This window comes from Diuraphis noxia, unplaced genomic scaffold (genome assembly GCF_037042655.1).
Source record: "Diuraphis noxia isolate RWA-SAM2 unplaced genomic scaffold, SU_Dnox_SAM2 contig0002, whole genome shotgun sequence".
In the NCBI taxonomy this organism is placed as follows: Eukaryota; Metazoa; Arthropoda; class Insecta; order Hemiptera; family Aphididae; genus Diuraphis; species Diuraphis noxia.
Genome location: NW_028301712.1, coordinates 47,715,535 through 47,826,089, shown reverse-complemented (window position 1 = coordinate 47,826,089; position 110,555 = coordinate 47,715,535). Strand labels below are relative to the sequence as shown.

Genomic DNA, 110,555 nt, shown 5'->3' with positions numbered 1-110,555 from the left:
AAACGCGGATTCGCAAGTTATATTATTGTAGTTAAAAATGTATAATATATGTTCAATTTGTATAGCTAAAATTCGAAAATGTAAAAGAAGGTTCCTTATTACAACACACAAGTGTTCATAATATATGAAGTATACTGTAACCAAAATATCTAAAAAAAAAAATGTATAGTATAATTAATTACTTTAATAGAAATTATATCATATACATATAAAATATACTAGGTAATTAGGTTGATGGCCGTATTCACTCAGAATCAGTTTTAAGTCATTGAATTCATTAATTTAAATTCAACACATTTATTATACACCTACATGACATATAATGTACAGCAGAGCAGTACCCTAACTTGCTCACTATTTTATTTATATATTTATCAAAAGAATGTGTTAACGAGCGAATCTTAGTAATTTATCTAGTATATAACAGTAGTAGCTACTTAATGAGTGTCGTGGTTGTATGTACTCTCTCCTTTTCGTCCAGTGTCACCATTCGACAAAAATATACCCTGCCCTTTTCGGCCAAAACTTACGGTTCCTTTTTCGGCCACAGTACCTACAGTTTTCCTTAGGATTTACTATCAGAACAACTGTACTTTATAATATTGTATCCAAGACTGTGATTTTTTAAACGATTTCATTTTTATAATTGATAAACATAATATGATTAACTTAGTCGAATAAATTAACAATTAGTTTTCGTTTGAAAATGATTACTATTTTTATAGCTTTCACTCATTCAGTGTAAGTTTATAGTTCCGTTCATATGGTTCGTTTTTGGCAAATAATGACAAATCAGTATTATTTCTTGTTAGCTAACAATTACAACTAGTTGTTTGATATAATATAAGGTAAAATCCTACCCAAACATGAAACAGTTATAATGATGTATCCTATAGACTGTATAGACAAAATTTAATAATAGAGTAATGCTAATATGTTATATCTTATCGTTTACACCTTATTTAATAAAAAAAAATCTATTATGTTATAGGTATTATGGAAATATAGATATTATGATATTATATTAATTTTTATTCAACTATTGTATTAGTAAATCTTAATTTTCGACATAATATTCATTAATGCATATTTTATTATCATAATTATTACAAGACTACATTAATTTTTATTCGATTAATGTGTTGTGTTATAACAATTTAGTATCAATTGTTTTATTTTATTACTTTTTCACACTGCAATTGTAGGTAATGATGTTCAAAAAAAATAATAGTCGAAAAGGGGCCACACTATATAATTATATAATGTACATAATATATATCTTTATAGGTGTACTTATACTATTGTAACTTATACAATAATATAATATTACTATATTAGTATTAGTATATGCATAATAATGATATAGTTCAATAGTTGTATCTATAGAGTATTACTAAGTTACAAACATATACGTAAATAACATTTCAATTTACTATTATGTTTTTAGTTTGTCAAATGTGTACCTAGCTTGTACCTATTAAACTATTATTACCCTATTTTATTTGTTTAAGTGCGGGATAATGACGATAATGTAGTCACCAACTGGAAACTATATGATTATTTTTTAGGTGATACAACTAATAATAATTGTATTTATGATTGCTAATTAATAATCGTATAAAATATATTAGGTATGAATTGAAGGAATTTTCGTTCTAATTTTTTGTACTATATTATGTAACACTAACGTCAACCCTACATGATCTGAGTGATAAATGAATTACAAGAGAATATGTATTTTCAGATGCGTGAGAAATTAACTATACATGTCTTATATATCTATATTTGATTACAATCACACCAAGGAAGTAAGAAATGTTTAAGAAATATGAGAAAACTCATAAACCTAATCTCTTTTCTTTAATCTAGCATATTCAATTTCACGTTTAAAAAAGTATATATTTCATAGGTACAATAATGTTTGTGATTTTTCAGTCTGCCGACTTTTAATCTAATAAGTACCTTATAAAGTTATAATTCATGTCTTCGTCGTTTAAATGTTGAACATACATCTATTACATCTCAGTTTATAATATTCTGAAATTATTTCAATGTTCTTAGATTATATACCTAATTAACTTTTAGTTTAAATTTAAATAATATTATCGAGGCAATGTGTGCCTAATGAAAATAATAAATTATTATTAATGTTATATTATAGTTTAATTAATTAATAGTAATACTGCTTGTAGTTTGTAGTTTTGTACAAGACATCATACTCCAACTATATGTATATTATTATATTATGTTATATTTTGGCAGATTACACGACTTTCGATGAGATAATATATGTACAACCTATGTATATTTTTACATTATTAATAGTATAATAATATATTATAATATCTAAAAACAATTTTATTTCAATATTAATTTATAAGTTCATATTCTTCATAGCAAATATCAATACAAGTATTACAATTTACTTGAGTACATCTGCAGTAGAAAATGAATCGAGGATTAAAATAATAAATCGAATAACAAAATATACGATCAAAATTAAAAACTAAATCGATTATAAGAATATATACCTATAATATATAATTTATAATATAATATATAGGTAATTATAATATGTTCTTTTAATTCTGATAACCGCTCATTATTCAATAAACTACCAAGAAATAATGAAAGAAATACTCATATAGTTTCATTTTTCTTAAGGAAATTATGTTTTTTTGATGAAGGGGTCTGTCAGCGGTAATTTATTCAGTTATAGCCGCCGTGTTTACCCATGGCAATTTGTAGGTATATCTATATAATCTGTAGAATATACATATAGAAATATTACGATACAATATCATTATTTTTACTCCTACCGCATAGTTTATACTCGGTTTATAACTAACTGTTCTACCTATGAATCCTAACAAATATACCAATTGCTTTCAATTATATAGCCTGGACGCATAGTATAGGTACGTTTAATAATACGTAGGTAGGTATTATAGGTAGGTAGATACTGTATTATTTTCCATTATTACAGTAAAAAACGTGTCTGCTTTCAGGTCACCGGGCCTATACGCCTAATAAATGCATTCTTTATATAAGTATTATATATTAAACAGGACGCATGCCCAAATTACAATTTTACGTTATTGTATTATATTATTTAATATTTATTAATTATTTTAATATATACATGTTTATTTTCACAACATTCCTAATCTATGATATCTATTAGCAATAATTTGTCAATTAATAATTATAAGTAAAAATATATCAGTTGTTCTCTTAACATAATATGTTTTTATTATTTTTAACGCGTGCTCTCAGTTGCAGCTCTATTTTAAAATAATAGTAATTACTGACGTTTTAAACTTTGAAGCAATTATCGTATCGAGTAATAATAAAATATAAACGTGTTAAAATGCGTTATGGTTATCAATTTATCATCATCATTAACTGCATAAATTATCACTTATTAGTTATTAATTTATTATCATAGACGTTGACTGCTCCTTGCACACGGGACACAATGTAGCAAAAACAATATTATACGTACGTTTGTTTTGCGTAGTGCAGGTCGCTGGCATATAGAAACTAAACATTTCTATATATATATATATATATATATATATATAGAATTCATCTGTTTTACGTGTACCAAACATCTTTGAAGCTCTTGTTCTGCGTTTATTTATTGGAACGTTTTCTGCAGAAGGGTTCAAGGGATTTAACTGAAAAATGTCCATAGAATCCATTATATACCTATCCATATACATTATGTTATATATTATATATGTGGTACATATATAGTTTCCATTCATCGTCCACATAAACAATAAATTCTAAACGACATTTAAGGGTGTGGGCCACCAAGCTAGCGGACGCTGCAGCAGCAGTTATGCGTGTACGACAGATGTGAAGTAGCGTTTATTATATATATTATATTCGGCGTCACCAACGTTGATAATATTATATGGTCCTCGGGTAGTTCGATGACGACAACGACATAATTCCCGCCCCCCATTCCACCGGGGCAATTCCTCAAAGACAACCGCTTCAGTATAATATATAATATATACTCGCACATACTCTCACGTCTCTCTCTCTCTCTCTCATACACACACACACACACACACACACACACACACACACACACACATATTTAAAGAATATATTGATACGAACTATAATATAATATATATTTTATAAAATATAAGTCTGTTAAATCTGTTCGTGTACCTATCTACTATATATAGATAGATGGCTGCAGAGACCGTTGCCGCCGCAGCATCCGTGCGTCCGGTCCTAATGACTGAAAACGGACAATCACAAATTACCGTATATAATATAGTAATATACTATATTATACATATATATATATATATATATATATATATACATTATACGCACACACACACACACCGTATTTATATGCTGACAATGAATGACGGCGGCGACGAAGACACGACCGTGTATATATGGTGTTGTATATTATACGCGTCGTATTTGTGTGTGTGTAAGAGAGATGGTTGGGGTAAGGAAAATTCAAGAATTTATATCGGCGGCGGCGTCCGACGTCAAAAGCGGTACATTTGACACGGTCCGTTGGCCTCGCACACGTACAACCAAGGCGGCCGCGGCGACTGCACACACACACACACACACACACAGCCTACAAGAGCGTTGCTCGATGCCGGGAGAATATCAGATAGATGAGTACCACATATAATGTAATAATATTTTATTAACGTCCGTAGGGAGATTTCAAAATTTCGAGTATCGATCACGTGGTGTAAAATTATATTCCTTTTATCGTCTTCTTTATTTATTTGATACGATGTTTATTATTTTATCAAAAAAATACGCCGTTTCTATAGGCCGGAGTGATAGTTTGACTGCATTTAATGACATGTATATATGATTATTGAATAAATATTATGCTAGTGGACATAAGCATTAAGGAAAATACTGTTGTTCTATTAGGCTTTCTAGTCTCTAAATAGATGAAATATTATAGCCACGATATCTAAATAGAAATATTTTGCAATACATTTAAAATGGCTCAGTTTTATAAAAAGAAGATTATAAGAGGATTATATACTCGAAGCCGGACTGTCATAATATTGAAAGTGTATTACACGGGAATTTTATATAATAGCTGTTTGTGCTAATGTACATGGATATTATTAAGGAATTAGAATATAAAAACTCGTTTTGATAATGTTTATACTTTATATACAATACTTAAATATATTATTAAACTGTCATACAGCACTACAGACTACAGTCTACAACAGTCAACGCAGCATAATATAGACACGCCTAGTATGGTGTTTTAGGAAACTTAGAATAACAACATGCCACAGCCGATACCTCGAACTGTTTGCATTTAATTTAATTTGTTTCGTACTAGTATAATATATGATGGTGTGTTTTTAGTTTCATGAAGCAATATAATAAGCGCCATTCAGATGGTATACTCGTATAACGCTGTTCGTGTTGTCCCTCAGGCAGATACCTAAACATTTTAATTGACGATATACATTTTTAGTGTCACGTACTATGGTACCAATTACACTTGCCGACCACCGCGTGTGTATTATACTTTAAAGATGTAAATTGTTCATCTTACACTCTTTTAGTTCAAATAATCGCTGCGCATAGTTGTTTCGGTTATTAAAACCGGGAAAACTTAAAAGTTGTTTTTTTTATAAATGTTAAAATTATTATTTAGGGTAATTATATAGCTTAATACTATGATACAACTATAGTCTATGAATATTCAAATATTTAATAGACTTATACTGGATTGCGTGAACAACCAATTTAGCGAATCTATAAACTAAGCTAATGGTCTCTTAAACATGATTTAGTAGTCCATTACTCCATAAAATAAATAATTTTTTCATGCAACCTGGAAACAGTATAACAGTATTATACTATTTATACTGCAGAATAATATATCATTATATTATGTGAAAATAATTTATTAATGTGAACAAATAATACGATATACATTATACCTACATTATATCGGTTATTCGGTTAGAAGTACTCGTCTTGGTTCTTATTTTATAATTTATACCAGATACAAATATTGAAATATACAATAAATGGACAAATTAGATTTTTTAGACTTGGTTTTCACATATCTGTAAAACAGCACTACAATTAATGGTTTTAATTTTTAGATCCTTTATTCTAATGTTGTAGTTCAGCCTTAGATTTTAAGCATCTTAAAGCAAATTAAAATATGTGCGCCCATTGACGTTATAGTTTTCGGGAGCCATGAACAAGTTGTCAGTTGAGGTATAACCCTCGGTCTATCCTTAAATTAATTCTGCGCATATGGGCAGTTAACCTCCTCACGTCCCCTCATCTTATCAAATACCTATTCCATTTTTTTTTAGATATATCGTGCAGACAGATTGGCCTTTTCTATATTACAAAATTTCAAACAACGCAGATAAAATCAGCCATCCATAACAGTACCCACATAGAATAATACTAAATAAGTAGGTACATGACGTTGTTTTTTGCAATAATAATAGTTGGGTGGGAGAAACACTTGACGACTTGAGTACATGTCATCTTGACGTGTGCTCGACATATATTTCTTGGCGCTGTTTTGATAAAAATAAATACAAATTTACGTATTTCTATACAACTGTGGTAGCTGCGCATAAACCTTATATACTATAATATTATACTTAATAGTATAAAACCGAGTTCACAGCTAAGTTTGTCATCTGTTGTGTGGTGTTCAAAAGTTAAGCTCGGCCCAAAGTTTGGTCCGGAAACTCTGAAAATTTCCAGGTAAACTAATGATTAGTGAATGACACCATGCTGGTTACAGCAGTCAGTCGGAATACGATATAAAATATAATGCACGATGACGTAGCTGATTGGACTTGGGTTTAATAGGTTATGTCAAGGACTACTATATGAGTATTTGGTGCTACTTTTGTATAAATATTATAACTCTGATAGCTATATAATAGTTTTAGACAAACGAACAAAATCGTATTTATTTATTGTGTAGCTCCGTACACGAGGCGTAAGTTCATATAATAATTATTTAATATTTATTAATATTATAACATAATCGTTCGACCGGAGAGCCGTTTATCATCCGGGCGGAAGTCGTGTTTTTGTACGTACGCCGGCGACGATCGCACGGTCGCGTCGGAGACGACTAAAATTGCGTTTGGCGGCAGACGAGGCTACGGCGGTCCACAGAGGAAAAACGAGGGCGCGCGTCCGAGATCGTATTCATTGTCGCCGTGTGTGCAGCAGCAACAGCCTGCAGCTCGCTATTACAACGCTATGCACTAGCAGCCTGCAGTTGCAGCTGCTCGCGAAGTTGTGCCGTGCCGTCGTATCGGCACGGTAATGTCGGCCGCGTCCCGTGCCGGCACTGTAACGACGGCCCCGACCACCGCGGCCGCTGCTACACAGCGAGTTGCGGGCCGCAATATTCCGTATTATTCTGTGCGTACGTTATAATATTATTGTACGTGTAGTGGATGCCGCCGACCGTGAGTAAGTTATAACCACGGCTACAATATTGCCGGGTAGTGGGAGAAATTCGGCCATCTGCCGCCGGCCCGCCGCCACCGCGGCCGCAGACCGGAGACCACCGTGTCGGGCCCACTCGTCGGCGGCGCTGTTGAACGGTCTCTGAAAAACCTTCTCCCATTCCGATCCGACTGCCGCGCCGAACGCAGCTCTCCACATTCCGCCGCGCGCCTACGGCCGCTGTTCGCCGTTCTCTCGCCGCAGTCTGTGTGCCGTGCGTGTGTTATACCTACCGTATGAGTTAGTGGTGTGCTCGTCCGCGTAAAATGTAATACCGTCGAAAACGAAATCGCCGCAAATGTCATAAACAATAATGCAAATACAATATTGTCGTGTTGTAGCCATACGCATAAATATCGCACGCCACCGAGTTACGCGACGGTGATTATTCTGCTGTAGTTCAATTATAAACCGACTCGATTTGTGTTCCAAAACCGAGTAATAATATAATATCGCACAATAGTGTAATTTCCTCGCGAAATGAAACACCGTGATCGTCCGGTCAGTAATACGACATAGTGTTTGCCTATGTAGTATTGTATAGGCACATAACGCACAATTTACGACGTTACCTAGATAGGTTCAACTATAGGTATCTAGGTACATATTATATCTATAACAGTTAAGTGCTCGTCGCCCTCCGACCTCAAAATCGTTAACCCCGAAACGGTTTTTCATGACGAACAAACTCGAATCGTTATTATTTCCCAATGAGGATACATTCGATTAAAAGTGATGCAGTGGAGATATGTCCGACAAAGTTTCAGTGGACTTGTACGTGAGGACCACGTATCAAGATGCACAGGTCGCACGTAGACAAATCGATAAGGTACGTTCGAATCTTCGTGGTTTTTTATGTTTTTTAATCTACGGTCACGGCGATTCAGTGCACTTTACACATTAATAAAAACTGCCGATGCAGGCACACTTACGTACTTTATACATCGGTACAACTATAAACGGATTATGATTATCGCGACACGTACCTAGTCCTGTTGAAATGTCCGCAAAAAGATTAATTTTTAAGATTCTGTATTTGATAACATTATCGACGTTAAAGTTCATCCGCCGACTCGATCCGATCGACCTTGTCCCCGGGCCTATGATCTGCAAGTCTCGAATTTGTGGCTTCAATAATATTATTGTTATCAGCACGTCTGTATACCTATCACTACGGGATCGCCGTTCGTTCATGTCGTTGGTACGCTCGGGAAAATTGTAAAATCGCATAGAACTCGGTCGTATACAAATCGTCAGTCGTGTCGAATTTCCACTGCAAATGTTTGTGAACAAAGCAGTATTTCCGACGTACCTAGTATGATTACGCTGCAGTCGTTAACGTAATTTTCATTACCTCGCCATTCGCTATTATTTTAGACGTAAAAAATAATAATTGTGAAAAAAAAACGCATAGACGCCTAAATTCGACCGTAGAGTTGCGCGCGTAGTGTACATAACTCATAAAATATTAGTAATAATCATAAATAAACGAAATCATAAATAAAGTATAATTTGATTTTTCGCAATTTCCCTTACTCTTTTAAATTCGCTCTAAAGTTCTAAATGCTATATATACGTGTATATATATATAAATGTTATATACCGCTTACCGTACGTTTAATCCACACGAATTACAGACCTCCCAAGTTTACCTACAATAGTACAATGATATTTAACTACTAATTCCGCTTTTGTGGAATTTCGTGTCTTTTGAAATGTGTTTCGTACCGCAATTTTAAAATTGTCCGGAACCATCTATTTATGTCGACTATTTGTATCCCTTTGTGTTGGAAATGTTTCGGTTCATTAAACATATTAAATACAATATTATTATACATATATATATATATATATATATATATATGTTTTGAGACGTTCAAATACTTCGACATATGTTTACCGCAGGTTATGGTATACGTATACCGAATCACTAAAGAGACCCACAATAAACCGTCTCGGTAGAAAGGGAAATTATAAAAAAGTATAATACTATCTATAGAGAGTGTTAAACTGTTTCATATTTCTTTGGCCCTAGTCTTACCTATTACAATCACTGATATAATTTTGAAATAAATAATGATAAACCATCAATCCTCACATTCGAAAAACGATTCTAAATAGATATACACTAATAAGTTATAATATGTAACTGGGCGTTTTAAAATTTTTAGAATTTATTAAAGATATTGTGAATCAGGATAGTATTATAGTTACACACATAATATGCTAAGTCTTTAAACAAACTATAAAAAAAAAAGTTAAGCGCTTTATTACCTACAGATAAAATTCAAATGTGTTTTTAGTATTAAAATCGGCGTTTTGTAAAATTAATAAACATCACTACAATTAAATTCAAATATTTTTCGATTTACTAATGCCATTTTTAGAGTTGCGTTAATTAAGGTATAGATAGATAATTCTAACCTTTTACCATCTGCTCTGCTAGCATTCAATTTTTTTTTAAGGCAAATACTACAATATATACTTGTCTACACTACACTTAAAATTAAAATTAGAATGTCAAATAGAAGCTAAGTGGCAGGCAGGATGGGCTGCCCTAGCTAGAGCTAGCCTTTCTCACGAAATTTGTGACTTGCGATATGTTTTTATATTTTAATAATTCTCGTGGAATAGATTCCAGAAATTATCTATCCTAAAACTGTACTATCTGCCTCTTCAGCTAGGGACATACTTAAGAGAGGGCGGTTGGGTCTGAACCCCCCTCCCCCCATGGATTGGCAGAGTTTAAAATTCTTAAGGTGTAAACTACTTTATTATACTTTTTATATGTTAAAAAAATGTCGTCAGGTGGAGAAAGCGATGATGTAAATAACGACAATGTGACCCATACACAAGAGCGTATGGGGCGTCTCCGATTTCTTATGTGTGAATAATATGATCATATTTTTTTATATCATTACACCACATTGTACATCTTTTGTAGGAGGCTTTACGGGCCTCTGAACATAACGCGAATTTAGCAGGGGTGGTAGTTGCGGTTTCGTGCATTCGTTGGTCAAATGTTCTTCTTGACATTTTTATTCGTATCTCAGTGACTCAGTATGTGGTAGAAGTACAAACGTTGGTTTGAAAATAAAAGTAAGCTTGAGTTTTACATTGTAGAGGCACGAGGGACCCTTTGCGTGGTAATTCAATTTTTTGATTTCTCGGATTTAAAGTTACGAATTATTGTACTTATATAGATGAAGGCAGGAAATAACCTACTTTATATTGCTTTAATTCTACATACACTTATCAGTGTTATAATATTATGTCTATAAAATACTTAAATAATTACTTTAGGGTTATCAAAAAACTGTACCTAATATTATTACAAAACATTTTACCACCAGCACAATGGAACTAAATGGATCTTTCATCGGATTTGTTTTTTAAATGGTTGCTGTTTTTTTTTTTTTCTTGTATGTGGTATAAACAGTAGGTACCTACTACCTACCCATTGCTCATTAAGAAAAAAAAACACTATACTAATTACTTAATTTTTTTTACTATTGTTATATTTTGTTAATACCTTAATGCTTCAAATTTCACTAGATGATCAAAATCGAACCGTTTGAATCCATGATACTTGAATTATAAGTTAATAGTTTATTACTAATTAATTCATTTTTATGTCACAAAGCATAATTCGACAATTTAATGTTGTAATAGGTAATTTTAAATTCGTTTAATCATACAAATATAGTACCTACATTATGAATTATACTGTTACTAAGCACTAATTAAACTATTATAGGTAAACTTACTTTATGGGTTACAGAATTAATTATGATCAATGATCATATTGAAAATTTTTGCTACAATAAGATGAACGTTGGTGTTAATATTTCAAAATGAATTGTACCTAATAATCAAAATTATATTTCAATTTTTTTTTTTTAAGAATCAATTAAATTGTGGATTACAAATATATTTATATACGTAATAACCGTTTTTAAATATAGTTATATGCACTTGAAATGTAATGATATAAGTATATAGACGTATAGTTGTAATAATGTTTAAGTATCTAGCCTTTAAAATAGGAAGGTTAATGTAGTAAATATTTTTCGACCCAAATCCTAAGTGTTTGGCATATGTTTTTAAAACAGTCATTCTATTACACCACACAGTACACTGTACTGGGGCGGCCTATTGCTACCAGGAATGATTATATGTTGCAACCAGTCTCCTTTTCCCTGTGATTGAGGTGTCTGGGTGGTCCTCATGATTTCACACAACACAATGTTGTCCCTATGTATATGGATATATTCCGTGATGTGTGCTCGTATACACGAGCGTCGAGGATGTAACATCCAGCTGGCACATTGCTCCCACTGATCTCGAAACAGTGGTTCTCATATTTTACTTAGACGCTAGTATTATACTATACTATAATATCGTATATGTTATTGTTTTACTTAATACCATTTTAAATTTTGGTTTATCATATACCACTAGCTAGTATTAATGATTATATTATTTATATTTCCAATACAGTTTTGATACCTATTAAACAATCTGAAATTTAAACATTTCAACATGTTAAGTTAACATATACATATACATAATACTATATGTGCGGTTTCAGGGCAAAGCTTCGGGACGTGTATGCGCTGTGCGGTTTAGAGCTTGGGAGCAAAAATGTCTGGAGCGATTGGGTAGGTCAATCCATCGCAAAACCCATGTGTTCTTTCTCCCACTGTTGCTGGGCCTCGGAGTTTTGTTGGCTGGATTCAAAGCCTTCGACAGGAACTCTCAATTTGATCAACTATGGGTTGAGTGTAAGTTATTTTAGTTATTTGTTAGTAACTAACAATTAAAGTAATAATTTATAAATAAATTACATTAGTGTGAATAATATGTAAAGTGTACTCAAAATAACTGTGAATTTATACAGCGGGAGGCCGTCTGGAAACAGAATTGCGTTACTCAGAATCGGCGCTGGGTGAAACGGAAAGCGTCATACATTTGTTGGTCACACAAACAGCCAAAGAGGCTTCATCTCCGGAAGTGCCTCAACAGCGGCTTCTTCATAGAAAAGCGTTACTCGCTCACCTGCAGCTCCTTAAAGCCGCTTCTCATGTCACAGTCAACCTTTTTGACGTGTAAGTCACCTGATCTTATTTAAGTATATATTTTTCTTTTACAAATAATAATTTTCTTTTTTCTTATTGAACAGGACATGGAGTCTCAAAGATATTTGCGTGTCACCGAGCCCGCCAGATTTTGAAGTCCACTATATAGATACTGTAAATTTTTTTTCTGTTACTAAAAAATAAATTTACTTATAAGTTTTTAATTTTTCTAGATATTTGAAAATATGATGCCTTGTGAAATAATTACTCCTTTAGATTGTTTTTGGGAAGGTTCCAAACTTTTGGGTCCAGAAAATCCTATAACAGTTCCGTAAGTAGCAAGTTTTAATTTGTCTTCTAACTATCAATATATTATTGTACTTAACTTATGATTTTTATTTTTATTAGTGGTGTTGGAAATGGTATTAAATGGACTAATTTGAATCCTCAGAGTTTAATGAAATCTATTAAAGCTATGGGAGATACCAATTTTCCATTTGATATGCTAGAAACTTACATGAAACGAGTAAGTAAAAGCGGAATATCAATAAATATATTATATATGGTAGAAAATATTTTGACGTTAATAATTTAACTTTAGGCAGGAATCAATTCGGGTTACCAAGATAAACCATGCTTGGATCCGGACGATCCAGACTGCCCAGAAACAGCTCCGAATAAGAAATCAAAAAAAGTAAGTTTTTTAATTACCTACAATATCAAATAGCACTTGAAGTAAATGTAGTAAAATGTTAGTCTTATTATTACTCTGGTACCCAACCTTGTAACTATTAATATGTAATTGTATCGTTAATCCAACCTGTTGGACTGGTACAGGTGTCAAGTGTAACTATTGGCATGTAATATGCATTATATTTCACGGGTAATTAATTTTAAATTAACAGCTAAAAATTTTCATTTAAATATTTTGTATATATTTACAAATACTTGTATTTGCACGCAAGGTTATGGAAATCTTTTGATTAATTAATTGAAAACAAATGCATTTATATCATAGCATACAAATAGTTATAGCCATAATTAGCAAATTAGTATTGTATTATAAACACTGATGACAACAAGTGTTTGAGCCTTTGAGGTTCATTTCTAATATATATACCTATATATATGTCGTAGAAAAATAAACGGGAATTTTTCCTTATCCGATGTAATTTTCTAGGTCAAACATATTTTTAAAAGGAAAAGTTAGTGAACTTCACTTGCTCGAAACATCTATAGATTTGTTAATTGTGTTATTCATCTTCCTTGTTCTTGTTGAGCGTTTGTCGTTTATTAGGTAGGGAATCTAGCCAATATGTAACATTTAGGCCCCCCAGACAACTGCATATATAACTTATTTGCATAACAAAGACCTCTTGGGAGGCATTGTGTTCGCCGGAGCCTATTCATGTCTTGTCATAGCCAAACACACACACAACCAGACTCACTCGCTTACTCGTTCTCCCCTCCACTTTCTTTTTCATCGGTGCTCAGGGTAATTGAAGTCGGTATACCAGTGAACTCGAGGACCACACACACGCAACTCTGGAGCTATCATTCTTGGTCGGTGATGCCTTCATTATGGTTAAGGTAATAGGCCTTGGGCTATACACAATGCACACTGCACAGCACCCAAGCATTCCTTCGCATAAAAAAAAAAACACCATTATCACCTTACTTTTGATTTTTATTACAGCATTCTTTTCACATGTCTTGACTACATAATAATTTAAAATATTTTGTGCTAAAATCAAAGAAAACAGTAGGTACTCGATGGCGTAAATATGTACAAGCTTACAATTACTATAATATTACTGCATTTAACTATTTATTGATTTAAAAGACTTAACAAATTGAATGTTAACAGGAATTTGGTAGGTAGTTAAATGATTTGATATGTGCTAAGTAGTATTCTATATGAATAGATTTTGAACGTATACAGCCGTATGGGCTGTTAAGGTGGTCTCAATGTTGGTGGGCTAATTTGTTAAAAACACAATTTTTTTCACGGCACATTCACATTACACGCGGAGTCGCAATAATAAATCTCAATAATATTTTGTATTTTATTTTTGGCATTTGTGTGCTGGGTAAATGGCAACTCAGCGCTGGATTACTTCATGGGAGGTCTCCATCTCTTTCAATGTGTGTGTTAGTGCATTGAAAACCGAACACTGAACAGCTTCATCCTTGCGTCTTTATATTTTTTGATAATATGTTCTTAGAATGCCGGTCCCCAGCCGTAACACTAGCTCATGACTTTACCTGATCATAATTTAACGGTTTCGTCCCCTCCCGATCATTGCGCACAGAAGAAAAAATCAAAAATCCTCCGCTCGTTCACCTGCTGCTTAAGTCACATTCTTGGAGAGCCTACATTACACCATATTATATTCTTGGATAAAACCTCATATGAATAGAGAAATATCACAAAGCAATATTTCACATTGTAAGTCGGGAGATTGAGTTACACGCCAATGTCCAATTCCAATAATAATACATCGTTGGATACAGGCATTCAAATATTGCAATCACTATATTACCGCGGTTAACCATATGTGACATTTTGCGATAGTCTTTTTGTTCGCCTTTTTGGTTTCGTCTGGTATTCAAGTATTTTATCATTTCGAATTCTCGGTAAATAATTTTACATTTACCCAACTCTATAATTTATTATAAAAAGTTAAAATAATAATAATCGTTTATCATCAAATATTACGTAGGGAACTACAGAGTGATTCTTTTAAGTGGGTACACTAATTATCTCAAAATATTTTTTTACTTGGTTTCAAGTTGTTAAAAAACCAACGTTTTTATTAAAAAAATTATATAAAAAAAATTTTTATCATAATTTTTTAAGTTTTTTACTTTTTTGAATGACAACATAGAGTTTTAATTTCATATTCCAAAGCAGAATATTTTTCTAAGTATTTTGATTCATAAAAATCGAATTTAGGGCTAGTAGTTTTTGAGTTAAAGTTTAGATTGGCAGAGTGAAGTGGTACGGAGTTACCCCGCAAAATGTTTGTCCGCTACTCCGCTTGTCTAAACTTTAAATACATATAACTCATAAACTACTCGTCCTAAATTCAATTTTTATGAATCAAAATACTCAGAAGAATATTCTGCTTTGGAATATGAAATTAAAACTCTATGTTGTCATTCAAAAAAGTAAAAAACTTAAAAAATTATAAGGATAAAAAATATAATTTTTTAATAAAAACTTTTTTTTAACAACTTGAAACCATGTAAAAATATTTCGAAAAAAGTAAATACTTTTCGAGATAATTAGTGTACCCATTTAAAAGAATCACCCTGATAGGTATACTACTTTTCACTGTAGAAGTAATCGTTTTTTTACAATATTGGTTTAAAGTTAAAATTTTAATTATAATCATCAAAATTAAATTTTAATCTTAAACAAACTATATTTTTCACATTTCAAAATGCACAGTCATGACGTCATACTATGTATTATATATTATACTTAGTTTAGGTATATTGTGTCACTTTATAGTGTTAATTTATCCAACCGCAATAGATAAGTGTACTGGATAACATCTTTTTAGTCTACACGTACCAGCATCTCATCAAGCTTGTAATATAATTATTAGAACATTATTATTCTAACAAGGTGTGTATTACAAAAGGGGACAAGATTAACACCCACATTTCCTGTACCCACATCCTTGTTGTAGAATCTACAATGTAGATGAAAATTATATTATTTTTCTAAGTAGGTAACAAAAGTCTTTAACAGTGTTGTATTATTGTAAGGGTAAAATATTAAAAAGTGTTATGATTATATTATTTTAATTTATTAGATTATAATTTAAAAAACTTTCACATTGACACTTTTACAGATCCCAGATATTGGAGCAGAATTGGCTAATGGTTGCCATGGATTTGCCAGTAAATATATGCACTGGCCTAAAGAGTTGCTGTTGGGCGGTATTACTCAAAATAAAACAGGATACATCCAAAAGTAATTTTCACTGTCCTTGGCATATTTATTTTATTAATTTTATTATTTACTTTATGTTTCATACAAATAATTAAAAATTTCAGTGCTGAAGCATTGCAGTCAGTGTTACAATTAATGGGTGAAAAGGAGTTGTATGAATTTTGGCTACAAAGTTACAAAGTATTGCATTTTTCATGGGACCAAGAGAAAGCTGCTTTAGTGCTCAAAACATGGCAAAAGAAATTTAATGAGGTAAGATTATGCCTTATATAACTATTAACTAACATTACATAATTTTAATTACATTTTTTATGATTGTAGGAAGTTAAAAGAGTGCTTAAAACTGCAGTAATGGTTCCATACGATTTCCATACATTTTCAACAATGTTACTAAAAGACTTACTTAACCAATTCAATTTTTTGGACCCTAAATATATTTATATTGGATGCATATTAATGGTAATTTTCTAATAATTATTAAAGAAATCAGAATTTTTTAATAAATTATGTCTTTTTTAGCTACTGTATGTTTCGTTTATGCAAATAAATTTATTCGACCCTGTCAGGTCTCAATCTATCATTGGTCTGTTTAGTCTCCTGTTAATACTGTTATGCATTGCATCTGGTATTGCTTTTTGCTGTCTTATTGGAATTCAAATACATTCTGCTACTATAGCTGTAAGTCTAAGATTATTTTTTCATTTAATTAATTATGTATAGTACATAATATGTATATTTTAAAGAATTATACATAATATATATTAACTTATTTTTTATAGGTTGTTATTTCAATTGCGACAGCTTTGGGAGTAAACAATATGTTTTTGTTGATGTTCAGTTATAAGCGAGTATCAAGTCATGGATTTGATCAAGCCGTAAGTTATTTATTTGATTATTTTTAAGTAAATAAAAAATAGTTTTTCTAATATAATTTTTATTTAATTTAGACTCAAAAATACAGCTGTCACGTGGGTAAAAAACAAGTAGGAATGGTGTTGAAATCTACTGGAACAAATATACTTATGACATCACTCATCACCATAGCAATTTTTATTACTGCTGCTGTTGTGCCAATTCCTGCATTGCGAGCATTTTGCTTGCAGGTTGCTATATTGGCAATGTTTGTTTTGGTTACTACACTTTTTGGTGTTACATCTCTTATTAGCTTTGATGTGCGTAGAAGAAGAAGTGCAAGAATTGATATATTCTGTTGTTTTCCATCAGAAGACTTACGATGGCCATTTTTCAACCATAATAATAATTCTCTTGAAACAGCAAGCACAATTGATGGACAAATGCGTCAATTTGCTGAAAAATCAGACTCACTCACCCCAGCATCTTCAAATTTATTACTGGTTAGTTACTGAATTATTTAATTGTGTTTAAATTAAATTAAATTAATTAATTATTATTGTTGAATTTTTTTTCTATTGTATTTCAGAAAGAATTTAAAGACTCAAATTCAGATTGTGAAGATATCCCAGTGAGAAAAAAATCACATTTTTTTGACTGGAAGCCTAAAGACATTGCCCAAAAATATGTTCAGTATTTGACAACTGGGGCATGTCGTATACGTGTCATCTTATTATTCATTGCGGTGTTGGGAATTAGTGTATGGGGAATTACCAGAATTCAAGCGGGATTGACATTGCCCGAAATGGTGCCAAATGGTACTAATGAGCAAAAGTTTCTTGGAACATATGGTCAGATGTTTGGATTTTATAACATGCATGCAGTGACACGAGGTGATTTTGAATATCCAACTAATCAAAAGTTATTGTATGAATATCACGATGCATTCATGCGAGTCCCTAACATATTAAAAAATGATAATGGTGGTTTACCTCAGATGTGGCTTACATTATTCAAAGAATGGCTATTAGGTAATTTATACCATAAGTAATTTTATATCAAGGAATAAGAATATTGTATTTAATATAATTTCTTCTCTAGGATTACAAAAAGCATTTGACAAGGACTGGGCAAAGAAATGCATTAGTCAAGAAGGATGGGAGTCATGTGCATCTGAAAATGGTATTCTCGGTTATAAGTTACTTGTGCAAACTGGCAACAGTGATAATCCGATTGATAAATCATTGGCAATGAATGCCAGGCTGGTCAATGAGAATGGCATCATTAATGAAGAAACATTTTATAATCTATTGACTGCATGGGTATCTAATGATATATTAGCATATGGTGCATCTCAAGCCAATATTCGACCAGAACCTCGTCGTTGGACGCACGTAGCCAATGATTACGATTTGCAGATTGTAAAATCATCTCCAATTATTTATGCTCAAATGCCATTCTATGCTAGTTATTTGTATGAAACATCTATAATCACAAAATTCATATCTACTGTACGTGGAATATGCAAAAATTTTGATGAGCGTGGACTTCCCAACTATCCATCAGGCATTCCTTTTGTTTACTGGGAACAATATCAAGAACTTAATCAATATTTATGTGTGGCCATGTCATTTGCATTTTTTTTTTTGTTTTTAATCTGTGGTTTATTCCTATGCAATATTCGAGCCGCTCTTATAACATTATTTATGTCTGCAACTCAAGTCATTCAAGTTTTGGGTTTTATGGGTTTTGCTTACATCAAATTTAGCGCCATACCTGTTGTGCTAGTAATTGGTACTGTAGGTACCGGAGCAACGTTCACTATACATCTTTGCTTAGTAAGTTCTACAAAATAAATTGTGTTATTAGTTTTGATATTAATCATATGTTTTTTATTTATCCAACAGAGTTTTGTCACAAGTATAGGCGATAAAAACAGACGAACACATCTGTGTGTAGATCATATGTCTAAAATAGTCCTTCAATCTGGAGTTACATTAGTTATTGCTGTTATAATGCTTGTTTTTCAAAATAACTATGTATCAAGGTAAAATGATAATTTTTTTTATTGTGAATAAATTATTTATGTTTTAATATTTAATTGCAGGTCATATTTTCTCATATTAATTTCTAATACAGTATTTGGGTTGTTTAATGGCCTTGTATGTTTACCAGTGTTCTTATCTATATATGGACCACCACCAGAGGTTTGTTTACACAAATAACAAACAGAAATTTTAATAATTATTAATAATTATATATTTTACACAGATAACGCCATTGAAGTATACTGACCGTATAAGTACACCATCGCCAGAACCAATCAAAAAACGTGCCCGTTATACCAGCATTAGACAATCAGTACCTCCACCACCATCCAATCGTACTCATCATCATCAACAGCAAAATCGTCACAGATATCATTATCAACAACACCAAGGAACTAATAGCTTGCCTCGATCACATGGTGGACTACATTATGTGCCTAGAGATGGATCATTGTCCACCATTGCTGAAGAATCTGGTTCTTATCATTCTGCATCTATACCTAATATGGAAACAACCAAGTCACGAGTAAGTCCAGTAGATTCTTAATAATCCAACATTAATAATATACCTATATTATAATTTAAAATCCTACGTATCAAAACATATTCTTCCCTTCCTGATAGTTGTACTCAAGAATGCTAGGTATACTTTTTTACTATTTGAAATTTTATTTTGCAATTTTTAAACTCATAAATTTAAGCTGGAAGCCTGTATCATTTGAAATATTTCTGAAAGAAATTTGATTTTCCTCGAAAATAAATGATACAATTAATAAAATAATACAAATATTCTCCTGTGACCTGTGATATCGAACATAATGTTACTTATTGACAAAAAATATTTTATATTTATGGAGAAAAATGTTGAATGTTGGTATTACTACTTATAATATTAGATACCGTTCCAAATCATTGATTTCAAAAGAATATAATACAAATTGCTTTAATTTGTTTAATTTACATCCATACTCTAGTTCAACTTCCCTCAAAATATAATGTAAAAAAAATGTTTCACTTATATATCATAACTTTTAATTTGTAATTTATATTAGTTATAGTTTAAAATTCCCAAAATATTTTTCTGTATACATGCCTAACTAGACTTTACATATTTTGTAGAAATAAAGACATTTTTTTCTTAATAAAATCATCAAATTTAAATTTTGAAGTAATATAATTTTTATTTTATATTATTTTTTAGCAGTCATTATCAATATCGCCAACTCCATCAAGCCAATCAGACTACAGTACAGACAGTGGATCCGAAATTGAAACACCACAACGAACTCAGTCTGTACCTACAGGATCGACTCAGACTTCTGCGCCAACCAGGTGCATAGTAACAGCCAAATTTGAACTTGAGCTCGACGGTAATATGATGAGTGCAGCTGCACAACCATGTGTGCATAAATCGTCATCAAAACATCATCACAACAATCGTCAACCAAAAAGGCATAAACGCCATCATAATACTAGGTACTGATATAATAGTACAATTTGTTTTTATTTTTTATTTTAACAAATTGATTAATTATTTTTGTTAGTTAAAACGCTCAATTCATTGTATATTTAGATATTTTTATAATGGCAATTATAATTTGACTTCCAAAGTTAGTTATATGATTGGATAGCTCTCTTTGTAAGCTTAAAAGACTGATGAATTATGAGTTTAGTCTTAATTAAGACTTATTGTTGAATAACTCGACTTTTTATGTTTTTTTTAACCAAAATTGTTTTATATGGTTTAATTATTATTATTATTATTATTATATAATGTGTAGTTCTTAAGATAATTGAATGAAGAAAATCCTTCATACTCCCTACACCCTAGAAAAAATACTGACCCGATTAAATTGTGTACTCCCTAGTACATTATAATCGCAACACGATGCTCGGTTCAAATTGTATTTTGTTAAGATTAAAATAATTCTAGTCAACTTAATAAAAAATTGCATTATTTTTTTTTTTTTTTTAAATAAGTAAATGATACTATCAACAAATACAATAATTTACAATTTATTATTATGACAACCAGAAATGACAATTTTTTTCTGTTTTCAATATATATATATATTATATATGTACAAATTGTTCCTAATCGTTTTTATTGCATCATCCCTTGATTAAGAAATAAGAATACATATAGATTACTAATATTTGTATACATTCCTCGCATGATATTTTATACAATTTATTTAAATGTACGACAAAAATTGTGTTATGATTTGTAAAACAATATTGATCAGTTGACTGATGTACATTAATAATAATTAATCCTAGATAATTCAATAAAATATAACTCTTAATGAAATGATTATTTTCAAATCGCACAAATTCTTAAATATATTACTTTTTTGTATAATTATAATGTGAATAGTGCATGATTATCAGATTATAATTGAAAACATATTTCAATTTACAGTACAAAATGCTTGTAGAAAATATTCTAAACAAATTTTTGTACCTTATTTTTGGATTTTATTTATTTATTTATTTAATTTTTGTATCATATGTATAATTTGAAATTAATTTATTTTTGTATTTATTTGAAATGTAAAAATATTGTAAAAAAACTTAGTTTTTAAATATAACCAAAGGTTTATTTATAATATGTTTTGAAAAATTTATTTAATTATTTAATTTTCATAATCGGTTTTTATTAAGATTAAATAATATATTATAATAGGGATTCTACCTAAAAGTCCGGTGAAAGAAAGTCCGACGAACAAAACTCCGGTTACAAAAGTCCCACGAAAAAAAGTCCAATGTCATAAAAGTCCCGCGAAAAAAAGTCCGGTTTATTTATTTACGAGGGGTAAACCACTATCGAAAATTATGTACACCAGATTATAATGAATAAAGATTTTTATAATACTCTATTACCATAGTCAGCTGTTTTTTATGGCCATCGAGAAATTTGAACTTGTAAATATTTTTTTTGAAGATTCCATAATATTCTTCATATTGACTTTCTGAAATTAAATCGGGCAAAGTATTCCTAGCAAAATCTTCAGTACTGGAAATATCACTTGGTTGAAGCTTAAATTTAAAATTCCTTTCAGCTTCTTCAAATGGGTCTTCATTCTTTGAGTTAATATTATTTAATTCCTCCATGATAATAATCTATTAAAATAATATTATAAATATGCACTAAAAATAAAAAAAAGCACTAAAAAAGTTCATTAAAAAAAGGATTTATTCGTATAAATATCAAAAACATTGTAATTTATTTATAATTATTTGGTACTTTATCAATAAAAAAAATAATAAAAATATAACTACATGGTTTTCGATTTATTGGGTATCTTTAAGCCGGACTTTTTTTAGCGGGACTTTAATGACATCGGACTTTTGTTCGTGGGACTTTTGTGACCGGACTTTTGTTCGGTGATTCATTTTAATAAACGCATCAGGCATACCATTCACTCAAGAGTGAAAACTGACTAAGTTACCCAAGTCTGTGCACGTTTTACTGAAACCGTACCGGTGACTTTGGTAATCTACATCTATTAGTCGGTTTTTTCGGTATCTTAATTGATAATCATCAATAACGATAATTTTTAAGGGAGTTCTATTCTGACGTTACACTGCTACACCATATGTGTTATCGTCTTACAAGTGCGTAACATCAAATTTTACGCTCAACAGATCACATTTAGATTCGTTAGTTTAAAATTTAGAGCGATTAACCTCTTAAAAATTAAAGTTTACATTATTATCTAGAGATTCTCATAGGCTTTTTATTATATTTGAATTTAAGTTATGAGTTATGAGTATTTTAAAATTGTAAATTGTTTGTATATCTTAAAATACTTATAACTGACTTTAAAATTAAAATATAATAAAAAGCCTATGAGAAGCCATAGATAAAAGTGTTACCTTTAATATTTATAAGAGTTCAATTCGCTCTAAATTTTAAACTAACGGAATTTAACGAAATTTGCTGAGCATAAAATTTGGTATATTAGTATATTACCTACGCGTTTGTAAGATAGATATAGCACACGTAGGTATAGCGTCCTCTTAAAAAAAAAACTACGACAGAAGGAAAAATTTCAAAAATTACATTTGGTAACGTATGACTCTTCTCTTTCTCTCTCCGATTAGGCTTGAACTGTGTCACAGGCGCACATTTAAATTTTCCATCCACTTGATGGCATCATCGATTTCCTCAAAACCTCCCGTGTATTTTGTTATTGGGCATTCATTTACTATGTGCCTGACACATTTGTATTTGCCCACAGCCATGTAAAAAGGATTCCATTATTCCCTATTTCTGTAGTAGGTAATTGCATTTTCCTTTTCGATTCTAATGCGGTTTAAGGTGGTCCACAAGACACACGGTAAATTAAATTCTGGTGTTTTTGCCGTTAAATCTTTGATCAGAGATGAATTTCGTACGTCGGATTCTAGCCATGTTCTTTTCAATTCAACCTGTGGATTGTCTTCGGTCGTAGCTTTTTCCCATATTGGATGTCTAGATTTAAGCCGTGTATTTGGGTAATGTACTAGGTCGTTGTAGATTGGTAGGTTATCATTCCTTTTAATTTTATTTATGGTGCTTTGTCTTTCGACACATGCTTCTGCAGCACAAGATTTTAAAGTAAAGACAACTCCTTCTCTAATCTCACATTTTAATAATAACAAAAAAATGCACGAAAGAGCAAAATACAAAAACAAAATTGAGACATTCTTAATAATCACAAAGATAACACTGAATGTAGTAGGAAAAATAAAAACCATCAGAACATCTTATGCGAATTGTGTAGATAAACGTCAAAGGCTTATCATGGGCAAAATCTGAGCTCATTAGTCATATGTTCCATAACGCGGATATCCTGGCCCTCCAAGAAACCCACATTCCAGATAATCATATAGAGAGACTAAAGATTCCAGGCTATCAGCTTAATAGGGCACAGCAAAAAATAAATGGTGTTGCCACTTTTGTGAACTTAAACCTAGAATAATAATAGCATAGAGAGGAACAAACATACGGTTGGAATCGAGATAGGAAATATCAAAAATTTTAACGTATATAAACCACCATTGGAAGACTACGTATGTGGTACCACAAGCCGATCACCCAGTCTATATTGGAGACTTTAACTCACACAGTACAGAATGGGACTATAGCAGCGAGGAAGGTAACAGAGAAAACCTCAGTAACTGGGCTGAACTAAACCACCTTTACCTATTGTGTGATGCAAAACAAGGAGGTATATTTAAATCAGGCAGATGAGGTTCAACCACTTCTCATGATTTATGTTTTGTCCCAACGGATCATTGTAAAATCCTCCTAAAAGCAAGTCACCAAATACTAAAGAATTCTCAAAGAATCAACATTTACCTGTTATAGTGTTATAGTGAAGTGGGTATAAGCCTGTCCAAAGTGAGCCAGCCAAAATTAAATAGATGGAATGTCAGGAAAGCCGGTTGAGACAAAAATAGAACTTACGTGGAAGAAAATATAAACCCTAATGAGCCGATACCTTGTAACTAGGAGAAGTTAACTAAGCTAATTAAAACGGGAGCTGGAAAAGCTATGCCTAGAGGTCACAGACAAGATTACATACCTTGTTGGTCAAAAGAATGCGGTAAACTGTTGTCTGAATGTGAACAAACAAAGGCTGAAGTAACAGCAGACTGATTAACAAAACTAATAGATGGGAAACGAAGATAAAGGTGGGTTAAAGTTATGGAAAAGATGGACTTCTCTCACCCAAGCTGAAAAAGCTGGGACCTTTTTAGAAAGCTTAGCGCTTCCCAACAAACTAGGAAAAGAAACAGCATCACACCAAACACAGTTGTAAGTAACCTCTTCAAAACTTCAAACATCAAAACTACTAAACAAAATAACGTCACGATCGCAAATGAATATAAAAAAGAACTAAGGAGTTGTGAGGATAGGTCCACTTTAATGGATGACTTTATTGAAAAAGGTGTACAAATTACATTAAAAAACGTTAAAAATTGGAAAGCTGCAACTGCAGACGAAATCCTGGGTCCAAAGAGCAGATCTTGGATCACATGGTTCTACTCGAATGTGGCTATTTAAAGGAACTCTCCCTAAAATATAGCGTAAAGCAAAATTCATAGCCATTGCCCATTCTGAAACCTAATAAAACAGGAGATGATTCAAAACAGTTAGACAGTTAGAAGCACTCCAACCCAATGGCTACGTCATGTTCTCGCACATATCGACCCCCCACAAGTTAGAAGTTTGTGTGCGTACTCGATAAGTAATCGAAACAGTGCTTCGATTTTAAATTTCAGTATCCTTTCCGGAGAGATAATAAATCTCGTTGATGCAATAAGGGATTAAAATTCTCAATACTTTAAAAAGCGCCGGGAAATACAAATGTTATATGATTTTTTTCGCAAAATCAATTTTTAATTTTCGGTATATCTAAATTACGGTAGAACAAAAAATTGTCTCTGAAGATTTTTATTATTATTGTATTATTTAGAATATTTATATTATATTCAAGGTATGAAACCGGTTACCGGTTTTTACCAAAAAACAGTAATTTTCCGGTATTTATTGGAAACCTAAAGGCGGATTTCCACTACACCTTCACGTTATGTGTCTGTACAAGAAAAGTGTTCAGCCATGCTCATGGTACAGTAACGTGGTTAATCGTGTGTTAACCTTACCTAATCAACCTGCAATCACAGCCAAGGATTTACGCCAACGTGTATACTGTGTAGCGGAAACCCAACTTTAAAATCGCTTTTTCTGTAATTGTTTTAAACCTATTTTTATTCCTGGTTATCACTGTTATCAGTTACTGGTTACCAGAACGATTTCTCAGTTAACATGATATGTTTCAACCGGTTAAAAAACCAGTTACCAATATTCACAAACACGGAGACGGAGTGTTGACTGTTGACTACCGTTACTAATGAATCATAATGTTTAATTAATTTTAGTTATATACAATTTAATGACAATATTAAGTAATTACTTATTACTACAATAGTTTACCCACTTTGCCGAAAAAGTCAGAATCTAGAATTGCAAAACATTTTTTATTTGTGTCGGTCCAGCCCAATCAGCTACTCACATAACCTAGGATATTTTTATTGACTAGCAATTGCCCGCGTGCTCCACCTCTATGGATAGTTGTTTGCAAATTGTGGGGCTGTTTCATCAGTTTCATGGCCCTAAAAATCCTGTCTATCTATCTTGCAATTTTTTTTTTATATGAAGAGCAATTGAATTGTATGCAGCCATGCAGGTAGTGAATAATAATTGCTATATATATGTTATTACATGATGTCAAAAATAACGCTTATTAATAAATTAGTTTTCATGTGTAATATGAGATATACATAAAAAAGAAAATATACATGTAAATAATTCAACATTTCATATTTTATTTGTTTATTCTTAATTTTGAAATTTTTTCAAATAAGTACATGGAATGTCAAAAATAACGCTAAAAAAAATATGTTCGCACTTATATAAGCAATCGTCGATTTAGGCTCAGACGTCAGACCATTGTACAGCACTACAGCTCATCTTCGCCTTGTCTTAAAAAGTTAAAAACCTCGTCTTGACATCTTCGCATTAATCGACTTCTTATTCCGCGACACGAAAATAGCTATTTAATTACTTACTGTAAATGATTCAAAATAATGTTCCAAAATACTTCGCAGTTTATATGGAGTGTAGGAAAATCGATGAAAACGAGTAACCACACAGAACGTCCAAGTATCGTATAAAGAAATGTGTATGCCAAGTGCTAGGTGATCAGTTGTAGATATAATTTCCAATGTTGCGCGTTATCGTGATTATTATTGTAAAAAACAGCGATAATTGATTAGTATAATTATTCAGGGGTGGCAAAATATAAGAACGCTAAAAGTAGTACAAAATATTCATAAGAAATTCGAAAATATGCCCTTTAACTCTTTAGTCTTTAGGTCTGCTTAAAAATTCTAAAAATCAGAATTTAAATAAATGTACTATTAAAGGGGAGAATGAGGATGAGAATGCTTAATCATTTTGTATACATATATACTAAGATATTTTAGTTTTTTGCGTGCCCCCAAAACAGAGCATATTTTAAGTAATTTTCACTGGGTGGCACTTCAATAAAATTATCTACCAGAGGAACATAGAAAGAAAATCAACTCTCCTATCTCAACAATTTTGATATAGGTTTATTAACTCTACTCTACTGAAAAATACATCTACAAGTTGTATATAGGTTTATTTATTGAGAATTTGAGATATTATTATTATATCAAAATAACCGATTTTTCAATAATAAAACTTTGATAAAATAAGTAGAACAGAGTACCTATATACATTTCTATCAGTATCTGTATTTAAAAAAATACGTGTTAAAATTTAAAATTATATGTTTGAATCTATGGAAAAAAATTTTTGTATAAATTCTTGATTCTGGTATAGCTCTGGGTCAGGTAGTTTCCTTCTTCTCTCTTAGTATAAGAAACTTAGCATTTTAATGACAGTTATATTATAATAGTATACACTAGGTATACAGTCAACAAACAGGATAAGATCATTACTATTTATTAATACTAAAATTCGTCCAATATGGGCTTTTATAGCAAATTACGGACCGATTGAAAAATATTTCTCGAAGGGCCGAGACTATCCAATCCGGCCCTGGACGAGTATAAGTATTTGATATTTCAATCACAGAACAATGCTATGAAATATGAATACTTCTAAACAATTGTATAAAAGTAGTATAAAATTTACCTATACAGTGTATGGTCGCCTCGCCTGTCTTTCATCAAGAGTACAGGACGAAAATTCAAAATATGTAGAAAATTAGAAATGTTGTAATATAACACCTTATTCCCACCCAACCTTCAATTTACGGTGACGATCGACGACTTCCGAAGAAATTGATAGCATCGTTAAAATTACGTGTACTATTATCGTATTACATCAGTACAACTATATCTATTGTATAATTTATATTATCAATAGGTATATAATATAAACAATTCCGACAAAATAGTTGTGAGCATGTGACATGTTATACATTCAATAAAATATTATTATTGTTTATTATATAGTATGGGATAAACTTTACAAGAGTCGAAAGCTTAAAATAGTTTTATGTTCTTTATACATAATAATTGACATTGGTATACATATATCGGTCGTTATGAGAACGTATTAGTCAGTGGCAGTGTGGCACGATCACCCAACACTGGGTAGCATTAAAATATCACTGGGGGGCACTAGTGCCCCGTACTTTCTATGTTAAAATATGCTATGCCCCAAAATCTTTTCGCATGTCACCTTGGGCACACATGTCATGGATTTGCCTATCCTCGGTATAGTAGGTATAACATATAGCTTGTAGGTACTACAAGAATTTGGATTTGTTTATTCAATTAATAATATATTGTTTAAAATATTCTGTTAAATAAAAAAAAATTCATAACATTTCAATTTTTATAAATCTGCCTAGGTTCTATTTTGTACATATCTGATTACAGATTTCACATTTAAGTGGTTGACATTGGTGATTGGTTACACCATTTCCGTCTTAGAAATATAGGTCAACAGGCATTTCTTCTAGAATAGTTTTTAGTATTTAGTTACTGCGTCTACATGGTATGAGTTAAACCGATTTTATAATAAGTCGACCTAAATTACCCGACTTGCTTACATGCAAGTCTTTAATATTAAATATGATATGTTATAACTTTCATTATTTTATAAAAATAAAAGTGATTGTTTCATTTGGAAAAATACAGCCAATTTTATTTAATAAACCGATTTCATTTGTTTAAACTACAATTCAAACGTCCTTAAAATAAAAATAGGTTATTGTTATGAGATCACTCGTGCTTACATGATGCACGATCAAACCGCTTTAATTTTTAAATCACCTTAAATCGTGCATGAAAACGTAGTAAATACTAAATGCTTCATCATTGAATTTAAATTTAATACATCATCCATTATAGTAACTTACTAAATTGTAGAGTTTCAAGACATATTTAAAATTAAAACCAACTATTCAGTAGAAGAGAATTCCTAATTATATTTTTACAATTTATTTGGATACTTGTTGTGAAACAAAATACCGAGATTTAATTAATTCTATTCATAATTCATGCATATTAAATAAATAAATAAATAAATAAAATGCCTTCAAACAATTTTTATTATATTTATTTATAATATTCATTTTTTTTTTAAATTATATTTCATTGAACTCAAATTGAAGAACTGTTTTTAACAATATTCCCATTAAAATTTTTTTTTTTAAAGTACATATAATATAATAGAAGCTGAAATCCAATTATTATGTTAATTATTTATTATAGGCATTTCTATTTTAATAAATCTATACAGCAATGGTAATATGACCAAAACAACACTAAAAATGTCTGTATGAATATAAACCTTGTTAGGCAAATTTGAATCCTCTATCCTTGTAAGATACTTGTCCAGTACGAATTAAATTTTCTCGACGGTCCTTTTAAAGAAAATAAATGTTTAAATATTTTAATTACAATTAATAATAGTTAAATATCTAAATTAATACATACACGTTCTTTTTTTATGACATAAGTCAAGCTAAAATATGGTATTACTATCATTAGTACACCTAATAGTGAAGTCTTCGGTGTAGGCCTGAAAAATTCATGTTGTGTTGCTTTCATAGACATATATCTTTGAATACCGACATCAAACTAGAAACAAAGAATTGCACATCAATAAAAATTTAATAAATATTGTACGAATACATACCAGAGTTCCACCTTCCATTTTTATGTTTCGGTATGGATTTGATGTATGCTTTATATATTCTTCAGCAACAGCTTTTCGTAATTCGTTTTTTTTCCGAATCAATTCTGGATCGGTTATAGTTTTATAAGGAGACGCGTGGGCCATTTCAAATTTCCTTATTCAAAATCCAAAAACTCAACAGCTTTCAAAGAAACTAATAAAAATGAAAAAGACAAAAAGTGAATAAAATGAAGCTACTTCATAATATAAAATTCTGTAAATTTAATCAGTACTCAGTAGACTTCTTTTTTTTTTTATCAAATCACCTTTAAAACATTGTGACCAACATTATGAATAGAATATTCAAGACTGTAGAATTATTGTATTGGGATTATGTTATCATTTCAACATTTAAATTTAAACTACTCTTAGATCATATAGTAGTAAATGATCTAAGAAACTACTTAAGGGAAGTTATATTATATAATTTGTATTGATATAATATTACGATATACAATACATTTATCATTTATATTTTGTAATATATTAATATGTGTAAATAATCATTTTATATGCTTTACAAGTTACCTAATAAAATATAGAAATACCGAATATAATAATAACTAACTAAATGATCTAAGTATACCAATTCTGTCAACATAAGCCACTGTAACTCCAAAAAACGAGTTTTTCAGGAAACAATAAAACAGTTTTCAACACTAAATTAGACCGTAGAGTGAAAATAATAATTTTTTAAATATTAAAGAGATGGTATTTATTATTGTATTTTTCCCGAGGAAACTATTAAACACAAAAAAAAGTTGTTTGATACATTTTTTAAAATCTTTCAAATCATATCGAACTCGATTTTGACAAAAATGAAGTTACTGCGTAATAATAGCGATACCGCGAAAAAATAACCCCAAATGAGATTTTGCAAATTAATCTAAATATTGGTGTTAATATGTCATTGCGCGAAAAAAATTAAAAAACGTTTAATATACCTATTACCTACATACAATTTTTATGTTCCCACAAATAACGTTAATTTTGGATTCAATGATAAATTATTGATTACCTACGATAAAAACGATTCAGAGCACGATGCCAGTCTGTCTGTCATATTCATATCGATCAGATATATAATAACAAGTTACAGCGACAATGTGAAATAATATTATAATGGATTAGAAAGGTACCTTTATCTTTAATTTTGCGGTAATTTATAAAATTTGTCAAGTCCTGTGAGTTCATCTCTCAGTATTTGGTACTGCAATGTGCTTTCGTATATTTAATATTATATAAGGTGTAACAGTACTATTTAACAAATTTCCATTACATATATTACTATATTTGTCAAATAGTACTGTTACACCCTGTATATTTCTCTGTGCTTTGTTTTAATTTCTATTTGAATAATAATATGGATATACTAGATATTTTTGAGAGCCAGAAGGGCAAAGAAAAGTTTGCATTTAAAAAGTATATGTATGTTGTACACAAAGAGTGTTTAAATTTTATAAGGTGGAAATGCTGCACAAAAATAGTCACAAATGTTTGAAAACTTCCCTGAATAAAAAACGTTTAATTAAAATTGATCATGAATATCATTGTATTACAAATTTATGATTAATATTTTTTATTTATACATTATTGACATTTCCATTCGTTTTTACCGTAATTGAAAAATTTGACAATTATTTGTTTTTAATTATTATTATATTATTGAAATTGTATTGTATTACAAATAGGTAGGTGCCTGCAGGTATACCTTACAAATCAATTTTATCGTAGGGTTATTTTTTCCGGGGTTATTTATTAGGCAAATCAATAATAGCTTATGACTGCAGCGTTGCGCACAGCATGCTGTTACTCATCTATGTAATTAAATGTTCTATTAATAAATCGCATCAACACGGTAAAGTTTATTTCATAATTATTATTCATGTCAATACATAAAAAAATATTATTATTAATAATAATATAATTCATAATACTATTACACTATTGACGATATTATATTATTATAATCATTTAATCAGTGATAATACATACTAAACGGGAATTTTTTATTGACAACTGAACTGAGGCGCAGCTGCAGCTCTTCGTGGAATTTAAGGAAAATGCAAAAATACTCTCCGTACTTTGTACTAAATAGTAGATACCAATAGTTAAATAAATTACTATAACATAATGATATCATAAAATATTGAATGTTTTTATTGAAGACTGGTCATCTTCGCTCGAAATTTCTTTTCGTGAACAATGATTTATCGATTAATTTGAATCTAACACACGCTTTGCGGTGACCTACTCAGTGATGTTGTAGATGCTTGCATTTAGCGGGAGATGCTGAAGGCACAGTCCGCTGACCAGGATTCCGTATACTTTAGCCGAGTCGATAACAGGTTAACGGCTCGTTACCGGGGTGCACTGCGAGGAAGCGTATACGGGGTGCACTCCACTCAGTGATGAGGTGCACACAACAACTACAACAGTGATAATCTAGTATTTTAGTATATTGAATATTTCTTTTGATCATGACTCTAAAATCAAAATTGATTGACTGTATTAAGACCATGATGATCCAACAACTTTAAATGTATTATATTTATTTTTACAGAACAAAATACAATATTGCCTACATGAATCGGCTCTTGTCAAACTAAATACGTATCTAAATTGTATTTCTTGAAACTGGCCAACTATAGGAGTAATTCATATGAATTTTAACTGTAGTTAATTTCTCAAATTGATGTGATCCCAGGAGGTAGGTATGGATGCTAAATAGTAGGTATATAATGGTATTTGAGTAGTTTTTAAATCCACAGTACACAGGTGAATAGTGTACCTGTGTACATATAGAAAAAAAAATTAGAAACAAGGTTTTTAGATCTAAAGCACAATAATGTACTTAAACATTTATTTAGTTAACAAAATTAATTATAATAACAAATTGTAAAGAATAGTCTATATATAATAAAAAAAACATTTTTGTAGACAGCAGTAGTAACCTTCAAGAGTCAAGATTAGGTTTTTATAATGATTAAATGATTGATATTTATTACAATAGTGGCGATCTGAACATTTTTTAGACGTGGGGCAAACCATAACATTATTACCATTTGGCCAGCCACCCACACCTTTGACTTGATGTTCTAACTTTGATGTCTAGTTTATTTTTTTTTAAAGAATACTTCTGACCAAGAAACATAAATAAGTATTGTCGGAAACATACGTCAACGGCGGTAGCCCGGGGTTGGTAAATTGAGTCCCAAATGACCCTAACTCGGTAAATTGAGTCCAAGGGAAAAATAGGTAGTAGGTAAGTTGAGTCCCGGAAAAAATAAGGCAGTAGGTTATTTGAGTCCCAGGGAAAAACGATTTATACATATGTATTTAAAATTTAAAAATATGCACTATAAAATTTTAAATGCATATAAATCGTTTTTCCCTGGGACTCAAATTACCTACTGCCTTATTTTTTCCGGGACTCAACTTACCTACTACCTATTTTTCCCCGGGACTCAATTTACCGCTTTCAAAATGTACCAAACGTATCTCGGACTCAATTTATCTAGCCCCTGGTAGCAGACTACATACCACCATAGCTGGCTACACTGCGTTTTATTTTTATACACAAAATTGAAAATTGTTGACATAATGACATTTATTGTGTATGCACTATGCGTACCATATTGGCATACTCTGTCAGCATTGCTGCTGTAGTTTTCGTTCAGGGTGGTCTGGCTCTGGTCTTCGGTAATCGGTTCGGGAGTAGGATTTCGAAAATTATTAAAATCAATAAAATCATAGTTAAATATTAATTGTATGATAAATTAAAAATAGTATCCGAACAGTAGACGCATACATATTATATATTATGTTTTAAGTTGGGAATGTTTGGATGACGTAAATATTGATTACGTATGAAAATATTCGATGAATACATTTTGGTTTAATAAATTGTTATTATTTATCAACCAATAATTAGTAGGTAAACTAAACACTAGCAAAGTTTTTCTGGTAGGTAGCATTCTACACCAACGAAGTAGCGGTAGGTAAACGAGTACCAAATATTAAAAATACATAGGTGCGATATTTCGATTAATAAAGATCTAGTATTTTAGCAACATTTATCAAATTGAAAATAATATTTTGTACCTAGTTGAAAATTTATAAATTGTTCAATTTTTATTGCTAAGGATTGCAAATTTAAAACCAAATATTTCATCCTGTAACAGAAACATCTAAAATTATCTCAATACCTCAACAATATTTTTTTAAAATAAATGTTCTCAGTGGTTGAATTGGGAAAAAATAATAAAGATGGACTATAAATGAAGTTGAACAACTAAGCAAATTAATTTAATAGTAACCCTATTTCTTGATGAATATATAAAGGGGTACGCTATAATTTGAAGAAAAATGAAAAATAGGTAGTTCTGTCCCCCTGCATCCTCCCCCAATTCAACCACTGGATATTTTAAGTTCAAATTTTGTCATAAATAAATATTTAAACAGAATACTAATTTTAATTATTTTGGTATAATTTGAAAATTATATTTGTGGGTACTTCTAAGTTCTTAATTAAATTATTTTATTTAATAAACACAATGATAATATTTTCTCATTAAATTTACTTAGTCATATTATAAGCTGACATCTTTTCCTCAGAATCGTTTTTCATATACAAATATTTGGTATCATTGAATTAAAATTTAATACATCCATTACAGTGACCCACTCAACAACTACTATACAGCAGAGAGACTTCCCCGATTTTTAACATTAAAAATTTAAAAATCAAATCAAATTCAATTTTTTTTATAAAAAAATAAAAAAACTAATTTATTATTTTGATTTCAATTGTACTATTATAGACTGTAGTAACGTTTATTTAAGTTTAGTAGCTAGGTAGTTAATTTTTATAGCTTTTTTTTTTTAAATATCATTAATTTTTTAGGAGTAAATCAATTTGAAACTTAATTTAATATATTTTCAAAACATAATATGCATCTTTTAAATCTGTTGCAACGTTTATTAACTAATACACAATATTAAATATAAAAGATATATTTACTTTCGACATGTGTGATGAGGAACGTAGTACTTTTTTTTTAAATAATAGTACAAATATTATTCAAAACTTTTTATTGCACTAAATCCATTACCTGATACCTACATCAGAATAACCTACTTAGCACTACAATGCATTACAATAACATAATTACAATAATACAAAATATAGCGTTTTTTAAATATTTTATCGGGTAATCATTCACAGAATAAAACAAGGTATGTAGTTTATAATTTAATAACAAGATAGTCTGTAAGTATTGGGTATTAGTCAAAGTTAATAACTTATTTACTTGTTTGTAATGCAACAATATAAATACTATCAAATGAATATATTATGCTTATGATATATAATATTTATACTACTTTACATTATGATCTTTTTAGTACGTGATTTTTCAAAAGTTCCAATATGTCAGTATTAAACTCTTGTGGTGCCGGTTTAGAACCAATAGACCAAGCATATAAGTCCCATTCATCAAATTTACTGTTTATCAATGCATCATACTTTTGTAACTGTTCAAAATTGAATGTTTTTAAATATTTGTCTGCAAATGTAGTAAAGATTATACAATTTTCTAATATTCCTCTTTTTCTAGATTGATATATGAGACGGCTCCTCATCAAATCTAGTTCAGAGTCTGAAGGATTTTTAGAATCACCAGTTTGAGCATAACTGCGGTTCTTGATACCCAATAAATGAGCATTTCTCTGTAATAATAAAATAAATAATTGTTTTATTCTAAATATCTTGTTTGATGTTTTCGTATTCATGAAATAAGAAATTTAAATCAGTTTACTAACCATCAAGGAGTATCTATACAAATAAGCAGTATTTTTAAACATGTCGATCGATATTTGACTTTTCTTAACTGAGCTCAATAGTGTTCGATGTATTTTTATAATAATTTAGTTTTGGTGTATACTTTATTTACTATTTAGTCTCTCTTACACAATACACTGAAATTATAGTTATCTTATCTGAACTCTGATATTATTAGAGTTGGGGTAATTGTCTGTATATTATATGATATCACTTATCAATATGATTATCACGACTTATTACCATGGATAATATAAAAATAACTTATACTGAAGATGTGGTATACCGGTATTATCGTTTAAATCGTGCTTATAACTTATAAGTTAAAGCTGTATTGCCTGTATTACCACAGAACGTCAGAACAAGTTTACTAGAAAATGACTAGCTCTTTTGAATTTTGAAACTATACCTTAAATTGTTAATAGTATCGAAAAACATAAGAATACAAATTTAATAAATTTCATGACGATTAATAAAATAAACTGGCAAAATATTGTTTTTGACCAAAAAACCCTCAGTTCTTGCCAACGATGGCAACGATTAATCATAAACAATAATTACTAATTTATCACCGCAAAAGATATTCATCTTATTCATAATTGAAACATAACAATCACTTTGTGCTATGTATCAATGGTATTGTACCGGCATTGATAAAATACATGTATGAGTGACCTCTGTTTAGTTCTCTTAATGTGCACTGCTTAAATGACTATATCATAAAAGATAGAGCTCACCAAGAATATCCTTCTTGCTTGTGATCGTTCTGAAATTACTTGATAAAAAATAACAGCACAAACACCAAATCAGACTAACCAAGTCTTTTGGGACACTGGTCGTTTCAACTATGTTCATAAATTTAGAATGGTTTTATATTAGACGTGAAAAAAAGTGACTTTGATCAGGATTAAACTAGTGGACAGAAAAAAAATGCCTGATGCAAAAAATGGAAAAAAAGAATATTATAAAAATTCATATAACAATACAATTGAACAGTTACAAATATTTAAATATTTTATATTTTTATGTAAGATAATTTACTATGATCAATGTTATTTTCGTCTTCTGTAGCAATCATCTCCACATCATTTTCTTGTTCTTCTTCGAGTAGTTTTTCTTCAGTTAACAAACGTTGTTTCAGTCCTGAAATAAACAAGTGATTTTTAACATTACATTATTCAATCACAACATTTATATTAGAAAAAGATAATTATAGTTCTTCAAACATTTAACTAAATGCGCAATAAATTCATATTATGCTAATTTGTTGGTTTTATAAAATTAAATAAAAATTAAAAACTAGAAGTAACAAATTTATGTTCTGTTCTTTGACTGATCCAATAATTTTTACTTATAAAAAATACTCTTATCCAAGTATAGTAAAAATAACACGAAGGTGACGATGACGCTTGGGCTGCTAAAGTAAGGAATACACAGGAATTTACAAGTTTTGGTCGCCACCCAGTTGCAGTCTTGCTGAACAGAGTATGAAAAAAATAAAGATACCTATTTTATAGAGTTTATTTTGCTGAAAATGTTGATCTTTTAACATTTTATTTTATTACATGATTTTTAAAAATTTATTTAATTTTTTAGATAAAATGGCAAAAAACTGGTTTTTATCTGAGCAGCGAGTTTTATCTGGGCATCCCTCTACGGCTAATAGGTAGGATATACCCTCACTGGACACTGTAAATTATATAATAACCGAGATTTGAATAATTTTTTTTATATTACCTGCAGCAGGTGATCTAATCAGTGACATATCTCTTTGGATTTCTCTAATATCTCTGTGCTGTTCAACTTCACGTCCTTTACGTAATCGCTGCATTACATAGGTAGACTGACGCTTCTTTTGAATTTCAGTCACTTTTTTAATTGCTTCCACTATTCAAACAAATTTGATCATATTAAACTATTCACAAAATGTGTCCATTGTACAATAAACAGTATAACAAATGTATATATCTGTTATTTATAAACTATAGTTAATTCATAACTATGTATGTTATACATACTCGACATTTGCCAAAATTCTCTGTCATATTTCATGGGTATGTTACGCCTCTTTTCAATTTCAAATGATGGATCAACAGCCAGTTCTTTACCAACAGCCTTGCGGTATGCCTTGGTCCATCGTACACGCCTTGGGTTCTTCTTCTTTTGGAATGCTCTGTGACATTTCGAGCGACAAAATTTAAAAACCTAAATCATAATCAAGATGTGAATAAATGGACTGCGAAATAAATATTAAATATTTTATGAATCCGACGTACCTTACAATCATTTCTTACGAAATGCATTCCATGTCCTGGGTATATTTTGGACGAACAAAAATAACAAGTGTCAATACGCATTGTATTGTTTAATGAAGTGGTTATTAATTATTAATATGTCCAACGGGAATCCATGAACCACAAAAGTCTTGACAGTAGACAGAAAATTGTTTAATTATAGTCGTTATAGAACTTAATGTTAATACAAAATTGAAAATATTGTGCGACATGTCAAGTGCCGACAGGCGACGACGCGTGAAAAGTGATAACCACTCGTCACATGGCCGGCCCCATGGAATATATCTGATAATAAAGTAACCTTTTGTAGTTAGTTGTTCCGTGTTCGAAAAACGATAATTCTGAAATTTTATTATTACCAACATAATTTTTTTCTTTTTAAAATAGTAATTAATTTGACATAAATACAAATTATGTATAAATGAACATGCTATATTGCTATTTTTAACTTCTATGGTCTTACACTTTGCTTAGGGGCTATACATTACGTTTTCTGTTGGATTAAAAACACTAAAAACTCATTGCCGCTAATATGCACTTTACCACGCGCCTCACCAATACCAAAAATTTTTATTTTCAAAGACGTAATTTTTAACGGAAACCATTTTTTTTTTAATGCTTCACGTAGTAGACTTGGGCGAGTTGTTTACTCGAACTGTCTTTTTGTAGTCTATCGGCCATCGCCAGCCGCCAGGAGCTAATAGGCGAAGAGATCCAGGCGCACACCCAGAATTTTTGTTTGGGGGGGGGGGAGGGGAGCTTAATAATATTTATATTTGCCATTATAATGTATAATTTAATGAAAAAAAAAATATTTCTTTGGGGAGGCTTGAGCCCCAAAGCCCCCCTCCTTTGAGTGCGCCGCTGAAGAAATCTACTATGTTTTTGATACTTTAACTGTTGTACTGTTGGGTTAAGTTTATTTGTTAGGTAATCTGTCTGACCGAAGGACAGGGATGCTTCTCCGCCCAAGATCCCGAAGTGGTCACTCCCTCTCTCAGGTTGGCTATTTCAATCACGTTGGGTTTGGGAGCCGGACTATCGGAGGTGTTAAGCGAAGTTAGCCACTATAACAGTAACTTGGCGGCACAAAATATGATGATGAAGAAACTGATAATATTCAACATTGTTTAGTAATATACTTATTATATGTTGAAGTACCCATTAAACTTAAAGCAATCAATATCGAATTAGGTCAACAGTTATTAGTTAAATGTTAACTCTTTTTTTTAAAAAATCGGCAATACACACCACCCGGGAACGCCGTGAAGCAATGCTTTAGGCGATGAGTCGCCATTGTTTATTGAAAATGTCAACTCTGTTAACTTGGAAAAATAATTTGTATATTTTGTTAATTATAAGAACCAAAAATAACATATATAATCTCTATTACACCATATAGTATCTTATACTTTTTATAACTTACTATGGTTTTCACTCAACAGTCAACAGCATATAGAAATTGGTCTTCCTCGTCACTCACAGCTTATCACTAAAAAAAAATTGGATGTTTACCATACCAAAAAACTAGCGCTATCTCAGCTAAATAATCAAGAGTTTGGGATTCAATGACTTATACGACTAAGTGAGGTCTGTTACAATAAATTTAAGATAGACTATAATATTCTATCTACCTATCTTATGTAAGTTATGTAACTATGTAAATCAGTCTTAAATTGACACTTACAATTATAATAATGTTTTTTAAATTTTATAAATTTTTATAGATCTATAGTCTACACACAAAGTAAAAATACCAAGGAGAAAGGTTAAATACCTAAACTCCTACTTCCTAGTGTACACCACTGTGTGTACTGAACACCATAATATTAAACATTACTATTTGTTGTAAGCATTCTTGAAGAATGTAAGGAAAACCATACAATTATTAAAGGTTTTATAAACTTCTAATGAAGTTAATCGAATAAACATTCAAGCACATATTATGAATATATAGAATTTATTCAAGTTTCATTTTTGAACGTAATTCTGCTAATGTTATCAAAACAGCTTCTTCAGTTCTAATAGTTCTAGAACCTTGATTTGGACATGTATTTAAATAAATGTTGAATAAAGTAGATGGATTTTCTTCATCAATGCTTTGATCAGCTTCTAATGCAGCTTCAAGTCCATGAACTCCTCCAAAACATATCAATGCATGCTTGAAATTACTAAGTTGAGTATGATCTGTTTTATCGATATCTATGCCTTTATCAGATGTACCAATTTTCAAATCATATCCACCAGGATATGGGCACTTGGTAAATACTTCATTTATTGATTCAGCATTCCTTACTGTGTAACCCCAGTAAATACCAGATTCATTTTTGGGCGTACTTGGAGCTACTACAATACCTTTTTGACGTTTAGAATCATCTGAATTTGGAATTAGTTTAACAGTAACTCGTACATATGGCTGAAGACATTTATCAACTAGTACATGTTTTCTAAGACCAACGTCAACATTACAGCCTTTACCTTTTTTTGGCGGAAGTGTCGAGACCACGCCTTCTCTGTAAATTAAAAAACAATACTTTTAATATTTATTTAATAATATGTATTAATTATTCATAGAAATAGATTGAAAGTAAAAGTTTGCTTGGTAAAAATGTCAATGACACTGAAATTACTAATAAGAACTTAATAAAAACTATTAAGAGGACCCCACACCCGCATCTGTTGTCTCTGTCTTACAAGTGTATAACATACGAAGTTTTAAGCTCAGCAGATCATATTGAACTCTGTTGGTTTAAAAGTTGGAGTGAATTAACTTCTTATAAAAATTAATTTTTTTTTTCAAACAATTGATAGTTTTAATGCTTAAATTCATAAACAGAAATGTATACATAGGTTTATATTAATTATTTTTGGAGTACCTAATTATTATTAAATAACAAAACATACCGGTATGGAACATTGTCTTCTTGCCTAAAATGATGTGGTGCATCTAGAGGATTCAATACTCCAGTGTATTTTAAAAAGTTGTGAATTGGAAATAAAATTCTTCTTAAATATTGTGGGCATTCCAAGTATTGTAAGATTATAGCTAATTGTTTACATGCCTTAGAACCACCTTCAGTTTTTTTGTTGGATATCATCACATTAGTCTGTTCGCCTACATCATCAAAAACTACGATCTAATAAAAATAACAAGTAAGAAAATGTTCAACGATAAATTAATAAAGATGCATTGTAACAAACCTCATCAATTTTGTAAATGCACGCTGCTCTTGCAATTTGTCCCGCCAAGTATGTTCTGAATTCCGGAGACTGTGCATTATCTAAAATTGATCCAGGGACGGCTATGGTGACAGTAGGCAACTGTCGTACTTTTGACGGCTTAACCTTGTTATTGACTTCAGTGGTTCTTGAAGTATCAATACTATTGTCGATTGTTACCTTGACTTTTTCAGGAATTTTTATTTCTACTGCATCTTCAGTTTCTAAACCTTCATTTATTTCAGCGACTTCTGGAAGTTTTTTTTTTTTTTTACTTTTTTCAACATTTTTGTTTTTACGCTTTTTATTATTATCGTTGTATTCGACTTCAAATGATGCCATTTTACGATTTAAAATTTCAAAGAATTTAGTACAAACGAAACAAATTAATATTACGTTATAAGGTTGTAACGTTACAGCTATAATATGGACAGACGGACAGTGGACACAGGACACAATCACAGAGATCAATGATTATGGGACTTGGAAATTTGTCACGTGTTATTCTTATCAATACAACTGAAGCGAACGCATAGATAATAAAGTATTATTATCTATGGGCGACCGTCGCCAAGTATTTCAATTATACTTCAGATAGTACTATCACCAAAAAGGTAAATTTCACTTTGCATCAGCTGATTCTGTGCTATAATTGTATAATTTATATCCAATCCATAATTATATACAATTGCATAAACCTAACGAAGCATCTATACAGATTAACACGGCTAGATACAATAATACAATATTATTACCATGGCCCATGACGGTATAACGAAATAGTCGTGTTTCATGATCAGATGTCTATAATTATTGTAGCGTCGTTGTTCTATGGATAGCAATGATAGTGAGGTTCAAAATCACCAAAATAATGATATAATTAAATGTAATATACCATCATTCAGTATATGAACAGGATGAACGTAACTACACGACCAAATATTATATTCTATTCTGTGGTAGTCATGGTATCGACGACCGATGTGTCGGTTAGACGTTTACAATCGCATTTTGGTATTTGGTAGGCGATCAAAAATTATTTTACACGAAACGACACGACAACACTAAGGTTATTTAACTCCAATGAACAATATCATATGGTTATATAACCGAACTATAACAAGTTTCACCATCGTCATCAATACTTGGTATCAATTTTACTGTTATCAAAATTGGCCCAAGTGGCAACTATAATTTATTATTAAGTAATAATTGTTCTACATTCTACCCATTCACTTCATTACTAGTCAATATTTCTGTGTTTTATTTTTGTTTTGTATTCTGTGTTCTTTATAGACGTGTCTATTTTGTCCATTCAATAACAATTCATAAAATTATTTGCAATGGCTGGATCTGCTCTAAGACGACTTATGGCTGAATATAAACGTATGTAAATACTTTATTTATATAACATATATTTTTATTACACAAATATCTTTATGATTTATTCTGTAGAGTTGACGTTAAATCCTCCAGAAGGAATCATTGCTGGCCCAACCACTGAAGAAAATTATTTTGAGTGGGAAGCTTTAATCACGTAAGTTATAATAATATTGAATAATGTCTACCAAACAGTATACTCACAATATCTAAAACATCATTTTTATTATGAGTAGAGGACCAGAAGGGACATGTTTTGAAGGTGGTGTTTTCCCAGCTAAACTTATATTTCCATCAGACTACCCATTGAGTCCACCTAAAATGAGTTTTACTTGTGATATGTTTCATCCAAACAGTGAGTACAATTTGTGATGTAATTTAATAGTGGTCCATTGTAAAATTATGATCCATTTAAAAAATTGTCAGTGAATAATTTTAAAGTAGTATCAAGCATATTATTGACAATACTTTATTAAGAATAAAAACAATTCACGGAAAGTTCATATATACATTGTTGTTTCAATCTTAATTCATGTTTTAAAATATAATTTATATTCTAGGTACTGTTATATAACATGTTATTGAAATTATTTAACCACATAGTGGTTGTAGTCTATAATTTACATATCATGTGTGTTATTGAAATCATATTTTTATTACATAATATATAGCTAACTATATAAATTATGTTTACTTAATAATACTAATTATTTAATTAACCCTACTACTTTTTATTATGCTTTGGCACCTACTGTTAAAATTAATATTTTTATAAATCATGAAGGATATATTTTTGATTTGTAGAATAAAGTAATAAGTATTTAATGCCAGTATTGTTGAAGTATATTCATTGTTTTCTGTATGGCAGAAAATATTATTCAAATGTTATAGCACTCCATATTGCTCTCTAATACTGTAATTTAATTCTTTAAATCTTAAATATACTACAAATTGTTGTTAAATAACACCGTTCTGTAAACTATATAGATCCTTTAGATCTATGTCATCCTGTTCTCTTGATTACTGTGGATTAAGTACCCATTATCACCAATATTCAGCTAGGCTATGATTGTAATAAAACTGATTATACTATAATTAATTTGGTTTTTAATTTCTTTAATTGGTTTAAAATTTTTGAGAGTGTAGATTATTGAATTAGCAGCTCTCACCTTCCAGGATGCATTATTGAGTAATTTAACTGATTTCATTCCTACTGGTTTGGTTTGCAGCCATTCTAACTTTTCATATTAGTTTACCAAGGAACTTAAATTCTGGTTTGGAAAAAAAATAATGCTCATTTTATCCATCTATGCATTTGAGCAATCGCAATATTTTACTGAATGAAATTACTGGTGGATTACGTTCCCTAACAACTTCTAAGCCACTTGGTTCTGATGGAATTTCTGGTTATTTCTTAGCACATTTTGCCAACTATATCCTTTCAAATATATATATTATATTATATTTTTACATTAGAGGAAGATGCATTTCCAATAGCTTAGAAGACAAGTTCTATTACACCAGTTTTAAAATAAAGTGATTAAACGGATATTAAAAATTATAGACTGATTTCTGACTTAGTTCTTATTGGAAACTGCTCGAGAAAATATTTCTTAATAAAATTATAAAACCCATTGTTAATATTCTTGCCAATAGACAATATGGATTTAGATCCGGTAGCTCTAAACTCTCTAACTTGTAATCTATCATTTCAAAATTTTATTATGGAGTATTCTAATGAAAATAGTCAAGTTGATGTTGTAATATTTGTAGGATTATGATTCTTAATATATATATATATATAATTAATTAAAACATTCTGACACTTAAACCATAAGGTCATTTATATTAACAGTTTTAAATATAATACAAAATAATACATTATAATAAGTAACATGACAAAAGACTGACAATTCGTAATAACTCCTTTTATAGGTTATGTTCCACTCACATATTTACAATATGTTCCTGTCATGGAACAAACACTACAGATCCTCCAAACTTAATTACAAAAATACTATTCATATAACATATTAGTATAAATACATATTAATATAAATATATTCATTTAACAATTACAAAATAAGTAAATAAAATAAAATAATATAACAAAATATAGATATTTATAATAGCGACAATTAAAAAAAATATTTATAACAATAACCTATTATTTTACAAATTCAGTTTATTAGGTGGATGCTTTACTCGCTTAGGTCTTTCAATACTAACACAATTATCCTTATCCTAAGTTGACACCCTATCCTCTTGAGAATCTAAAACATTCTTTTCTAACTCTTCAACTACCTCCAATTTTTCCTCATTTACCTCTTCTTTCTCCAAATTAATGTTTTGATCTGTACTCATCCCTTTTTCAACAACTAACTCACAATCTATAATCTGATTCACATGTCTCTTCCAAATTCTACCATCACCTAATCTCAAGTCATAAGTAACAGGAGATAATTTCTGTAATTTAACTGTTTGTACCCATTCATCACCTCCAGTATAATTCCTACACATTACTAAATCACCAACGATATACTCTTTATTCCTATTACCTCTATACCAATTTTTATTTTTATCTAAACTTTTTTCATAATTAACTTTAGCAAAAGGTGTTAACCTATCATAGGATGTAAATAAAGAACGCCCAATATGCAATTGAGCAGGACTAAAACCAGTAGAACAGTGTTTTGTGCTATTATAAGACAAAATAAATTTTAACACACAAGTATCAATACAATCTTTGTTATTAGTACTAGAAATTACTTTCTTTAGGTAATTTTTGAATGTCCTTACTAAATTCTCTGCTGCACCGTTTGATGACGGGTTATATGGAGCAGTTTTAATGTGAAAAACACCATTGTTTTTAAGAAATTGTTCAAACTCAACAGAACACAAAGAAGGACCATTATCAGATACTAATTTTGCAGGTATACCCCAAGTTGCAAAATACTCTCTCAAAACCATAATAGTCGAATTAGATGTTATATTTAACATTCTTTTCACAAAAACCCACTTTGAATATGCATCTATAACAACTATGAATGTCATACCCTTAACAGGTCCTAAAAAATCTAAATGGATTCTTTGTGCAGGACCTTCAGGCCAAGGCCAATTATGTAACAAACTCTTAGGTGGACTATCACTAAGAATTAAACATTCTTTACACTCTTTAGTAATACATTCAATTTCAGAATCCATACCTGGCCACCATATATACGATCTAACCAACGCTTTCATCTTGACAGTACCCATATGTGTACTATGCAATTCCTGCAACAATTGTTTCCTATACTTTGGAGGAATAATCAATCTATGTCCCCACATCTAACAACCCTGCTCGATAGACAATTCCAGTCTCCTACTATAAAATGGTTTAAGATCTAGTGTAACATCCTTACTGTCATCAGGCCAATTCCCAGTAAACACTTTAATAAACACATCACGCAAAACAACATCTTTTTTTATTTCGTTACAAATATCTAAATCCCCAATAGACTTAATATTAGTAGTTACCATATTAATGAAAAAATTATCACACTCTACATCATTACTACCAGTTACACTTAAAGGCAATCTTGATAGAGCATCAGCATTACCGTTCTCTAGACCTTTAATAAATTATGTTTTATAAGTATAACCGGATAAAAATATAGCATAACGCTGTAGTCTATGTGCTGACATAAGAGGGATTCTTTTCTTTTCACCAAAAATACTGACTAAAGGCTTGTGGTCAGTCCTCAAAATAAATTTCCTTCCATACACAAACTGATGGAAATATTTAATAGCAAAAACCAAGGCAAGGGCCTCCTTATCAATTTGCGCATAATTCTTTTCAGATGCATTCAACGTTCTAGAAGCAAAAGCAATAGGCTTCTCTGATCCGTCTGGCATTATATGTGATAGTACAGCACCCACACCAAAGGGACTAGCATCGCTAGCTACAATTAATTCCAAATTTGGGTTATAATGTACCAAAACCTTATTGGATAAAATAGACTCCTTAATTTTAGAAAATGCTTTACTCTGATTTGCATTCCACACAAATTGTGTATTATTCTTTAACAATGCATATAACGGACCAGCAATAGTATAGACATATTTTCTACAAATTTACCGTAGTAATTAACTAAACCTAAAAAAGCTTTAACATCATGTGTACTTTTAGGTATTGCCACATTATTAATTGCTTTAATCCTTTCATCAGGTATATGGAGACCATTTTTATCTACCTTATAGCCTAAAAATGTAACATGGTCGCTAAAAAAATTACATTTTTCTTTCTTTACCGTTAACCCTGCCGAAGAAAGTTTATCTAAAACTCTATACAATCTTTCACTTAACTCTTTGTCATTTTTCCCAGCTATTACAATATCATCGTAAAAACACACAGTGCCTGGTATGCCACTTAATAATTTTTCCATTTCTCTCTGTAATAACCCTGGAGCTGAGGATATACTATATGGTAATCGATTAAACATAAACAATCCTTTATGAGTAGATATAGTTGTTAGTTTTTTACTCTCTTCACTAAGTACCAACTGCTGATACGCTTGGCACAAATCTAACGAACAAAATTTTACAGCCCCTTGAAACACATTCATTAGATCAGCTACTCTTGGAATAGGATATCTATCTATTTCTAAATACTTGTTAAGTGTAACCTTATAATCGCCACATAATCTTATATTCCCATCACTTTTTATTACAGGAACTATAGGCGTACCCCAATCTGAAGTTCCTACAGGCATTAACAAATTTGTATTCACTAGTCTATCAATCTCATCGCTAACTTTACCTTTTAAGGCAAATGGTAATACTCTAGGTTTAAGGAAAACAGGTTTAAAATCTTTCTTAAGAATTAAATCAAACATTTTGTGCTTATAACAACCCAAAATATCATTAAACACAGACGGAAAAGTTTGTACTACATTCTGGTATGATGTTAACTTACATAATGAGTAAGTACCAGAAAACATTGGAATACTTAACTCAGTCAACCATTCTCGACCAAGAATTGGAGGACCACCCTCTTTAACAACAACCATTTCCAATTCTTTACAAACATTGTTATATTGAACTCTAACTTTTAATACACCTAAAGGCACAATAACAGTATTGTTATAAGTTTTCAACCGTACATTAGATTGTTCCAATCTGTTCAAATATTCAATCTCATAAATTTTTAAATCATAAACATTTATAATCGCCATACTCGATCCAGTATCTATTTGAAACTCCACAATTTTATCCTGAACACTCAATTTCACACAATAAGGTTGAACATAATTTACATTTACAGTTTCTAAATTGTATAAATTGTTCAGGTTTAAATCGACATCACATTGTTCTAAATTATTAACTTTTTTTACCTTAGCCTTACACACTTTTTTTAAATGACCTAACTTAGAACAATTTGAACATGAATATGATTTATACTTACAAAATGGCTTTGTGTGACCCTTTGTCCCACAACAATAACAAACCATATCCATTTTACCATTGGCATTTGATGTAGTAACCTTCCCATTATCTTTGGTTGGTGGTATCCTGTTCCCGACCTTGTTTTGATACTTCTTACTCTTGAGCTGCTTATGATAATTAACTGCATGATGTTGATCCAATTTTGTGACGTAATTACTTGCTGATTCCATTGCAAGTCCCAATTCCACACACTTTTTAAAAGTTATCGTTCCTTCTGATAATAGTTTTTTCTTAATATTATTGTCCTTAACGCCCCAAATGAATTGATCACGCAAAGATTCATTCAAACTGGTAGCAAATTCACAAAACTCGGACATCTTCTTGAGTGCTGTGGCAAACTGAATAATAGACTCATCAGCTGCCTGTTTACGCTCTTTGAATTTATAACGTTCTGTTATTAAATTCGGTTTAGGATTAATATAATCCGACAACGACTGTTTAAGATCATCATAACTAAGATCCAAAGGATTTTTAGGCGTACATAAGTCACGAACTAAGGAATATCCATCATTCCCTAATAACGTTAGAAACATTAACTTTTGCTTATTAATTTCATTAAGGTTAACATATAACTCGAACCTTTCAACCCACGCATTAAAATCATCATCCTTTAAACGTAATTCCGACATTTGCCCTATGCAAAAACGGCTATTACCAACACCAAGAACATTACTTCCGACTTGAGAAGAATCGTGTTCACTTGACATTTTGACTTAACGATTATTGATCACGTGTTCCAAATTTCCAATACTGGCAATACTTCACAATTCGACACCCGCGAATACGTCAATACTTCGTCGCCATTGTAATATTTGTAGGATGATGATTGTTAATATATATATATATATATAATTAATTAAAACATTCTGACACTTAAACCATAAGGTCATTTATATTAACAGTTTTAAACATAATACAAAATAATAAATTATAATAAGTAACATGACAAAAGACTGACAATTCGTAATAACTCCTTTTATAGGTTATGTTCCACTCACATATTTACAATATGTTCCTGTCATGGAACAAACACTACAGATGTAATTTTCACAGATTTCAAAAAAGCCTTTGACCCTGTGGTTCACAAACTACTTATTGCACTTAACCGTGTAGGCTTCGGTGATCCATTGTTATCATGGTTTAATATTATTTATTAGTCATAATATTTAAATAAACAACAGATTTCAATTCACTTGAGTACAAGGTTTTCCTTCTACTTTAACTCCTGTTCCATCTAGTACTGCACTGGGAGAACATTTATCTCCTCTTTTTTTTTAAATTTTTTTTTTATTTTAGAACCTTCAGTGATAGCTATTACAGTTCAACAATTAATTAATAATATAGGATGAAAATGTTACAATTTAAGATAAGGTACAATAGTTGATACATGATAACAAAAGACAATTAAATTAAAATATTAGATAGTGAATTAAATATGAAATAGTGAGACATTTATTCATTTATATAAGAATAATATTACAAAACGAAAATAGATCGATAACTGTTTAGAAATTATCTACGTCAAATCATGTATATATAACATATACATATACCATAAATACGGTGTTATGTTGATTTAGCAAGGAAAGAATTAAGAGTAGTTGTGAGAAGAGAGAGTAAAGGGCTGATAATGGAATTAAGATTGGAAATGAAATTAGATAGGATATTGGAAATATTGGTGAAAGGAAGTTTTTCTTCGTTTTTCGTTGATTCAGCATATGATTTGTTTTTGGGCAGAGGTTGAGTGACCTTGACTGTCGGGGCACCCGGACATATTTTTATTTTTGAATCGTCGTTGTTGATTGTTTTGGAAATGGGTCGTTTCAGTTTTTTGGCGATAGGGCAGCCCTTATAATTTGCCGTATGGTCTCCGGAGCATAAGGCACATTTCGCGGGCAGTTCACGGGACTTAGTGCAATCCACAGTGAGATGAGTCTCACTACATTTAACACAGCGAGGGCTGCAGTATGATTTGGTGTGACCGTACATCTGGCATTTCATGCATTGGGGAGGAAAGCGGGATTTTTTTGGCTTTTCGACTGCGATTATGGAGTCTAGTAACTTGGTTATTTTAAAAATGTTATGACTGGATTCAATTGGTTCAAGACTCACTGAAAACACAGACAGTGGACTTTTCTTAGAACGATTAAGAATTGGGCGAACGCTTAAGACGGAAAAACCCGATTCCGTTAGGGCTGTCTCGATATCATCGACGGGGATCGAGTAATGCTGGTGACGAATAACCGCTTGGATTGGACGGTCGCAGTTTGGTGGAAGGTATGAAATGACAAATTTGTTTTAGCGAGATATGCCGCCGCCTTGAGATGATTGGCGCGGTCAGCTGTTTTGATTATGATAGAGTCTTTTGAGGACTTGAAACTAAACCCTTCTGGACCCACTAATCACTATAGACGAGAGCTTATTTCTTAGCTTGGAAAGATTAGTTAGGTTTTTTATATAAATTGGTGGAGACCTGTTTGATTTCATGTGAATAGTCGCTGAAGTACTCGTATCCAAACCTTGATGTAATGACTGTTCCACGCAGAGGTTAAAGTGGGGAAAAATTACAGTGGGGACTAATGTCTCCATAAAGTTTTAAGCGTTCCATATATAATTTTAGGTATAATGTTTAATGTATAAAATCCTAATTTGTTAAAGGGAATGCTTTTTAACCGCCGTCAGAGTTAAGGGGACTGAGTCCTCCTGCGTCCCCCCCTCTTTAACCCCGGGTTCCGCGACGGGAGGAAGGCTGAATACATCAGGAAGATGTTCCACAGAGAGAGAAGCATATCTGTTGTAAATACTTTTCCTTTGGTATTGTCATGCTTCGTAGGCGACGAAGCCGAAGATACCTAACTGACATTTGGATGCGTTATTATGAGACATGATTGGGTTTTATTTAATATACGACATAACGATAAAATAACACTCGTGACGACGAAAAGATGCGATAACGCAGGTATACTATGACGGTTATCGCGGAACTGATCTCCTCTCTTATTTCTTATATTTATTAATGATATTTTCTCAGTTCTCAACAATTATTGTAAATTTTTGTTATTTGCTGATGACTTAAAAATATATACTTGTGTTTCCTCTATTAATGACTGTATTTTTCTGCAAAACAAATAAAATATCTTTTTTGACTGGTGCCAGAAATGGGACATGAGTCTTAATATCTCAAAATGTTACTTTATCATAAGAGTCACCAACTATTTTTAGATTCTGAGCGGAGCGAGGAATGTTTTTAGTTTTTATAACAAATTTCTATGGAAGTCCGTTTTGAAATTTACCAAATTGGCCGCGGTTCCTAACAATTTTATTGACTTCAACACACATTTTTTGATTTATAATTAACTTCCCAAAATTGGTTTTCCCAATTATGAATATAGAGATTCAGATTATTTTTCATTACTTAAATAATTCTATTGTCATAATATAAATTTTATATGACATACTTATAGTTTTATTTATTTATGTTCTACAAATTTAAAGAACTTAAAAATTACTTCCCGGATAAGGGTCCGTAAAAAAGCGTTCACAGTCTGCCAGTTGGTGACCCCTTCTCTTCTCTATGATCTATGTCTCGATCACCCTTAGAATTTGATTATTCTAAAATGAATTATTTACTCGAATCAGTTTCTTGGATCAAAGATATTTGTATAACGGTTTTGTTGAATCCAAATTTATTGTCAACATATAGAAAATATTATTAGTAAAGCTCTAAAAATATTAAGATTTGTAAAACGCCATTCCTTTGATTTTAAAAATCCACATTCATTCCTGTTTCTGTACAATGCATTAGTCAGATTAATTATGGAATATGGTTCAATTATTTGGAGTCCATACTCCAATTCTAATATTGATAGTATTGAGTATAGCTAAAAACCACTTTTTGAGATACATATCATTCAAACTTCACATACCTATTATTGATTGCAGTTAATACAATGACAATCCAATTATATCTAAGCTGAATATTCAGACTTTATTTTTACATAATGAACTATTAGACATAACTTTTATACATAAATTAATTAACGGATTTATTAGTTCTCCTCATCTTCTAAACTCTACCCCTTTAATGTTCCTTCTTACAGTAATCATTCTCTCCCACTTTTCTATATTCTGTCTTATGCACAAATTATCTTACTAACTCATCCTTTCAAAGAGCACTGACACTTTGACACAAGTGCCCTAATAACAAATTTGTTTTCTTCTTTAACTAAATTTTTAACTTCATATTGAACTTAAAGCCTATATGATTAATGAATTATTATTTTTAAACTGTATGATAATATTATACTATTATTTTTGTTTATTCATATTAGATTGTTGCCTATTTATATAGAATTATACTTATGTAATAAAATGTAAATTTTCAAATTTTAGTTTATTCAGATGGGCGTGTATGTATTTCAATTCTTCATGCGCCTGGTGATGACCCTATGGGTTACGAATCCAGTAATGAAAGATGGAGTCCTGTACAGAGCGTTGAGAAAATTCTTCTTTCTGTTATTAGTATGCTTGCAGGTATTTATAAACTGTAAATTTTAAACTGTTATTGCATAGTGTATTCATTTAAATTTTTCTTGTTCAGAGCCAAATGACGAGAGTGGCGCAAATGTTGATGCCGCTAAAATGTGGCGCGAAGACCGTGAAGGATTTAATAAAGTAGCTGAAACGTTGGTCAGAAAAACTTTAGGGATACCAACAAGCAAATAAGGTCAGATAGGTAATAGTTTAATCGAAACATTTGGCTAGCAATGAGGAATGATATTTTAATAAACACATGTATATACATTATTAAGTTAAATTTTAAAATATAAGTTACGTATTTTATATTTTATATTTGTGTTAATCAATACTGGATTTTTATTTTTATTTGGTTCAGTCTTTGAATGTTTACGTTTGGTGGCAACAGAATAAATAAAATCACTTGCAGTTTATGAAATGGGTTATTGATTTGTTACAAATCCTCTGGAACTCTTATATCCTTCAGCTTATCAAGTGACAGTTGACATAAGTAAAATTTTTGTTCATAACAGAATAATAATAAAAAAAAAACAATACAAATATTTTACTAACCAAACATGTTTAGCTTTATTTCATTAAAATCATCAAGTAAAATCAATATATATATAATATATTATCTACAAGTCATGTATTTGACTATTTCACACAATGAGTCTCATACAGCTAAAAAAATGTACGTTTATATATTAATTATTAAAATAGAGTTAACTCTAAAATCACAATTAGTTACTTAAAAATAGGTAACAAAAAAAACATATATAAATATACAACACTAAATAATTTATAGAAATGATAATATTAATTGTTTTTCTGATTTATATTTATTCCAATGTATTAAAAATAGAAGAGAAATAATTGTAGTTTTTAAGAAATTTGAAACAAACTTTTTCTGTTGTGTTTTTGTAAGGAAAGCTCTAAGCAATACATGTATCATAGAATTTTTTTTTATTTTCAGTAAGAATTGGTTGAGAAAAAATAAACTCAAGAATTATTAAATATTTTATGTGAAATATAATTTTAGTAAAGTAAGAAACTGTTGTATACTTTTATTCTCGTTTTGTTTTTAAAATGTAATATTAATTCATCAGCATTCAACAAATAAACAGTAATTAAATAATCCAAGAATTCTACCACACATCAACTTTTTTGATTTCACAAAATGTATTTAATCATTTTCTGAATATGAATGTATACGAATATTTATCAATAAAATTACAGTTAAAGAATGATATAAATGTTATTGTTTTCAAAAACTTAATTAATTTTATTGCTGGATGTAAAATGAGTGAATACAATAATTGATAAAGATTTTTATATTTTTTAACAATATAGAATGTTTCCTCATAATTTTAGATAGTAATTATTCAATTCAAATGCCTTTATCTTGAAATAAAATTGATAAACTAGTAAGTAAATGAACAAGTTCATATTACATTAAGTACAGGACGTTTTTATAAAAATTAATACAGTGTTAGTGGCCCTAAGCCCCTAAGTATAAAAATAAATAATTGTACAACATAAACTCAACTAATAGTCGCTATAACAGTATCAAACTAATCTAGTGTAAAGAATTCCAGTTTAAAAACTAAATAAACCACAGTTGAACATTAATTTAAGCTTTAAATATTCTTTCACGTAATTAATTATTATGTACTAATAGTTTGATTTGTATGATAAAAATGTAGTTTATATAATATTGTTTCATGATATTATTATTTAACAAGTTATAACTCTAAATAGTTGAATTGTCAAGTAATTTAACAATTATTACTGTATGTGAAATAACATGAATACTAATGATTATGACTGTTTTAATAGTTTAATTTTTAAATAAGTCTTGCTAAAAATCAATTTATTTGACAAAAGTATATATTTTTTTAATTAAAAATGGGGAATCAAACTTAAGGTGGTGTAAATGAAATTAGATGTACAGCTGGAGTAGGAGTTGTTGATTTGCTACTGTCAGAGCTTCCCAGTTGCTCACAATAATAATGTGGTGTATTTAAATAATCAATCAGTCGTCTGGGTAATGGCAATTTGTAGATCAAATCTCGACGTACTGTCTTCAAAATGACAAACCTGATGACATACATAGGTTTTTTTTTAACAATTTCTTATTTAAACATATTTGTTTTATATGTATTGTTAGGTTAACATTTTTTTTTAAGAATTTACCTGGCCATGTGTTGTAAGCTTTGAACTTGTTTGAATCGAGAGACAGGATGAAGTAACTGTACTCTCATTGGTCCAAGAATTGGACGTCTATGCAAAAAGAACAAATACCTCCCACTACGAGAATGTTCTACGGCGTTTTCAACAAAGTCAACAATTGTATGACTTTTAAATTTTGTACAGCTACCAAAGCTAAAATTTCCTGAAAATAAAAATTTAAAGTGAAAATAATATTATTTATGAATTTTATTTCTATTTTTACCTTGATCATGCTCGATTCTTACATGTCGAACAAAACCATTCAACTTAAATGTCAATGAAAATATATAATGATCATCACTACTGTCACGTACAATAAACGATCCATCAGGCTCATTCGAAAGAATTTTTTCAGCAGCTTCTCCTGATGTTGGACCCCAATACCATCCATACTAAAATTATTTGATATACATAAAATAAAATGTATGATTAATATAAAAATTAAAAACAAATATCTTACGTCTTTCACTTTTTCAATACTAGAGGCAAAATCCATACTGGTCTCGCGTTCATATGTATCTCTAGGCCCATCATCAGGCACTGGTGGAAGTGCACGGTTTTCAAATGCTGTCTCTTTAGTTACATCTAAAAGAACAACAGTGTCTGTTGGATTCAACCCAGGATCCAAGTCTGTTGATGTATTTTTACGCGATCGAAAAATATTACAAAATGTTTGCTTTAAACTAAAAGAAAAGTTGGATTTGGTTGATGAAATAAATGGAGACGAACAAAAGATTTTTCTTGTTGAATGACTAGAACTATGACCAGCAATATCTTCTGAAGTACTATTTTCTTTTGCTTTCTTATGTTTAATATTCACCATAAATGAATTTTTTCTGATTTTGCATTTAGATGACACTTTGCTAACACAGTTCTCTTTGTTGTGATCATTTTGCACATCATTGCATTTTGATACATTAGCAACTTCAGGTTTGCTACACTCTCCTGTATTGCTATAAATATTGTGAAGAATGGTTCGTACATCTTTTACAGTCATGTGTATGGGCTCTTGAACATTGATACATTTTTCCCCTGGTCTGAGTTAAAAAATAATTATTAAAACAAAATAATTTTAAAATACTGGCTTGTAATGCTTACTTTTTACTAAGAGGTACGGAATGGCACTGATCACGAAATTTTCTCTTTTTTCTTAACGGTCGTCTAAAAGCAACATTAAATGGGGAACTATCGATTGGTAATGTATACGTATCACTATTAAGAGCATCATGTGAAACCGCAGAAGATATAAAATTAGAATCATCAGAAGAAACTACATTAAATAAGGAGTTATGTGATGATGAAATAGTTGATAGCAAAGAATTGTTTGATCCATTTGGTAAACGATAATTAGTCTTCCAATAAATGCCTAAATTATGATACAGTTTTTGTTGTTTTAAGTACCTAAAACAAAATTAAATCAAAGTTGCTATCAAAATTAATAAACATTATGCATGTAATTTACAATAATATACGTATTACACTATTATTACCTAGTATCATGCAATGGATCTAAGTGTGACAGTGAATCATTGATCAACGACTTTATAAAACCATCTGCATATTGTTCAACACGAATCATACATTCATTAGTGTAGACAGGAGAACAGGCATGTCTACATTGATTGTCTTTAAATTCAAATGGAGGAGAGTGAACATTAAAAGAATTGCATGGAGAGTCTTGAAACTCAACAGGAGGCTGAATTGGATTCTCTGATTTTTGAACACTAGGACATTTCTTCAATGTATTAAATTGTTGTGTGTATGATGTATCAGAATCGTCGATTAGAGAATCCTCTTGACTTAATGATAACTCATCATCACATTCTTTACACTAAAAATTAAAAAAAAATTTATTAAGACAGTTTTATACAAGATTAATAACTGATCTTGATATTTCTAATAATGAAAAATACAGTAAAATTAATTTTGGAAAACAGAATGTACTTTAAAGATAAATATTTATTGAAATGCAAAATTTTCAAGAATGAAATTGGATTTTATCAAAATAACTAAGTCAATTTTGAGTGTTCGAGAAATTACACACATAAAATACAAGCAAGACGTACCGACTTGTGTCAGGCTTAGACTTTGGTATGAGTCGGTACATAACATAGTGGCGCCCCAACCTTATTACTAAGTATAGTGGTTGCTACGCCTTGAAAATAAGGGGTGGGTGGGTACAATAACATAAATATATTTATTATTAATTAACATATTGGTTGTTGGTTGGTACTTATTTACTAATATTATAAATTAAAATATGATAAAATGTATAAAATAATATAATTTAGAGTTTGTGAGCGGGTAAAATTATCTTTTGCTCAAGCAAATAGCAAACTTAGTGAAATATTAAAAAAATTAGTAGACATAATATGGTGCAAAATCAAAAAATATTAACATTAAATTTGTTATATGACTAATATAACTTAAAAATGTTACCGCAAATTTTTATTTACACTGCTTGACAAATAATGAAACAAAATGTTAGTTGTTTACAAAGAATAAGTTTATCTATACAACATTACATAATAATAATATTATAAACTTACTTTGAATTGTGGTGAATGCTTGTTAGAACCGCTACTGGCAGAACTATTTGAAAACGAACCATTGACCAAAAGACCACTGTCGTCTTCACTGAGCAAGAGTACATCAGATGTTGGTGAATCCATCCCATATTAAAGTTCTGCAGGAAATCATTCATGCTTCCATTAACCTAATGAGGGACAATACGTGCCTTATAGAGTAGGTTCAACTTGATAAATGGATCGATTTTTGTTTGTAAACAATTAATCAATAGCGTTTAAAAATTACAATAGGCGGTGGAGCCAAACTGTTGTCCACATATTTGAACCGATTTCTTTAGCACGCCGATCTCGAATTCGGTACTGAAGAGCTTCAGTGTTCACTGAATATCTACTATTTAAACACAACTTTAAATTTAAAGGTATTGTGATTGAAAGCCAAAAGTCCAAAACTTAAAGAAAGGAAACAGTTTGTATTATTATTTATTCCAAAATAAAAGCTTATCAAAATAACACTGTACTTTGGTGTAGTTAGACAACTACAAAATACAGAAAACAGAACAGAACTAAACAGTGGTTCTCATTTCTCAAAATGTATATTTCCATCGGCGTTATCAGTATCCTTTTAAAATTAGGTATCATCAGTCCTCACATGGATAATAAAGATTTATTATCTATGTATCCTCTTGATGACTACATGATTATCTCTGTATTCGCCATGAATCATGATACCATGATAGTATCCATATAAATTATCACATCACCTAATATTTAATAATAATAAATAATAATTATAAATTATAATATTAATATTTAGTTTTCTGTGAACTATAATATTATTTGTTGTTTCATTGTTTGCATTTTACAATCTGTTATTGACAAATAATATGTTTCTCGACTACAAAATTTAGACAACGTGTACCAATCATAAATTATTTTAATTGCCACGAACTTACATTAAATTAACCCATTGCAGGATGTTTATAAATTAACTGTAGTTGAAAGCTTCTATCCATTTTAAATTATCACGGTAATGGGTATTCTGACAAATTAAAACGTTCAGTAATACACAATAATTTTGGAAAAAAAGTTACTTTCCTCTTTTCAAGTAGCTTAAAGAAATTAGTGTATTTAGTATAATTTAAGCTTGACAGTATTTAATTGACATGGAAAATAGTAATAATGGTTTAAATAATTGTAGAAAAGTAGCCCTAATCACAGGAATTACTGGTCAGGTACATCAATAAAATATATAATATAATATATAATTTAATATTATATTATAAATTTAATTGTAGGATGGATCATACCTAGCTGAGTTGTTGCTAGATAAAGGATATGAAGTTCACGGTATTATTCGGCGTTCGAGCACATTCAACACTGGTCGAATTGAACATCTCTACTTAGATCCTAAATCACATTTGGAAGGTAAAATGAAACTTCATTATGGTGACATGACCGACAGTAGTTGTCTAGTGAGAATTATAGGAATGGTGAAACCAACTGAAGTATATAATTTAGCTGCTCAAAGTCATGTTAAGGTAGGCTGTTTAAGGAATTATCTTGTAATTACCATTGCATAAATAATTATGTTTTAGGTTTCATTTGAACTAAGTGAATATACAGCTGAAGTAGATGGAGTTGGAACTCTCAGGTTACTAGATGCCATTAGAGCATGTCACCTAGAAAACAATGTACGTTTTTATCAAGCTTCTACATCAGAATTATATGGAAAAGTTTTTGAAATACCTCAAAAAGAAACTACTCCGTTTTATCCTAGATCTCCATATGGTATTATTTAATATAAATGGCAATGTTTTATACTAAATTATATTTGGCTTTATTTAAAAATTTGATTCCTGGGTATTATCCATATTAAAATCTATTTAAATTGTTTAGCGTGTGCCAAATTATATGCTTATTGGATTGTGACAAACTATCGAGAAGCATACAATATGTATGCTTGCAATGGAATTCTGTTCAATCATGAAAGTCCAAGGAGAGGAGAAAACTTTGTAACTAGAAAAATTACTAGATCGGTAGCAAAAATAGCAATCGGTTCATTGGATTGTATACAATTAGGAAACTTAGACTCCAAACGAGACTGGGGTCATGCCAAAGATTATGTTGAAGTAAGATATATACATACACATATATATATATATATATTTAATGTAACTTTATTTTATTCCAAACTAGCTGAATCCGTGCACTTCATAACCTGTTAAAAATACTATCTATATATATGTCTCAAACCGTATGTTAAATTTGTTATCTGTGATTACGCTTGCAATGTATATTTTATTTATTTTATTATACATATAGTTAGATAACTATTAAAATATATTGAGTAATAATCTTACAACAATATTAGTTTATCATTATGTAGTTTTATTTGTTTTATCAATAAAAGTCTGACAGTTAAGTATTCAATTGAATGATATCGAAATGCATTTAGATATACAACATTTTTTTGTTCTTTCTTCTGGTTATGTACTCAAATATATCGAAATGTTTTCTGACGCATGAGCTTGCAACATACAGCTGTCAATGTGAGAAGCATGGAGTTTTAAAATTCAGTTATAACATTGTAACAATAATTGTCCTTGTGCTTTGTCACTCTGGAACATGCAAATATTTGAATTCAAGAGGCATACCTATCTGTTGGAATCATTGGGATGCGTGGCAACAGTATATCTTTGCCTTTAAACATTCCATTTAAAATTATAGCTTAGATAATGTTGTTCATCAACTTTTTCACTGAAAGCCTAGTACTATTGGAGAGTCGTAGTGGATTGATGTTTTGTAGAAGAATGATGGACATGCAAAATTTCAATGTTAGAACGTGCGGTGGCATGCCTGGCAAATCAATTGAATTTTGAGAATTCAATTGGATATTTGACAACTTTGTCTTGATTCATTACAGTATTGATGGACTGGTACATTGTTTTGTCATCTGGAATATCGTTTAGAATGGTTATATTGATTGTATTTACATCTTAGTTTTTGGCTGCCAATATAGACTGTGCACTGAGCCACTTACGATTTCTGCAATTTTTTGGTAGATTTGGTAAAACTACTTTGTTAATTAACTCATTGGTCGTTATTTCTGTTATTTTACAAAAATTTGTTGGCAATGTGATGAAAAAACACAAAATATTAATAAAAACTTGTAATGCCATAGACGCACGTGCCATGAAAACAAATAATAACAAATTCAGGGATAATAATTTTTTTCGCACTAATAGCAACCATTTATAAATAAACAAAAATGTCCACCGTAAATCTCTAAATGTCTCTTTGAGCACCTCCTGGGGTTGGGCCTATCATTTTTTAACTTAGCCTATCTTCTGCCCATAGGTCTAATACCTCTATACTAAATTTTGTTGCAATTGGTCCAGCTGTTTAGGAATGCTTAAAGGACAAACAGAAAGATAGACAGAAATCCTTTTTTATGCATATAGATAGAAGATAAGTTGATCCACTCAACTGATAATAACCAGTTGCTGTGACAAACTAAAGACTTATGTAGTTTACCAACCTCTGGTAACCAATCACAAAGCATCTGGCATCTCATAAAGAGATCCAACTGTTCCAACAGCTGAGTTTGTATGCACAAAAGTGGGTCTACTTATAAAATAATAGAGTGTAGACCAGCGGCCCACTCTAAAATTAAATTGTACATTCTAAAATCCATAATTCAAAGTTTAAAAAAACATTTTTGTCATTCATACATTTTTCCTACCATAACCTTACCGGCCTTTCCTCACTTTATGTTATAAAGAATAAATTATATATTTTAATTGTATCAAATAGGTAATTATTAACTAATAAATGCATTTTTATTTTTAAGGCAATGTGGTTAATGTTACAACAGGATGTACCTCAAGATTTTGTAATTGCTACTGGTGAAATGCACAGTATTAGAGAATTCGTAGAAAAATCATTCAAGCACATTGGAAAAACAATTATTTGGGAAGGAACTGGGTTGAATGAAGTGGGAAAAGAAGAATCTACCAATGTCATACGTGTAAGAGTGAATGCTAAATATTTTCGTCCAACCGAAGTTGTAAGTGGATTATTTTAATATTTTAATCTTATTTTTTAGTATGATATATCTTAAATTACACTATATTTATATAAAGTATTAAAAAATTGAAAATTAATTAGTGTTATCATGAATAACCATAAAATTATCTAGCATTATACATCAAAAGAAGTCAAACATGGAACCTATTATATAAATCAGTTGACACTAGATCCCTTATTTATTATTATTACATTTTTAAATATTTTTATGGATATTTTCAATTATTTAATAAATTTAAAATTACAAAAGTTTTAAAAACTAGAGACAAGAGATATGACTCCAATACATTTGCATAATTATTTATTACTATCTAAAACTTAAAATTTTCACATATATCTCTGACAACATTGATGCTAACTTTTAAAATGTAACGTTTAAAAATTTATCCCTTTCATCATATAAGGTAACTATTTTTAATAAGATATTTGTATTTCATATCTTAAGTTCTTGTGTAAATTTAATACAATTATAAGCTTATATGTGATGACTGATGGATTGTTAGTGACGCTAGTGTTTTGATTACATTTGGTCTTTATAAAAATGTTGGTTTGATGGTTTTATTGTAATGCAGTATCAAACTTATAATTTACTGTAATAGGAACCTATTTTTTTATTTTAGTATTTCATATGTCTCATATAATTTTTTTTTTTGGTACATTTAAAAATGGTTTGATTATATTATATTACGAAAATTAAATGAGAAATATGATTCTCTCGTCTTAACTCGTGAAACAATCTTCAGTTTCTTCTAGTGGTGTCAAAATAAGGTATTTTAAACCAAACTTTGCTTAAAAGTTCAAAGCAATCAATTTGATTGTTTAGTAATTCAAACAAAAAACTTAAGCCAACAATAGTTTTCTTCAAAATAACATTAATGTTTGTCTGTTCTGTTTTTTGCAAAGAAGAAATTAACAAGTTCTAAATAGATTTAATTTAAAAGTTTGTGTTTAGGGCTGAAAGCATGTGCAATAACAATAATATTATGCATGTCATTGAACATATTTGTTTTGGTATTTACAATTATTTAGCTAACTGATGTTAGTTAATAATTATTAGGTAAAAAAATATTATTTATGTTAAATTATGTAACCATGTAGGTACTGAATGTATCAACTCTGATCAACTTGGATCAATTGAGAATTTACTCGATTATAATATGTTTACAGTGTGTTTTTGAGATTGATGGGGACACTAGTATAATATGCGTACTCTTTATAATTTGTAATGGCTCGAGGTTCGATAAATGTTTGTTTTTGAAATTTTTTTTGTATCTTCAATATCTGGATTTATTTAAATTATTTTAGAATATTATCTTAAATATATAAATAAACAGTCTAGTTGTATTTTTTACAAATTCTTCATAAAAATCTAGATGTCATCGTTTTTTTTTTTTTTGAGCTTCTCGGCTCTCGCTCTTTTTTTACGTTTGAGTCGCGCTGACTAAAAAGATATACATAGGATTGCATGTGTATGTAATACACAAATCTGTGGTCAATGACCACTGATCATAATTGCACGAACAAAATATTGCATCTTATTGACATCTTGCGCTTATTCATGACGCATATGGCGTGGAAGTGTGAACTTCTTGTAAATGTGACGGAAGCATGACCATTTTTCTCAATTCATTGGGATTCATATTGCCATCATTAATAACTGTACCACGTAAATGAATCTACTTTTCAGAATGCAACTCTATCTGATTTAATAGAATTTAGAGGAGTCATTTGTTTCAATTTTCGCACAAATATCGACCAAATATTGTTAGTATTTAAAGGTACGATTTTCACATATCAAAAAATGATTAAATTAATAGAGCACTGATTTTTTTATTGGTTTCCTCATCTATTTAAGGATTTCTCAATTTGATATTGAAATGATATCCATCTTCTCTTTACTAATATAAAATCGGATATTGGAATCCGGTCTTATAATCGACGAGTTTAAAGACTCGCCGAATATCCGAATATAATTTCTGCGATGAATTTAATATAATATTACGTATTTACGTGATTTAAATGCTTCAGTCAACTATAACGATCAAAACTTCATCAATTTTTTGTGCAAGTTCTGTCTTTCGTAGAGTTGGCCAAAATATGTTCGTCTGCTCCAACTAATATTTTGTAGTTATCAGTTATCATGCAAGGGCAGTAAAACTTGTAATGCAGCTACCATTTCTCGCTTAGTACCCGTATTGAAATGATCATGTTTATCGACATGTTCATCAATGTCTCCCATGTAATTAATTAACCCCTCTCCTACTGCATTTTGAATTTTGGCTTGTAATTATCAAACACGATATTTGTTGCACCGAATTTGGAAACAAGGAAACATGAATAATTGTACTTACTTGCATAATATGATTGGCTCGGAATGTTTCGATAGGATTGCGTCACCAGTAGTGGATCTGAAGATCATTCGAAGAGGTGGTGAATTGGTATCATCATAGATTGATAACCGATAGGTACAAAGTCGTAACTGAATACACATTTCCGATTTTCATATTAAAAAAAAATACCTTTTTTCATATAATTTATCTATAAGTTTGAAGTTATAGTTATGACTTATAAATTTCATATTCATTTTATCATACGGCACTATAATTTAATTTAAAAAAGCCCTATTGAGGAGGTAATCGCCACGTCGCCTCCCTCAAATCCATCACTGGTGTCACCTGCTACCTACGTTGATATAGTGGCTCAATTTTAAATCGTTTTATTTACTATTTAGTAATTTATGCATGCAGTATTGTATTATATATCAGGTAAACAATTTACCTGCGGTTAATGGTAGACACACGATGATGAACTACAGTTAGTGCAATTGAGCAGCTATGAAGGCATTATAATATATCAACTTGGCACATCAAAGAAAATATCACCAATGTGAAAAAAATTTTTTTATACATTACTTAATCAGTAATCACTGAGTTATCTACTCTTATTCGAATATCTCTAAGAATTTCTAGCGTGCAAAATAAAGCGTGGTGTGCCGTGGAATGAAATGACCAATTGTTGGTAGATGAGGAATGGTGTTTCAATTTTAGATTGCTTGCAAGTTATTTTAGATTCGTTTTGTCAATGAGCGTACTACTTGCTTTAACTGGTTAGATCGAATATTCCATCAATTTACAACGTAGACAATTCTAAAAAATTATGGCGCGTAAATTGGTACAGTAGTTTTAGTCTATAGTGGACGAGAAATATTAATTTTTATATACAGCTGGATATATATCTTATTTTTTATTTTTCCGAGGTAAATACATATTATTTTCATTAATTTTATTGTATTTATATCTTATATGTATTTTAAATAATATTTTTAAGTTGAAAAATAAGTTATTTTAAAAATACTATTTATGACCATTTTGCGGATAATAACTGCTCACGTTTATCTTATAAGGTGATAACAATTAGGTATAAGCATAATTAAAAATGCCCAGCAACTTTGATACAAGCTTTTGTGTTATTGTTTATTATTCACATGAGCGTCCTCAGACATTTTTCCAGGGAGGGTAAAATTAATTAAAAAAATAATTGAAGATTCTTTTATATATACATTTAATGCTTACATTTTAAAAATAATCTATGTTTACTAAATTACAGAGGCGTTACAGATAATACTTTGGAAAACAAATGTAAAATTCTAGGGCGACAAGTGCTCCGTCTTGCCCCCCCCCCCTGGGAACGCCCACGATTATTCATAATGATTACTGAATCTTCGTTTCTTATTAATTAGTTTAAAAAAAATTGTTATTATTATTTTAAGAAGAATTTTGACACTCGTAGACATTTAAGCCTGAAATTAGAGTTAATAATGTATTAAACTTTATAGAATAAAAAACCAAGTTTAAAATATTATCTTATAATAAACATAAATAAAATTTAATGTTTTTTCTGTGTATTATTATGTTCGAATTTAAATTTAAAACAACCTATTAAAAACTTAAAAATGTTGTTTGCTAATTTATACAGTGATTGATATATATTAGTGGTCGACATTCAATATCTTAACAACTAACACGAGTAACACGTATTAATAATAAGTAACGTTTCTAAAAAATATTTTTAAAGTAATTTTAAGACTTTTTACTTTTTTTAAATGACATTCTTAATTTCACAATCCGTAGAAAAATAAATTAAGAGCATTTTAATGTTCAAACTTCAAACTTCAAATGGGTTGTTAATTACGTAGTTATAATATGTATTCAAAGTTTTTTTTTTTTTGTAAGGGAAAAACCCGCCGCAACATAGGCCATTGGGTGTGAGGTGGTACGGTAGGGGTTATTTTTGTGTATTTGTTTGTAGGTTTTTAAGTGGGTAGGGTTGTAACACGTGTTTGTGTATGTGTGGCAAGGATATGTTGCTAAAAATCCCGGGTGGTCACCCATCCGGGAGCTAGCAACTGCGGCCGGTACGTATTACGCTCAGTGCGTTTCCGCAGATTAAGCATACGGTCGCGCCTTGCTTAGCCACTATTAAAAGTTTTGTATGGGCAGACTGCAGAGTTATAGACAAATATTTTGTGAGAAACTTAACTCCGTTAATCTAAACCTTAATATTTATAACTTAGGTAATTAATTCGATGTTATAAATTCATTTTTTAGAATAGTTGATTTAGATACCAAAAGGATTTGCAATTGAAATTAAAAATCTATTGGTGTTAAAATAAAAAGTACGTAGAGTGACATCCACACTCCGTATATTTTCTTACGTCATTAAAATAATAGTTCAATAGAATAAAAGCATTAGATTATGTTAAAGGTGGATTACCAATGTATTTATTTTAAACAGTTATTACAACTTAAATAAATTTAATATTTTTCAATATTTAATAAGTAATCGTATTTCAAATATGTATAACATTCATAATAAATGATAAAAAAAAAAGTTAGCAATTTGATCGTTTTTTATAGTTTTATTTTTCTTAAGCTATATATTGTTGGCAAATATAATATAGTTTATTGGAGGTGACTGGTAAAGAACGGTAAGAGCTCACGCTTCTTATTGAGTCAATTTAAGCCACATTTAGAAAGATAATAAAATAAAAAATGTGGTTGTTATTCAAAAATTTAAAAATTCAAGGTTTTAAAAGTTCAAAGATTTTTTTAAACGTCAAAAAAATTCTTTTTTTTAAAATATATTTTTAAAAACATTAATATTTATTGTTAAAAAGCATTACCCACTATATGAAATAGAACATAAGAGGTATACAAAAAATTTATAAATTAGGATAATGCAGCTTAAAATTTAATTTTTTTTAGCTTAATTTAGACGATATCAAAAATGTCGTAAACATTATTATGTCATCGAATACCCTAGATAAGATCTATGCTAAGAGATAATGTATAGAAAAATTACTTATATTGTGAAATTTTGTTCATTTCAATTTTAAATCAAATATAATATATAGGTAGCCAGGTAGGTAATAATACTTTAAAACTTGTGACATTCCGATAACTTTTAATTAATTAAGAATATTTTATCTATTTTATAATTGATTATACATTTATAAATATTCGATAGTGGTAGGTACCTAATTATAATTAATAATGCCTTATACAGTTATATCGATTGCTTGGAAAACATTGTATAGAGGTATAAAATGTCAGTACCGTAGGAACTCTCAACAGTATATATGTATATAAACAAAAAACTTAAAAAATAACAAAGTGAGTTTGATGTGCTGTGCTGAATTAATTTTATACTCGAAATCATGTTTTAGCCTAGTCCCGAGTTAGCGTGCACGTTTTTTTTTTTTTTGTTATTCTATTATCTATGTAAATTGTATTGGTTTGACACTTTGACGTCTTATTAGATCTGTATTTAAGTATTTTGAATGATGTACCTACCTAATTATTTTAATATACCTCGGCGAAATGCTCAGTCTTGTTAAGTATTTGACTAAAAGTATTCAAATATTTTTTAAGTACTCAAATACGTATTTTAATTTTAATTCTTTTTAAATACTCGAACAAAGTATTTTAATTAATTTCCCAAAGTATTTGTATTCGTATTTAAAATCAAATTCTAATTTTCAAATACTTATTCGTTAAGGTTTATTTATTTTCTACTTAAGTTTTAGTTTTCATTAAGTAAACAAATAAAATCAAGAATATATATTATTTTTATTTTTTACTGTGAATTATACTTAACTGAAAATTCTAAGACTTCTCCGAAAAGTTAGATGTGTTTTTTTTTATATGGTGTAAAATGCTCTATAAAATTAACATATAACATGAAAATCAGGTTCTGTTAATTAGTTGAAATTGTATTTATTTAAAATTTAAAGTAGGTATTTGGAATGCATTTATAAATACTTCTTAAAGTATTTGTAATCGTACTCAAATACTTTTTTTACTAATATTTAAATACCTACTTTAAATAATTTTCTAAGTAAGGATCTATATCTGTACTTAAATACTTTTAAAAAGTATCTTTACAAGACTGAAAACGCATCACCGATTTTAATTTGAAATGTTCCACGCGACATTTTAAATTTTAATTACAAATTGTAATATTAAATAATTGTATTATTATATATCAATGAATATTTGTTTGAATAACTAATGGCATTTTATATGAAGGGTAGTGACCTTTGCAGAAGGGGGTAAGGATTGAGGATTGGATAAAACTGCATGAAACTATACTGTTATTATCCACGATTATATTCTGTATTATTTTTTTTTTTACATTATAGTAGATTTTTTTATATTACATGTTTCAATTTATATAATTGAACAAGAAAAAAAGCATTGTTTGCAAAGGTGTTCATCTCGTTCATTGTCTGTCTGGCGTATATATAGGTAGTATAGAATGTTTGTGTTTGGCATATGTTTATTCAAATAACATAATCGTTCGGTTTTTCAACAGCACAACAAATGATTATAATGTATACTTGTTTATTATTCCCCGGCAATATAAAAGAACATTAGCTTTGTTTACAATTTCTGCAATGTGGGGTCCCGCTTGTCATTGTAGATATATATTATTAAAAAAAAAAAAAATAAAAAAAAAATACATCCGCTGGGCATAAAATAACAAAGGCAATAGTCGTCGTATATGCAAACATACTATATATAACGTATAATAATATTTTAATACTATATTTTTTATATTATCGATTTCGATAAAACTTTTGGTCTAATACTATTTTAAAATCAAAAACTTATACGGTTTCAGGAACTTCTATTGGGCGACGCCACCAAAGCCAAAACCGTACTCGGATGGGTCCCCAAAGTGAATTTCGAGGTAAATACCGATCGTACTTTGTAAATCGATTTTTAATACGTTGATTCAATAATGTATTGTAACATTCGCGTCATGTGAATATTGATTGTATTTTTCCAGCAACTCGTCTACGACATGATGGAAGCCGATTTGGCGCTTATGAAGAATAACCCATTGGCCTAAACTCTCTTGCTCGTGCAATAACTATTTTATATTATAAAACCTAATACTTAATGTATGTATATTTGGTTCATTGGTGGTTTTTATTATTGGATACACATGTTTTTTTTTTTAGAAGCTCAACCGTCTATTATTTTTTACGTTTAAATGCAATGTATAAATGTATAATTCATATAATTTTTAAATTCTTGGATAGAGTTTGTCTTTGAACATTCCGGGGTAGGCGTTGGCAATGTTCTATTATAAGCGGAGGTTTAGGATACATAAGTGGATATAAGTAGATACCAATTACGATACAATGAATTATATGAATATTGTGAACGGATTTTATATGTGTTAAAACTTAGTATGGCGTTTGACACTTTGACTCTACGCCATCTTTTGTTTATTTTTGTTGTTTTTTGAAATGATTTTTTACACATACGTACTAAAAATGTGTTGATGTAAAACTTAAAAACCATGCCTAATTTATTGCATTTCGTACGTTGGTGGTTGGTGTATTTATTTTGTATTTAATTGTATGCCAACGGTTTGATAATTTTGTATATTATAATCATTTTAAACTGTTTTTAAACAATCCAATATTAATTTATGGATATACAAGACAGCTACTAGTGGTCTCCAAAAACTTTTTTTTAAATTAAAATATTTTCAAGAGTAAATATTGATTATACTACGGTTATGATGTTATGAAAGGAGGCAGTGGTTACCTGCTTATTACGATTTTTAGTTTATAACACTTGAAAATTAATAACTAATTACTGAAGTAATTTTTATCTTACAATAATATTATAATTATTATTCTATAATATTGTGTGTGGCACGCAACCAAAGATATACCTATTAAAGTATTATGTGCCATGTAATATATTATCAGAAAGATATATATATATATATATATATATATATATTATCATATAATTTTATCTTTTATTATTATTTTTAAATAATGTTTTTTTGTTTTTTTTTTTTTAGTTACCATTTAATTTTATTATATTATAGAAAAATTAATGACCTAAAGTGAAAAAAAAATATAGAAAATATAGTGCATTCCACAATATGTTTGTGTCTATATTACACAATACATATATTATATATACCTATTATATTTGATAATATATTAATAGCTATGTTTAATTATACAACAGCATAAACAAGGTACATAATATTTTATATCTATGTCAGAATAATGATATACTGGTTACACTCATGTTAATTGTTATTTTCGATTTATGCCTTTGCACTTATTGTATTACACAGATACAAAATTAATTATAATTGTAATAAAAATTATTATTTCAAACTAGTTGTTGTTGTGTTTTTAATATATATACATAATACATGAGTGGATATATTAAAAAAAAATCTGGCCAAATATTTGATAGAATACATACTTTTATTTATGTTAGTATTTCAAAATAAAGCAAATTATGTCATTGTGAAATATTGAGCTTATAAAAGTCATAAGCTCACATTGAAACAATAAATTGTTTAATTATAATTATGAATTTTCATTACATACTGGTATAATTCATATTATACACTATGTACCTAATAAACTAGGTATATTTTAAATTTAAAAAATGAAATTTTCATATTGTTTGATTAAAAATCACAACTGACTTATAAATAGATATAGTATTTGATTTAATAGTTGTAATGGGTTACACATGTTACTTATTATTTTAATTAATTAAATTAGTTTTTACGAGGTTCTAAAAAAGTTATAAGAGTTCTTCCCCACATAAACACCGAAGCTTTATTAGTGTTCCAAATGTTCATATTATAGATGACCATCTGCAAAGTAAATACAAATGTTACTTAAGTCAGGTAATTTTTTCGAATTCCTTTAACATTATTTAACGAAAGGTCTGAAAGAAATGTAATTTTCCTTAAAAAACCATTTAAATGTTCATATAATATATTATAAGATAGGACCGCAAATTAACAACAATATTATAATGTTTTAATTTAAAAAATATTACTTGCTAGAAACCCTAGGAGTCACAGATGTTTTTTTTATTTATAACATATATATATTTCATATTTACTTTGGTGGTTAGTAAGCAGGTCAGACTGTTTCCACAGGTGTTTTTTAATGGAGAGCAGGAAGGTGTGTTCTCCGATTTTCGTCTCCCTACAGTTTTTCTATATTGTATGCGGTACTTTCAGAGGTACTACTGTACTACAACTTTACCTATTATCTCTGTGGCAGTACCATCCAACCACAGTATACGTATCTAACGTATCTACTTGTTTGATTGCCCTGATTATAATATATTTAATCGAAGAAAATAGTTTTTTTTTTTTTTTTTAACACGAATACGTTCCATATACATTTTTGTTCTAAATTATTTGTTGTTGTTTGTAGTATCCGATTGTATCATAAACTAGTTGGATTAAAAACAAAACGTGAGACTGATAAAATACCGGAAAACTAAAAAGTAAAATATTGTACAACCTTGCACGTCCAATTGATAATTAAATACAAAAAAAAAAAAAAAATAATAAAATAAAAAATCACATAGTTTAGTTTTCATCGTTGACCTTATTTGCTGATTAAAATTTATAAGTGACAAAAACGAAGCGTTCGTATATATTATAATACGGGTACCTATGCGAGGAAAATATTATTATGTAATACTTCAAAGTGAATCGTAAGATTACGAATGTATATCAAATATTTAAATATTTGAGTTGTGGTATGTAATATTTGTGTAGATACTCTATAGTCTGCACACTCTACAGGTAATATAGGTAGTTACACGGATTTATAATTATTTAGAAAATTCGTACAAGAAGGTGTTAGATTTTGTAACTTATTATTATGTATTCACAAATACGAGTATATACATATAAACACAAATATTAATACAAACCACTGTAAAATGAGTGATGGGTAGTTGTACGAAAAAACAATATTTTCTGATTTTTTTTCCTTGGTAAACGTTTTCTTATAAATTATAATAATAAGCTAAAAATTGAAGAAAAAAATCCTATGTGTGTAATATACTGATAGATATGCTTATATTATTATATAATATGAAAATATATGTATATAATAGTATATTTAGTATATGCTCGTAAGGTATGATGGTCTTTCAATTTAATTTTATCTATGGAGGCAGTACCTGTACAAATTTTAAATGAAACATATTTTCAAATTTAAATAAAGAATGACCAATCTTTTTTACAGTAAGTAGTTGTATGCCTATGAATTTTTTTGAACATTTTGATGCAGATACCGATTCTAAATCATATTCAAACAATTAGTTTTTGTAATTATGAATTTTTAGAATGTATATTTTACGGACTAAAGATAATGAATAATAATCATTAAAAATGGTTTTAAAAACATAATATGTAAAATTGGATCTCTTATTTATTTAGACTGTTTTCAAATTATGAAATATTGATAGATTAATAATAATTACTAAATGTTCAGATTATTATATTCTTATAATATTATGTTTCTATTACTCTAATTCCAAAGTTCCAAATACAAGTTAAATTTATCAAAAACTACCTACTCGTTCTGATTTTGATTGTTTAATCATTTATTTATAATTGAATGAGTATCTATTACCTTTTGACATTTATAAGTTATGAAACACTTTATTTATTCATTTAATTTTTAAGTAATAGTACATTTACAATTTCAAATTTTAAGCTAAAACAGAATGACAGCTAAAATGCTAAAAACAATTTAAAGAAAAACAATAAGTGGAACCGCATTTGTATTTAACATTATAATACTCTCATTGGTTCGTTGAAAGTATAATTGGTGGTGTTGGTCGAAATTAATAAAGTAGTATGTGATGAGATTTGACCGAGTATAGTATGTCTAGAAGGAACTTTAAACTTCAATAAAGATAAAAAAAAAAAGGTAAGAAGAAGGAACATAACAATTAATACCTCATGCAAAAGAATTTAAGTTCCAGTGTTACACTACGATTATCTAGCAAGGTTAGGTTAAGGAAATCTGCAATTGGTCCAAAATCATGAGGTTATGTGAAACATTAAATTAAAAACTTGCGTATCGAAAAAATCTACATTGGATTCTTTTTATTAAGCAAGAGTCGTAAGTTGTACGAGGATTCCAAATAATATAGCCATACTCAAGAATCAAACGAAATTACGCACAGGTGAGGTTTTCAATTATTTGTAGTTGCAGCGCCACCGCTAATTTATGAACATTAAATATTCAGCCACTGATGGAAGTGAGGCACTGGTGCGACTTGTTTCCCATAAGCGTTGAGATTCGTTGTCCAGTATCATGCCCCATTAGGTGAATGATCAGGGCGTCCCAATACTCCAACCATCAGTTTGAGGTGTTTAAATGTTATTAATGCCGTTCTGATGATTCCTCAATTCGGCTGATGACGCTTTCGACATTGATGATGGCATACCGCATAGTGTATCGATGAGAACTCCGACGGTTTTACGGTGGTTGTCGTATCGCTCACATAATCGCTCCCAAGCAGGTAAGTAAATGTCCACTGCCGTCTCTAGATATTCAAGAACTTATGTGCTGCATCGTTTTTTAGCGTGGACTTATAATTATACAGTTTTTAAACTGCTGTTAGATGGTTATTGTTTTTGTGAACGAGAGACTCAAATTTGTCCCTATATAGTTAAGCCATTGTTTATAGTCACCACCAAATTCTGGAAATGAAATTGGTGATAGTTTGATGGCTATTTGAGCGTCAAGCCGTTCCATATACTCTGAAGATCCTTGGCTGTTCGAGGATTGGATTGCTCTGTTGCTCTCCTTTGGTTTATACGAGTCGCTTCATGTGATATAGCTGCATAGTATAGGCAGTCTCCAAGGCCGAGCACTCTTCCAACTGTTCTTTACGAAATCCAAAACCTCTATGCGGCTTTGACCAGTGAGAAAGTCCCCGTAGGCAGCTCCAAGCCTGGAAGTTCACATGCCTAATTCCATCAAGATTGACGCATCTGAGAAATTACAGTTTTCGAAGAACTCCCCGACGACCGAAGAAATCCATTAATTAGGCAGTAGTCACTTTTTTTTATATCCATTCCGAAGATGACCAATGTTTCGGTGAACTTTCTTGAATAAGTGTACTGTACTCGTATATATACTGCTTGTTCGTCTTGGAAGAGCTGCGAGTAACTGGCAGTTACTAACTGCCCGATTTGCGATCCACGCACGCTTTTATAAAGCGCAACCTTGCGCATTGCGTCGACATGCAGCGCAGACACAGCCCATAATTCTCTGTGATTGGTTAGGTATACGCATAGACCACCACGGAATTGTAGCGCAGCCCACAAACGACGGTCGTTGGCTGTGGCGTCCGTGAGCCACGCCTACCGTCTTCTCTGAAAGGCTGCTGCGTGTGATACCGGGGCATCACCGGACGCCAATTAGCCAATTTGTAAATATGGTTTTTAGAAATATTGATTTAAAAAACATTTATTTCATTTATGCAGTTTAATTTTTAAAAAAAAATCGAAATCTCGTTATTTTTATTATATGTGTTTGATCCAGTCGTAAAAAAGGTTTTAAATTCAAAAAATATGAAATTTTTTTTATTAGTTTATGAGAAAAAAACCGGTGATTGTTATAATCTAAATATTATTTTAAAAGTATATTACTTTTCAAATGAATGATTCTTTCTATAAAAATTGATATTTTAAAAATCATAACAATAAAAACCAGTTGATTTGATGTAGGTATGTTTTAATAATTCAAAGTTTTCTTAAAATCAGATTTACAAATATTCTGTATTGAATTTTTCATAAAACGTTTAAATCAGATTTTCATTTTTTATTTCCACTATTAAAAAAATATTGATTCGAACTCATATATGATTCATTTAAGGTTTTTGTCAATATTTATTAAAAAATGCCCATATCTATGAAAACCTCGAAAAATATTTATTTTTTTAACATTGTATCATGTATAGATAATGGTAAAGTTAATGGATTCAACTTTCTAATGCAGTTAGGTATTCACTGTCTGAGTATAGGCACTCAAAATACAAAAAATCGATTTTGTCAAAATCTGGTTTTTTAAATTTAATTTTTTTCCAATTTACTAAATTGATTGTTGATACACCTACGAAAAATGTTATTTATTGCTCCGCTCAAAATCTAAATGTAATATTTTTAAATAACATTGTTTTGTGACGTCGAATAACTAATACGTATAATATAATGTTAAACAAAAATTAAAAAACAATGCTTTTTGAGGTAATATGGTTGTTTATTTGAAAAAAATCATCATTTATTATTCAATATTTATATAGATGTTATATGATGTACGTATATAGATAATTTTACATAAATTAAATAGTGAGATGTAAATTATGTCATATAAATGTTTAATAATTTCAAAAAAAATAAATAGATTTTTGTAGTGGCTTTTTTGAATTAAGTAATACTGGTTTGCTACAAATTAAATGACACACTTTTTAAATAGATTGTAATAGTGCCCCTATATAAATTAACTATTTTTATTAAATGTACCTATATGTATTATTGTTAAGTTTAAATTGTTTTGATTTTACAATGTGTGTTTTTTTTGTCCGTGCACATGATAAGTTGTCGAAATAATGCTTCAATTTTCTACTTTAGTAGGTTTTCCGGGTGGAAAGTGAATCTAGTTGGTGCATTGGGGAGGTCAAATTTTGAAATTCCCAATAATTTTTAAAAACACCGGGGGGGGGGGGGGGAAATAATAATAATGAAAAACGGGAGTTATTACAAAATATTTTTTGAGAAAATCTATCTTAGATATTGGTGTAACTCTAAACTAATTACCGTAAACAAATGATATTTTCACTGAATGTTTATACTGGCTTTTTCTATACATGCAGATAACATTTTCAAAATATTTTAAATCCTTTTAAGTTATTTATAGACATTTGAAATTTTCAGTCTTTTTAGTTTTATTTTTTTTATTAATGGCAATAAAATCTTATTCGTTGGGTAAAAAGCTTTAAAATTTAATAAAGGACTCCTCATATATTGCCACAAACGTAGTTAAAAAATTTTAAAAATACATATCCACAATTTTTTTTTGATAAGCATTGAAAGTTCGAATTTTAACAAAATACGTAAAAATCACAATAATTTGCAATTTATTTTGAGTTATAATGTATAAATTAATAAAAATTTATATTTTTATATCTAAGATTTGAAAATTCAACTCTATGGTCTATCCATACCAATATATTCTCTGTATCGTTACCTATCTCACTCAATTTTGAGTTTTACGTAGAATAATTAATAAACACGACGAGATTCGTTATTCTTGAAACTCATATGTGCTTCATAAAAATAAAAATAATAGATAATAATATTGTTATTATTATAAACATTGAATAACAGATCATATAGAGATATTATATTTTCCTCATCCTGTCCCGTTAGATCACTCTTATAGCTATTGGTTATTAGAGCCGTAAGTATAATAGGTATGTGCCTAATAGACTGCACCTACTAATCTGTTAACACATCCCTTGAAAACTATATTGTCTGCAGTAGTGTAGTGTACATCAGTGAAATAAAATTTAGACAATATATATATAAAATCTTGTAAGGTATTTATGAAAATATCTATAATTCATAATTTTATATGAATAAAGAATTGCTTTAACAATTAAGTCCATTCTTGACGAACCTCGTGTTTAAACTTCATATTAATGGACGAGTTTTTTTAAAAATGATTATTTGCAAGCACTCGTGTAAAATACCTATACTTAATGGATTTTTTTCAATGGAAAAAGTAATATATTGATTTGGTATAATATATAAGTACATTGTTTTCTTTTATCAGTATTTCGCTATTAATGTTTGTTGTAAAAATGAACTTACTACAGTTTAACCAACGGAAACATTGATACATATAGATAATTGCAAGTGTAGGTGCTATATTATAATATGTAATAAAATCAATTTAAAAAACTCTATTTCATTATATTTCTAGCTGGTATAAATAATAATATATTCTCGCGTTTCGTTGCAAAAATGTTGTCATCTATTATAGTAATATAAGCCGTAAGGTGTACCTACCTACTACCTATTAATTATTTTATATTTTCTTTAAATAAATGATTGAGTGTTCTATCCATAGCCTGTAGGCTATTACGCACCTATAAATGTATGAAATATATATTTAAACGTAATATGTGTAGACTGTAGAGTATAGATAATAAGCATGCCTCAATCGAGTTTTTTAAGTTTTTATCATCGAAATTACACATTTTTTAAGGAATTTAGTTTTTCGATTTGTTCATACTCACAATAACAAAAACTCGAGTACCGGCCTAGTAGAGATATTGAATATTACATTTATTGTAAGTAAGTAACAAAAAATTATCATATCGATCTGTTTCAGATCAGTGGTTGTGTAGTTTTATTTTTCATTTGCCTATTAATTTCTGATGCAACTGCAGGTAATGATGGTATAAGGATAGGTAACTAAAATTAAATTTAAATTATTTGATCACCTATATTATTTTCACATGTTACACGCGGTCTTATACGGACAAGAAAAATTATAAGCGACGCAGATATAATGATGTTAATGTATGAAAAGGTACACATATAACATTTATAATTTGTATTAATATGATAGGCATTATTCTAGTTAGAAAAAAAAAACTTTAAAACTATTTAAGTAGGTATGTCATTAATGATTATTCGAATGATTAAACATGTATATAGCCTTAACCCATATAAACTGTTATAAAGATAATATGCATATAATATGAGACACGTTTATGATAAAATTAATTATTTAGAGTTGTAATTTTTATATTTTTGGTTAATTGTTTGTTTATACTTGTTTATAGGTTAAAAACTACATTTATGTAACCTATCATAATATATTATAATATAGAGAGCAATTATATATATATATGTCGAATCCATTTTACGTTCCGGCCCGTTTCGCGAAATGGATAGAAATTTCACCCAGTTCACGAAACGGAACTTAATTTTTTACAGATCGCGTAATTACACAATTTGGATAACTTTTCACGAAATGGACACGGATTTTAGTAATACGGAACTTGTTCCGTAATCTGTACATACAAATGGCGAAACAAATAATACGTGAATGATTTTTATTATTATACCACAGGTTATTACAACAATATTTGGTTCTATTAATAAAAATCATTCTCGTATTATTTGTTTCGTCATTTGTATATAGGTACAGATTACGGAACAAGTTCCGTATTACTAAAAATCCGTGTCCATTTCGTGAAAAGTTATCCAAATTGTGTAATTACGCGATCTGTAAAAAATTAAGTTCCGTTTCGTGAACTGGATGAAATTTCTATCCATTTCACGAAAGGGGTTTTGCAATTTTAATTTAATTTTAGTTGTAAAGAAAATGATATATTTATTAATTTATTATTATTTGTAGTTTGTACTAATACATTCTACAGGTGTACAATATATTTAGGTACTAAAAAAAAATCCAAAATATAGCTTTAATAACAAACTTATGGGTTATTTTATTAAAAATGATATAGCTAGGTACCTTTTATAATGACACTTTAATAATATTTTAACATAATTGTACTTTTTACAGAATTTTCAACATTTTTTTCTAGTTTTAAATATATTATGAACGGTTGTATTGTGAATTAATTTATACTGTGAATAGTGAACGGGAAAAAAATTTTTAAAAATAATAATACTTAATGATTAGTTGAACCGGAAACATGGCATTAATCATAATGCATTAACAATAATTTTTATACAAAATTAAGTATGGTATAAATTTATGAATTTTAGCCCCTAATTAAATAAACGTTATTGCTACTATTGCTTACGGCTGTATCTGACTAAATAGCTATAATGCTATATATTATTAACAATAATTCGAAAACAAGGGTAATATATGTAATCGCTTTGATGTACCTACGGTGGATTTCAAGTGTACTGTGTCATTGAATACCTAACTATATATAGTGATAATCACTGTAATGAATAATATGTTAAATTTGAATTCAATGTTATACCTTAGTTTACCCACGAAAAACATTTCTGCGAGACGATCTGTTACATTATATGACTAAATTAATTTTATGATATTGACACATTTATATTCGTGTTAAATCAATTAATTTTACTATTATAAAATATATACTGTTGATTGAATTTATTGTTGTTGAAAACATTGAATTTGAAAATATCATTGTGTGTATAAAATATTGTAATTCCAACTAATAATATTTTTAAATTACTACGAATTAACTAAAATCGATATTCTCCGTTTAGTATTTATAGGTACCAAATTTTGTCCAAATGTTACTTAAAATTTTTATACCGAAAATCGGTTATGTATGAATATCTTATAAGAAACCTAGTATTACATTTCGAGGTGTTAGGTAGACCTAAATGGTGATAATTAATATATATGGAAAAAAATATATATAATCACATTATACTATAGCATTGTAAAATCATTACAATATTCATAGCCCCAATCAGAATCTATGATACAATATTAAACAGATTTGTTGATCAAATACGCTGCAATGTCTACGTTAAATAAATATGTAATGAATAATAAATCTATATTAACTATTTTTATCATATGTATAACGAAAATGTATTATATAATAGTATTTTCATATCATTAATAATTATTATGTTGATATACCTAATATTCAACTATAAGTCTGTAACCCTAACATGTGAATACCTACGTGATTTAATAGTTTGAATTTATTATTTTGTATATATACTGTTAAATTTTGAATGAGCCAATTCTCTGTATACCTGCATTTTAGCGATACAATAGGTTCATATTATTATGCAAAATGTATTTCTCATGTCTTTCTCAAACACAACATTCATTATTTAATGCGTGCACAGCACGAATCATATTGTAAATTACGGTGCACATAAAATTGAAATTGAAAGCAAAAACCGTATTATTCGAGAGATTTTCTACATGGATATTTGTATTTAATAAACAAAAAAAAACTAATAAAATTTTAATCGATTCGAAGTAGCAATATATACACACGCTGATGTAAATAAATAACTCTAACTTGAATGCAAGTATAATATTGTATTATAGTATGTACGCAAAGGTAATTTAAATTAAATTATAAAGATTTATTATGGATATATTATTTACTGTACAAAAGTCGCTATAGTATTTGAACGCGCACCTTTATTATTAATATTAGTATAATTTTTTTTTAATCTCTGAACACACTCATAATAATTTGTATATTATATAAGTATAATAGTAATTTAATTAAAGTAATTAAAGTATAAAACTTTAAAACTAATAATTTAGATTGGGATATGTACAATATATTTCGTTTTATTAAATAAGTATATAATATATGTTTGTATCGATTTTATATTTGTGTTTACGCATATTAATATATAGTGACCTAAGTGGCTAAAGTACTTTATATGCAAACCTACAATTTTTTTTTTGCGTTGAATCTCTTAAATAATGTAATATAATATAGTTATATTCGAATAAATATACTTTAAACATCTATACTAGGTAACATTTTATATTTGATAAATTTCTATTGTAGGGCAGCAGATCTGTTGATGATTTGAAGTCGTCAAATAAGAATTCGAAAAAATAGTAAACACCTCGATTATGAAACAAGGTTCATTATAATATATAAGTTCAGATTATTTAAACTGAAACAGTTTTCAATGCATTATGCCCATATGCAAGATGCATATAAACGATCGTTAATGTTTGTCAATGGTAAAAATGGCATTTTCTGCATGTAAAAAATTGTGAATATAATATAAAGAGGAATATATAGTTGACGGTAGTTTTGTCTGGTGATAACAATAATACTATATACTAATATTAATAATAATAACAACAACAACAACAACAACAATAATAAAGTTTTCGGGCACTTTTTGTCAAGTGCCCCTTCTTCGCCCCTCCACATAAGAAGAGGACTTTTCATGTGCGCCATATATAATATAGTGGCTCGCTCGTGGCTACGTCGCGGTCGTCGTCGTCGTCGTCGTCGTTACCGCCACTGCCACCGCCGCCGTTGCTGCACGAGTGTTGGGAATACTCACTCTTGTTTGTTTAGGGTCTATGGCCCCATCCATCAGCCGAACGTAGGCGCGGCCCTGCCTGTTATGTTTACATTCTGTTTAATATTTGTTTTATAAACAAACATTTTTATTTACTTTTCCAGCGACAAATAATTGCTGGTACTGGTCGGCGGCGGCCACGGTTTTTATAGGTGGTTCTCTAGCTCCATCTCTGTTTCTCCTTGTCTACCTCTCTGTCTCTTTCACATACACACACACCCGCCCACCCTTATTCCCGATCCTCCACACGCCCGCCACCGCCTCTCCTCTTCCACCCGCTAGCGACCCTCCCTCGTCCACACATCCTAGAGCACAAGCGGAAAGCGTATAATATCATATATACTCGTATATGTATATAATTCTTCTACGTGGCAAGCTAAACATTTACACGTATATACGAACACACACGTACACACGTCGAAAACACCCGGTCCTTTGGCCTAAACCAAGCATATGCAGGGCAACGACCCCGCGAGAAGTATTTAGATTGAGAGATCATAAAATTTCACAAATAGCCTGCCAAACATTGTAGAATAATGATATGAAGGATAGCTGCGCAGATAGGTATACTCAAATATAATTATTAAAAATAAGTGACACTGTGATAGAAAGATATACCTACATAATATATTATAAATCTTTTTTTTACGGATGGGATGTGTGGCGATTTGTCCTCAAAATGTGAACCAGCGTAGTTGTACCTAATTTAGATATATATTGTTATAATTTGGATATTAGTGTAGTTGTGATTTTGAGGAGGTGTGGAAGTGGAACATTAGAATATACGTGCTATCTAAGATAAGACAAGATAATATTATGTATTTATCGGCCAAAAAATAAGAACATTCACAAGAATAAATGTAAAAATCTTTCAAAATAATTTGACGGATAAAATTTCTGTCTGCTAACAATTTTTGTTCACTTGATCTATTTATTTATTTTTGATTATTCTAGAGTCGCAACCTTGTGTCCCATCATCACCGCTTTGAAGTTTAAACATGTTTTTTCATGATATCATGTCCGTGGATATAGGTTGGTTTCTATCTCTTAATTCTGAGTTCTGAGAGTTTGAGTTTTTCCAAGACTCGGTCACTCTACCGTTGTGTGGTCCTCCCCTTGTTCTTTTTTTATTTGGTTACCATTTCCAAATACGTATTAATTGACAGACGACAGACCACCCATCAGACATGCCCAGTCCAGTTTATCCTTATGATGATTAGACTAGCAAATTGCATTCTTTGTGATGCCCATGTATTACATGTATTAATGCACTAAACAAGTCCAAAGCAAATAGATACCTATCTAATGTAGTGTAATTTTCGTTTATTTCAATAATGAAATCAGTTCATGAAAGTACCTATTTCCAGCCGTTTTTCTCTGGTTAATCATCTCCTGGTAACTTGTTGGTTAATGTGCTATATCACAACTTTTTGTATTTGCATTCTACGAGATAAACCAAATACAATACCTATTTGGTATTTTTCTGGTTAACCTCTCAAAGTTGTATTTGGTTACAATACTCACCAGTCTCTTCCCCTTTAATATATTTTTATGTATATGATTGTATATATCTAAATAGTACATCTGATATCTTTATTGTAAATAAGTATAGGTACTTATATACTCGGCTTCTCCCTTTTTCTTCTTAAATAATGTAATATTGAGGTTCTCACTTTCTAAAAATAGGTCTATGGGCACCAATAACAACTGACCCACCAGGTACCCGTCAATATAGTATCAATAGTAATTATTTTCAAGAGTTACTCGTTTCCGCCAAAAGTAAACCTCTCCTTTTTCCACCGATTAACTTTTCCGCCATAAAACATATGATAATATATTCTTGGTGTGTAATTATTACCACAGTATATAACTATAGATTTTGAAACATTTATATTAAATGCCATACATGAAATTTTGCCACAAGCCCAAATCATCGGTTGTAGGTTTTACCTCAATACACTGCTTACCAAGACCATATTTCATAAATTGGGAAATATTTGCATAATAAATTTGGTTTGGTTTTCATAAATCTAAGAGAAGTTTTTGAATGTTTTATCGAAAACTTTATGGCCAATTGCCCCATAGATGATAGACTACTACATATTCAGGCTACTTGGTTGACGATTATATGGCTGAAAATTGCAATTATCCTCCAATACTTTGGGTGTCTAAAAGTTCGAGTTAAAGTACAAGTTAAGTTTTATCATATGATGGAAGAAGGAAAGGTATGCTTTTGGCGGAAACCAGCCAAGCCCTTATTTTCACATTTGTAAATTAATAGGTAATATTAATAATATTAATCTATTATAGAAAGGAGGTATTTGACTGCAGTCTACAATCAGTTAGATATAACTTTACACTTATGCGTTGGTTATGTAGTTATACGTTCTCTGAAAGTTTACATGTAACTTTTACTACTGAAATAATTTTAAGTATTTTGTACGAACGGAGAACGAATCACTGTCGAATCTGATCTCTATATATATCTATTATCTATTTATGACGATATTTTTATCATTAGTTAAATAAAACTACAATAAGTTTTAGTGAATTTAATTTTGATTTTTATGTCATATTATGTGACGTATAAAATAATAATTATATTTAAAACTGATATTTTCTATCATATATGGTAGATTTTATGGTTTTTAAAAATGACAGTAAATATTTTTTTATTTTATATTTTATGAAAGGAAGGTCAGTTTAAATTTTAGATGAGTAGGGTGTAGAATGTTTTGGGGATCTCCAGTTTTACCCCACTTAACTAAACTTTAAATACTCATAAATTATTTTATCCAATATGAATACGTGTTAAAACTTTTGGAATATGAAATTTAGAACACCGGTTACTAAACAAAAAGTAACATTGTAATTAATTAACTATATTCTGCGCACTGTGTAGATAATTTGAAATAGTATAAACTATAAATAGAATTTTGGAAATTTAAAACGGCTCCTTTGATTCAAATCTTTTTTTATTCTATGAACATAACCGCACTGGTCATGATAAACTGACGAAAAGTGCGTTTTCTTTTTGGTCTGTTATTAGTTTATTACACTTTTCACTGAATATCAAACGATATCATGGTTCCTATGAATACGCGATATCTTCAAACAGTTTAAACTCAAATATACATGTATGTTATCACCGAAAAAAATAAAACCAGAATTTATTTCCGTTATCTTTATGCTGTATTTACTCGTTTTTTGAAATCGGTTATTACTTATTATTCACACGTAGTGGTGTTTAATGTAAGCCGATGTGTGGTACGGTTTACCTACGATTTTTCGATAAACACTGATTTAAAAAAAAAAAAAATAATAATACTGTTTTTAAAAACACTAGTAGACAAATATAATATATAAAGTGGTATTACTTCACATGCCATGGTTAAAAAGTATACAACTTTTAATAATTCGTATAGAAATAATTACCACGAACAATCAATAATTCAATTGGTACCTATATTATTGGTATGTACAGTGTCTGACGTTACCTTCTAGTTAGATAAATCATAACTATTGTGTATATTAAACGTTTAATTTAATTTAAATGACGCGTAATAGTAGAGAGACTACTTAATTTATGTGTTCCAAAAATAATAATCTTAAATAAAATAATGAAACCATATCAACACAGTTATATCAGTATAACATGACGATCATGTCATATTGTCATATCATAATATATTAATATATTAGGACATAGTTAATTTAGTGCTAATAATGGTCGATGATTTGGCAGGAACTAGGGGCCCCATTGATCGCGGGGCCCCGGGCATGTGCCCAATGGGAAAGAGGTGTCTGAATTCATCCAAGTTATCTACTAAATAATGAGCACGATTTTTTCAAATGAGAATCATACTTTTTTCTGAAAATGTTAATATATAATAATAATAACAATTTTTACGTGTAATTTTTATGGTATATATTATGTTATTATAATATTATAATGAAGTAGTTATATTTAGATACAAGCTACTTATAAAATATTATGTATACTATTTTATACACTCCTTTTTAATTAAAATATTTGCAGCTTCCTTATGACTTTATTAGACAACATTTTACATAAAATTCAAACTTCAAATTTAGCAATAATTGTTTAAACTATAGTATTGACTTAAACAATTTTGTTTTTGCATTTTTGCGTAGTGAAATCTCGCATAGTTAGGTACATGATAAACAGTGTACACTAGGGCTGGCGGTATTTTCGGTATACCGGTAATTACCGGTATTTAAAAAATCTCGGTATCCGGTATTTTCGGCATTTCAGAATACCGGTATATCGTGCTTTGGTAATTACCGTTGTTACCGAAAATACCGTGCCACGGTAATACCGAAAATACCGAGGTGCGGTAATTACTAAAAATACCGAAGTGCGGTAATTAACAAAAATACCGTACCTAGCCACTTAGCTCTTATAGGACCTAGGTAATTACCGAAAATACAATACCTACATTTATTTTTCATTATTTTTATGTAATCTGATAATTGAAGGGGTCAATGGATAAAGGTGTTAACTGACATTTTTTCAAAAATGCATTTTATTGCATGAATAAAGGTGTTATAATGTTATAAACATTATATCAAAATTTGATATGGTTTTATTTAGTAGTTACCAAAATAAAAAATTGATAAGAGTGTTATAAGAAGAATTAATCATTAGTTGTAGTGGATAAAAGTAGTAGTGTATGTTAACCCCTTAGAACAATGTGTTATTGGATATTACCGCCTTTATCCATGCTGTTATTGAATTAAATTTCGGTGTTATTTTGTATATGTATTTTTAGACATTATCTGCAAATATTATAACAACTTTTCTTCGTGGATTGTTTTTACTTTAATTATTGTTATTGGTTAATTTTATTATTATCAAATAATAATGTTATTAACAATTTTTGTTTGTTTGATATTGATTATCGCGATCGGTTCGTACGTCGCGTTCGTTTTGATTTATTTTATATTTTTACATTAAAACTGTGGTTTTTGTGTTGTATTTGGTTTGGATTAATTTATCCAATAAAATAGTTATCTTATTGTGTTATGTTTTATTTACTCTACACATTATGAGTTCTCGAGCTAAATTCCTAGTGGATAAAGCACGTGAAATCCAAAATATTACTCCATTAAGCCGAACTAGACCTAAGAACCAAATTAAAAATAATTTGGAAGAAAACCTTTTCAGTGATTCAGGTAAAACATATTTTGTTGTTATACTATTAATTATTATTTATTGATAAATTTACACATATTAACACTAGGTATTGATAAAAATAATTTAATGTTACAAAGAAAATAATTAATAACTTCTAAAATTGTATTTTAAAGATTCTTTTCAAGAATATTCGAGTGATGATGATTACAACCCCAGTTCTGTACAAGCAATATCAGAAACTTCTTCGGGTACAATATATTTTTAATAATTAGTATGTTCTTACTACTACTCATTTTATCATATTTCATGCATTTTTAAATCTTATCATAGGGTATAATGGGTATATTGAAAGTGCCAATATTATATTAGATAGTCCAAAAGAGAATGTAAATGATAATAATTGTTTATCTACTTATGAGTCACTAGCCTCATCAAGGAAATTGTTGTTTAATGGATCAGATTTGAATACATTTAGTAAGTATATAAAAGAAAAAAAGCAACTATTGAAAGGAAAACAGGCAAACAGTATACAACACAAAAAGGAGTGATTGTTCCAGCAAAGTGTGCTAATGAAGGTCAGCTGTGTATGTCAAAATGTCGCTTAAAGTGTACCACTACAGTAAATTTGGAAAGAAGAAAGCTTCTATTTGAATCTATGAACAATATTTTCTATCATAAGCTTAATTTTATTATATTCTGTTTTTCTAAGTACAAGTATTATTCATAGTAATATTATAAATATTGATTTGGTTAATATTTGATAAAAGTTAATTAATTTTTTTTTTTCATTGGTGTTTCAAGTTCTAAACATAAAAGTTATATTATATTGTTTTTTGATTAATAATGTATTTTATTAAAAATAAATTATAAAAACATTTTCTCCTTATAACTCATTTATTCACAGTACCTATTACATATTTATACCATTATTTTATGGATAAAGGTGTTAAATAAGGTTTTTTAGTTACATGGTGGAAGTACAATATCCAAGTTATAGTATGTTACAGAGGACCCCTAGACCCAAATTAATACTCTTATAAGTAATTTCATATATTGAATATCAAAAAAGTTCCATGGCTTACAAATATTTAGTTACAAAAGTTGTGTTTGTGAACAATTTCAAAAATGTTAGTTAACACCTTTATCCATTGACCCCTTCAATTATAATGGCATAATGCCATAATACCTATTGTATTATTTTAATGAAAAAATCATAGACAGCTAGATAGCCGACTATAATTTGTTATTGAAGCCGTGTCCCCCTCCCGTCCGCTCCGGACCTAACCTATAAACTAATGGACATCGTTTAGAGACAGACGAGATTATTGAGAGAGAAAAGAAACAAAGTAGTCCGCACCTCGGTATTTTCGGTAATTACCGAAAATACCGTATAACCGGTAATACCTTAGTTACCGGTAGTAAACAAATACCGGATACCGGTATCAGAATTTCGAATACCGCCAGCCCTAGTGTACACTATTACACTGGTAATATTACGTTTTGGCAATTTTTTTTTCATGTTATCAACTTGTACAAGTTTTATATGGGACTAATAATGGACTACTATACTTTTAATTACCTTAAATATATTATACTAGCGTTTTAATAACGACTGGTCAATACATCAACTTTTTGAATAAAACAACTAAAAATATTTACGCATCTATCTTCGTCAATTAAATATTTATTTTATCTAATAGTAATACTTACTATAATTTAGAATTGAAAAAATTGCATACTTATATTATGTCTTTAATCACGTTAATAATTGAATAATCACTATCTGTTGACAATTTCCTCATTCCATTTTATGTCCATTAATCATTACACATAGATAATTTACTATTTCAGACTGCTTCAGTAGACATAAGAAACATTTTAACTTATTAACTTTGATAAACCAACTGCGGTTTCATATAATACCATTATTATTGTACATCTGTTTAGCAATTACCTATAAAATATGTATTCATTGAATCAAAAATTGTTTACTATTGTAATATGATAGGTTGTAGCCTTGTATATCGTATATATTATTCAATAACAAGTATACAACTGGAAAAAAAAAATTAAAAATTCTTTTGCATAATTTTTATGTAGCAATGTAGAATCATTTTAGATTGCAAATTAAACACAATTAATTGTGTCCAAAAGGTTATCTTTCAAATTTCTTTGTAGTTTTCAAAAAAATATCGATAAATAACAAATACAAGTACTGTAAAGCAATACATAATTATTATTGTCAAGATAATTTTTGTTTGAGCCGGATGATACCAATGCGTTCAAATTAAAAATAATATTACACGTTGTAATAAACTAATAACGCAATATCGAGGTGTTTGTAAATTAATGTTTTTTACTTTTAGGTGTAATTCAGCTTTCTATTTTATTGAATTCCTAATAAATATCGTCATACGAACATTTTTCTTTTAATCATTACAAATGGTAGCCGCTGACTATCCGGTAAGACATTGGTATATTACATAAACACGCGGCCGCTGTAGGTACATAATACATACACCTAAATATTCTGATATCTAAATATTAGGTATATAATTCCAACGTGCGAATAAAATGATTTAATTTGGTTTTTCCATACCAAATTTGTTTCTGTTTTAAATAAATTATACGGTAGAGTGGAGGACGGGGAGATGTGTATTTATTATTTTGTTTTAACATTAACGCCACGATGATCACAGTTGATGTGACTATTTATCATCCATCTATAATATATCTATAATTTAATATTTTAAAATAATATCTTATTAATAGACAATAATATTTTTTACATTTTTGAAAAGTTAAGTTAGGTTAGGTCATACACAAGATAAAATCATAATATTTTATCTTATAGGACTAATCCTATACCAACGGAATATCACTTATATTTCCGTCCATCATAGTCGAAGAATTTCATAAGCATAAAACAATTTTTATAGGACAGTGCTTAAATTATCAGGAATATGGTTACACTCGAACGTGCTATGATTATTCTGCCTTCTGTATCCACTATGATGGCTTACACTTAAACACTTGTGGCTTATCACCAGACTAATCCAATACTCAAAGTCTCAGAAAAATGCACCCTGTACTATGCTGTCTCTGAGTGGAACTGTCATAGTGGTTATGTTTACAAAGAATTTAAACGTCGTTAAAATCCACCATATTAGTGACAACTTTTTATAGTATATAGTACCTATTAATTTTGATACCTACTACTACAACTACATGTAATGATAATAATAATGTAGACACGTAAAAGCAAGCCCCTCATTACGAACAAATCATTCTAACTCTCCTTCCAATCATTATTTAACATATAGGCACCCTGAAAGTCAACTCTAATGAGACTAATTATCATTTCACCTATAATTCTCCCATCGCGACGTAAGCAAGCTTCTTTGAGGAGTGTAAGTTATACATACTAACCCCTTTATTTCTCGTTCAATCAAATAGTCAAATCTCCTAACTAAATACTACAAATTGAAATGTGTATACCTATATTATACTAAAAAATAGATTTAATAATTCTAGTCTAGTATGTCAATAATGAGTAACTTAGAAGTCAAGCGATTTCCATGCACTGCATGCCTGCCTGTAGGCTGTAATCTCTCAACACCGTGATATACGAGTACGTACACCTATTATGCTAAATTCTACAAATTATGTATTAGGTACAAATAAAGGGGAAACGAGGTTTCTATAGTTTCCCCAGGGATAGGCAACTGTGTTATTTATTAAATTCTACGATCTTTAATTGTGTTATTTAGATTTTATTTTATTTGTATAGCATCAATATTATATTACATATTTATAAATTTTACAATATCAACAGTACACTGTACATACAACATATACCTAGATACATTTTTTAAATCTAAGTTAAAACTTATTGTTATAAAATAGTAACATGCTGTATGAAGTATATAATATGTATAATATATTTTAAGTATTTTAGCGGATTATTGTCACTTCATTTATATTTAGTTGTATTTACATAACATTATAACACCTATTGTTACGGTGTATATAAACGTTTGTTTTATTACAAAGAGTACCCTACTACCTACATCATTGCATTATGTAATAAAATTTAATAAATGTATAGTTTAAGTAAAACGGTTGGATGAGTTTGAATAAAAGTCACGCTGTTAATGCACACAAAAAATTACTATTACCGAAGACTATACATATAGATAAAATAGAGTAGGTACGTAAAAAAATATTTAACCGCAGTAACATCTATAGTGACCGTAAAAACCATAATCTTTTGTATTCATTACCAATGCCAATGTCAAATATACTTGAAAGATTTTATAAATGAAATCAGTGCATTATTATCATTAAACGTTTACAAATGCAGCTGCAGCCTTTGGCTGTGGCTCACTCATGAAATTAATTTTAGCTCAATAAAATAACAAATATGTATAGGTTACCATTGGTTATACGGAAATGCATTTTAAAAAAAAATGTATTGACCAATTGATCTGCTATGAATTGTTTTACGATTTTTCTTAAATAAAATAATATTTAATTTATTGTTCGTTATTGAAATGTAGGAGCCACGGTTGTCTACAAAGGTTGTGGAGCACGGCACGTTAATCTCATGTTGAAGTACCTAGCGTGACTAATGAATTAAAAGTGCTAGTAGTAGTCGACTAGATTTTTACATGTAAAACATAATATAACAGATTGTATTTTTGTACTTAAACAAAAATGCGTTAAAGTTCAATAAAAAATCGTTTTAAGTAAAAATGTTGAATATTAAATTGTTCATCGATTCAACTTGGTTTGAATTATTTAATTAATAGGTAAGTCTGTATATTAGGTTTTTGTAACATAAGCTTAGGGAGACATTTCATGAATCAATTGAGGACCTCAGTCTGAGATACTTACACTTAAACCGAGATACGTCGATGAATAGCACCGTATTTTACGCTTGTTCATTTTTCCCGCAAATGACGAGTAGTATGATGTATAACTGTCATATGGCGTATACTTTTATATTTCAAAGTCACTATTAATAAATTTATAGTGTTACTATTTTTTTTATTGATCTTTATCTTTGCTCACAGTTATTAGCGTGTTTTCAATTTACGATTTTAAACCATAATATAGTTAATAATAATTAGGTACATCAACTTAAAAAATTAAGATTATAAATGTCAAAATATCCCAGGAACTTAGTCATTGTAAGTTAAAGCTTAATTTATAATAATAAAATACATAATTATAATCTTTTAAAAAATGTATTATACGATTATATTTTTTCTTAAATGTAGTGACATTGTAAATTATCAATATAATATTATGTTAACAACATTTAAAAATTTAATTTCATCTATTGATTGTTGATTGTATTTTTTATTTTGCAGCATACCTATTTAAAAAAAATTAAATCATATGTACCAATAAATGTATAATAACTGTATATAATATACCTATTTGTATAGTGTAGGAGTACACCATATCATACATTTTAACATAGATATACCCACGAGAATTTATTAATTTAAATTAGTATAGACGTATAGTAAATGAGTAATTTACCCTTCCTTACAAATTAGTAAGTCTTCACTGTTCATGCTACCTGCATGAATAAATTCATAAAAAATATATCACTGCATATGATTTTAGTGACTTAACTTATGGAGATTAATTAATGATCAATCTATCAATCGATAGCAAAAATATTAGTTTAAATAGTAATGTTCCATGAAATACCGTCTTATTAGGTAAGTACCTACCTCTATATATTTATATCTATAAAGAACATATTATAGTGAATATTAAGCGATTGTTATTTAATTTCTTATGAATATTATGTTTTTTTAGGTATACTTACCTGTTATTTACAAATTTGCCGGTGTCTAATTAATAAGTTTATTGTAATTTTTTAGATCATATACGATATACAAAAGGAGGTAGACTAAGATGGTACAGTAAATAGGTTACAAAAAAAAAAAATGTATTAATTAAAAACTATTGTATTATACCTATAACTAATACTTGAAAATTAGGGTGAGCAGCTATTATTTTGTATCATGATATAGGTAAAATTCTAAAAGTAGATATATATTATGTATTTAAAAAAATAAAAACGACGTATGCAAAACCTTATTATTTTACGCAGTGAGATTTAAAATATTTAACTTTTAATTTGTGCTGATAATAATATTTTTCAAACTTCCCACGATTACTTAAGGTATTCGTATTTTACTACGGTGCGATATTTTTCTACAGCCATTCACAAAATGTGCTGAATTATATTCCATACCTATAGGCTATACCTATAATAAATAAACTGTAAGTGATAGTTAAAATATATTTTACTATTTAAACGTTAAGTATAATTTTTACATAATATTATGTCACAGGTCATTGATAAATATTAAAACTATAATAAGTGAAACAATAATAATTATGAATACTACTATATTATTTAATTATAGTCCACATTTTAGATTATGAGCAGTAGTTTTTTTTTCTTTTGTTAAAATAAATACCATATAAAAACCACTTAAGTAGTTTTAACTCATATGCTAACATTTATCTTGATTACTATTCCCAAAGTATATTAAATATTTATATTGTATTAAAAAGTACAAAAACTGAAAGATTTAGTTAAAATTAATTGATATTTTTTAAATATACCAAATACTGAATGAAAGAAATTATGCTTCATTTTTAATAATCACAAAATTAAATCAATTAATTCTTTCATTTTATATTCATTGTTAAGACTATTGAACGGTATTGTTAAAATTAATGGTACTACGTTCAATTGATGATATGTTAGTTATTTTAAATTTTTAAAGTAAATATCAAATACGGTCCAGAGATATACGAGAGTTATAGTTTAAAATAACGATTTCCTTTCCATTTCTTACATCATCATTTAATTCATTTAAATATATACGAGTGTATCTGTTCATATTGTTTATTATTTTATTGTTCAGCTTTAGTCGTGATGGCATTGTTTATACTAAACTGTTTACTTGTTATAATTAAAAGAACAAAATAAAAAATACATAGGCGTATTGACATAATAATATTTTTTAAATAGATTTTTATTTAGGAACGATAATAAACCATTCTGAATTTAGTATGAGTGTAAACAAGTAATTTACTATTTTAGCTGGCATAATTTCTTTCAATATGTACTTTATTCTTCGTTGGATTTTGACTTTTAAGTAGATCTGTGGTTTTTGTCTTTGATTTAATAACCCTTGTAGAAGCACAATTGAACACTTGATTCATAATGAATGTCATATATACCATTCAAAGTACTGTTGAAATACAGTTTAATTTCCTCGTTTGATCTTCTTTCTTTAAAGTTTAAGTGTCATCAACTAATTTCTATCGTTGTTTCCCTCTACTCGTTGCACAAAAGAGTATATGACATGTAATGCAAATGGGCATTTTATATTATCTCTAAAGAGTATAAAAAATGTTGGGGTGGATCTAGAAACCACGTGTGCATTTAATTCCCCTAACGATGAAGTGGTAAATTAAAACCTATAATTTTAATAAAACTTAAGAAAGTACAATTATATTTTATAGTAGATACATACATACACACCTGCAGAAAGATTAAAATACAGTTAAATAAATATCTTATCATACAGAGGAAGGCGAAATACTGAAAAATACTACATTTTTTGTTACAATAGAACCCACACATTTGTTCTACATTTAATGCTTTGCATCTTTTTTCCAATATATTGATTATTGTTCCAAATTTTAGATGATCGATTGTTCAATAATTGTGTTGTCTTATTTTCAATGTGTATATTTTTATATAATACGCATCAGAGAATATCTACTTTACTTATTATAATTAACTTAAAAACATTGGCAGTATAATAAGCGTTAAAAACATTGTCAACCTAATGCACATCCAATTGATTGGTTCAAAGGTCCTATAGAGATTGGCCATTCATAAATTAAATTAAATTGGTATTATCTATGTTTAATGTGTAATCAACTAGTTTAAACAATCAATATTATTTCATGTTCGTTTTATAAATTTCATTAGTTATTATAAAAAAATAGGTAATGCATAATATATAAATATTACTTCTTAATTAATAATATACAACATTAACATATTTTGGTCTTCGTGAAATAAAACACGCCTTTTTATATCATATTATTCGCACAATATAAGTAGGTGGCTATAGGATATAGATACTGCATAAACTACATATTTGTCACATATCGGCTATCTCAAATATTTTATAATGATATAAAAATAAATAACGACATACCATTGCGTATTATTTACCAATATCATAATGTCAAACGACATAGGTACACAATTTTAAAATATGGTTAATCAAGTTTTTATAAGCTTTATTTAGGTTTTTAATAAAAACGTAATTTATTTATCATTTTTCAAATCTTAAGTAGAATTAATTTGTTTAATACTATTTTAATCGTTTCCAAATTAAGTATGACGAAATACTGACATACTTTCATTTGTATGTAAAGACTTGATTATTCAAATCAATGACTAAATTTACCAATGTATTTGGATTTATTTGTTTTTTATCGATGTATTTAGTACCAACCAAGTTAATTATTTGGAAAAGAAAGTGGTCGGATAAATCAATATCATCAGAACGGCCTACCGAAGTACTTAAAGTATATTCTTACTGTACCGTAAATGTTTTTCTAAACATTTCATTTTTATTAAAAGTTTTGATGACTTTGCGGGTGTCAAACGCAACGCCTGAAAGAACATTTTCGTCTTTAAAAAGAATTAAAAACTATAAACGTTATTGCAAGAAATAGACTAACCGATTTAGCATCTATTTTATTAGTGTACCTACATAAATTCATGTTGATCCCAAAGAAATTATCAGGCGTTTTTCGAATGAAAAAAAATCAACTCTATGATATAAACTATAAAATTAAATTGAATTAAATATTATTTACTACGTTTATATGATGACGTTAAAACGTTCTCGCTATGTACCTAGTTTAAGAATTTAAAATCGATTTAATTTCAAACCTTTTTAACGCCATCATCATATAAACGTAGTATAATTATGTATCAACTTATTAAAAACCTTATTTATTTATTTTTAGGCGCTTAAAAAAAGTATATTTGATTACTTTGAAGCACACAAAGTCACAAAAATTATTAATTATTTTATTCACTATCTGCTGCTTCTACCTGTAATATTGAATAAGGCTTTTGAACTTACAAGAACACAATTTACCGCACCAACATCACCATACCGATATTACCCAATTCCTATATTTTATTACCTATTCTAAATAATATAGACAAAAGAGTCTTTATATCATATTGTTTCTCGTATCTTCGATTAAAAGATGAATTAATAATGTATTAATGTGTATACGTTTTAATAATATCATCCTTAAACGTAAGCTCCGTTTTTAGAGGATGTTTGCTCAATATTTGTTAACATGTATGATGTATACCTACTGTTTGAATTTCGACAAAAAAATAAATAAATAAACGTAATAATATTATCGTCGCTTTTATTATACGCGTAAGTATTTTATAACATTTACATAATATTCATTCTGTATACACAAGAAAGTTAATGAAAACTCGTTTTGAATTTGGATTATTTAGTTTTCACGGAGTTATAAATTTACGTAGTTATTCATTGTCTACATGCGAGCATATTATAAAATGTAAACTCGGTTCGCGAAAAACGACGCATTTACTCGCGGCCACCAAACGTTATCGAATAATGTCTGAGTATTCGATGTTTCATAATATTTACACCATATGGCCATGCGCAAAAAAACCTTCTTCACAAAGGCAGTTGCTTATGAGCTTTGACGAAAGGACGCCAAACGTGAGAGACAGCATAATGTATAAAATATATATATATTGTTTGTATAAAAGGGTTGAAATAATAACGAGAACGAAAAAACGGAAGTAGATCCGTACAGATACAACAATATATCACACGACCGCATTTGACGCTTTCACAATATATGTAAGTATAACGCTGAAAATTATAATGATATATGCAATTATGATATTATTATTATGGTATTATTATTTATAACGACAACGCCGCGGAGAATGGTAATTATTATGATGTGACGTAATATAATTATTTAAGTTAGGGTATAATATAATATTAATTATGATAAACGGTTTTGTACCTCTAAAAATAAAACCTGCGGAAATTGCATTATCATTTTTTTGTTTTCGAAGATATTTTTTGTAGTTTTGTAGATAATGTTTGCTTTATAGATGAGATCATAAGGTGGGTTGGACTGCAGGGTGACAACGGTCGTATGTGGGTTCATGATTCCACCTTGTAATACACCAATACATCTCACATGTTTATCGCTAAGTCGCTGACAATAATTGTTTGTAGTCACTAAACGCTCAAAAACTGTAGTTAATAATTATTCTAACTTTGCAGGTTTTTGTAATTCAATTTAAAACTGTAAAAATGTTGTTTGTTAATAGCTATGCTCATAGGTATATGCAGGTATAAGTATAATATATATATACTTACGTTGTAAGAAGGTGTACACTAGCTGTTCAAACACCGTATAATATCTAACGATATGTCGATATGATTGCAAAATGAGTAAACTATCGAAACCGTGTTTTTGGTATACCATGATAATTCATGTTACAATTTGTTACCAAAAAGTTTAAAATGTTCAACTTATAACCAAACGGTGAATTTTGGTGTCATTTTAATCAGTTATAAAGCCATGAATTTATAACTACGCGTCATCTGTCGTATCGTGTGGCTTTTATTGCATATTTTGAATGGCCATTATTTTACGACTTACGACATGATGTACGACGCGCAATGTAGCTGCAGTGAACCTGTCTAAAGATGTAATTTTTGTTCTCATCAAATGTACACAATTTGGTCAGGTTGTAGCAATTCTGTAATATCTACACTCCGAAATTAATTACTAGATATTTATCTTTTTGGTCTAAAAATTATATTTTCAACAATTTACCCACTGACCACTTAATGTGATGGCATAATTATAGCTACAGGGGCCCTGACTATAATTTATAAGCACCAAATTTATATAAAGATTTCGGAAAGAAATTTTTATTTACAGGTAGTGTAAAGGCAGTATCCAAAAAATATATATACCTATATAAAATATTTTAAAAATCAAAGTAAATATAAAAAATTTTCACATATTATTGTATAATATAAATAAAAATAAAGTATTCTTTAAAAAATCACTTTTGTGTTGGTTAAAATGTATGCAACAATTATTCTTAGTATCGTACCTATATTTGTATTATATCATAATAATTTATAATTATAATAGCAACTAAAAAAGAAACTGTTAAAAACATTTTTAACCACACCTCTGGTTTATACATATAGACTCTTAAGTCTGTTAAAATGGAAAGGACAATGTTTGCGAGTTTAGTATAATACTCACCAAAACATTATATTAGGGATCCGACTAGTGTAAGTACCTGAAAATATCCAGGTTCCTATCGAAAACCTGCGAAAATCCGGATGCGCCGAGCTTATGATGTCTAGTGGGGCATGGCCCCTGTGCTCCCCCCCCCCCCCGCTTAAACGCCGATCCTGGTATGGTCTTCGTGATGGACTACATACAACACAGTTGAATGGCACCCTTTATTGCGTAACAACAACATAATATACAATGCGCGTGTATCACGTTGGGTATAAAAGTAGTAAATATATAGTTTATATTTGCCGTTATCGTTGAAGACGAGACCATTGAAATTGCCGTGGCTGAGGGACAAGACAAACGTGTCGACAAATTTGTGTAACACCCCGTGTAACCGCGGCGGCGGCGGCGGCGAGTGACGGGGCCCAGCAATATAATATTATACTGTTGCACCGAATCAAAGGTGGGGGGTGGTGGTGGTTTAGATAAACATACGGATACCCGCCGAGAAGAACCCGACAGAGACTCGAGAGTATTGAGTATAGACAGAATAATACATATAACTAATATAGAAGAGGGAATAGACGAGGAAAAGGACGACGACGTAAAGTGATGGTAGTGGTAGTATTTATAGTTGTAATGGTTGTAGTAGTATAGCGGCTGTACGACGACGACGACGACGACGACGGTTACAGCGGCGGCGGCGGTGGAGAACACGAAAAGGAGAACGAAGCGGCATAAACAAATAAGACGAACGAATAATTCATAATTCCTAAATAAACACGTAAAAACGAAAACAATATGGCCGCCCCTTTGGATCGCTTGATGACGGTTCTCCGTTATTTTGTTTTAATATTTGAGCTGCAGACGTATACACAAACATAAATATAACACGCACGCACGCACGCCACACAAGCTGCGGTGCATATATTGTAACGAACGGCGGCGGTGGTTATGCATAATATTACTGAATACATGTGAGGTGGCATGCAGACACTAGACACAGTCTCTGCGACAAACTTTTATTTAGCTTTTTATTATGATGCCATTCGAACCATCGCGTATAGCACGACTAGAAATTTCTCGAGGGTTGGTCCATGATATTACCTATGTATTTTATTATTTTGTTTCTCAGACTTTAAAATATGTTATTGTTGTTAACTATTGTTACACAATATTTACAATTATATTAAACCGAATATATACTCGATCGCTTGTGCTACTAATATATTATAATAAAAGGTGTAGGTAGGTACTCTGCAAATACGGCTCAGATCCAGTAGAGGCCCTTCTATCATTCGTATAATTCTTGTTAACATTACCGCGCAGTATTTGTACAGTCGAGGACCGAAGCAATGTATAATGTCTTAATTCATTAATAGATATTGTATAACAATAATATACATATCCTACACGTGTAGGCTAAATCAAGTAGGTACTTATGAATAAATGAAAAGTGAGATAAAAACAAAACAAAAATAACTATACAATTTAGGTAGTTCAGGTGGAAATTCCATTGGTCTGATATTATATTAGCTATCAAAAATGATGTAACGTTTAATATATTCAAATAGCTAAAATGCCGTAAATCATCGAAAAGTGCATGAATCCTAGAACTGGATAAAACAATATACCGTTAAACCACAAAAGGCTGAACAAAAACACCACAAGTATTGATGAAGATACAGCATATTATCTTAGTCTATATGAGTAGTAAAAATAATTAAAATTTGCGGTGTTTTGTCTTAGTAACGCTCTGACTGGTTTTGCCTCCGATACGGTTGGTATTTTTTGAAAGAATTCATAAATTTGTTTTTTAAATTCACAATAGCGAATAATTGTAAATTATAATAAAAAATAATAGTATGCTTTTAAATATTATAATATTGTTTCAAATAATTATGTATTGCATAATTTATACGAGTAAATAATTATATTACATCAGAAATTGTTATACTTATGGGTCATAGCATTCTTGCTTTTGAATCAGGTATACCTATATATCATATATTATAGATTATACCATAACTAAGTGTATGAATATCAACGTAAAAAGTAAGATGTGTTGTTAAAAATCAATTTAACTATATTTATTATTATTTTATTGCAGATAACATAACATACTACATAGAAAAACATAATACAATATCATACTTACCTAAATAATTGAAACGTATAAGCAGGTCGTTATGATTTAAAAAGAAATATTTATATATATTATATACAAAACGTGTGTTTTTCAGAAACTTATCTGAGAATCGCTTACAGATAACGCCATTTTAACTTATATTGGCAGCAGTATGCCAGTATGGGTTAGAAGGTTATTATACAATAAGGGATGATCAGTGTGTGTTATTACGAACAATGTGTAAAAATAATGGTATAAAATATCGACGATTTTTAGTCGATTTTATAATATACTATTATTTGCGCAATAATCGTTAAAAGCTATCGTAACAACCTATAATATTTCTCTCTATTCGATTTGATCTCCGGAAAATCGCCAAGTCCCTCAGAAATCCTTTCATTCCGATTCCGTTCAACAATATAATGCCTTTAATGTTTTCTATTGAGCTACAGTTTAAGAGACTTTTCTTATACGCTGACGTGTCTATAATATGTTAATAGCATCGTCCGTTACTTATACTGTAAAAATAATAAGTCATCGTCGAGTATTTTGTGAATGGTTGACTTAAAAATCGTCTTCGGTGTAGTTGTCGAGCCTGCAATAATTATAAAATTCTGTTCGTTTGCATACGTTTTAAAGTCGCTGCAGTTCTTATACTCTACAATTCACCAAAGTCTCGATTATTGTTTGTTTGTTTATTATTATTATTTTTTTGCTGACTGTTTTACAGTATCTTACGTATACAAAATTCACAGAAATATAAAATACGTAAATAATCGTGTGAACACGAAAAATTATAAAACCGTTCAAATTTCGAATCCAAGCATATGATTTACCAGTCTAAAAACAAATAAAATATAAAAAATACTAATGCATGTATACTCAAGAATTATTATAAAATATAAATTGTTATGCACATTGTAAAACTACTATTATTTTTATTGCAACTGTACATCAATACCCATAAATCAATATTACATATAAATCAGAGCAATAGAAACTCTTTAATATTATTACTTATTAGGTAAGCATAATCAATGCATTTATTATTGATAAATTACTTTAAAATAATACTTGTGATAAAATAAAGTTCTTACCTACTTCAAAAAATGCTACAATAAATCTAATAAATTGGTACAAAATAAACACGTAATATTTACAATACACATGTTACATTGTTACAACACGCGTTATTTGAATAAAAAATATAAAACATAAGTCGCACCCATACCTTTATAAGAATACCTATAACCTTCAACAATTTTGTTATCTACCTCATGTTTACTCCTAAAAATTAAATATACTACAATTTTTTTTGTTTTTGTACAGTGTGTGCTGTGATATTCTAATAAAAATTTTATATTTTCCAAATGGTTGGGAACTATTGATATTTTTAATAATCTGATGAGTATGAGATTGGTACTTAAAAATCTACTTCATTGAGAAACCCTTATTTTAAAACACAACTTAATCATGTTTTACACAGTTTAATCAAAATTTAAAATGAAGATAAAATAATCATTAAATACTTGGTATTCATATAAAGTTGTTTAATTTAAAAAAATTTAATTGTTCACGTGTCCAAATGAAATTCAAATAAATAAATGACAAAATAATAATTTTTATAATTTTACTATCATATTAGTGTAGGATATAAATGATATAAATTTATAATAGGTAGTGTATTATATTACATAATATAGTGTATACATAATATCAACAATTCTTAAACGTATATTAATATATATAATATAATATGTATATATGTTCCTCGTACCTGCCATCCGTCAAATTTAAATTATACACTAATACTAGTTTTATGAAGAAAAAAAATTATATTAGGTACGCATGTTTTTTTGTATGTAAATGTTATTTAAATTAATGCAGACAACATTTGAGTTTGTACTTAATAATATAACCAAATACTGATCTAAACCATTGTATATTTAAATTGATTTTAATTTAAAATATTTTTATAGAGTTAATTTGTTTAATATATGTATAGTTTGATTAATCTATGCGGATTTTTTTTCTAATCAAAATAATAATAATAATAATAATAGTAATATAAATTAAAATAACTTCAAGTGGTAGATTTTTTTCGATGACAACAAAATTCCAGATCAATTATTAAATAAGATTTGAAATCAGCACCGTTAATGCAAATAATAAACTGATTGATTCTGTTCGTTGAAATATTGTTGAATAGAGTTGTTGAATTTTAAGACACTTTAATCCCTAGTGATTTTGTTATATTAAACATGATGCATTTTAGGTTTGAAATATATTTAAACATCATTTAATTAAAAAAAAACTATATTTTCTTGCTAAAATATAATTATTTAACATTCATAATTTCAATCACGCGTATTAATTGATAAAATGGAAAATTTCAAGATATTTTTTTTCCTGTTTCAGTATCAATTTAAAAATATATAATAGAAAATTTAAATTTAAATTTGAAAATGTATTTGTTTAACTCGTGTAGACTTTCATACTATATTTAATTTACTATTGACAAAAAATAAATATGAATAATATGTTGTAAGAAAATTAATTAATTTTATTTTGTTTTAAAGTGTTAGTGTCATAACTCATAACTCATAAGGTTACTAAAGTTTATTTACACAAAATAATATATAACTTGAATCATGAAATATAACAATTTAATCAAAGTTAATCTCACAGTTTAGGATTCTGTGTAATATGGGACATGGGAGGAAAAGATATTGCTTTTATAAATATTTTTTTTCTCAAAACACTTTTTTTTAGGAGTTTAATAAAGTGTTCATAAATAATTTTATTTAAATAAAGTAGATCCTCTATTTAACAAATTTAAAGGTTTCTTTAAAAAAATCTGTGAAATAGAATTTTTGTTGAAAAAAAATTTTTTTTATATAAAACTCATTTTAAGTGTACAAAATCCATGAAAATAATAATACATAATATCAGTAAATCAATAAAAATAAATTTAAATTATCTATATTAAGTATGTAAATTATATATTTATTCTTTGTGGTCGAAGAACTTACTGATATCCTTTATTAATATTGTTATTTTACAATTTTATAGAATATTATTATAAAGGTTTAATGTGAATAACACACTTTTAAATTTCGTACTACACACAATTTTAGCCTTTTAGGGATTGGTTTTCAATTCAAACTATGTTGATTACTGATTTATTAAATAGTTTGTGCAAAATATTATTATGTGATTTTATTTTTGCCAATAATATCATTATAAATTTGATGTTTATAAACAACACACAATTTGTTATGAAATGTTTCAAAATAATAATAAACTAATCAAACCATTTTATGATCCGCTATGATATGTTCTCATTTATATTTTTGCTCCATCACTTCTACTTTTACCAATTCCGAAAATACACAATAATTTACGTGGAATTTTATTTTTTTTATAAAATTATGAATAAAAGTAACTTAATATTGAATGTTATTATCATTGTACTATTTAAAAAAAAACATAAGAAGTTATTTTTTGCAATTGTGTGACCTGATTAGATAATTATTATCTTTGTTATTATTTTATTTTAATATTTTGCTCTGTTATTTTACAGCATAGGCGCCTATGTGCGATGAGACTATCAAACATTTTTTTTTTTTTTTTTTTTTGGTATCATATTAAACAGATAGTATAGAATAAAAAATTAATACTTAGTGAATTTTTCATTCGTTCTTATATAGTTTAAAATGTCCATTCAATTTTAAAGTTCATTTTTTTCCATAAATCCCTCCTCCATAGTCGGATCACCTTTAAATTGGTAGGTACTTTAAATAGAGTGTATATAAAGATAAAAAAAAGAAAAAAAATTTTTTTTTAACTTTTTCAAAATAAGTACTGAAAGGGTTAATGGAATTTCCCGAAAACTTTAGATAAATACCCGAAAAAACCTATAAAAGCTTTCCAGAATATACTTTGAGTATGCTATCATAGAGCTGTTAATTTTTGATTTAAAATAATGACAAAAGAAAATATTATAAATAATTGTGAAAATGTGTTAGATTTGTTTTTTTACAAAAATGTGTCAGTAACATAACTTGTCTTCGTCAGATTCATTATCATTGAACTTATAATAAGTAGACCTATCTACCTAATGTTTGAATTGTATATTATAATTTATAGATATTGTTAATTGTTAAACTGTTATTATTATGTTTATTGAAGTAAAGATAATTTAATATTATTATATATAATTAATTAATTAAAACATTTAATTAAGATACAAAATTTTCCATTTCAGTCACAAACAAAAATAACTAATGTATATTTGGCTATTATTTCAACCTGATGAATTAAGAAATACATATAATAATGTACATAAGTCTTATATGACATAAGAATCTTTATAAATAAGGTAACGATGGGTCTCCTAATGTCTAGAGTTAACTTCGTTCATCTGAAAAATGGTTTTTACGAATGCGACGAATTATCATTGTATTCAAATTTCATTTATCCATGACCAAGTATATTTGAAATCTACTATACAACAAAAGCAAGCTATATTAGTGTTTTATTTTTTTTATCACTAAAATTTTAATTTTAGAAAATAACTATTAAAAAATAATAATAAAAATTTTGATTGTTGGTTTCATGGCGTTTAGAAGAAAAAATAAGTAGGTACAGTTAGAAAAAAAAATTAATTTAATTTAATTTTTTAATTTTTTTAATTCTACTTAGCTCTAGTTTAGTCAATTTTGGGTTTAGGACACAAGTTTATACATCAAAATGAATTGAAACAAATCGATGAACCCGAATATGATATTCAAATTACGGGTTGCCATTTAAAAAAATGTAAGTTTATTGCGCATGCGCAAGATACAAGAGTTAAAAACATTGTATGTCATAGAAATTTACGATCCATTAATCTACTTTTATGTCTCGCAAACAGAATTGAAAAAATATTTACATGGTAATGAGTGGTAAAGTGGCCCCTGTTTTTTGGGACACACGGTATATATGATTCTACCCCCTTTCTCCAAAAGGAGACATGCGTAATATGGTCTTCACTCCCAGTAGAATGGGACCTAGTTGGAAACCGAATGACACAATCGGACGACACCACGAAAAATTGGTGATCGCGTAAAACCACGAAATTTTTTTGATACTTATAGCTATGAATCGAACCGATGACTGTATGAGTCGCAATCAAGTGTGTGACCACTCAACCACTCTTACCCCATTTTAATAATAATAATATTTTTATTTTATTTTATTTATAATCATGCAATGAACAAGGAAATATTTTTAATTATATTATATAATATGCCACAGTCCACAGAGATCATACACATTTTGAAGACTTAACTTTTAGCGTATAACGTACTTTTAAACTTATTATACACAGCACAATTTATTGAATGATATTTAATATATATAATATATATATAGATACACGAATACGCCCTTAAGGAAATACTGATTTATTAAATTATATGCCTATTGGCGGTATACAAAATTCAATATCATAATATGTGATGAATTATAAGTAGGTACTATATTATATAATATTTGATATTGCATATCACTGAACGCCTCAACTAAATTTCCAGATATTTTAGCGTATATCTTTACTTTATAATAACCTTTACTTTTTTTCGAACAAGGATACATAGAATGGTACTTTATTTAGGATTTTTTGCAAAACTATTAAATTTCTGCTTTGTTAATGACGGTCAACTTCAATGAAAAGAAGGACTCCAATACTGTCTCGGCTATTTGTTATGTATATGATAATTATTACGTTTATTATTTTAGTATAAGGTTAGTATAGATAACCACGGTTGTAGATAGATCTACAATCTTGTAAACCATAACTATAAAATACGTAAAGACTAAGAATATATTTTATTCTAAAAGATAAAAAAACAATGTTATTAATGAAATATTATATTCTCACGAAGTTTATCTAATTAAGATTAGTAAAAAATGTTTGTTTACAATGTTAAATGTATTATTTTGTTAATTTCTTAAAAAAGTTACAGGCATCTTCTTTGGCGTCACCTATTTTAATCCTTGGTCCTTACTAGTTATATATTTCTTGTTACAATTATAATTTGAGACTGACATTAGGCATTTTAAATAAAAAATATAGCTACTATATTTATACTCGGCACAATGGCATATAAAGAGTAAACTACTATACCTATAAGTATCTGAATTGAAATATTTAAAACTATACATTTTATTATTGATCTATTAAAAAAAATACCAGTATTGTATGAATTGCTTACAAAAGTCTCAACCCTATACGCACGTTCATTATTGTAACTTTTAAAGTAGGTAAGTATGATAAATGATGAAATGTTTGTTGTTTTTTAGTAATATGTTTAATAGTGTTATAAAGGGGGTGCTGTGGAAAAGCCTCTCACGAATTTATTAGGTAGGTTTATTATTTAACTATATGCCTATATAGAAACTTAATTTTTATTATGAAATCTGAGTATCTTTACAATTTCTTTTTAAGACAAGCATTGATTTTATTGACATATGATATATTTTAATACTAAAATGTCAGTAATCTACCAATTAAATATTATCCTTTTACGTCATGTAACCTTCTATAATATTTTATAATATATTATTTTAATTCTATAATATATACAATTACACATGTATATGTCTAAAACCAAATCTAAATTTAATATTTATACTTTCTAAAAATATCCTCCCGATTTTAAACTTGTTATTTTAAACGAAAGAACGTTTTTTTAAAATTTCAAACTACAATATTCTTTGTTTAACATCTCCAAATAAAAAATATTGAAAACTACCAAAGATAAAATACAGAAAATATTTACCTCTTTAAATGTTATAGTAGGTCAATGCATTAAAAACAAAAAACTTGGAAGCAACAGTTATGAAAATGCAGAGGTAGCATTATTTTACTATTTCTTGTATATTCGATAAACAAAAACACATCGGTATACATATTTTATCTTATTCCAAAACAAACAAATATTGTAAAAATATGAATTTCTAACATCCATAATATATTTCAGTACATACACTTTTTTTATGAAGTAGTAAATTATTTTATAATTGATTTCTTATAATGCTGCGTTATAGTGACGCTTAATAATAAATCGGTAAGTATTTTACAATAATTTACCATATTATTAAGTTTTAATTTTGTGAAAATGTATTATTCACTTTTCACTTTAATAAAGTTACTAAACTTTACAGGTGTTTTACAATGATTGCATTTTTTCCCAATTATTTTAGCATCATAAAAGGTTTCATTAAAAAAATTAATATTTATTTATGTTGTGTTTGATTTGATTAAAAATTAAAATATAGTGAGTTAAAACATGGTATATATATTAGAAAATAATATGTGCATAAATATTTTAAGTAAAAATTTACGAATGCCAAAAATATCATAACTTTAATCAAAGCTACTAGTTTTGGCTTTTAGGCCATCTCCACATGTAACTATTTGTATATCATAAAAAAAACTTACCTAATAAGTAATAATATTAATGATGTATAAAATATTCAATATATATTAGAAAATTTTTAGAAAAGTCGAAATACTATATAGATAAATAATAGGTACGTTTCACCATTTAAATTGTCCAAACTATAGATAGGATGACTAATTAATGTCTAGTTTATATTACAAATATTACTATATAAATATGGGTGTAAGATAAGAAAGTATTTACATGAAATAAGTACACATAGAATTTACTAAACTATATATTTGTATCTACCTATGTTATTTGTATAGTGTTATTCTTTAAACATTTTTTTTTTTTGAATAAAATCTATAATACTGCCTCTTTTTTTTACCAAGTATTAATATTTTAAAGGAAATATAAGTTTGATCGAAGCGAAAAGTTGTGCGAAATTCAATAAAAATAAACTGCCAAATACTTTGTGTGCCATTAAATTATTTTTGATTGTATTAAACAAAAAAACTTTCATCTCAAACAAAGTCAATCTATATGTATATTTATTATTTATATACCTGTATGAGATATGAAAAACACGCCGTATTAAAGAATTTTTTTCATTTTTTGAATCTCTTTAATTTAGTAACTTGACATTCTGCAGTTGATCTGTAGATTAATATACTATCACACATTCACATATGATATATACGCGTGTCGCCTTCGACCGTCTCCAACACTGCTCGCGTGCAGTACTTGCATCACTATTTATAATAATAATCAATGACAAATCCATAGTTTTAGATTTGAGGGGGGAATTGTTTTCCTTGATTGAAAATGTATTTTAAATGTAATACAATAAGTTTGTATTATTAAGAAAAATTTTAAATTACCAAAAATACGTGCGCACAATTTGTTTTTTAACCATTCAAAATGTATTAAAAGAACGATAATTATCAAATTATTTTGTAGTATAGGTATATTCAAAATTCAGACGGTTTATTTTTAATTACACTAAAACTTGAAAACATAATATAAGGCTCTTTTTAATAGTTTTATAGCAATTTAAAATTACCGGATACATGTTTTTACATTAAGGAATTTTAAGTTTAAATTTCAATGAAATTGGGTATTAGGTATTTAAGTATTTTCTTTTAAAGACTTTTTGTTCATTTGATGTAATTAAAAAAATATTGACTGAAAAACTTTAAAAAAATTTGTTACAAATTGTTAGCTTATATTATTTTGCAATTAACCTATGTATGTTTACGTTGATTAAATAATAAAATAATATAATCAATGAATAAGTTCAACTTATTATATTACTAGGTAATAGAAAAATAAATTATGTAAATAAATTTATAGTTATATAATTATGTTGTAAAATATCTTTAAAGCTAATGAATTTTCTACGCTATAAGAATCGTTTATCACGACCTATACCTGCAATGATTAACCATAGAATTTAAATTAAATGCCTCCATGTTTCATTACTAAAAAATATCAAGATTTTTACTCGAAATCTATAATACTCGACGGAGCGATTTTCAAATGTGTTTAATTATAAATTTTTCCTGTAATCAAATGACTGCAACGATATTGTTTAAGATGTTGTTTAGGTGAAACTCGAAGAACTTCTGAAACTGAGATTTTTTTACTTTTTAGATTTGTGCATATTTCTTATAGCCATGGTCCTCAGTAGTCAGCCGTATTTGTTAATCGTAGAATTAAGAATTAATAATTTAAGAGTAGTTTTCTTATGAACTTTTAAATTGTAATATACTAATGTATAATATGGTATATCTTTTGTCTCGGAACTTTATAGTAAATATATTATGTTACCAGTAATAATGAAAATTCATAAAATAACTGCATTTACTCTAAGATTGCCATGATTTAAAACAATTTATAATTGCCGTAGTCTAAGTCTATTAATAATCTTAATAATTTTATAAACATTGGATCTAGGATTTATGTCAATTGTCTATAAATTATCGTAGTAATGTTACATAGTGAGTTCTATTAATGATTTTAATTTCTCTGCAACTTTTATATTTTTATAAATTATAAAATCTCCGATGTGATAGAGTCAAGAATTGATTGGATCGCCTATATAAACCAGCAGAAACGTATTATAAAATCAGTTTAGCACAAAATGAGGTAACTCTTTGGGTAACAGCAGTCAAAATAATAAATTAATAATTTGCCAATTAAATTTGAATGGTAATTAATTTTATTCTTTCCCCTTTGGCCTTTATCATCACATTGTCTCAAGAGCATCAACCATCGTCATAGCGTCTATTATCTATACTATACTCTATGGTCAGTATTCGTGTTTTTAAGAATTGTATATAATGTCCTGATTCCTGATACATAAAAAAATCGTTTAAATATGTAGTAAATTAATACATATCAGTAGCTAGTTATATGTCTGTGCCAGTATCGGATTTTGGAGACATTGCAAGATGATGCGAGCTACATATAAGTACATTTCTATATTATATGATATAATAATTAATAATATGTTTCACGAGGATAATTTAACTTTGTTTCTCTATTCTCTCTTTCTCTCTCTCGTTGTGCAATTCTTTTCCTTATATTATTATAATATATTATAAAGAACGACAGTTTGACTCGGCGAGTGAGGTGGAATAGCCGTATAAGAGAATATATATGAACGAATTATAAAGGCAGAATGGTAATACGTAATAGCCAATACAACTAAATAAAACTAATATAACTATATTTATCACACACACATACACACGTAATAAGTATAATACAAACATATACATATATGTATACATAATAGATATATTAATATTATACATTAGAGAAAATGACATAAAAATAAGGCCTCGGTGATGATGGATGGGGATGGAAGAGGAGTATGTGGCAAAAATAAAAAAGCTCGTCATTTCAGCGCACCCTATATGTACATATATATAAATATATATATATATATATTTAACACACACGTATGCACATTATATATTACACATACATATACATACGACGTGCATACACATACACTCATTATATATATATATATATATATATTGCCCTCGTGAATGTGTGTATATATTTGTGTATTGTGTGTTTATTACGGCATAAAGTTG

General features: G+C 29.0%; 9 protein-coding genes across 13 annotated transcripts; 4 read left to right on the top strand and 5 right to left on the bottom strand.

Moving 5' to 3' along the window:
* Window positions 1-7,606: 7,606 nt before the first annotated feature.
* ptc (protein patched) lies at window positions 7,607-21,458 on the top strand. 2 transcript variants are annotated; one of them, XM_015516309.2, is made up of 19 exons: window positions 7,607-8,356; window positions 12,119-12,311; window positions 12,428-12,635; window positions 12,710-12,779; window positions 12,839-12,936; window positions 13,014-13,131; window positions 13,207-13,299; window positions 16,469-16,590; window positions 16,674-16,821; window positions 16,891-17,028; window positions 17,089-17,247; window positions 17,349-17,444; window positions 17,517-17,924; window positions 18,011-18,452; window positions 18,523-19,259; window positions 19,329-19,468; window positions 19,529-19,628; window positions 19,693-19,995; window positions 20,674-21,458. In XM_015516309.2, exons 1-19 carry the CDS (start codon window positions 8,276-8,278, stop codon window positions 20,950-20,952), a joined length of 3,933 nt encoding a protein of 1,310 aa, XP_015371795.2. In that variant the 5' UTR covers window positions 7,607-8,275; the 3' UTR covers window positions 20,953-21,458. The 2 variants fall into 2 exon arrangements, with proteins under 2 accessions (XP_015371795.2, XP_015371794.2); XM_015516308.2 differs by having other exon boundaries at window positions 7,612-8,356; window positions 20,671-21,458.
* An 8,153-nt stretch (window positions 21,459-29,611) lies between these two features.
* On the bottom strand, window positions 29,612-30,478 carry ND-B15 (NADH dehydrogenase (ubiquinone) B15 subunit). Its single transcript, XM_089221362.1, has 3 exons — window positions 30,220-30,478; window positions 30,018-30,161; window positions 29,612-29,944 (listed from the first exon to the last, which is right to left on the bottom strand). The coding sequence occupies exons 1-3, from the start codon at window positions 30,361-30,363 to the stop codon at window positions 29,876-29,878; spliced, it is 357 nt and encodes a 118-aa protein (XP_089077488.1). The 5' UTR covers window positions 30,364-30,478; the 3' UTR covers window positions 29,612-29,875.
* Window positions 30,479-35,335: 4,857 nt separating this feature from the next.
* LOC107167308 (succinate dehydrogenase assembly factor 2-B, mitochondrial-like) lies at window positions 35,336-36,251 on the bottom strand. Its single transcript, XM_015516306.2, has 2 exons — window positions 36,082-36,251; window positions 35,336-35,988 (listed from the first exon to the last, which is right to left on the bottom strand). Exons 1-2 carry the CDS (start codon window positions 36,121-36,123, stop codon window positions 35,650-35,652), a joined length of 381 nt encoding a protein of 126 aa, XP_015371792.1. The 5' UTR covers window positions 36,124-36,251; the 3' UTR covers window positions 35,336-35,649.
* Window positions 36,252-37,088: 837 nt separating this feature from the next.
* On the bottom strand, window positions 37,089-38,650 carry LOC107167309 (putative ribosome biogenesis protein RLP24). Its single transcript, XM_089220133.1, has 4 exons — window positions 38,377-38,650; window positions 38,119-38,305; window positions 37,838-37,987; window positions 37,089-37,243 (listed from the first exon to the last, which is right to left on the bottom strand). Exons 1-4 carry the CDS (start codon window positions 38,455-38,457, stop codon window positions 37,116-37,118), a joined length of 546 nt encoding a protein of 181 aa, XP_089076259.1. The 5' UTR covers window positions 38,458-38,650; the 3' UTR covers window positions 37,089-37,115.
* Window positions 38,651-40,335: 1,685 nt separating this feature from the next.
* On the bottom strand, window positions 40,336-42,120 carry LOC107167306 (28S rRNA (uridine-N(3))-methyltransferase). The gene is made up of 3 exons (XM_015516303.2): window positions 41,596-42,120; window positions 41,299-41,531; window positions 40,336-40,907 (listed from the first exon to the last, which is right to left on the bottom strand). Exons 1-3 carry the CDS (start codon window positions 41,953-41,955, stop codon window positions 40,355-40,357), a joined length of 1,146 nt encoding a protein of 381 aa, XP_015371789.1. The 5' UTR covers window positions 41,956-42,120; the 3' UTR covers window positions 40,336-40,354.
* Window positions 42,121-42,363: 243 nt separating this feature from the next.
* Ubc7 (ubiquitin conjugating enzyme 7) lies at window positions 42,364-53,434 on the top strand. Its single transcript, XM_015516305.2, has 6 exons — window positions 42,364-42,818; window positions 42,910-42,999; window positions 43,069-43,150; window positions 43,230-43,348; window positions 52,873-53,013; window positions 53,081-53,434. The coding sequence occupies exons 2-6, from the start codon at window positions 42,957-42,959 to the stop codon at window positions 53,203-53,205; spliced, it is 510 nt and encodes a 169-aa protein (XP_015371791.1). The 5' UTR covers window positions 42,364-42,818; window positions 42,910-42,956; the 3' UTR covers window positions 53,206-53,434.
* Window positions 53,435-53,558: 124 nt separating this feature from the next.
* Window positions 53,559-58,324, bottom strand: LOC107167313 (uncharacterized). Of its 2 annotated transcripts, XM_015516312.2 has the most exons (8): window positions 58,042-58,324; window positions 57,777-57,943; window positions 56,718-57,058; window positions 56,326-56,628; window positions 55,688-56,264; window positions 55,451-55,619; window positions 55,192-55,390; window positions 53,559-55,095 (listed from the first exon to the last, which is right to left on the bottom strand). In XM_015516312.2, the coding sequence occupies exons 2-8, from the start codon at window positions 57,897-57,899 to the stop codon at window positions 54,918-54,920; spliced, it is 1,890 nt and encodes a 629-aa protein (XP_015371798.2). In that variant the 5' UTR covers window positions 57,900-57,943; window positions 58,042-58,324; the 3' UTR covers window positions 53,559-54,917. The 2 variants fall into 2 exon arrangements, with proteins under 2 accessions (XP_015371798.2, XP_089076256.1); XM_089220130.1 differs by lacking the exon at window positions 58,042-58,324 and having other exon boundaries at window positions 57,777-58,034.
* Window positions 58,325-58,550: 226 nt separating this feature from the next.
* Window positions 58,551-69,576, top strand: Gmd (GDP-mannose 4,6 dehydratase). Of its 3 annotated transcripts, XM_089220132.1 has the most exons (8): window positions 58,556-58,782; window positions 58,954-58,987; window positions 59,051-59,293; window positions 59,351-59,543; window positions 59,652-59,884; window positions 61,606-61,821; window positions 69,024-69,092; window positions 69,192-69,576. In XM_089220132.1, the coding sequence occupies exons 3-8, from the start codon at window positions 59,186-59,188 to the stop codon at window positions 69,252-69,254; spliced, it is 882 nt and encodes a 293-aa protein (XP_089076258.1). In that variant the 5' UTR covers window positions 58,556-58,782; window positions 58,954-58,987; window positions 59,051-59,185; the 3' UTR covers window positions 69,255-69,576. The 3 variants fall into 3 exon arrangements, with proteins under 3 accessions (XP_089076257.1, XP_089076258.1, XP_015371770.1); XM_015516284.2 differs by having other exon boundaries at window positions 58,556-58,987; XM_089220131.1 differs by lacking the exons at window positions 69,024-69,092; window positions 69,192-69,576 and adding an exon at window positions 65,448-65,646 and having other exon boundaries at window positions 58,551-58,987.
* A 16,485-nt stretch (window positions 69,577-86,061) lies between these two features.
* LOC149058585 (uncharacterized) lies at window positions 86,062-87,362 on the top strand. The gene is made up of 3 exons (XM_089221385.1): window positions 86,062-86,525; window positions 86,661-86,735; window positions 86,818-87,362. The coding sequence occupies exons 1-3, from the start codon at window positions 86,399-86,401 to the stop codon at window positions 87,033-87,035; spliced, it is 420 nt and encodes a 139-aa protein (XP_089077511.1). The 5' UTR covers window positions 86,062-86,398; the 3' UTR covers window positions 87,036-87,362.
* The last annotated feature ends 23,193 nt before the right edge of the window (window positions 87,363-110,555 follow it).

Coding starts and splice junctions, on each gene's coding strand:
- ptc (XM_015516308.2), top strand. CDS start 8,276: ATGTCCGACAAAGTTTCAGTGGACTTGTACGTGAGGACCACGTATCAA. Junction 13,132..13,206: donor TAGAAACTTACATGAAACGA/GTAAGTAAAAGC, acceptor ATTTAACTTTAG/GCAGGAATCAATTCGGGTTA. Junction 17,445..17,516: donor GTCATGGATTTGATCAAGCC/GTAAGTTATTTA, acceptor TATTTAATTTAG/ACTCAAAAATACAGCTGTCA.
- ND-B15 (XM_089221362.1), bottom strand. CDS start 30,363: ATGGCCCACGCGTCTCCTTATAAAACTATAACCGATCCAGAATTGATT. Junction 30,162..30,219: donor AAATGGAAGGTGGAACTCTG/GTATGTATTCGT, acceptor CTTTGTTTCTAG/TTTGATGTCGGTATTCAAAG. Junction 29,945..30,017: donor ATGTCATAAAAAAAGAACGT/GTATGTATTAAT, acceptor TTTCTTTAAAAG/GACCGTCGAGAAAATTTAAT.
- LOC107167308 (XM_015516306.2), bottom strand. CDS start 36,123: ATGTTTAAAAATACTGCTTATTTGTATAGATACTCCTTGATG. Junction 35,989..36,081: donor TGTATAGATACTCCTTGATG/GTTAGTAAACTG, acceptor TTATTATTACAG/AGAAATGCTCATTTATTGGG.
- LOC107167309 (XM_089220133.1), bottom strand. CDS start 38,457: ATGCGTATTGACACTTGTTATTTTTGTTCGTCCAAAATATACCCAGGA. Junction 37,988..38,118: donor AGAATTTTGGCAAATGTCGA/GTATGTATAACA, acceptor TTGTTTGAATAG/TGGAAGCAATTAAAAAAGTG. Junction 37,244..37,837: donor GATTAGATCACCTGCTGCAG/GTAATATAAAAA, acceptor TGTTTATTTCAG/GACTGAAACAACGTTTGTTA.
- LOC107167306 (XM_015516303.2), bottom strand. CDS start 41,955: ATGGCATCATTTGAAGTCGAATACAACGATAATAATAAAAAGCGTAAA. Junction 41,532..41,595: donor GCATTTACAAAATTGATGAG/GTTTGTTACAAT, acceptor TATTTTTATTAG/ATCGTAGTTTTTGATGATGT. Junction 40,908..41,298: donor GAAGACAATGTTCCATACCG/GTATGTTTTGTT, acceptor TTTAATTTACAG/AGAAGGCGTGGTCTCGACAC.
- Ubc7 (XM_015516305.2), top strand. CDS start 42,957: ATGGCTGGATCTGCTCTAAGACGACTTATGGCTGAATATAAAC. Junction 43,000..43,068: donor ACTTATGGCTGAATATAAAC/GTATGTAAATAC, acceptor TTTATTCTGTAG/AGTTGACGTTAAATCCTCCA. Junction 53,014..53,080: donor TGTTATTAGTATGCTTGCAG/GTATTTATAAAC, acceptor TTTCTTGTTCAG/AGCCAAATGACGAGAGTGGC.
- LOC107167313 (XM_015516312.2), bottom strand. CDS start 57,899: ATGGATTCACCAACATCTGATGTACTCTTGCTCAGTGAAGACGACAGT. Junction 55,391..55,450: donor AAGAATCGAGCATGATCAAG/GTAAAAATAGAA, acceptor TTTTATTTTCAG/GAAATTTTAGCTTTGGTAGC. Junction 55,096..55,191: donor AGCTTACAACACATGGCCAG/GTAAATTCTTAA, acceptor GTATGTCATCAG/GTTTGTCATTTTGAAGACAG.
- Gmd (XM_015516284.2), top strand. CDS start 58,919: ATGGAAAATAGTAATAATGGTTTAAATAATTGTAGAAAAGTAGCCCTA. Junction 58,988..59,050: donor TCACAGGAATTACTGGTCAG/GTACATCAATAA, acceptor ATTTAATTGTAG/GATGGATCATACCTAGCTGA. Junction 59,885..61,605: donor ATGCCAAAGATTATGTTGAA/GTAAGATATATA, acceptor TTTATTTTTAAG/GCAATGTGGTTAATGTTACA.
- LOC149058585 (XM_089221385.1), top strand. CDS start 86,399: ATGAGTTCTCGAGCTAAATTCCTAGTGGATAAAGCACGTGAAATCCAA. Junction 86,526..86,660: donor AAACCTTTTCAGTGATTCAG/GTAAAACATATT, acceptor TGTATTTTAAAG/ATTCTTTTCAAGAATATTCG. Junction 86,736..86,817: donor AATATCAGAAACTTCTTCGG/GTACAATATATT, acceptor ATCTTATCATAG/GGTATAATGGGTATATTGAA.